We start from the raw sequence: 144,179 nt of genomic DNA on the forward strand, positions 1-144,179 counted from the left end.
TTGAATTGAGTGAGTTGTGGCCAAAGATTTGAAACTGACTCAGTGGTGGAATTCTTCATTTTGGACTGATTCTTAACTAATCTTGGTTTGGGACTTGTATTCGACATTCCTGGTGTAAATCACCTACCAAATATGTCTTGAATCCTTCCTGGATTGGTCATCATAAATGAGACATGTTTTAGGCATTTTCCTTGGTCAAAAGTTTCGAAAAGGAAACTTTCACACATAAGGCAGCTTTGCCTAGAGATTTTGGAAATTTGAGTGATTTCGTTAAGTGGCTTCCCATGCTTATTTATCTATGAAATTTGGTAGAAGAATAGCCCTTATATGGTAGTATAATCACACCAAATTTGGTGCTATTCTGAGTCCGTTTCACTGTTCAACTAAATTTCCAAGGTTCATGATTTGAGTTTGGAAAACCCTTGTTTAACAAGGGAATTTTGGTAACTTTGAACCACCATATCTTGGTGCTCAAAGCTTCAATCCTCATTCCGCTTGTTTCATTTTAAACTTGGATTGTAACTCTAGAGGAGTACCAAATTTCAAAGGCTAGTTCAAATTGAGTGAATTTAGCCGAATTTTCAAAGTTGGCCAAAAACCAACCTAAATCTGTTTTGATAACTCAGGTTATCAACTTTGAGTCAATTTTTGAATATCGTCCACTTGGATTCATGGAAAGGTGTCTTCTAAGAACTTGTAGTACTCGGAATATAGTTTCCAGCGGTACACAGTTTTCCAATTTTGGACATTCAGGGAGTGAGTTATGATTTTTCAAAAAATACCCAAAAATTGAAAATCTTGACCTTTTGAAAAGAAATCTGCGCGGGAAACTATTCACCAGAATCCGGCCAGTTCTTGGCCGGATAGTTGGCCAGATTGGTGTTGGAATTTAAAAAAAAAGGGGGGGGGGGGAGGGCTTGGTCACTGCCTCCAATCCGACCAGGAATTCGGCCGGATATCCGGCCAGAATCCGGCTGGATTGTGACGTGGCCTGCCCTGTTTCGATTTCGGTTGTTCGTTTTGAAATCTATTCACACGTACTTGTTCCCATCCAATGATTTTAAGGATAATGATCCATTTTTACTCGAGTTTTGAAACCCTTTTGAAGCATCGATATTCAAGGGAAATCTAGGCTTAATTTTTGAGAAATTTTCTAGATCATACTAGTGAACGACTTTCCTCATTATTAGGAGATTATCATTAATAGTCCATTATTAATTGCCAGGCTCGCACGAGGACCTTCAAGAGGATTCCACGGTGAACGCTTGAGCCTTGGGTGATATTTCTTCTTGCTACTTGATGAGTGTCAAGGGCATATTTACTTGAACTCCTGTGAACTTGATACATGCTTACCTGGTATCAATGCTTTGAGATTTTAAAAATGGAGTCGAGTGTGTATTTTATCGCACTCGTTCTCATTTGAAAACAGTAACTCATGCTTCAAATGCTTGAATATATCAAATGCTGGAATATATCAAATGCTTGAATGACATGAAATACTATGCTATGGCTGCATACGTCGCTGGAGTGAATCTCCTCGACACACACATGTACATGGGGGATGCCCAAACTCATAGGCCGACCATGGGACTCGAGCCAGCACGGGCTTGGTCGGGAACCTCGGTGAGTCATGAGATTCACATGATAAGCTTGATCTATTGGAGAGATCTTGCTTGGCATACTCGTGGAGTATCGCCTTATAAATGTCTTGCGGGTCCGGAGCGGTATGTAAGGTGAATGGACATGAGAAGTAAGTGGAGATCTACGGATTTGAAATACCGACCCGGTTGACGGAAAGTCATCACGGGAAGGTATACGATTGACCTTGGCAAAGCAAGTGGAACTTAGCTTCTGATAGCTACCATATCCTTGAATTGTTTCTGTTTACATTTTCTTGAAATTGTTAATTACTTCCACTTTACCAATTGACCTGTTATTTGGGCTTGTTACTTGGACTATGTGCTTGCATGTGTGTTCTTGGCCTCACGAGCGTTTTGCTCACCCTGTAGATTTGTTTTCTTTAACAGGAATGGGCTTGGAATGAGACTCGAAGGAACTCCCTTTTGATGTACTTTTGTATTAGGGTTTCTAATGTATTTTGGACTAGACCTCTTATTGGTTGTACTTTTGGGAACCTAGTGTATGATTTGGATATTTGATGTATTTGGAGGTAGTACATTTTGGATTTTGATGTACTTTTGGAAATCCGAGGCAAGGACTGGATAATTGTTATGTAATGTTAAGTTTGAAGTTTTCCGCACTTTCTTACTTTATCTGGTGTTGTTGAATAGTATTACGTTAAGCTTGAACGGAGATTGCCTTGAGTCCTAGCGAGAGCTGGGCAGGCGTCCCGCGGATACCCTTTGGTTCGCCTTAGGAAGAAGTGGGGGCATTACACAAATTATGATCAATATACTATCATATGTTCGCTACATAATGTTAAGAAAATAGTCAGACTTTTTTGGGCATATTGCTTAATTGAGTCAAAGTTTTTGTTTACCTCCTCCCATTTTCATGTTGAAGAAAATTAGGGGGAAAAAAGGATAGCTTCCAAATGATTAAAATAATAGCTTTCAGAATGGCCATTAGTTTAATATTAATATACTTTTCGTGGTTCCATATTCATAACATATTCTCATAACATAGTTCATTTGTGCAATTTTTGCTTTGATAAACATATAAATTTTGTAATAATGGTAAAAAAGATATAGTGTTTCGTTTATTGAAAATGAAAGTTAACGGAATAAATTGATCAAAGAAGAGGAAATTACATACAAACGGTCAATGCTTTAATTTTTTTTTAAAAAAAATATGAAGCTATAAAGCATGAGCAAAGGAGGGAAAATCATGAACAAGGACCATAGAAAACATTTCAAAGACAAAATCATGCACGCAAATTACACATTCATACACATTTTATTGGCACCTCTTTCAATAAAAAAAAAAAGAAAGAATATGATCCCACATATTCTTATGGAGAACAATGCGTGTTTGTTATATAATCCAATAAAACACAATGGAAATGCATAGAGAAAATTTACAACTTTATGTAACAAATAGGATTAAAAACCATTAATATATGGCTATCATTGAGTGCAACTAGTAATGCTTCTTTTTTTTTTTTTTACTCAAAATCAATTTTTATTAGACAGAAAAAGAAGTACAAGCATGTGATGTATTACATGTTGGGAACAGCACCTGTGACCCTAAACCTGCGAAAGGAAGGAAACCTAAGCTTATCCAAATGGTATTCACCCCTAGCCATTTTGGGCAATTCCGCAATACTTTCATATACACAAACCCCATGCTGAGGATGTGCAGAACCAGCATTTGCCAACGCATCGGTGACCTTGTTTGCTTCCCTGTAACAGTGTGTGATTTTACAGCCCCCCAGCCAATAGCTTAGCCTTCACCACCTCCGCACTGATGGACCATGGACACTGGTGACGCTTCAGGATAGTACGTTGTAACACCAAAGAACCTGTCTCCACCAGCAAACTACCAAGGAAACCCCGTTGTGCACATAACCGCAGCCCGAATAATAATGCTTTGGCTTCCGCTTGCAAGCTAATACAGCTCTCAAAATAACTCGAGAATGCAAACACCAGATAGCCCGCAGAGTTCCTAAGGATCCCCCCTCCTCCACTCACCCCTGGGTTGCCTTTTGAGCACCCATCAATATTGAGCTTGACCCCATCAGGCCACGGAGCTAACCACCGAATCTGACGCACGAGAAATGCATCCGGCTGACATTCCACCAATTCCAAGAACGTAGGCCAATCAACTACCCGATGTATCTCCCCAAATTTGAGCCAAAAACCATCCTTTAACTCCCGAAAGATGGCTTGACATACTTGAGTAGGACACTGCACAGCCCTTGGAACATCGCTGTGTTCCTAGCCTTCCAAATATTCCAACAGATGAGACTAGATAAAATACGGAACACAAACCTAAGCCTCTCCGACTTCACCGGCTTTAGCCACCAACCACTCAAACACACCCGGACGTGGCTAGCATGCAGAGGCAGACCACATATCGAGCCAAAAAACTGCCACACCGCAGTTGCAAGATCCCCTTCCAAGAACAAGTGTTGAAGAGATTCAATGTTCGAAACCTGACAACATGAACACTTGGATGGAAGGTGAAACCCACGTTTCGCCAACACGCCATCCAAGGGAAGGCAATTAGACAGCAAACGAAGCATAAAGAATGACACCTTCAGGGGGACACTCGCATGCCATATGTGGCGAAAAAGGAAAGACGTCGGCTTCATGTCACGCACCTCTCTATACGCAGTCGATAGCGAAACCTGTCCTAAACTCGACGCTAACCATATCATTCTATTAGGGAAGTTCCCATCCGGTCCTGCCACCGCCAATACCTGCTGTACCATGTCGCCAAGTAAAACTTCCGCAAGCATCCCCATGACCCATTCCCCGTCCTTCATGCAGGATAGAAAAGAGACGTCCTCCCGCACCCCTACCCTCAAATAGAAAGCCCCGTGGCCAGTCCAATTGTCATACCAGAAGCTGCACCGGCCCTCTTGCAGGCTCCATCCAACAAATAACTCTGCCAACCCACGAATATTTAACATTCTATTCCAGGTTGCCGAGCCTACGGGAGTCAAGGGCACTTGACAAGGGTGAATCCCCGCGCAATACTTAGCACTCAGGAACCTCGCCCACAAGGAGAGTCCACATCAAAAATTCCACCATAATTTATAAGAAAAGGCTTTATACATGTCAGTGAGTGATCGAAATCCCGCTCCACCTTCTTCTGTGGGAAAGCACAAGTCCCGCCATCGGATCCATTGGAATTTCTTCCTCTCGTCTCCAGCTTCCCACAGAAAATCAGCACACACCCTCTCAATCAGTCGGAAAGTACCCTTTGGTATGACACCCACTGCCAATAAGTGAATCGGGATGCTGGATAGAACATGCCTAATCAAAATGAGTTTTCCCCCAGATGATAGGAGACGGGATTTCCAAGAGAGCACCTTATCCAGAACCTTCTGGCACAAGTCCGAGTAATACGCCTCCTTGGCTCTGCCAATAAACAACGGAGCCCCCGGATACCGAACCGGGAGCTCTCTCTTATGAAAGTGAGTAACCCGCTCAATTACCCTTTTACGGGCTACTATGATTCGATGGTGCACCAAGTACCCACTCTTCTGTACGTTCACCAGCTGACCAGAGTCACTCTGGTAGCATTCCAAAATCTGCATGACTCTCTTTAACGAATCCGCACCCCCGTTGGCAAAAACAATCACGTCGTCTGCAAACACCAAATGAGACACCAAGGGGCAATACCTTAGCACCTTATATCCCACGACACGCGAGTGTGAGACAAGAGCATTTAATGCCCAGGAAAGAAACTCTGAGCCAATAATAAACAGTGCAGGCGATAGAGGATCTCCTTGTCGCGACCCTCAAGAAGATTTGAAAAAATCATAAGGCACCCCATTCACAAGCATAGAAAACCAAACATTGGAAATCAACCACCACACCATGTCAATAAACCTTTCACCGAAGCCAAACCTTCGCAAAACTGCAATAAGGAACGGCCAAGAAACCCTATCATAGGCTTTAGCCATGTCTAACTTGAGAGCCAGATTTTCCTCTCTGCACTTCCTTCCTATCTCTGACATCAGCTCCTGAGCCAGCAAAAAATTATTTGCCATCGACCGCCCTTTAACAAAGCCACTCTGTTGAGGAGAAATGATTCGGGGCAAAACCCCTGCCAATCTCTCCACCAGAATTCGAGAAATAACTTTATTCAAAAAATTGCTCACACTAATCGGACGAAATTAAGTAAAATCCTTAGGATTCATGACCTTGGGAAGAAGTACAATTGACGTAGCCATAATGAAACGAGGGACTTCAGCACCACAGAAAAAACTTAAAATTGCCCTGTAGACATCGTGAGCCACCACCTCCCAGGCCGTCATAAAAAATTACCCTGTAAAATCGTCTGACCCAAGCATACTGTCTCCATCCATATTAAAGATCACCTGCTTCACCTCCTCCAAAGTGGGAACCTCCACCAGTCTCATGTTATCGATGTCGTCTCCGAGGTTAGGAATAACATTCAATAGCTAAAGTTCAGTCACAGGTTCAGTCGAGAACAAGTTACTAAATACCTTACAGCTTCCCACCCGATCCCTTCATCATCCATCACCCAGTCTCCCATAGAGTCTTGAATCTTGTGAATTCTGTTCTGAAACCGGCGTTGCTTGACCACCGAGTGAAAGTAGCTTGAATTATGATCACCGTGTTGAAGTCATTTGACCCTGGTCTTCTGACTCCAAAACTGCTCCTCAACTGCTAACAACCTCTTCAAGCTAGCCTAAGCATGCTGGAGCTCCAAGTGGGCCTCAACAGATAGATCAGACTGTGCACGCAACTCTGCTGCCGCCACGACCTCTTCCCCTTTCTTAACATTTTCAAAGACATCTCCAAAAACATGCTTGTTCCAGAAGTGAAGAGCTCTAGAGACATTCCTCAACTTTCCCCACACCACATAAAACGGGGATCCAGACACCTCCATTTGCCAAGCTATCTTGACCACGTCCAAGAACCCGTCCTTGGAAGGCTAAACGTTCAAAAACCGAAACATCGGACTCCTACAGACCACTCTAGACGCGAACGAAATGAGAAGCGGGGCATGATCAGACGGAACACGCACTAAATGAGATACCGATACTGACAGAGAGAAATTCAGGCACTCCATATTAAGTAACACTCTATCCAACCGTTTCCAAATGCACCCCTGCCCGACACGGTTATTACACAAGGTGAAACTACTACCAGAGAAACTTGCATCGAACACCCCCGTATTGCTCATAAAATGGAAGAGTTCAAGACCCTCCGCTGGTCAGAACTGCCTCCCTTCTTTTTTCTCACCACTTGAGACAACAAGATTAAAATCCCCCATAACATACCATGGACCCTGCCTAAACTTATCCTGTAACAAACCCTCCCAGAGTTGCTGTCGCTCAACCAACTGACACTTGGCATGAACAAAAGAGACTAATATAGGGGTAGGAAACTGGGAATGCCCCCATCGAATAGAGAGATGCTGATCCGAGTCCCCATCCACTTGGCTAACAAAAGGAGAACTGAAAAAGACCCACAAATCCTCAGACGAATTACACATCACAGAGTCAAAATTTAACCGTATTCGAATCGAGTCAGCGGCTAACTCTGTGCCAGTAGCCGCGGTAACACAGAGGATGCAAGCGTTATCCGGAATGATTGTGCGTAAAGCGTCTGTAGGTGGCTTTTTAAGTCCGCCATCAAATCCCAGGGCTCAACCCTGGACAGGTGATGGAAACTACCAAGCTGGAGTACGGTAGGGGCAGAGGGAATTTTCGGTGGAGCGGTGAAATGCGTAGAGATCGGAAAGAACACCAATGGCGAAAGCACTCTGCTGGGCCGACATTGACATGCCTGGATAACTTAGGCTCACAAATACCCACTACTGCTAGCTTATGCATACGAACAAAATTCTTAAGTCTTTTAATGTTTGAGGGCTTAGAAATCCCCCGAATATTGTAGACATGCATTAATCATGGGATAAAATAAAGAAAGAATTTTGAGATTTCTTGGACTCTGACCTCAGTTCTCTGTCTGACGGGGCAGCGGCCCGTATCCCCCGCCCTTTCGCTTTTCTGTCGCCTTGTTCAAGGACGGCAACCTAGTCTAAGTGCAATGTCAAAGCAATACTACGTGCTGCCTCCCCCTCACCACTCTGCCCATTGACACCCCGCGGCGAAAGGCAGCCGGCACTAGTCGCCAACTCCTTAATCGCCTCATCCTCACCAAGCACAGCATAGTCTTCAACCCCAGGTAGCACGTCCCTCCCTTCACCTTCCACGGACTCCGCTTCATTCGACACCCACTCCGCAAGATCAATAATAATCCTGTCCGCAGTCACAACAACTGTGTGCTCCACCAACTCGGCAGCTGCCTCCATGTCGTCCTACCCTTGGCCAGCCGTCACCTCTACCTCCAGAATCCCATCCTCCTCAGTCAAGGCCACGTCAAGTCTCTTCTCAGTTCGTCGCCCACCTACATCCCCAGTATCTTGCACAGTCACGGCCACTACAAGCTCCTCCTCAACATGCTGCCCACCTGTTTCCATCACTTCCCCAGCGCCACATGTTTTAACAGCTGTGTCATCGTCAAGCCCCATCAAGGTGCCGCCTCCTGGTGGATTGTTATGTTTCCTTAGCAGTACCTTCTCCCCTGGCGGACTAATCTTCTCCTCTGGCAGACTGTTAATATCCCTGGCAGTAACTTCTTCTCCAAAGTCGGCCGCAACTCAGGATTTTTAATGTGACAATCCGATTGACTATGCCCTTGTCGATAGCAATGGGCGCAATATTTCGGCATGGACTCCGGCTAGAGTGATTGCCAGAAACCGTGATCCTCTCCCAGTTGGAGCCAAACACGAGAGGGTAGTTCCTTCAGCAAGTCAATTTTCACACAAATCCGAGCCACACTCAGTCGAGATAGCACAGCCGTCGCAGCATCAATGAACAAAGGTCTTCCCAAACAAGACACAATCTGGAACAAACACTGTTTGTCAAACAGATGCACATGTAGCTTAGGAAGGCTAAACCACACAGGAGCCAGTAACGACTCCTTGTCAACATGAAATGAAGGCGTCCACTTGAACACCCGCATGGGACTGCCGGTGACATACCAGACAGCTCTTGTCCAAACCTGAAGAAAATCCGCTTTGTTGTGAAGCCTGATTAACACATGTCGGTTGTCCAGCAATCCAATGGAAAAGAAACCCTTCAAGTCAAGCGTAAGGAAGAACTTCCTGATGTCCTCCATGCAAGGCCTATTGCGAGAGAACTTACCTACCAGAGTAAAGCAGAATGGCTGCGCGACAAATTCAATCACATCACGTGCAAAGGAGACCGCTGGTTCACCTCTATGAGTCGACACCGCCGCTGCCACAGGAGTTCGCTGCTGGGACAATGAAAATAACGCAGAGAAGGACTTCACCTGAAAGGTGGGAGACACGGATAGTTGCCCACCTTAATGAGAAGGTTGGGCAGCCATGGAAAGGATAGCAACGGCAACCCAATCAACAAACCCAGTTTCTTAATGTAAGTTGTATTTTGTGGTTTTATATAGGAGAATGCAGACTAGAGAATGTGCAGGCCTTTGTGTTGCTCGTAACTAGTAATGCTTCAATCTCATGAATGAGGATAGTATATGATACGAATTTAGAGGATGACTTTTGAACACTATTAGATTCAAAACAACCCTCTCAACCTGACAAAAAGATATTCGTAAGGAAACAATCAGTTTTTGGAAGAAACTATGGATTTTTAGGACAAAACAATACTTGGTGTTGCAAGCTTTCAAGAAAAAAAAAATTTGTTTGTGTACTAATTTTTTGGTCTTGTTCATGGCTTAAGGGGGTATTGAGTAGTCTTTTTTTTTTTTATTCCTCTACGAAATTTTTGTACAAGCAAAATGAAAGTTTTAAATTGCATATAAAAATATTTCGTAGTACTATAATTGGATATGCCTAGTCGAATATAACGCTTACACTTCCCTCATCCTTCCCAACCAAGCTTTTTGTTTTTTCCATCACGTGACCCCAAAAAAGACTAAAATGCCTTTTTTTTTAGTTAAATTTCACTTTGAACCCCTACACAAAAACGAATTTCTTAAATTTCATTTTTAACACTATACCTATTAAAGTATGAAATTCATCAACTTTAATCTTTAAACTTTATTTTTTTGAAAGCTTTACCCCCTAAAATAAGGAATTCATCCAGTGGAATAAAGAAAGAAAATTAATATATATATATCTTGTACTATAAATTGTTGGTTTAACTTCCTTTGTTACCTTCTTAACCAAGGATACCACTTGGACAAACAGCTAGCAAGGCTTTTGGTTTATATGCCAACTACATTAAATAGAAATTCAAGGTCCAGCTTTCCTTTTTTATTTTTGCCAAAGATGCCATTATGTTTTTTTTCTTTTTCTTTTTGGTGATATCAAGAGTAATAGTTTTCTAAAGAGAATGTTCTCAATATTAAATAAATAAATTATCTGCTAACAAAAAAATACTTCGTTGATGCAAATATTGGTGCTATGCACGAAAATGAAGTCTAATATGTCAATCTTATAACCAAAATCCTTTTCATTTATGCTTTATCTTGAAAACAATAATGAAGACATTTACATGAAAATGTAGAAAGTCAAGAAAGTACTATTTAGTGATATCTAACACTTATAGTCTGATATCTGCAATTCGCCGAAGATTATTGTATCCTTTCAGATGTTGACAAGACCTAAATCCATCTTTTAATTCGGACATCTAAATCAGCTCGTCAATTTATACAGATATTTATTAGCTTAAAAGCTGACGTGAATTGAAGGTTTATTTCTTCTTAATAAAACTAATGTTGTTCTAGTAACTGTTGTTTGAAGAAAATTCTACACTAAAGCAGTTTGCTAAAGTGGGAGCAATAAAACTAGATTACTTTCAACGTGTTTACTGTGATAAAACTGATTTGTCCAAATTACTTAGCTTGGAATACCCATTGAGTTTATTAATAATGTCTATTCGAATAAATTGGAAACTTTCCCAAGATCAGTGTATTATACCTATATAACCATTTCTAAACACAAATTGGTGGCAAAAAAAAAACAGTGAATTAGAACTTAGAAGAGTACGGGAAACACTTGAACTGAACAAAATCTTTGTCAAGCTTAGACTTGTGTATTTAACCAGGCATCAAGTTTTTCCATCGTTTAACCAATAAGATCCGACTAGGATAAATGGCCATTTCAGTCTTCCAACTTTTCTTAAATCCAAATTTGTCCCTCAATTTTTTATTTTAGTCAATTTAGTACTCAAATTTGAATTTTGAATCCAATTTGATCCTTTCACCTATGTTTTCAGAACCGGACCGAATAGCGACTCGGCCGAGGTCAGGGGTCAGGGGTCAATGAGTTCAACCGGGGGTCGATAGGGGTCGAACCGGATGACATCATAAATAAAAATTATTTAAAAATTAAAAAATTATATATATAATATCTAATACTATATTGATATTAATAAAGGTATATTCATATATATTTGATGTTTCAAATATATTTAACAAGAAAATATAAAGAAATTAGAACAATCAAGTAGCAATTTATATTATTTAATAAATATTAACAAGTGTAGAATTAAAATTATGAATTTAATTGAAAAATAACATCAAATTTTAGGACAATATTTATAAAGTATCAAATATTTGAGGTATATCAATAAGTTTTAACAATTTAGGGGTCAAAACATAATATTAAAAAGTTTGAATTTATTTTAAAAAAATTACTGTTGAACCGGAAAAACCGGTTTTTTCCCGGTCAAACCCGGTTTTTTACCGGCTTTGACCGGGTTTTAAATTTTCGGTTTTTTAATATGACTCGGACCGGCTACCTGGCCGGTTCCCGGTTCGACCGGCTGGTCCGGTCCAAGTTTTAAAACAGAGCCTTTCACAAAGGTACCACCAATTCAAAAACATTTCAGCACAAAAAGCACTAACAAGTTAAGTGATATTGGAATTACAAATCAAATTTAAACACAGAATTGGGCAGAGTAAAAAACAAAGGACAAAAATTGGTTTTAGTTAAAAAGCTAAATGACTAAAATGGCTAATCGGCCATCCCCCTGTCATGGATTTTATTTAAGGTCCTCAATTCCTTAAAGGATGGATTTATCGAATCTTGGTGTGTCTGCATCCTTGATCATTCTGATTGATAAAACAATCAAACTTTGCTTAAAAAAAATAAAAATAAAAGAATCAAACTTGGTTGACCTAGCTATAGGACAAGCGTTTGACTTCATTGTAAAGGGTCGAGGACCTAGTTGGCCAAATATATCAAAGTCAACTTTTCACATGTTTAATTAGTTTTAGTAACTAAAATTTCAACATTTTCTATCAAAACGTTGAGTAGAAAAAAAAATCAATTAATATCGTTTGAAATCTATTAATTTTAGCTAAAATTTCAGTAACCTCAACTAAAGTTTTTGACTATTTCACTTAGTTCTCTTGAAGTTTTAAAAATTACATTTATCTCCCTTAATTGGACACTTTGGTAACTAAACCTTATAATAAGGTAAAAATTTAATGAATAGCCTAAAATATCCTTATCTTATAAAGTTCAATTCCTTTTTCTAAACAATTGTAAAGTAATCTGACACAATTATAAAAAAAAAGAAAAAGAAAAAGGAGTCTCAAGTTTTTCATGCCAATATTTGTTATTTAATAATCAACTATAGCAACAAATCTTTTGCTATGATAAGCTATTTTTTATAGCTCTTTATTGAGAATATAGATTCTTTTAAAGATAGAGAAGAATGTGTTACCTTGTGTTTTTTAAGTTTATGGACTATTTGTTTTAATAAAAGTTTAAGACAGGTGCCGAACCTGTGCAATAATAAATACCTGCTCAAACAAAATACAACTTCTGTAGACAGTGATAAACAGGGTCGAATCCACAGGGACTGGGGATATTTGTTTCTTTTAAAATTCCAATTGGAATAAGGGGGATTTTATCGGAGTTAAACTAAAAAAACAATTAAATAATTCACTGGAACAAATAATTAACTAGCACGAATATAAAAAAAAAGGGAATTAAATCAAGAATATATAAATTCTAGCCAAGGATACAACTACTCAGGCACAGTCCAATTATCCGATCATTGATGCAAGGGAGGTTCACTTAATGTATTAATAGGCTAGTTATAGTCGTTGACGAAGTCTGACGACCAATTTTTCCTTAATTTATTGATAACCAAGGTACGACCGTTGATTACCCCTAATCAGAAAATACTCCTAGGTACGACCATAGGAATTAATTTCCCAATTGCATTAACAACTAGAAAAACCTAGCCCTAATCAATATCACGCTACGAGGGTTATTTAAATTAGATTGCACGCTCCCCTGATGTGTAAACACACCAGTTGCCACTAATATTAATCAATCAAACAATTACGGATTTAATTGACTAAATTGGCACGAGATTAATAAATCACATTGAACATCGGGCCCTTGACATCCAATTAATAAATAAATCCCATGAGAATTCAAGCAGACAGCATACAAATATTAATAAATTGAGGAACGCGTGAAAACTAATTAGATCACACAGAATTTCGAGACTGCGCCGTCGAGTTGACCCTTGACTAGATTGAAGGTTTAGCCACGCCGCATAATTAAATCACCACACGAATTAAATGATTGCAACGACATTGCCTTTACTAGAAAGCAAGGAATAAAAGATGTTTCCTCGTTGGGGAATATTGTCAAACACCTGGCGTGTGTCAGAGGCCAGTCAGAAAAAGAAAGAAAACTAAAAACTGAACTAAAAACTAAAACTGGCCGCTTGCTTCTGTCCGTTCTCTACTTATAGAGAAACAAAAGGAAGTTGACTAAAGCTATCTAGTCTCTGGTCCCACCGCAATTGGGAAGCAAGCAAAAGATTACAAGGAAAAAGCTTCTCCTCGTGTGTTTCTCTCAAAAGCCCAATTGAAGAAAAGCCTTTGCTTCTTCGTGGTCCCCGCTGATGTCCCTCTTAAAAGCCAAAGGAAATTACTAATGCTCTCTCCCGTAGGACTTGAGCCAATGAAGTACACAAGGTGGGCCCTTAGCCCAATTGTCTCTTGTTCCCTTTCTTTTTGGTAGTTTTCTGCTCCATTCCTGGAATTAGACCCAAATACCAAATGTAAGTAGATATCGGCAATTAACACAATATTTGATAGGTATAACAGGGGAAATGAGTAATAAAATTACTATCAAATAATGCCCTATCAATTCCCCCCACACCTGAATCATGCTTGCCCTCAAGCATGAGAACCAGAATTGGACACCAAAATTGGACAATGGCTATTCTCCACTTACCGTATTGCCAAAATACTCAAAGAAATATATATCAAGCATCACAGGTCAAGATCACAGAAAAATCGCCCCAGTTAGCTTCCTAACCACCGACTCTTCCAATTTAAAGCAAACCAATCTAGGGAGAAAGGATGATTACTCACATTCATCAGCGACCGGTCCAATTATTAACTAAAATCTCAACATTAGCCCATAAATTGGTAGCTGACTCCTTTCACATTTGACACACTTTTTATTTATTTCTTTCTCTCTCCCTATTTTTTTTTTGTTTTTATTCAAAAGGCTTAGTCTCTAGCCATTAGAGCCTTTTGACGCGAACTCCAACATTTGTCAGATGAAGGAGCCCGGTTACTCAACTCCTCTTGCTAGGTGACCAAGTACTCATAGCCATCACCACCTTTTGACGCGAGGATCAACACTTTAGGTGAAGATCTCCGGTTACTCGGTGGCGATAACTAGCGGAGCACAGCCAACGCTAACCATATAGCACAATTGACGGGTTTTTACTTTAAGTGCAAGTTTAATTCCGATTTTACACCCGTTGGACTGCAAGTATACAGGTCGCAATTTTAGTACAAGATGCGTATCGGGTCGATCCCACGAGGAGCAATTTAAACAATTACTAAGCCCCTGTTCTCTCTATTATTTAGACTTACAATTAATTTGAGCAGAGAAAGTCTAATGCTATAAACTACAAATTTGATATACAAATCTAGTTTAACAAATGCTGAATGCAAATAAAGAAATTTCACTTAAGTAAGATTCTAGGGATGTAGATTCCACTTATGGCATAAACTACACAAATGAATGGATTTACTTCCTGCTATTATTCTTGCTTAACCAGAGATTTATTTCCAAGATTACCAAGTCTCATTTCCATGATGAAATGGCTTAGAGCAATATAGATTTCCCTATTTCCATGGTGAAATACTACTACAACTCTGTTTTAATTCATGAAATACTAAGTAATCCTCTTAAGTGTATTTCTATTTTCATGAACATACAACTCAAGCTCTACTCATGTGTTTCCATTGTTATTACCAATTCTCATTGAACAATAACAACTGTAAACAAGTTATTGGTGATTAATCAATAACAAGAAATCACAGCTACACCAGTAGACAAGTTAACTCAAGATATAACAAGTGTAAATCACATTCAATTAGTATTATTTAGCCATAAGTTTCATCTACTCCCTAGATGAAGGAGTTTAGCTACTCATGAATGATTTAACAATCAAATTCACAAGTTTATTAATGCAAAACATCATAAAGTACAAGTATAAGAAAGATAAAAGAAAGCTTAGCCAATTGAAGGTGAAGCTCTCCAATTCCTGCTATGTTCTTGCACAATATAATTACAAGTGAAAACCAAATGCTTCTCTAAGAACTCTTAACTAGAGAGAAAACTTGTTGCAAGAAGGAAAACTAGCTACGTATGGTAATGCCAGGCTTCTCCCTTGTGTTTCTGCATAAAAGGTGGTAGAAATTCCATTCCTCTCACTTCATAATTTCCTCCACTTAGATTTTGTAAAAAGAAGTCAAAGATATGATGTTCCTTTTGTCCACACTCATTTGGTCTTCTCTTTTATTGCAGAAGCATGTGCCACCGATTTCTGTCCCTCAAAATAACTGTAAAAGTTGTGAGAAAGGTAAAGAAAAACGGTTGTGCCACTTGCTGAGGAGAGAGACAGATCCGAGCCTCGGATCCGAGGAGTGATAATGGATCCGAGCTCGGATTATAGGATCCGAGGCATTCCCATCATGGATCCGAGGTCGGATCGTCCTGACCTCGGATACACTCCGCCAGAAGTACAGACGAGGGGTCGGATCCCTCTTGTACACACGGATCCGAGCTCGGATCCGTGTTAAGCAATTTTTCCAGTTTTTCACTTCTTCCCTTTTTCTACATTTTTGCTCCCAATTTCTTGTGTACTTTGTCCTCTGGATGACCCTGACATTTCTTTCAACTTGTGCATGAATTTCATACATCAATTACCTTCACAATTTCACAAAATTACGCATTAATCCACTCATTTATCAATTTCTTAACTCTTAAACAATATTTAAGCAATTATCACCAAAAGAGTTCAAATATGGCTTTAATCTTCTCAAAACATACCAAAAATTCATGCCAAATTCGTACAAAATGTACGTTAAATATTCTCTTATCAAATTCCCCCACACTTGAATCATTGCTTGTCCTCAAGCACTTTTACACAAAACTTACTTCAATGATTCAATAGATAAAGCAATATACGTACTTTTGTCAAATTTAATTCCTAAAAAACCTAGAAACCAATCATTATGCCATTTCTCAAATTACACTAAATACTCATAATATTTAATTAAAGAAAAATAATTATGCCCTAATTTTAACAAATTCAACTCAATCTCTCATTCTATCCTAATTCTACAAATAAGTAAATCACATAGTCAATTCTATGGCCTTCCTCATTCCAACACTCAACAATTTAGAGGGATTTATTCTCAATTCATTTTATTTAAATAGTGAAAACGTCTTTTTACGCGAAAATCAACACTTTTAGGTGAAAATTCCCGGTTACTCGACATTTCACTTATTTAAATAGCTAAGCCTACTCTTAATTCCAATACCTTTTTACGCGAATGTCGACATTTGTAAATGCCAACCCCCGGTTACTCAGTATGTGAATCATTGGAGTAAAATAATTTTTTTTTTAACAGAATCCGTTTATTTTTCCCTCTAAATATAAATAAAGGAAGAATTTGGCCTTTTCTTTGACTATATCAATCACTTACTTATAAAATTAAGTAAAAATGATAAATATCATTAATCTTGCAAAAATCTAAGCATAATTTTTCTTATTTAACCAAATATACTTTCTAAAACGTAAAAATCTTACTTGCATAATAATTCATTCCAAGCCAAATAAGAATTAAACTTTTCCAAAATACACATAGCATTTTATCCAATGGAAGAATTAAACACTTAAAATTTTAACATTTTGGCCATTTAATTGGAAGAATTGCAATGAAATATTGGAAATTATTTTAGAAAAATTTTGGCAGAGTTTCCCCATAAAAATAGATGAAACTCCCTGCCAACAACCTCAATTTCACAAAAATTATCCTCATGACAATATCTCCAAATATAATTCCAACATTTTTGAGCTATAAACAACTAAAATCATGCATTTCAAGACACAATCGCCCATAAGATAGAGTAATCCCTCCCCCACACTTAAAGTCTACAATGTCCTCATTGTAGAGGAAGGTAAAAGAACTGAAACTTCCCTCAAATAGGTGGTGATGCCATTTTGAAGCCCTTAATCATCACGATCATCCATTTTCTGTCCAAAATGAGACAACAAGGGTACCAAATACCATAAGTAGCACAAGATGATTCAACTAAAAAATCTACAAGTGTCTTAACAAAGGAAAAGAAAAATAAATAAAGACATAAAAGATCAAATCCGCTAAGTAGCGTCATGGCTGCTCGAAACGAGGGTCTACTGCCTCCTCGGCTCCATGAGGACCCTGTGAGGTACCAATATGGCCCTCCTCCTGATGAGGTGTCGGAGTAGGAGACCGTCGGATATGGAAATGATCCTCGATCGCACGAAGACGGCGATCATGGCGGTCGAGGCGCTCAGTCATCATCTGCTCCGTCTGGTCAATGCGCTCGACGACTCGCGTCTCCATACAGCAAATAGCATTGAGAAGCTCTTGCCACTTGGAGCGCGGTTGAGGAGGTGGTCGCGGAATCGGAGGAGGAAGAGTCTGCTGTGCCTCCGTCTCTTGAGTTTCCGCTTGTGGTTCAGTGTGAGGCGGAGGCTGAGTGGAAGTCGATGCTTCTCCTGTGTCCCGGACCAAGGCAGCTCGAAGATCCGTAGAAATACCCAAGGATTTGAGTATAGAAGTGTTTACCTCCTCGGCCGACCTAGTTACCACCGCTCTCTCGGTTCCATGAGGAACCTTGAGCTTCTCAAACACGAGGGATAGCAGTCGAGGGAATCCGAAGCAAGTCTCGCCGGCCCTCATGCGAGCTGTGGTCCGCATATGGATGATGATAATGCTGGGTAGAGGAATACCGGTCAACTGCGCACCCACACCATGCATCATCTTGTCCAAGAAGTAGAGATCACTGTTGCGGAGCTCCCGTTTTCCACTTCTTTTTGGTACCACATTGAAGGCAAAGAGGTAGAAAATCAAGTGGTACCTATGCTCGAAGGAATCGGCGTAAACTGTAAGTTTCTTTGCAGTTCCTCTCTCTCGATACTGGCCCTTTAGGCGTCCAACCGCCTCTCCCACCTGCCAAGGGTCTCGAGCCGTGAACTCCTTGGTCAATTTGACATCTTCGCCTGCATCTTTGAGTTGGACGAAGCTTCTCAGTGTATCTCGATTGAGAGTCACTCTCCTGCCTCGAACCCATGAGACGATGAGGTTGCCACTGTGGCTCTGCTTGTTCTCCACATTGGCGTAGAACTCCCGCACCAAGTTGGGGTAGTAGTACTTGGGCAACTGAAGGATGTTCTCCCATCCAAGTCGCTTGAATGCTGTCGAAATGTGATAATGCGCATCCACCTCCGGTGCCAAATGTTTTTCGATTATGATCTCCTTGTCCAGTCCGGCTTCATACCACTGTTGGTTTTCAAGCGAGGTGAATCGTGTGGTATCGTAGTCCGGCGGTGGCTCGGCACGGCTAGTAGACGCGGTCTTCCGGCGAGAGCGAGGTGGCGGCTCCGGCGAAGGAGATTCTTCCTCAGGTGACTTCTCATGCAAAGAGGGTGTGTGTTCCTCACTTGAGGAAGGAGTAGGAGTACGAATGCGAGCCCTCCTTGTGCGAGTCATAGTTCCCCTTCAAAAATAAGATGAACATTCATTAGAAATCATAGAAACTTGCTCACATATGTGAAATGAGAATTTAAGAAAATTTCGGCAGAGTTTCCCCTTAAAAAAAAAGGTTAAACTCCCTGCCAAAATGTACCCAAAATTAAACAAATAACTTCCTAACAATTCTCAAATCCAATTCCCACATTTAGAAAGGATATTCCCAATAAAGGAATCATTTCATGCATATTAAGTGCTAACAATTGAAAAGTGTATCCGTTTGCAAGAATGACACTCAAACACTTGAGAATATCTCCAATCCAATTCATAACACTCAATTTACATTCACATGAGTTCCAATTCATCCAAACAAATGCTACTTATCTCAAGTAAAAGTGGTTCAATGTGCTTAACTTGATCGGAAACACACTCTTTTACCCCATGAGCTATTGTTTGAATGATGATATATCATTTTCAATTGATATGACAATGATTTATGCTCCTCAGAACAAGTTCATATATTTAATGAAAGCAAAATTCAAGAGTATAAATCACTAAAATGCTCAAGCCCAAAAATTGAGAAAAATTCTTAAAAAATATCACCAAATCCATAGTTTTCTCAAAAATAAGCATGAAGATATTAGTAACAATCTATTTAAGCACAATGTAGTACAATTGTATCAAGAAATTCCAACAAATATGCATTTATCATAATATTCCCAAAAACTAGAAATATGCAAAATAAGAATTATAAAATGTCAAAGAAATTCGCAAATTGTTACCTCAAATGTGTAGATTGATGGTGGAGGATGAAAATGATGCAAAAACTGACACAGAAACGAGCCAAAATACCCCCCAAATTGAAGAATTTCCGTTCGGCCAAAATCCCCTTTTCGAAGATCAAAACCCACAAAATTGATGTTTTTGCTACAAAATTGTTAAGGGTTTATATTCACAAGAGTGTTTGGGATGTTTTTGTGTTAAAAGATTAGAGGTTAAACGGATGAAATGGAAGAATAGAAAGGGGAACTAGGGTTTCGGGGAGAGAGAATGAGAGGAAAGCTGGAAAATGAGGAACCGAACCCTCGGTTCCACACATATCGCAAACCGATCCGAGGTCGGATCCGTTCTGGAAGGCCTCGGATCCGACAGAGCTCGGATCAGTCTCAACAGAAACACAGACGAGCCCTCGGATCTATCTGGGTTGGCAAAGATCCGTGCTCGGATCTATTGATCCGAGGTCGTATCTGTCTGGGTTTTTTAGGATCCGAGCTCGGATCCATATTTCTCTGCACTTTACTGCAGAAACTGCAATTTTTTTTCCTTTTCCGGCCAATTCCAAAATACACATTGGACAAACCTGTTATCAATTCTAACCTCCTACGCACATGCAATATACCTTAAACACAATATCCATCCTTTCAAAACACAACAAACACATTTACATTGAAAATCAAGGGGTGAGGTTCTTTGATCATTTTTGCATTTTTATATCAAAATGGCATTTTTGAGCATTAAATACACATCAAATGAATCCATGAACCTTTATAACCATGGTATCACCAAAACTCACTTGAATTGCACAATGTATGTATAGGCATAGAAATTTTAAGCACTTAAAACGCGATTTGGTAAGAAAAACTCCCTGCCAACATGTTCTTCAAGTGCACCTCCAAGATGGATGATAAAACTCCCTTATCTCCTACAAACAAGTGAAATACATCTAATTAATCCAATAAATCACACCAAAATGTAAGAAACACAAAAAAAAACAAATACACTATTATTATTGGGTTGCCTCCCAACAAGCGCTTTTGTTTATAGTCGTTGGCTCGACTCTCCTATAATTTCTTCAACTCTCCATTGCATTTTCTAAGGAGTAAATTACTCCTTTAGGAACCTGTTCTCCGGCCAAATACAACTTCAATCTTTGGTCATTTACTTTGAATGGGGCACCATTTTCACCCTTTATTTCCACTGCTCCATATGGGAACATGCTAACCACCTCAAATGGCCCGGACCATCGAGATTTAAGCTTTCCAGGGAATAATTTTAGCCTTGAGTTAAATAGTAACACCTTTTGCCCTTCTTCAAAGTGTTTAGGAAGAATGTGCTTATCATGCCAAAATTTCACCCTTTCTTTATAAATCTTGGCATTCTCATATGAGATTAGCCGCGATTCCTCCAATTCACTTAACTCAAGCATTCTCTTCTCACCTGCAGATTTAAAATCAAAATTAATAGCCTTAACAGCCCAATAAGCTTTATGTTCTATTTCTACAGGTAAATGACATGCTTTCCCATAAACCAGCTTATATGGAGACATTCCCAATGGAGTTTTAAATGCCGTTCTATATGCCCATAAAGCGTCTTCAAGCTTATTTGACCAATCTTTCCTCGAGCGGTTAACCGTTTTCTCTAAAATGAGCTTAATTTCCCGGTTGGCCAACTCCGCTTGGCCATTGGCTTGAGGATGATAAGGGAGTGACTTTTTATGCCTGCATCCATATTTAAGCAACAAAGTGTCAATGATTTTATTGCAAAAATGCTTACCTTCATCGCTTATTATTGCCTTTGGGACTCCGAATCTGTAAAATATGTTCCGCTTAAGGAACTTAAATACAACTTTAGCATCATTAGTTTGTGAAGGAATGGCCTCCACCCATTTGGAAACATAATCGACTGCTAAGAGAATGTACTTATTATTATATGAACTCGGAAATGGTCCCATAAAATCAATACCCCATACATCAAATAACTCAACTTCCAAGAACGTAGTCAGGGGCATTTCATTTTTTCGAGATATATTTCCAGTTCTTTGGCATGCATCACAATTTTTAACATATTCCCTAGCATCTCGGTACATAGTTGGCCAATAAAATCCTGATTGCCATACCTTTGCCACAGTTTTTGAAGTACTGAAATGACCACCTGTTTCAAGGTTATGACAATGATATAAAACATTATGTACCTCATCTTCAGGAATACATCTACGTATCATACCATCAGCACAATGTCTGTATAGCAATGGTTCCTCCCAAAAGTAACTTTTGACGTCATGTAAGAATTTCTTCTTTTGATGATAATTAAACCCCTTTTTAATCTCTCCACTGACCAAGTAGTTAGCAAAATCTGCATACCATGGAGAATTTCTAAGTGCTAGGACAAACTTATCCGGAAAATTCTCTTGAATTGGAACCTGATCTTTGATTGGGATATATTCCAAACGTGATAAATGATCTGCAACTAGATTCTCCGATCCCTTTTTGTCTTTTATCTCCACATCAAATTCCTGCAATAAAAGAATCCACCGAATTAGTCTAAGTTTTGCATCCTTCTTATGCAGCAAATATTTAAGAGCTGAATGGTCCGTATATATAATAACTTTAGATCCTACTAAATAGGATCTAAATTTGTCCAAAGCAAATATCACTGCCAATAGCTCTTTTTCTGTGGTTGCATAATTGAGTTGTGCTTCATTTAGCAACTTGCTAGCATAGTAAATGACGTGCAACCGTCCTTCTTTCTTTTGTCCCAAAACTGCTCCAACCGCATAATCACTTGCATCACACATCAATTCAAATGGTAGTGACCAATCAGGCGAAGTTATAATTGGGGCCGAAATCAATTCCTTCTTCAACCTTTCAAATGCAACCAAACAATTGTCATTAAATTGAAAAGGAGTATCTTTACATAATAAATCACATAATGGCTTTACTATTTTAGAAAAATCTTTAATAAAACGTCTATAAAAGCCAGCATGTCCTAAAAAACTCCTTATCCCCTTGACATTGCTTGGGGGTGGCAATTTTTCGATGACTTCTATTTTGGCTTTATCCACCTCAATTCCCTTGGAGGAAATCTTGTGCCCTAAGACAATTCCTTCTTTTACCATAAAATGGCATTTCTCCCAATTCAATACAAGATTTGTTTCCTCGCATCTCTGCAAAATCAATTCCAAATTATGAAGACAATGGTCAAAAGATGAACCATACACAGAAAAATCATCCATAAATATCTCCATAATTTTCTCAATATAATCAGAAAAAATAGCCATCATGCATCGTTGAAAAGTTGCAGGAGCATTGCATAAACCAAATGGCATTCTTCTAAAGGCAAAAGTGCCATAAGGACATGTAAATGTGGTCTTTTCTTGATCCTCTGGAGCTATAGCTATTTGATTATATCCTGAAAAACCATCAAAAAAACAGTAAAATTCATATCCTGTTATTCGCTCCAATAATTGATCAAGAAATGGTAGGGGAAAATGATCTTTTCTTGTTACCGTATTTAACTTACGATAATCAATACACACTCTCCACCCTACCACAAGTCTAGATGGAATCAATTCATCATTTTTACCCATGATTGTAGTTATTCCACCTTTCTTTGGTACCACATGAATTGGACTAATCCAAACACTATCGGAGATAGGAAAGACTATACCTGCATCAAGCCACTTAAGAATTTCATTTCTTACCACCTCTTTCATGTTTGGATTGAGTCTTCTTTGTGTTTCCACCACTGGTTTGCAATTGTCCTCCAATAAAATGCGATGCATGCATATAGAAGGACTTATACCTTTAATATCTGAAATTGTCCATCCAATTGCCTTCTTACGCTTCCTTAGAACTCTTAGCAACTTTGTACACTGCTCATCATCAAGATCAGCACTAACAATTACAGGCAAAGTACTATTTTCTCCAAAAAATTCATACCTTAGATGAGTTGGAAGTGGCTTAAGCTCTAACCTTGGAGGTTCAATTTCTGAAGGTTATGAAAACCCTTTTCCTTGGCCAAGACTTTCATACAATTTACCCCTTTTATAAGGTGCTTGAAAATCCAAGTACTTGGCCAATTCTTCAATTTCTTCACAAACATCTTCTTGCTTACCTAAACTCATTAAACAATGCTCAAGAGGATCTAAGTCAAGGTAGACTTGACTCATCTCTTGGGTTAGTTTATCAATTGTGCCAATAGAATAAGCATGATCGGTAAAAGAAGGGTATTTTTCCATTTCATTCGAATTAAATTCTACCTCTTCTTCACCTACTTGAAACTTAAGCTTGCCATTTTTGACATCAATAATAGTACCTGCAGTAGCTAGAAATGGTCTACCTAGAATAATTGGTATAGATATATCTTCTTCCATATCTAATACCACAAAATCCACTGGAATGATAAATTTTTGAACTTTTATCAATACATTCTCCAACACTCCCAATGGATATCTAATAGACCGATCCGCTAGTTGCAAAGTAATATTAGTGCGTTTAAGCTCATGCAAACCCAATTGTCTAGCCACCGTTAAAGGTATTAATGATACACTAGCACCAAGATCACACAATGCCTTAGAAAAATCAACGTTACCTATGGTGCAAGGTATAGAAAAACTCCCCGGATCCTTCAACTTCGGTGGTAGCTTATTTTGAATAATTGCACTACATTCCTCCGTTAATGCTATTGTTTCGCAGTCTTCCAACTTTCTTTTTCTAGTCATGATTTCCTTGAGAAATTTCGCATAAGATGGAATCTGCAAAATAGCATCGGCAAAAGGAATGTTAATGTGCAATTGTTTGAAAAGTTTAACAAATTTTTCAAAATCTTTATCAAACTTATTTTGCTTTAATCTTTGTGGAAATGGAACCGCAGGGGGTATTGGAATGGTAGTGGAAGATGATGGTTGCTTTTCTCTTGGATTCTCCCGACTATTTTCCTCCACAATCGCCTCTTGGTTCCTCTGCTTTTCTTCTTGTTTTTCATTCTCATCTTTTTCAACTTCCATCACTGGAGGATCTTCTAATTGCTTACCACTATGAAGAGTAATGGCTTTCACATGCTCCTTAGGATTGACCTCTGTTTTGCTAGGTAATTCGCCTTGATTTCGGTTATTCAACGAACTAGCAATTTGACCAATTTGGACATCTACATTCCTGTACATTGTAGTGAGTTGGTCCAACCTTTCTTCTACTCGCTCAAATCTGTCTGAAGTAACTTTTGCGAGCTTTTCCACTGCCATCTCCCAACCAGGTTTAGTTTCAGCTTGTTGTTGCCTTGATTGAAATCCTGGTGGATTGGTTGGCCTTGGTTGATTTCCTTGATCCTTCCATCCGAAGTTTGGATGATTTCTCCATCCCGGATTGTAAGTATTCGAGTAGGGGTTATTTTGAGCATTACGATTGTAATTATTGACGAATTGTACCTGTTCAGAATCGACACACTCATTAGTGTCATGTTCACCTCCACATACAGAACAGCATGCTACATGTGCATTAGATGAACTTGGACCTTGTCTACTTAGCAATTTCATCACATTATTCATTTGAGCACTCAGCATATTGAGAGTGTCCATTTCTATCATACCTGCGTGACGTCTTGTATTACCTCTCTCATTGGCCCATTGGTAGTTATTTGCTGCCATTTCTTCTATCAAATTATGAGCTTCTTGGGGTGTTTTACCCATTAAAGCTCCACCTGCAGCTGCATCGATCATAGTTTTAGTAGAAAAAACTAAACCATTATAGAAGGTTTGTATGATTAACCACTCCGGCAGTCCATGATGTGGACATTTCCGAAGCAAATCTCTAAACCTTTCCCATGCCTCATATAATGATTCACCTTCCAATTGGCTAAAACTAGTGATATCCATTCTAAGCTTAGCAGTCTTACCTGGTGAAAAATACTTATTTAAGAATGCTCTTGATAATTCATCCCATCCAGTGAAAGTATTGGGAGCATGAGAGTGTAGCCAAAGTTTGGCCTTATCTCTCAATGAAAATGGGAACAATCTTAGCCTTATAGCATCATCACTAACTCCATTCATTTTAATTGTATCACAAATTTCCAAGAATGTAGCTAAGTGTGTATTAGGATCTTCTACTGCATTACCTCCAAATTGAGATTGTTGAACCATTTGGATAAGTGATGGTTTAATCTCAAAGTTGTTAGCATTTACCGCAGGCCTTGCTATGCTCGTTTGTGAACCTTGTGTTCCCGGTATAGTAAAATCTCGCAGAACTCGCCTATTTAAGTCATTTTCCGCCATTTCTTCTTCAAATGGTAATTCTATCAAGATATCTTCTATTGGCTGCCAAACCTCTTGTTCCTCTTGATGCAGTGTATTCCTCCTTTGTCTCCGCAATGTTCTTTCAATTTCAGGATCAAAATGTGCAACTTCTCTATTTGATCGGTGCATGCACTACAAATAAAAATAAGAGAAATTTTTGCAGTTTTAATTCAACAACTTGGATAAAAACAATGAAAATGTCTAAATTAATAGAGATGACTAGGCCCTAATATTGCCGCTCCCCGGCAACGGCGCCAAAAACTTGACGGGTTTTTACTTTAAGTGCAAGTTTAATTCCGATTTTACACCCGTTGGACTGCAAGTATACAGGTCACAATTTTAGTACAAGATGCGTATCGGGTCGATCCCACGAGGAGCAATTTAAACAATTACTAAGCCCCTGTTCTCTCTATTATTTAGACTTACAATTAATTTGAGCAGAGAAAGTCTAATGCTATAAACTACAAATTTGATATACAAATCTAGTTTAACAAATGCTGAATGCAAATAAAGAAATTTCACTTAAGTAAGATTCTAGGGATGTAGATTCCACTTATGGCATAAACTACACAAATGAATGGATTTACTTCCTGCTATTATTCTTGCTTAACCAGAGATTTATTTCCAAGATTACCAAGTCTCATTTCCATGATGAAATGGCTTAGAGCAATATAGATTTCCCTATTTCCATGGTGAAATACTACTACAACTCTGTTTTAATTCATGAAATACTAAGTAATCCTCTTAAGTGTATTTCTATTTTCATGAACATACAACTCAAGCTCTACTCATGTGTTTCCATTGTTATTACCAATTCTCATTGAACAATAACAACTGTAAACAAGTTATTGGTGATCAATCAATAACAAGAAATCACAGCTACACCAGTAGACAAGTTAACTCAAGATATAACAAGTGTAAATCACATTCAATTAGTATTATTTAGCCATAAGTTTCATCTACTCCCTAGATGAAGGAGTTTAGCTACTCATGAATGATTTAACAATCAAATTCACAAGTTTATTAATGCAAAACATCATAAAGTACAAGTATAAGAAAGATAAAAGAAAGCTTAGCCAATTGAAGGTGAAGCTCTCCAATTCCTGCTATGTTCTTGCACAATATAATTACAAGTGAAAACCAAATGCTTCTCTAAGAACTCTTAACTAGAGAGAAAACTTGTTGCAAGAAGGAAAACTAGCTACGTATGGTAATGCCAGGCTTCTCCCTTGTGTTTCTGCATAAAAGGTGGTAGAAATTCCATTCCTCTCACTTCATAATTTCCTCCACTTAGATTTTGTAAAAAGAAGTCAAAGATATGATGTTCCTTTTGTCCACACTCATTTGGTCTTCTCTTTTATTGCAGAAGCATGTGCCACCGATTTCTGTCCCTCAAAATAACTGTAAAAGTTGTGAGAAAGGTAAAGAAAAACGGCTGTGCCACTTACTGAGGAGAGAGACAGATCCGAGCCTCGGATCCGAGGAGTGATAATGGATCCGAGCTCGGATTATAGGATCCGAGGCATTCCCATCATGGATCCGAGGTCGGATCGTCCTGACCTCGGATACACTCCGCCAGAAGTACAGACGAGGGGTCGGATCCCTCTTGTACACACGGATCCGAGCTCGGATCCGTGTTAAGCAATTTTTCCAGTTTTTCACTTCTTCCCTTTTTCTACATTTTTGCTCCCAATTTCTTGTGTACTTTGTCCTCTGGATGACCCTGACATTTCTTTCAACTTGTGCATGAATTTCATACATCAATTACCTTCATAATTTCACAAAATTACGCATTAATCCACTCATTTATCAATTTCTTAACTCTTAAACAATATTTAAGCAATTATCACCAAAAGAGTTCAAATATGGCTTTAATCTTCTCAAAACATACCAAAAATTCATGCCAAATTCGTACAAAATATACGTTAAATATTCACTTATCAACAATAACTAAAACAACGCAAAAATAACAACAGCCAGCCCCAAACTTCCAAACATGGAGAACTAAAATTAATAGCCGGACCAAATCACATGAAAAATGCCAACAGTCATCCCATATGCCTAGAAAAGTTAACTAAAAATTAGAAAAGTCAAGCACTTGCTGATATTCACCAGAGAGATATTCCTGACTTAACCCCCTTAGCTTGATACCATGTTTTTACTAAAACTCGGCAATATCAGAATTAGAGACAAAAACCAACATCCGACTTGGTATTCAAATTAGAACTGACCACTAGAGAAAGGAAGAGAAGATAAACGAAAATGAGATAACCATCAAACTAAGAGCAAAGGAAAAACACCAATCAGGGAATACTAGCACTCAAACAGAGACCCCCCCACACCTAAATGACACATTGCCCTTAATGTGATAAACCAGCAACAAAAGTAAAGAGAAGGGCAACGGTACTTCCCCAGAGTCGTCAAAACATGGGAGGGTTAGGCAGAAACTGAGGAGGGAACCCGGCTTGCTGCATAAATGCCGCTAGATTCTGCGCCATATTGTGCACGTTAACGTCAATGTGTTTCTGCCGCGTCACAAGCCTCTCGACCGTGTTTCGGAGATGGTGCCATTCCTCGGCCGTTGGGACAGGAGGGGGGAGCGGAAGAAGAAGGACCGGGGTCACCGCCTGCCGTGGAGGCTCTGGCAAAGGATAAACGAGGAGGAGGTCTAATCGGCCCCGGGGGAACAATCTCTCACCCGTTGTCACCCTCCCGTACCAAACCCATTCGCTCCAAGTACGGGATGTCAAGGCCTCCATTTGACAAGCAACATGTAAATCATGGTTAGAGAGATCAAGCAACTGTAAGTTAACAGCCAAATGGGTGATATACGACCCAAGAATCAAGGGGCGCTTCTTCTTTGTCAAAACAGACTTGAATTGAGAAGCGAGCCAACACCCCAAGTTAATTTTAATATTATTATGCATACACCATATGAAAAAGAACTCTGGCTTAGACAATATACCCGAGCATTTCGCCTACCCGAGAAACTATACGCTAGGAAGCGCTGGATGTAGCGAGAAGCCGGGTTCTTGATGTAAGAGCTCTTGGACTGGCGAGGATCATAAGGGGCAGGGTCGACGGACAGCGCCTCCCACATACTTCGATAACGAGAGAATAAAGGCTCTATGTAGTCGCAGGCACTCTCGGCATACTCCCGAGAGGCGGCATAGGCCGTATCAATAAAGCCAAAAGCTAAATTAAAATCAGTAATCGACTGGTGGAACTCCTGACCCATCAATCGAAAGCGAATGACATCGGGGGTAGACACAGTATAACCAGTAGTAATGGTGAACTCAAAAGTGGCATAAAACTCCCTAACCAACTCAACAAAGGCCGGGAGGTCAACAATACGAGAATATGGGCGCCACCCAATGCCATTGATCAAATGGTGGACGGGGACGCTAATATCTAGAAGGCCCAAGCTGGCGGCGTCCAGATATCGGCAGGGAGTGATCTGCCGCTCACAACAAACAGCATATCGCTGCTTGTCGGCGGCCCTAGTGAAGTGCAGATTTCCCCCAAAATGTGCAGGGTCAGAGATATGGACGTCCCTCTGTCTCCCAAGGCGAGCTCTCCTCCCAGAGGAGGAAGGTTCGTGCGAGGGGTCAGAGTCGGGAATAGTGGGTTTGGGTGGTGGAGGCTGTGATTGTCTAGGTGCCCAAGACTTAGAATAAGATCGAGGCCTCACCATGGTGACCAACAGGCAAACCAAAACAATAGAAAGCACAAAATAGGAATCCAAGAGCTAGAAAAAGACCCCAAACAAGTCCAGTATACCCAACCGAGTAGCAATTATAAGCGTCACGGGCGCCCCTGATAAGCAAATATAAGCGTCACGGGCGCCCCCAAATTTAACCAGCAATCGCAGCAATTCACCTACAATTGGACACCAAATATATGAATCAGACACACGTGGACCTAAAATCGGCGTCACTGTCTCTAAATGGACAATCAAGAACCCACAACAATTTACTAAATTAGTAATTGAGCCAAGCAACAGGCAATTCCAGCAACAGCAGTTGAAGTTAAACAAAAATAGCGCAACGACATTGGACAGTTAATCACACATTCAATCCAACCAAAAGTGCTAGCAAAAGCAGATCAGAATGTGGACAACAGCTATAGGCAAAAGGAACCGCACCAGTACCACTGGTGTATGCACAGGGAAAATTTAGATCAACTGCCCAACAATTCAGTAAATATTAGAAAGCATCCCACATAGAGCAACAACTGAACTCAATTTTTTTTCACAATGAACCCTAGAACTTGCCCAACTCAGTTAACTATCAGAGAAACCCTCAAAACCAACCCTAAGATTACAGGAGAAATCCCACAATCATGGCGGACAAATACAGCGAATTATCCCTCCACACGAAGTAAGGGGAGGGCAAACAATTCCAGTAGGTAATGTCTAGAAATTTCTACTAGGGAGGGAAAACAATACCTCCACCTGTCAACTTTGGACAGGTGGCGACGGCGCATTGAGGAAGGAAACGCGAGAGGGCCTGTATGCGAGATGGCGACGCTGGTGGGCGCCGTGCGGCTGGGCAGGCGGGGGAGAAAGGCGCGACGTGCGGCTGTCGTGCCTGGTGGTGCTCGCAAGGCAGCAGAGAGAGGGGGAGCTGGTGGAGGTCGAGCGATGGTGGCGGACGAAACGGCAATGGAGGAGATGCGCGCGGCCGTGGGTGCGAGTAGCGGAGTAGCGGCAGTTGGCGGCGGGCTGGCCCGTGGTAGAGCTGCGAGGTGAGCGATGCCCGCGCGCGCGCGAAGACGGCGGCGCGCGATGAGTTTCTCGCGGGCTGTGGCGGCGCTCGGCGAAGGGTTTCAGTCGCAAGAGAAAGGGGAAAAGGGAAGGCGAGGCAGCGGGGAAGAAAGGAGAAGAAGAGGGGAAAAAGAAACAGGGGAGCGGCAGAGGAGAAGAAGAAAAAGAAAAAAAAGAAAGAAAGGAAAGAAAGAAAAGAAGAGAAGAAGGAAAAAGGAAAGGAAGAAAAAGAAAAAAAAAAAGAAAAAAAGAAAGGCCGCGCTATGCTCTGCCATATATATATATTTTTTTTTTGAAATAATAATAATAAAAATAAATAAATAACAATTTTTTCCTTTGCTTTTGGGTCGTCAAACATGGCGTGGGCACGCCCAGATTAGAAAACATCCACTGACTCCGAGAGTCACCTTACGCACTTTAACGCGTGCCCTCCTCGCGTGGGCACGCCAAGATTCTATTTTCTGCCGGCGTCGCGAGATGTTGAGAATTTACTAACACGGTGCGGGCACGCCATGTTTTACAAACGTCCTCTGACCATGGGACTTGGACTGAGACGCTTAACGCGTGCCCTCCTTGCGTGGGCACGCCAAGATTACCTATCCTGATCAGAGTTAAAAAACATCAAGAGTGACTAGTACCCACGTGAGAAACGACATAATTGAATAATTAAGCACTAAAACAACAAAATTAACAATTGGGTTGCCTCCCAAAAGCGCCTTTCTTTAACGTCTTTGGCTAGACGTTGTCCAAAACTTTGCTTAAACTAAGCAAATCGAGTCCTCTAAGTGCATCATCTCCACTCGCTCAATTGGGAAACCTTCATAATATGGCATGAGACGGTGACCATTCACTACAAATTTCTTCTCTTTTTTCAAACTTTGGATCTCTACTGCACCATAATGAAAGACATTAGTCATAACAAAAGGGCCAATCCAACGAGAACGTAATTTACCTGGAAATAACTTCAATTTGGAGTGATACAGTAGAACTTTTTGCCCACAAACGAATGTCTTCCTAGAGATCTGTTGGTTATGAAAAATCTTATTTTTCTCCTTATAAATTACCGCATTCTCATAGGCTTCATTGCGAATCTCCTCCAACTCCTGTAACTGTAACTTCCTTTGAATTCCGCCCTCCTCAATATCCTTATTGCATTGCTTAACCGCCCAAAATGCTTTATGCTCGAACTCCACTGGAAGATGGCAAGGCTTACCAAATACCAACCTATAGGGAGACATCCCTATAGGTGTCTTGTAAGCGGTCCTGTATGCCCACAAAGCATCTTCCAACCTTGAACTCCAGTCTTTCCTATCAGGGCGGACCATATTTTCCAAAAATAGATTTTATTTCCCTATTCGAGACTTCAGCCTGGCCATTGGTCTGTGGATGGTAGGAAGTGGAAACCTTATGAAGTACACCATATTTCCTGAACAAAGCAGCAATTGTCTTGTTGCAAAAATGCGTCCCCCTATCACTCACAACTGCCCGTGGCATTCCAAATCGCACGAAAATGTTATACTTTATGAAACCTGCTACCACCTTTGAATCATTAGTGCGGGTGGCTTTTGCTTCCACCCACTTAGAGACATAATCCACTGCTAGTAAAATATATAAAAATCCACTAGAATTAGGAAAGGGACCCATGAAATCTATACCCAAAGTATCAAAAATCTCAATGAAAAGCATGGGCACCTGTGGCAGTTGATCCTTTCGGGATAAATTGCCTACCCTCTGACATTTATCACATGTTTTACAAAACAAGTAGGCATCCTTAAATAAGGTAGGCCAATAAAATCCACTTTCCAACACTTTTCTAGCAGTCCGTTTAGGTCCAAAATGACCCCCACATGCAAAAGAGTGACAGAAAGTCAATATAGATTGGAATTCACTTTCACTTACACATCGCCTCATTATTTGGTCAGCACCTTGTTTCCAAAGATAGGGATCATTCCAGACATAGTACTTTGCATCGCTTTTTAGTTTGTCCCTTTTCGCCTTGGGCCAACCTGCGGGCAATTTGTCAGTAACCAAATAATTCACAATAGCTGCAAACCAAGGAGGGGATGAATTAATAGAAAGTAAATGTTCTTCAGGAAAAGACTCCCTTAATGGTAATTCCTCCTCCGCTACCAGTATTCGACTTAGGTGGTCAGCTACTAGATTCTCTGCTCCTTTTTTATCTCTGATTTTCAAGTCAAATTCCTGCAGGAGCAATATCCATCTTATCAAACGGGGTTTAGCGTCCTTCTTGGTCAGTAGATACCTCAAAGCTGCATGGTCAGAATACATAATTACTTTAGCACCTAGCAAATAAGGTCTAAACTTTTCTAAAGCAAAAATAACAGCTAAGAGTTCTTTCTCCGTAGTGAAGTAATTGAGTTGAGCGCCATTTAAAGCTCTAGAGGCGTAATATATTGCGTGCGCCGCTTTCTCCACTCTCTGTCCCAAAACTGCTCCCACGGAGTGGTCGCTGGCATCACACATAACTTTGAATGGGAGATTCCAATCAGGGGGTTGGATGACAGGTGAAGAAGTGAGTAGTTTTTTCAACTTCTCGAACGCTTCTTTGCACTCCTCGTTGAATTCAAAATTGACATCCTTTTGCAAAAGCCTGAAAAGTGGTGCCCCGATCTTTGAGAAATGCTTGATAAATCTGCGATAGAAACCTGCATGTCCTAGAAAAGAACGAACTTCCCGTACAGTTACGGGGTAAGGTAAAGCAGATATCACATCTATTTTAGCTTTATCAACCTCAATTCCTCTAGACGACACTACATGTCCTAGAACTATCCCGTGCTCAACCATGAAGTGTCATTTTTCCCAATTGAGCACTAGGTTAGTCTCAATGCATCTTTTTAAAATCAATGTCAGGTTATCTAAGCAATCGTCAAAACTATCACCATAGACACTGAAGTCATCCATGAATACCTCAATTATTCTCTCCACATACTCAGAAAAAATGCTAATCATGCACCTCTGAAATGTTGCAGGGGCATTGCACAATCCAAATGGCATCATTCGATAGGCAAAAGTGCCAAAGGGGCAAGTGAAAGTTGTTTTCTCTTGATCCTCTGGTGCAATTGCTATCTAAAAATAACCAGAGAAACCATCTAAAAAACAATAATAGGCACGACAAGCTAACCTTTCAATTATTTGATCGACGAATGGAAGAGGAAAATGATCCTTCTTGGTCACCGCGTTCAATTTGCGGTAATCGATGCACTGGCGCCAACCCGTAGGCTTTCGAACTGGAACGAGGTCCCCTTCCTGATTTTCTTCCACAGTTACCCCTGCTTTCTTTGGCACCACTTGGACTGGACTCACCCACGGGCTATCTGAGATAGAAAAAATGATTCCCACGTCCAGAAGGTTGATTACCTCTTTCTTGACCACTTCCATCATGATGGGGTTCAATCTCCTTTGTGGTTGTCTTATCGGCCTAGCATCCTCTTCCAGGCGAATTCGATGCATGCACACGGACGGGCTTATACCCTTTATGTCCGCAATTGTCCAACCTATAGCTTCCTTATGCTCCCTTAGAACCCGTAGCAGCTTATCCTCCTCCCTGGGTGATAATTTGGATGAGATTATCACTGGTAACGTCCATTTTTCACCTAGATAGGCATACTTTAGATGCTCGGGCAGAGGTTTTAACTCCACTTCAGGTGCCTACACGATAGAGGGTAATAGCTTTAGGTGTGGTTCAGGCACCAATATAGGAGCGACATCATACCTTAGAGAACTTTGGCCTAGTGATTGCAAGGCTCCAACCATTCTTTGCAAACTGACATCTAACTCCATTTCACAAGTTGCTTCCAGATCCAAATGTTTGGTGATTGCTGTCTCCAATTCATCCCTGCTATTAATTTCAAACACTTCTTGCACCAAAGGGTCGATTACACTCATAGCGAAAATAGCATTAGAATGACAAGGATATCTCATGGCCTCAAATATATTAAAATGAACTATTTCTCCATCAAATTCCATCGTTAGGGTGCCCTCACTAACATCAATTTTTGTACGAGCCGTGCTCAAGAAGGGCCTCCCCAACAAAATTGGTGATGGATTTGGAGAACGTTCATTACCCATATCAAGAATATAAAAATCAGCGGGGAACACTAAATTGTTCACTTGCACTAACACATCTTCTATCACCCCATCGGGATAAGCATTAGTCCTATCAGCCAATTGAATTATAATGCCAGTTTCCTTTAAGGGACCCAAATTTAGAGAAGCATAAATAGCCTTGGGCATCACATTTATAGAGGCTCCTAGGTCTAACATGGCATTCCTAATGCTAGTGTTCCCGATTTTACAAGGGATAGTGAACATACCTAGCTCTCCACACTTGGGCGGAAGTTTTCTTTGAAGCACTGCGGATACGTTCTCTCCCACAATTATCCTTTCATCTCCCCTCAATTTCTTCCTATTGATGCATAGGTCCTTCAAGAATTTGGCATACCGGGGTACTTGCTTAATTGCGTCAAGTAAGGGGATATTTATCTCCACCTTTCTAAACATCTCCAGAATTTCCTTTTTCTTGTTATGCTTTTTAAGCCTTTCCAACCTGCTAGGAAAAGGTGGTGGGTTAGGCTTAACTGGAACCACTGGGGTACGTATTACCTCTTTATTTATGCCGGGCGTTCCTTCTTCCTCAAGCTCCTTCTCAATGCGGTCCTCATTCTTGTCCTTCGGAGCTACTGGTGCTGGTCCTTCAACCTCTTTCCCACTCCTGAGGGTCATTGCACTTACATTCTTGGGATTCACCTCAGGTTGGGATGGCAGTTTTCCCTTTCCCTAGGAGTCCAGTCGGTTGACAATTGAGGCCAATTGACTCATCTGATTTTCCAAGTTTTGCATACGCGCCTTCGTCTCTTGACTGCTGGCCTCAGTGTCCTGCTGAAATTTCATAGTGTTAGAGGCTATGATTTTAACCATGTCTTCTAAGGACATACCTGGGTTAGAGGAGGGTTGATTCTTTGTTTGATATTGTTGCTGGAAGCCCTGTTGTCTATTGGGGGTGAAATTTTGTTGCTTATTTCCCCCATAGCTCAGATTTGGATGATCCCTCCAACCCGGATTGTATGAGTTGGAATAGGGGTCATACTGTCTACGTGGCATGGGCATGTTACCAGCCATGTTTGCTTGCTCAATTCCCTCCTCTTGTAACTGTGGGCACGAGTCGGTGGTATGACCACTGTTCGTACAAATCCCACACACCTTGGCCTGCTGTACATTTCCTACAGCTATCTGTCGAACAAATGAGGTTAATTCAGATAACTGCTGTTGAATGGAAGATGAGCTTACCTCATTGACCTTTCTCGTAGGAACATCCTCTCTTGTACCAAACTGCTGGCAGTTCTCTGCCATTCGCTCGATTAGTTCCCAAGCCTCTTGGGTAGTTTTATTCACCAGTGCACCTCCACTTGCTGCATCAATGATATTTCTATCGTTTATCAGTAGCCCCTCGTAGAAGTACTAAATCAGCAGTTGATCACTTATTTGGTATTGAGGGCATCGGGTGCGCAGCCTGGTGAACCTCTCCCAATATTCATACAAGGATTCCCCGTGAAATTGTTTGATGTCACATATTTCCTTTCGCAAACTAGCAGCTCTGGACGCAGGGAAATATTTTTCAAAAAATTTTTTCTGCATCTCTGGCCACGTGGTGATAATGCCTGCAGGTAGACAGTATAACCAGTCTTTTGCCGAATCCTTGAGAGAAAAAGGGAAGGCCTTTAACTTAATTTGTTCATCAGTTACTCCCGAAGGCTTCATACTCGAACACACCACATCAAATTCCTGCATGTGTTTGTGGGGTTCCTCACCTGACAGACCATGAAAAGTAGGCAACAAATGTATTGGACCAGGTTTTAATTCAAAAGCTGCATTCTCACTAAGGCGAGGGAAAGTTATGCAGAGAGGTTGTTGGGTCAAGTTTGGAGCGGCCAACTCCCGTATTGTTCGTGCATTTGCCATGGTGACTTCCTCCTGGTCCGAATCACTCGAGTGATCACTATGCAGATTTAACGATTCCACCTCCGGATCCAGTCCTTGAGATGCACCACTGGACTGCTCCTCTCTGAGCTGTCTAGTCTCTTTCCTAGTTTGACGTGCAGTCTTCTCTACTTCAGGGTCAAAAATTAAGTCGCCTGTACGAGAAGAACGAGGCATAAACTAAAAAAATACCAGAAAGAAAGAAAGAAAGCAAAAACAAATTAGATTTAAAAAGGAACAAATAATTAACGCCAGTCCCCGGCAACGGCGCCAAAAATTGACAGGTGCCGAACCTGTGCAATAATAAATACCTACTCAAACAAAATACAACTTCTGTAGACAGTGATAAGTAGGGTCGAATCCACAGGGATTGGGGATATTTGTTTCTTTTAAAATTCCAATTGGAATGAGGGGGATTTTATCGGAGTTAAACTAAAAAAACAATTAAATAATTCACTGGAACAAATAATTAACTAGCACGAATATAAAAAAAAGGAATTAAATCAAGAATATATAAATTCTAGCCAAGGATACAACTATTCAGGCATAGTCCAATTATCCGATCATTGATGCAAGGGAGGTTCACTTAATGTATTAATAGGCTAGTTATAGTCGTTGACGAAGTCTAACGACCAATTTTTCCTTAATTTATTGATAACCAAGGTACGACCGTTGATTACCCCTAATCAGAAAATACTCCTAGGTACGACCATAGGAATTAATTTCCCAATTGCATTAACAACTAGAAAAACATAGCCCTAATCAATAACACGCTACGAGGGTTATTTAAATTAGATTGCACGCTCCCCTGATGTGTAAACATACCAGTTACCACTAATATTAATCAATCAAACAATTACGGATTTAATTGACTAAATTGGCACGAGATTAATAAATCACATTGAACATCGGGCCCTTGACATTCAATTAATAAATAAATCCCATGAGAATTCAAGCAGACATCATACAAATATTAATAAATTGAGGAACGCGTGAAAACTAATTAGATCTCACAGAATTTCGGGATTGCGCCGTCGAGTTGACCCTTGACTAGATTGAAGGTTTAGCCACGCCGCATAATTAAATCACCTCACGAATTAAATGATTGCAACGGCATTGCATTTACTAGAAAGCAAGGAATAAAAGATGTTTCCCCGTTGGGGAATATTGTCAAACACCTGGCGTGTGTCAGAGGCCAGTCAGAAAAAGAAAGAAAACTAAAAACTGAACTAAAAACTAAAATTGGCCGCTTGCTTCTGTCCGTTCTCTACTTATAGAGAAACAAAAGGAAGTTGACTAAAGCTATCTAGTCTCTGGTCCCACCGCAATTGGGAAGCAAGCAAAAGATTACAAGGAAAAAGCTTCTCCTCGTGTGTTTCTCTCAAAAGCCCAATTGAAGAAAAGCCTTTGCTTCTTCGTGGTCCTCGCTGATGTCCCTCTTAAAAGCCAAAGGAGATTACTAATGCTCTCTCCCGTAGGACTTGAGCCAATGAAGTATACAAGGTGGGCCCTTAGCCCAATTGTCTCTTGTTCCCTTTCTTTTTGGTAGTTTTCTGCTCCATTCCTGGAATTAGACCCAAATACCAAATTTAAGTAGATATCGGCAATTAACACAATATTTGATAGGTATAACAGGGGAAATGAGTTATAAAATTACTATCAAATAATGCCTATCAGTTTACAGACTAATTTAGTGATGGAACTACCATAGTTTGGTAGTGATTTTGGACCATTTGTTTTTAGTTATTGTTGATTTTGATACAAAAAAAGAGCTAAAAAAATTTAGATGATATTAAAAGTCATCAAAAAAAAGAATTACTAGTTTAACGTTTGATTTGGATAGGTATTAACGACAACATTGATAGTTCTTCTATACTTCTAATGAAATATAAGAGAAATGAATAAGAAGGAAAATGAAATTATAAAATCCATCCTTTTTATAAACATAGCAACAAGAGAGTTTTATTAAAATATTAAGGTTTGTATTGTCATTTAAAATGGATAAGGGAAGTAGTTGTAATTTTTGAAACCTTAAGGGAGCCACATGAAATTATCAAAAACCTCAGGGGAGGTTTCTGAAATTATCCCTTAATTTTATTCATGGACAAAATAGTTCAGAATAAACTATCAATTCCAATTTGTGAGTTAAGAAAAGTTCTAAATTGAATTTTGTATTGATAGGAAAAACTACATATTATCTACTTTCATGCAAAACAAAAAAAAAGTACGCTGTAATTATTTAATTTAGAGGAGCGCATTAGCCTAATGAAATTATTTGTAAAATTGCATGTGCAACACTTGTGTCAAAGTCACAAATGTGCACACAATTACAACAAATGTATCAAAATAACGAATGATTGCACAATTACAACAAGTGCACAATTCTTCCTTTTGTGTGTCTTAAAAGTTAATCGTGCAACTAATAAATGCAATAAAATTTGGAAGCACCACAGGGATTAAGGATTTGTCTATCTAAATAAAAAAAGAAAAGAGTTTTAAGTAACTAATCATAATTAAAAAGAAGATCATGTTGAAGGTTGATTAAGTAATACTCCTTAGTCCCAACTCACTATCAATTTATTATCAGGATAAAAAAGTTGAAAAAGAATCACATCTACGATCAACAATAGCATTAAGTGGCAATAAGGTGCAAAAGCTCGTCAAACACTATAAAAACCAGAGCCAATCACAGAAGAAAGAAACAAGACTAAATGAACATGAATGGCCTTCCCCGTCCGGTTCTCAGAAAGCCTAAAATCGAAAAAACAAGCGGAGCAGGAGAAGAAAAGAGAAGCAACAATGGCAGCAATCACGGAGAAGAAGACGATGAGAGAACAATGAGGAAAGAGCAAGAGGAAGCTCTCGTCGAACACCTTACTAAAGAAGTAGAACGCCTCCGCCATCGCATCACCTATTACGCACTCAGGTTTCCACTTTTTTTCTCGCAATTTCTTCCCTTTTTTGGGTCAGTTTTTCACAGCCTTTGGAATTCTATGAATTTCTAAGTATGCATTTCTTTTCCCTGGAAATTTGGATTGTTTTGTGCTGTATCACTCAAAAAGAAGGACAATGGCAGCGGTTGGAAGCTTCAGAAATGGTGTAGGAAGCTTGTTTAGGTTTGACCTTTTTCCTTTTTTGTTTATCATCAGTTGTTTCTATGCAAATTATCGTTTAGCGCTTATTAATTTAGGTTATAAATGTGTTGAATGTGGTTTTTGATAAAGTGCAAGCGAAGCAGTAAGTATGATAAAAGATCTATTTTTATGCGAGTAGTGTGAAATGAAAGTTAAGACTTTTTTTTTTTTTTTGGAAAAAAGTTTTCTATTAGGTGTTTGAGGTGGCAATGAGCGTTGATGAAGGAAGTGTTTTGGTGGCATTGATTAATGGAGTGAAGATAAACGAATCTGGATCAAAAGTTGCACGCAGTTCTGGTTCACAACAGAAGGCAATTACCCCAACCAACGATAAAACAAATGTCAAAGTAATGGAGGAAAGATCTTACAGGGTATCTCCTAAACCAGAAGAATGACATTTTTAATTTCTTGTATTGCCTATTTATCTGCTTTATGTGATGACATGCAGAAATTGGTTTCCATGCAATTGACGTGTTCATGATAAAACAGGTAGAATTGATGCCTGTTTGCTTTTAATTACATGAGGAACATAAAGAATTGATTCCACTTGTACAAAGCAGCTCTTCATCAATCATGATTCATTGCCAAACTGGCTCAGTTATATCTATTCAACACAAAAGAAAGTTGAGAAATCTTATGTCCTGCAAAAAATGATCAGCTATTTGCAACCAGATAGTTACCCCTCCTCTACTTATAGTTATCAAAGTCAGAATGAATGCAGATGTGGCAGGGGCATGCATCTTAACCCCTGATCTGAAAAATCCTGTGATCCGATCCAAATTAGCAAATATTCGGTCCATCAGATCATATGAGGATTGGATTACATTTGGATCAAAAGTTTATGAGGATTAGATTCGGATGTCATTTTTTGTGATTTATTGTGATGCCTCCACTTCTCCCAAAGGCGAACCAAAGGGTATCCGCGGGACGCCTGCTTAGCTTTCGCCATGACTCACTACAAATCACAATTCAAAAACTCGAAATACTGCGAATAACTTCAATATATATTCAAAGTACTCCAAAATATTTCACACTTACAATTATTTAGCTTTCAATCTTAAGTACAACCCAACGGAATATGTACTATATCCATCCACTATAATACAACTTTGAATTTTCAAAAGAAAACTATCTATTACTATTCACAAATACTCTTGGTCTCGAACCCTGTTAAAGAGAACAAAAACGTGGGATGAGCTACATAGCCCAGTGAGGTTCCAAGACACTAGCAGTTCTAATAAATCAAGTAATTGAGCATACCACATGTATGGTTCGGGGTTGCACGTTGGCTCATGAACATAAGACATTCATCATTGTACGAGTAATTTGAATGTATCACAGGTATGATACAAGATTTGCACGTTGGTACATTTGCATGAAATAGCTATCTCTATGCAAAATAAACACACATTGAAGGATACGGTGTTCCAGTGGAACCATGTCGGTCATCTGCACCTTATAACTTCCGGATCCCCTCGGTTTGTCTGGCCATCACCTTATCCCTCCAGTGGTAATACTCGAGTATATCAAAACGGTGTCCCAGGGTTCCAACCTACCCGACCGAGCCCAGTCCTGGCTCGAGTAGGTTAGTAACCAAGGGCAGGGCCCAGTTCAGCTTAGAGCTTACAACATGCACAAGTAAACAAGTAAACCGATGAACGGCGAAAATTTATCGTTTTAGTAGGTTGAGTGAGATAAAGTACACACTCACCTTAAAATGGTGGACAATTTCATATGAGCAATTATAGTAACACATAACATCTAAACAAGTAAGGAATATACCGAAATTTCATATGAACACGGAATTTATGGTAATCAAGTAGTCAAGTAATCGGGTAATCAAGTAAATTGGTAAACGGTAAGTAATTACGGTTAACGGTTAACGGTTAAGTAATCACGGTTAATTGGTAAACATTTATCATTTTAGTGGGCCGCCATTGGCCGTCTCCCACTTTTACCACTTAAGAATCGAGGAGATTCACTCCGATCGACTTATGCAGCCATAGCATAATTAATCATTAAAACAATTCACATAAATATGCAATTCAAGTATTTCATGTCGAGTAATTCAAATAGTCACATAAATATGTTCTTCAGGCATTTCATATCGAGTAGTTCAAGTAGTCACGTAAATATTCTCTTCAAGCATTTCATATCGAGTAGTTCAAGTAGTCACGTAAATATGCTCTTCAAACATTTCATATCTAGTAATTCAAGTATACCTTACTTAGATATGTATGAGTGTGGTAAATACTTAACATGTAGCACTTAACACTTAATGACTATGGGATAAGCATGTCATAGACTTATTCAAATTACGTACTCCTATATGGAACACTCACCTATTCAAAACAAGTGAGTAAGTACTCAAACAAGTGTTTAGATGTCCACTTCGAGTTCCTCTTGAAGGTCTCCTTGAGCGCCTGAGCAAATAACCATAAATTATTATACACTATCACTTAGAACCCCTACTTATCAAAGAAGGTTGTACTAGTGTACAATCTAAGGAGAATTCATGAATTGAACCTTAATTATTTATAATCGAGGCTCGGAAGTGGGTTTCAAAAACACAAGAGAAATCTGATTTTCGCCTTTGAAATCAAGTGTAAAACGGTCTAGCAATATCAGAGGAAAATGGAGAGTTTGAAACCCTCAATTTCCTTTAAGTTCGGAAATTTCAGATTCAGCAAGCAAACTTTGAAAAATCAGATCTCACTCTCTATGAGTCCAAAATTGGAAAACTTGGTACCGTTGAAAACTACTTCCAAAGTACTAAAAGTTTCTAGAAGACACTTTTCCATGATTCCAAACGGAAGGTATTCAAAATTTGTCTCAAAGTTGCTGTTTTGGCTTGCGATCCAGTTTTGGGGTTGGTTTTTGGCAAAGTTTGGAAATTCGAAAAAATTCACACAATGTGAACTAGCCTCTGAAATTTTGAAATCAATTAGAGTCATAAACAAAGTTTAAAACACAACAAGCGGAATAAGAATCGGAGTTTTGAGCACCAAGATATAGTAGCTCAAAGTTGCTGAAAAATTGAAACTTTTAGGCAATTTCCAAGTTCAAATCAAAAACTTTGGGACTTTGGTTAAGCATTGAAACGGACTCAGAATGGCACTGAATTTAGCAGTATTACACTACCATATAAGGGCTATTCCTCTGTCGAATTTCATGAAAAAATACGTACGGGAAGTCAGTTAACAAAGTCACGAAATTTTCTAAATTTTCAATGCAAAGCTGCCTTATGCTACCATTTCCCTTTTCTAAATCATTTGGCTAATGAAATATTTTCAAACATGGTTCATTTGTGTAGACAATGTCTAAGTAACATTCAAGATACATTTTCTTAGGTGATTAACACCAAAAATTTTGAAATAACAAGTCCCAAGTCAAGATTGGCCATTCGGCTAAGAGAAAAGGAAAAGTTTTCCAGATTCGAAGAGCAATTTTGGGACATCTTTTGGATATCAAAATGGTCTTAGAATATCGCCAAATTTTGTACAATTAAACCTCCATATGAGGACTACTCCTCTATCAAATTTCATTTGAAAATTCACACGGGAAGGTAGTTAACTAAAGCATCAAAGTTCAAGAAATTTCCCAAGGCAAAACTGTCTTCTAGCTCTTCTTTCCTTTTTAAACATTTTGTCCAATGCAACCAACCCAAATCTAGTTTATTTGTGAAACAAAGTCCAAGGAACATCTAATATAAAGTTTGGTAGATGTTGGATATCAAAGTTTCCAAAACAACAAGTCCCAAATCAAGCTAGGCCATTTAACTAGCCAAAAAGAGGGTTTTTACTCACTGCATCAGTTTCGAAATATGGCCACAACTCACTCAATTCAACTTGGAATTGAGCATTGTTGGTAGTGTTGAAAACTAGATTCATAAAGCTACAATTTCTCTGAAGAAATAATTTTCAAAATCTGTCCACAACTAGCTCATATTTGAGCATCAATTTGCTGCTCAAAACAGAGCTTCCAGTGAACTAGCGAAACAGGGCAGCCAAGTTCAAATGGTTGGTACGGTTCACTCGGGTGGAATCAGGACATGCATTTTTATACCATTGGAAAGCTGGGAATGTCTAGTTTCGAGTGCCACAAATGGCACTCGATTTTGACATCGGAGTAAAAAGTTATGGCTGAAACAAAAACACTGCCTGGGTAATCCGGGAACAATTTCCAGTTTTGAAGCCTTTTCGAAAATTCAACTTTTGGCCAACCAAATCAAGTAATTTTTGGTGGAAACTTTCTACACAACCTATACAACATATATACATCATAAACAAGTCAATTGAACCACTGAAAAGTGCTCAAAAGCACACGAAAATGACAGGGGCAGTTTCGGAATATTTTTGCTCATCACCTCCTTTGAGTTTCCTTTCACCAATACAACTTATTTCCACTAATTTAAGCACTAAACCGATATTAATAACATCAAAACTCATGAAATCAGTCCTCAAGTCATTGTGGGAGTTCATAGAGCCCACACACCAAAATCCATCAATCTAAAGCTACCCACATGAAATTATGAACTTATAAGCGCTAGATAACTTCCATAAACAAAGGTTTAAGAGGTTGATCGTTGTTTACCTCCTTGGATGATTTGAGCAGAAAATTTCGGTCACTCTAAGCCCAAGAAAAACCGTGAAATGAAGCTCTCCTCCAAGCTCAAGTGAATCTCCAAGTTGTTTACTAGTTGTAGTTAAATTTTGGAGTAATTTGGGTGAGAAATGAGGGAGTTGTTGAAGAAGAATTTTGGTTGTCTTCTTCCTTGGAGTGATGCACGGCTGGTAGAGAAGAAAAGAAAGGTTGTTACAGCTGCAAAAGCTTCTTGAGGAAGCTTAAGATTGTGTGGCTAAGAATACTCTAAAAGTCAACTAAGACTAGTGTGCATACGCGCGTGTTTCGTGCTCGTTTTCTCTCGGATTTATTTCACTTATGCACTAAACCTCTAATGCACTTTCATTCATACTATTATTATTCACTCTTAATAGTCTAAAAATAATGGTCTTAAGTCCCTCAATTAATCGCGCGCGTAAAAATGTGTACTTCCGATTTAAGCGCGATAAAGTGAAATCTCCAAGAAATTCTTATAACGATAGTATAACTAACTATCACTTGAGCACTTAAACATAAAAATACCTACTTCAAGACTAATGTACAAGTCTCCAATTTTTCAATCTCATTGTACTCTCAAATCGGCTATAGTCTCCAAACACGTATTCACTATTCTCACTAATCTAGCTTTCCAAAAATTAATTTTTAAAACAAGTCATTTTAAAATATATGCAAGTCGTAGTTCCATGTAAATGGATCCAAAAAGGTTGGAATAAAATATTCAGAGAAAACAGGTGAGTAAATAATTAATTAAGCCAGTAAAATAAAATAAGAATAAGAAAAATTGCGGGTCCTCACATTTATTGATATGTGATCTGATCTGCATAGTTCTTTTTTTATGTTTTTTTAGAATTTTTTATACATTAAATGTACTAATTAGTAATAGTTTAATATCTTGTTTCTTATCTTTATATCTATATTCTCTTTGAAAATAGGTTTCTTTGCATATGGTTTTAAGTTTTTAAACATATTGTCATATAATTTATGAATAAAAATTGTAGAAGAAATACTAAATCTTATTAGTTTAAATCAAAATAAGAAAAAAAAATATGAAAGTTACTTTATATTGAAACAAAAAAAGTTAATATTTCCCATTGAACGAACAACCTATGAAAATTACGATGTTCTGCACTAAGCCACCGTCTACGTTGGGTTGGGTTGATTTTACGGGAGGCGAAGCCAAAAGAGCCCAAGAAATGACACTAGAAAAAGAGACGGAGGCGTCTAATTTTGTGTTTCCTAAAAGCAAGGCAACATTAAAGGCTGACCAAAAAAAAAAACTACACTTGCTTTTGCGAGTTTCCAAAGTGGTGAAAAATTATTTATCTTTGTGCAACAAACATATTATTTTTTTTCTTTTGAAAAGTCCAGCAAAGATTAGTTGTAGACGTATATTCTATTTATTCTTATGTCTCATTTGTGTATATTTATAATATTCTGACTCAGTAGCAGAGAGTGGGGGCAATTTAGACGATTAAGACAAATTTTTTGTTAAAAAATTTTAATAACCAGTATGATAGTTGTGTGAATTTTGTTAAAATTATATAATATTTTACAATAATAACAACTAGATGACAAAAAAATTTTGTATGGTAGATAACAAAAATTTTTACATTTATTTTTATGTACTAAAAGTTTTGAATCCTAAATTGCCAACTAGTATTTGACTTCATTTGAAACATGCGATTGTTTATAAACTTAAGTGATAGCAGTAGACTTCAGGAACTCAGAAGGGCAAAATACTTTGGGCCCGGGGCCGGGGGGGGAGGGTTGCAATTTTAGGATAGGATTAAAAAATTAAAATTTTTTTAGTCAATTTTAAAAATTCTTCAAAGTTCAGGGGAAAACCTTTCTTGTTGTCGCTTTGGACTTGATTATGACTAGACTTTAGCCAAATCTTTTAAATTTTATCTGCATATAACCGAGTACTCCCTCCGTCCCAAAATTTGGGTCGCTTTTTGGGAAACACACTTTTTATGTACAGTAGCATAATGGGACACACTTATCTGATTATTCCAATCGTGCCCTTTGTTGTCCGTGGAGTAAAATAACAAGCTGTTGGGTGTTGGGGACCACTTGCCATTAAGACATTTGACTAAAAGGCAAAGACAAGTTAAAGTAAAGCAAACATCCGTTTCCAACTCTAGCTATTCCTCTGTATGCTTGGGTTTCATAAAATCAACAAGATCAGTTACAGAAGATTGACAATGGAAAAAGGTAAGATTTCTACAATTCCGTCTATCACTTTGTTGGTGCTTTTTTTTTATTTTCATTTTGTTTTATGATCTTTTGATCAATTTGAAGTAGATAATCTTGAGACTTAGCATAATTTAGCTAATCTTTTATTTGGCGCCATTTGTTGTTTTTCCCTTTTTTTCTTGAAATTTGGCGGTTCATTGAAAATTTGTAGATGCATTTTTTTAAGCTTTTTGTTTCTCACGTTTCTTATAAATAGATTTTGGAAGCTGATAATTCTGATGCCTTTATTCTCTATATAATGAGATTATAGAGAGATTCGTCTATTGCACAAATTCTGTTTGATAATATTCCCCAGTGAACATGGATAATCATAGTTTTCAAAATTATGAAATCTCTAGGAAAAAGTTGACAAATCAGCAAAGGCAAGCCATATTTGAAGCATTATTGCAATATAGTTATGGTGGACAACTAGAAAGAGGATTAACCAAAGTTATTGCAACACAGTTCAAAATCAGCACGAGGACAGTACAAAGAATTTGGGAAAGAGCAAAGTCTTCAATCATTAATGGAGGCTCGGTTGACATCTCTCGCAGGTTTCCTAAGAGGGCAGGACGCAAAAGGGTAGAGATAGACTTCAGCACTATCATGGAAATACCTCTACGGTGTCGAACAAATATTCGTTCTCTATCAACCAAAATGAAAGTTGCCAAGTCCACTCTTCATCGACGAATAAAAGAAGGTGTTATCAAAGCACATTCAAATGCATTAAAGCCTCACCTTACTGATGACAATAAATTGGTAAGACTCAAATTTTGTTTGTCAATGCTTCAACAAGAGAGTCTTAATGATGCACCTGTTTTCGAAAACATGTTCAATATGGTTCATATCGATGAAAAGTGGTTCTACATGACTAAGGAGTCTGAGAAATACTACCTACATCCTGAAGAAGAACACCCTATGAGGACTTGTAGGAGTAAAAAGTTTATTGTTAAGGTTATGTTTCTAGCTGCAGTTGCTCGACCTCGCTTTGATTGTTCTAGAAACAAGCACTTTGATGGGAAAATTGGAATATTTCCTTTTGCCTTCAAAGAACCAGCTAAAAGGAATAGCAAAAATCGTGTTGCTGGTACTCTAGAAACAAAGCCTATCCTATCAGTGACCAAGGAAGTGTATAGAAGGTGCTTAATTGATAATGTTTTGCCTGCAATTCGTGCTAAATGGCCACAAAGTGATGTTATTAGCCCTATCTTCATCCAACAAGATAATGCAAAACCACATATTGATCCAATGGATGTTGAGTTCATAGAAGCTGCCACAAGAGAAGGTTTTGATATTCGTTTATCATTTCAACCACCTAATAGCCCTGATATGAATGTTCTTGATCTTGGGTATTTTAGAGCCATTCAATCACTCCAGCATCAAGAAGCACCTAACTCTATTGACGAACTAATTTCTGCTGTTGAAAAGTCTTTCGATGAATTATCATCTGAAAGTCTCAACAATGTGTTCTTAACCTTACAACTATGTATGCTTGAGGTGATGAAGAATTGTGGAGGGAATAATTACAAAGTTCCACATATTGGGAAGCAACGGTTGATAAGAGATGGAAATCTTCCTTTGCAAATTGGATGTGATAAGGAGCTTATTGACAAAATCATCCATTATCTGCAAGCATGAATGTACTGGTATTGGTTAGAATTTCCATATTATTTAAACTTTGCTAACTTCTAAATTATGATAAAGGTAGTGATAATGCTATCTAACTTATGATTGATTTCTTTTTCTCTATTTTGTTCTGAAGGTATATCAAGTCATGGATCAAGTTTCTGGACTTGGATTATGCTAACGCTTTTTGTGCAGAACAAGGGACTTGACTTTTGCTATTAATGCTTTTGTACAAAACAGGAGACTTGACTTTTGCTAGACTTTTGCTACTAATGCTTTTGTACAAAACAGGGGACTTGACTTTTGCTAGACTTTTGGTACTAATGCTTTTGTACGACTTGGCTTTTGCTAGACTTTGCTACTAATGCTTTTGTGCAAAACAGGGGGCTTGACTTTTGGTCCTAAGTTATTTTTGAGGGTTGCTTATAAGATTTGGTTGTCACTCGAATCCATTTTAGGGGCATAGATTTTGTATTTTGTTGATTTGTATAGACAACCATGAACTCTTGGAAGCAATGAGCAGTAAATGTTATTTTAGTCTTGGTGCTTTCAAATTAATGCCTTGCTTGGATGTTTAGGATTTCAACGTAATACGCATTAGTTGATCATTTTATTTTTTCTTTGATATTTTTTTCACTCTATTTATTTGTTAGTTTGATACTAGAGGCAAATTTAAGAGCAAGAACACAAGTTATAGGACAAATTTTACCTTTTCTTTTTTCACCTTTACATTAAAAAAATTAAATAGTGATAAACAAAAGGGTAAGGAATGCATCTAGCATTCTTTATTTGTTTATCCAAAAAAAAAACTTGATTTGTATTATTGTAAGAAATTTGTTCTTTTGTTAAAAAAAAAAAGATAGAAAGACAAGAAACAAAACTTTCATTGCATCTGCAAACACTTGTGTAGCTTGAAAAGAGTAAAGAAAAGAAAAAAATGAAAAACAAGCAAAAAGAAGAAAAAAGGAAAAAAAAAAAACAAAGATTTGAAGTGCAGGAAAAGAAATGGAAATGAAAAACACAAAAAAAAAAGCAAGGAAAAAGAAGAAAAAAGAAATACAGTAACAAAGATTTGAAGTCCAAGAAAAGTAACGGAAATAAAAAAAAACGCAAGGAGCTAAATGTGTTATGGCAGGGCCCATCATAATTGTTTAGTGCAATTTTGACTTTTCAATAGAAGGGTATAACTGGAAAGTAATTTTAAAAGTAGTTTGACTTTTTTAAAGTGACTCAAATTTTGGGACAAGTAAAAAGTGGAAATATGACATTAACAATGGGACGGAGGGAGTATTATTTATCAGTTATTGTTAAAATTTTAAACTCTATTTGGATAATATTTGGAAAGAATGAACTTAAACTATAGTTACAGTTACATTAAAATCAGTCCATGGATTAATATCAAGGGTTTAAGTTTGACTGGTTGTTTGCATCAGATCTCAGATTCTCTATATTTGTGTACACTAGATATAGATCCTTTCTTTGTTTCCTTTGGAAATAGACAACTGGTTAGTAAAACAAACTTTTGGTCAATTTTTGAAGGGAAAATTTGGAAAAACACAATAGGAAAAATTAGTATTCATTAGCTAGGTGTAAATTTTCAAAAAATTGTTAGGTAGATTAAAGGTTATAGTTCATAAATAATAACTTTAGTTTGTAAAAATATGTGAAGTGACCGTAATTGCATATACCAAGACTTGTATGTGTACGTGCACTTGCACCATATGTGCACACGTGAGTATACATATGTGCACATATGTCGATTTAAATGTGAATATTCGAATGTGTATATATATTTAAGAAATTGTCAATTTTTATTTATAAGGACGTTACAATTCAATGAAATATACATTACTATGAAAAGAATTCAGTCATTTAACAATAAATTTATTACCTATGTTAATTGGTAAATAATAACCCATACCCCGTTCCAAAATTCACCTGATGTTACACTCATCTTTTGAATTTTTAATTTTTCTGTTCCCATTTTCTAAATTTTCCCAATTTTGAAAAGTTATTAGCATAGTTTGTTTTTCTCATGAAGTACATTGGTTGAGGTACATAAGGATTGCAAAATTTTCCTTCAAAGAGGTACATTTCATATCTAATAGGATCTGTACTAGTAGAAAACGAAACATTATGAGCACCTAACAAAAAATTTGTAGACCAACATCCTTCCGTGATGACTCCCTCGTGTGTAACTCACTCAACCAAGAAAAGACTTGAGCACAATCCAAACAAGGGCAAGAAAGATACTTCCGTACTTTCGACAATTATTAAACTTTTGTGTATCTTAATTATGTATACCCCGCCCTCGCAGTGAATCAACTATACTTGTAGTTAAACCATACCTACTCTCGTGGTTATGATATTAATTACAAGCTCATTTCTTCAATGAAATTATATGAAACAAGTCACTAAAGCCACAAAGGTGCACCTCTACTCTCGTGAGTGTACTACCTAGGTTTATCACTTCTTTGAACTAGTGTTAAATTCCAATTTTCATTGCAAACTTAACACCTTAAGATAATCACAATTAATGGTCAGTTAATCATGATTAGATAAGCAAAAGTGATAAATAATTTGTTCAAAATAATATCACCAAGTAGCCAAGTAAACATCACAAACAGGATATGGCAAGTTCAACCATAACTCTAGGCATAAACTTAACTAAACATGAAGAAAATAAAAGAAAGATCCATACTTGTATTATAACTAAACATAAGATGCAATACAAGAAATAAAGTGATAGGAGAAATGTCACCCATGTCACTTGAACTCCATGCTCTCCATCTTCATCCTCAACTTCATCTAAGTTTAGCTACAAATACAAGAAGGAAACACTACCCTAACTAATGAACTAAGAAAAACTAGTGAAAGCTACATTTCTGGTGAGTTTCTCTAGCCTTCCAAAGTTATCTTGAATCTTGCAAGTCCATAGCTATATGTAGATGAATGTGGTCAAGAAATGAGGCTTGAAACATCCCTTTTACAGCTGCTAATTGGTTGTCACACGTTCATCAATAGTTGTGAATTATTGGAGGAGGAAATAAGTTGAACAAGTGGAGAGCAGCCATTTCTCACCAGAATCTGGCCACTTCAACTGCTATTTTCAGCTCGGTGGACTGAGATATGATCAAAATACCAGTAACTGGTCATAGCTCTATTGTCAGCTTTTGACAGCAGACTTTGACTTCTATATTTCTACTTTTTGACTAGGAATACGGCTGAACTGGACTTTGATATCTCCATACCAAATATAGATCTATCTCTTAGCTTCAAAATCGTTCAGGAATCATCTTAATCCAATGTGTGTAGCTCAAGATATAGCCGAAATACCACAGGTTGCCAAAGCTGACTTTTCTTACATTCTTTTGTTCTTAATTGCATTTCCTCTTTTGTACTTCATATTCTATTTTTATCACTTAAAACCATCATCAATCATCCAATTATCTTCTCAATGCACTCAATTTGTTGATTGAATTGTTAAACCTACAAAACATGAAGTTTTTACCATAAAAATCCATAAAAATGCAATTTTCACACTTTAAACCACAAAATACGCATTTTCACTAGAAACTTAGTTAATTAGCTATAAAACTAAATAAAACACACCAAAACTAACTAATAAAACACACTTAAAATACGTAAAATATCTACTTGTCAAATACCCCCACACTTGAACCATTGCTTGTCCTCAAGCAATTAGAAATACAAACCAACAATGATTCCAAATTTTGAACATAAACATATGTGCACCATTCAACTTCATTTCCTCAAAAACAAGGTAAATAACCATTATGTAATCATCCATTAATCCTCGAGTACTCATAATATCAAGTAAAGGAGAGCCAATTATACCGCTATTGTAACAAATTCAAGTCAATTTCTCATCCTTACCCAATTTCACAAGCAAGTAACTCATATAGTCAATAAAATACACCCTAAACCCATGATCATCTTCTTATTTTGCTTAAAGAGGGATTTATTGATATAACATAGCTAAATATATACTTAAGTTGTGAAAGTGCCTTTTGACGCGACGATCGACATTTTTAGATAAAGATCGCCGGTTACTCAACACTTCATATACTCAAATTGCCTTGCATACTCTTAATTCAAGTACCATTTGACGCGAAAGTCGACATTTGTAGATGAAGACTCCCGGTTACTAAGCACAAGAATCATTGGAGTAGGACAACTCTTATTTTTTTTTTTTCTTTTCTTCTTTTTTTTCTTTTTTTTTATTTTCATTTTGTTTTCTCTTTTTTTTTTTAGTAAATATAATAATTAGTCCCTCAAAAGAATAATCATGAGAAGAGTATTGCAATTATTGACCATATTTATCACTTAACTTATAAAATCAAATAAAGAGAAGAAATTTTATCAAATATGCAAAATGTGGGCATAATTTTCTCCACTTTACAAGATATATTTTCCTATAAATGCACAAATTATAATCACATAATAATCATTTTCAAGTAAATTGAGAAAAGAAGTTTCCAAATAACATATATTTACGTCAAAAGTAGAAGGAATTTGAACTACTAAAGGTATGGAACTTGTTACCCATTTGGATAAAATTGAAAAAAATTGAAACTTTTGGGGCATTTTTGCAATTTTGCAACCAACAAGTCAATCACATTCAATGTATATGATCTCAATTCTCCCCCCCCCCACACTTAACATGCACATTGTCCTCAATGTGTAAAAAGGAAAATCAAAATAAAGAAAGTAATACTCCTCTATTGATGTGATTGAAGTGCGCAAAGTAAAAAGTTCACGAGCCATTGTCCGGTTATCTCCACAACTTCATTAGTTCCATTAGTGATGTAAACCTAAAAATGGAAAATGAGAAATAAAGGTGATAACAAAGGCATTAACAAACATATAACAGCGATCCGTAACTCCTAAGCCTTTGTGGTGGTGACGTTCCTATAAAAAATACACAATCAACTACTCAAGGTACAAGGGAATACATGAGGAAAAGAAGAAGAAGAGAATCAAGGAACCTGCATTTTTCTTTAAAAACATCCTTAAAAACGCGACTGCAGAAAAAGCGCCTATGAACTCGTGTTTTGGAGTCGCGTTTTCTGCTTTAATGATGCAGAATAGAATACGTGACTTAAACGAATACGTGACTTTGAGTCGCGTATTGAAGTTGCGTTTTCTTTGTTGTTGGTGCAGAATTGAATATGCGGCTCATGAATACGCGACTTCAAGTCGCTTATTTTTGAGCTCGTGTTTTCAATTTCTACAGTTTTCTGCAGAAATGTTGTAACTTTCCAAAAATATAACTTTTACCCCAAATGCTCAAAATGCATTCTAGACCATTTTTTTACCAAAATTATCAATGCGCGCACATGTAACATGATCAAAACATGCATTTTATCCCTTTCTAACGAATAAAAAACAACGTTTACTCAAATCGAGGGGTTGAATTCCTTGATCAAATTTCGCCTTTTTCACCTCATTTGGTCACTTTTGCTTCTATTTCCCAAAACTACAAAAGAAAAACAACAAAATAACTTAAAAACATAATTGAAATATAAAATCACACCAAAATAACATAATATACTAAAACATTGGGTTGCCTCCCAACAAGCGCTTTTGTTTATAGTCGTTGACTCGACTATTGAATCTCATTTTTCAAGGAGGCTTAGTTAATGAATAATCCACCAATTTAGATCATGGTGGATCATTAAAAGGTGGCTTAATAGCAAAAGTCACATAATTAAATGATAAGAGAGATGGAAGTGACTTACTTATCTCAAGTGTTTCATAGATATTATCTTGAATGTGTATCACTTGAGAACTCACCAAAGGAACGTCCGCATGGCTTTCTTGGGCTATAATACCTTTAAAACCTATACTCTCAATATATACACTCCTCACAAGGGGTGTATTGAGTCATTAAATCTCACCTCTTGAGATTCAAAGTTAGTTTCAAAGGTACTATCATGTGAAATGGACTCTTTTTCATTGAAACTCATATTAGATGCATCATTTTCACCAAAATATAATCCATTTTCACATACAACACTCCCACCATTCATGATAGGATCATTTTGCATATCATTAGAAGAAATAACTTCACAAAATGCATGCAATTGCTCTTGTATACTACCAAAGTGAGAAGTTAATTCATCTATCCTTTCCTCGATCCTAGCAAAATGGTCGGAAGTCGCATTAGCTAGTTTTTCTAAAGCTAACTCCTAAGATGGCCTAGAATCATTAGCTAATGGTTCACTTTCTAATTCCTAAGGTAAAGGTGCATTAGCTAACCTTTCTATTGCCATTTCCCAAGATGATTTAGATTCAAATTGGACAAATTCGGGTTGGTAATCATAAAAACATGGAGAATTGCTATATGCACATTGATTATCCCAACCATAAGCATAAGAACTGCTCAAATTAGCACCATATTGATCAAAATAAGGATTGTAATGCCCTAATTCATCATAATAATCCACATTTTATGCTTGTCTACGTGTATAGGTAGCATGATAATCTCCACACAAGTCACAAATCATATGATTCGAATTAAAAGTATTAACATTCCTCTTTTGCTCAATTTCATGCATAATAGTGTCCATTTGAATTTGTAATGTTATAACATCAAGTTTAGCCCTTAAGCACTTTAAACCATCTTCAAACGACATACCTTCGGTAATTTTTTGGTTACCTTGATTCAAGGAGCTTTGCACATAGTAACCATCCATTGTCGATCTTTCTTCTCTCATGCATGGTCTCCTCATGTTTTCTACTCTCCTTGAGCCCCTAAACATGCTTTCAAAATAACTTAAAAAAAGTTTAGTCAAAGAGAATAGATGACTCTAAACGCATAAAAAAAAGCATACACAAAGACTCAAAAAGACACTAAAAACAAAAATTAAGACACTAGACACTACAGATACAAGAAAAACAAGTAAAAAATGTCTAAATTAATAAAGTTGCTCTTAACACCAATATTGACAAATCTTCCTCAGCAATGGTGCCAAAAACTTTACGTGCGCGGGGTATACATATCAATTTAGTTCATCCACATTCAAGTTTTACATTTATAAACTCCTAAATACCCCACACTCGATTTGTCGCAAGTATACAAATCGTGAGCGAGTATAGGGTATTAAGGGTCGATTCCACAGAGAAGATTGCAACTACCGGTGATTTTCGAACTCCTTTATTATTTAGACTATAAACATGAAGTAAAAGTAATAAAATTAACACTAGAAAACTCCTTGAGGTATGGAATTCCTTACTACTCTTGCAAATAAAGTTACCGGTTAAGTCAATGCTATTATCTTGGCTAGTTATGGCGTAATTTCCTCATGTATGTGAAACCTACTCTCGTAGTAAATCAACTATACTTGTAGCTAAACCATACCTACTCTCATGGTTATGATATTAATTACAAGCTCATTTCTTCTATGAAATTACATGAAACAAGTCACTAAAGCCACAAAGGTGCACCTCTACTCTCGTGAGTGTACTACCTAGGTTTATAACTTCTTTGAACTAGTGTTAAATTCTAATTTTCATTGCAAACTTAACACCTTAAGATAATCACAATTAATGGCCAGTTAATCATGATTAGATAAGCAAAAGTGATAAATAATTTGTTCAAAATAATATCACCAAGTAGCCAAGTAAACATCACAAACAGGATATGGCAAGTTCAACCATAACTCTAGGCATAAACTTAACTAAACATGAAGAAAATAAAAGAAAGATCCATACTTGTATTATAACTAAACATAAGATGCAATACAAGAAATAAAGTGATAGGAGAAATGTCACCCATGTCACTTGAACTCCATGCTCTCCATCTTCATCCTCAACTTCATCTAAGTTTAGCTACAAATACAAGAAGAAAACACTACCCTAACTAATGAACTATGAAAAACTAGTGAAAGCTACATTTCTGGTGAGTTTCTCTAGCCTTCCAAAGTTATCTTGAATCTTGCAAGTCCATAGCTATATATAGATGAATGTAGTCAAGAAATGAGACTTGAAACATCCCTTTTACAGCTGCTAATTGGTTGTCACACGTTCATCAATAGCTGTGAATTATTGGAGGAGGAAACAAGTTGTACAAGTGGAGAGCAGCCATTTCTCACCAGAATCTGGCCACTTCAACTACTATTTTCTCTATAATGTAGGCCGAAATGGCTCTTCTTCAAAACATGGAAGCTGTAGTCCTCTCATTCCCAAATGATAAGTGTCATTATGATTAAATTTGAAACCGATTCCTTAGTATGAAACTATTTATCAAATGCCTCCGAAGTTTCACTACTCAGCATGTGTATTATGAAAAATTTGCTCTCTTCCGAGGAATTGCAAGACTTAGTTGCAACAAATTGAACCGTGTTGATTATCTGAAAACTTTATACACTTTCACAATAATCAGTAATTAGCTTCCAAAACTTAGGAGTAATATTTGCACCAATCCCAGCAGAAAATAGACAATATTACAAGTCTGTACAAGTCTCCGTTGGAGAAACTTTACTGTAAACAGTAATTGAATTAGCGATTTGTTCTGTAAAGGTTATGAAGCTGAATATGGTGAATAAGTAGTCAACACAACAATTACCTGGAAATAATGATTCACTCTGTAAAGATAAATGTAGGATGTTGTTTGGAAGACTACCTTGTCTCACTCTTGTAATTAGTGAGATGTAGGTCAAAGATAGTATGAGAAAATAGAACATTCTTTTCTTGCTATTGTTGATGCTAATTTCCTTATGAATTAATTTATTCGTGTCTGGAGACGATAATTCCTGGAATCGTCTTTTATTTGCTTATTAGCCAGGAATTCACAAGCCTTAGAAACTTTTATTTGCTTTATATAGTTCTCGTAAAATGAGAGTGCAGTTTTGTTATTAGACAGCATAAAATGAATTCTTGAATGCATTAATCTTCATTCTTCATCAATAATTCTTGAAAGAAAACGATTCTAGTACAAAACAAGTTGTAACTTGTATGAGTATTAGATGATGACTCTACCAAAAAGGAAAGAAACTATTATTTGTTCTGTTAAATGCATTTCTTGATAATTTTTTTTTAAAATAAATGTAGTAGTCTTATTAATTAGAACCGAAAATTACAATAGTGATCGGATCTTACCCCAACATAAACCTTACACCATCCTTAACTTCCTAACTGAAGGCAATCCTAGCCTATCTAGCCGAATTTCACCACGAGCCAACTGTGGAATCAAGCGTATATGATCATAAACCCTAATCTGCTGCTCAGGGTGAGCAACTCCCACATTAGATAAAATATCAGCAACTTTGTTGCCTCCCTGTTGCAATGAACTATTCGAGGGGACTCATCTAGCAACTGCCAAATCTGCCACACCTCCCTCCGAATATGCCAAGGACACTGAAATTGCTTCCGCAGAATCCCCACCAAGACCAAGGAATCTAACTGGACGCCCACATTATCAAACCCCCTCTAAGCACATTCGCGAAGCCCAAGCAAAAGGGCCATAGTCTCCGCATGTAAACTGGAGGTATTTCCCCAGAAAAACTGAAAAAGCAAATAGAGGACTGCCTGACGAATCACGCAAGACTCCACTACCACCGCTCGGACCTGGGTTGCCCTTTGAGCAACCGTCTGTATTCAGCGTTAGCATCCCGACCTCCGGCACTGTCCAACGTATCAACTGGAATCCAAACGTGCGCGCTGGCTGAGAGGACCAATCAGATAACTGCTGAAACGTATGGACCCCAACCTTGCCCTTAAACTGAATCTCCACCAGCATCTTAACTTCACAGAATATGGCCTGAACAATAGCTGCCGACTGCATTGGTTTGCCTTAAAAAATGGCTTTATTCCTAGCCTTCCAGATGTGCCAGCAAATGAGACTAGGGAGAGTTGTGAACAAAAAACGCCTCCTCTCCGATTTCTACTCAACAAACCACCACGCACCTGTTCAAGTGTACAGTAAGGACCCTGTACCAGACACTCCACACACCCCCCCCCCAAAATATCCCTAGATCTCCATGGCAACCTACCCCAACGCAAACACATGTTCAATAGATTCGCACGATGGGCTCCGACAACAAGACACTTCGACGGCATTTGAAAACCAAGCTGACATAGCGCATCCGCCACTGGCAACCTTCCCATCAATAGTCATAACATGAAGAAGGACACCTTCAACGGTATCCGATGGTGCCAGACGCGTGATAGAACAGCAGAAGTGTTGCGGGCTTGACGAACCTCACCAAAAGCCGACGCTAGCATGAATTTCCCAGAATTTGTCGGCATCCACACAAACTCATCTGCACGACCACCTTCAGGTATCGGTTGCTGTAAGATTGAGGGGATGATCTCCAGTGGTAAGGCCCGAGATAGCAATTGGATATCCCATTTTCCATTTGCGACAAAGTCCCCAAAAGTGAGGTCCGGGATGACTGTCGATCTGAGAAATAAAGCACCACTGCCTACCCAATTGTCGTACCAGAAGTGACAGGAGCCCCCATGAACTTGCCATAACATTGACAGTTCTACCTGCCGACTAACATTCCACATTCGTCTCCAAATAGCCAAAGCAGATATACTGAATGGCACTTGACAAGGATACTTTTTCCTACAGTATTTAGCTTGCATATAAGTCGCCCAAAGCTAAGCTCCCGTCTGAAACCTCCACCATAACTTGCACGAGAAAGCTTTGTAGACATCCCGAAGTCTTCGAATCCTGCCCCACCCTCTTCCACCGGATAGCACAGCTGAGACCATCGTATCCAATGGAACTTTGATTTCTCAGCCATTGATCCCCATAGAAAATTTGCACAAACCTTTTCTATCATCGTGAATACCGAGCTAGGCACCACAATAGCCGAAAGCAAGTCGACGGGAACAGACGCAAGGACATGTTTGATAAGGATCAATTTCCCGCTTGGAGAGAGAAGGCTTGACTTCCACGACAACGCCTTTCCCAAGATAGCTTGTCTTATTGCCCCAAAATACGACGATCTACATCGGCCTAAGTACAGGGGGAATCCCAAGTAGCGAATTGGGAAAGACTGCCTGGGCAAACTGCGTGATCTGCTCAATCATCATTCGTCGAGACGGAGGCAGTGACGGATGAACCAAATACCCACTCTTTTGAGCGTTAACCAACTGCCTCGAGGATTGATGATACAACTCCAACACCCGCATAATGCACTTCAGTGAATTAGACGAGCCATTCGCAAAGATGATTACATCATCAGCAAAAGCCAAATGAGTGATAGGAAGACACCCGTGTGGAACTCGAAACCCCACGAAACCGGATTGTAGCGCAAGGTTATTCAAATCCAGTGACAGCACCTCAGCCCCTATGACAAATAATGCCGGGGACAAAGGATCCCCCTGCCGATTTAAAAAAACCATGCGAGGTACCATTGACAATGACTAAAAATCACACATTAGAAAGCAAGCGCCAAACCCTGTCTATGAATTGCTCTCCAAATCCAAACCTCCGTAACACACTAACAATATGAAGCCAGGACACCTTATCGCAAGCCTTAGACATGTCTAATTTTAGCGCGACATTACCCTCTCTCGAAGGCTTGCCAATACCCGACAGCACTTCTTGGGCCAACAGATAGTTTTCCGTGATATTCCGACCCTTAACAAAATCTGTCTGCTAGGGAGAGATAATCTTTGGCAAAATAGATGACAACTTGTCGGCCAAAATTCTGGATAGCAGCTTATTAAAAAAATTGCAAAGACTAATCGGCCTAAACATCGAGAAATCCTGGGGATTTGGCACTTTAGGGATAAGCACAATGGAAGTGGAGGTAATAAATTTAGGCAACTCCGCCCCATAGAAAAAACTCAGCACAACATTATAGACATCTTGAGCAATGACATCCCAAGAGAATGTGAAGAACTTACCCATGAATCCATCCAGTCCCGCAGCACTCTCCCCGTCCATTGCAAAAACCACTCGTCGAACCTCCTCCATGGATGAGACTTCCTCCAAGGTCTTATTCTCCTCCTCCGTTATCAAAGAGGGAATCAAGTGCAGCATATCTGGTGCAAGGCTAGTAGGTTAAGAAAATAGGTCCGAAAAGAACGCAATCGCCTCGTTTGCTATGTCCTCATCCTTCTCCACCCAAGAACCCTACGAATCTTTAATTCGATGGATGGTGCTCTGAACCCTTTTTTTCTTCACCACCACATGAAAAATCTTGAAATTCCGAGCCCCAATATGGAGCCACCTCATTCAGGGCTTTTGACTCTAAAATTGCTCCTCAATGAGCAGCGCCTAGCTTAGGTCCGCCTGAGGCTTATGAAGTCCATCTTGCACCACCTCAGAGGCGTTGCCCTCCATCTCTATTTCAGCCCTTCGAACAGCAGCCTCTGCCACCCGAACCGTATCAAAGATAGCCAAAAGTGTGCTTGTTCCACTCTTGGATAGCCCTTCTTGTCACCATTAGTTTTAAGCACAAGACACGCAATGGGGCTTCATTCACTGGTCTATCCCAAGCTCCTCTAATTACTTCCAACAAGTCTGCCTTAGACGTCCAAACATTCAAGAACCGAAACGGCCTCGGTTTGTTGTCTAAGCGAGTAGCAAAAGATATCCGTATAGGTGCATGATCTGACGGATGTCTTGCTAAATGCTCAACCGATACAATGGAAGAGACCTCAGCGCACTCCCCATTGATTAGCACTCTATCCAATCACTTCCAAATTTTAGCTCTGCCTCTCCTATTGTTGCACCACGTAAAGTTGGCTCTCGAAAAACCCGCGTCAAAAACACCAGCCGTCTCCATAAAAGACATAAGCTCTACCCCCTCCTAAACACCAATCGGCCGCCCTCCACGCTTTTCATGGGGGGCCATAATGACATTAAAATCCCCTCCAATACACCATGGAAGGGATCTAGGCTTATCAGCAAGAAGATTTCGCCATAGTTCTCTTCACTTGTCCGAAGAACATTTGGCATGACCAAATGAGAAGATGACAGGACCAGGAAGCAAGGGATGCTGAATAGATAGGGAAATATGCTGACTTGAATTACCTACAACTGAACAACTGAAAGGAGTGCAATAACAAACCCAAATATCGTCCGATAAATTTGTAATAACTAAATCAAATGCTAGATGCATACGAATGAAGTCAATCTTAGACATCAGTTTTGGGCTCACAAAAAACAGCAAACTTAACACCATACATCCGTATTAATTTTATCAATCTTCTAAGATTTGGGGATTTGGAAACCCCTCGAATATTCTAGAAAATTGCGTTAATCATAAGGCAAAACTTGAAAGGAGTTATAGGTTGGTGTTGCAGACCGCAGCTGTCTATCAGAAGGGAAACGCGCACGGACACATTTCCCTTGCCCTTTCTTGATTCCTTGCACACCATTAGTGACCGTATCTATGTTTAAAGCCTGGACCGACGGCTCCGCTATATCTTCCTGTCTCACAATCATCCAGGGAGATAAGTTGCCCGTCACGAGAGGCAGTTCAACATACACCTCCGCAATCTCCCCTTCCTTCGCTGCGAAGCATGTCCATCACTCCTGTCCAGGCTGGTATCCGGGAGTTGAGCAGGCTGCCCATCACCAATTTCCCGCTGTTCGGGCTGCAAAAGCTGCTGCCCGTTTCCTTGATCTGGCTCCTTGTGAAGCTCAAGGTTTAGACTCTCATCTGCAGCACCCATCTTTTTTTTTTTGTCAAAACGATAGGATGATCTCATTGCTTTGAAGGTAAAAAAATTACAAGTACGAGCAACGGCTCGATCGAAACTCTACAAGCTAGTGTTCAATGACACTGAGGAAGCTGTCGCTCCTCATCCACAATAATGCTTAATGCATCAACACTCAGTTTTTTACTGACTATCATATTTTCTTCCCTATACAAAACAAAAGAGCACATGCACCCATCACCCCACACACCAGGACGTCTGACCCATCACCTGCACTCGCAGCGCTGCCCATGGCAACAGGCTGCCCAGCTCCCTGTTGCGCACCAGCAGGTTGAGCTGCACACTCCGCCGCCCCAATCTGCTGCACTTTCTTCGCGGATCGCTACCCCTCGAGCGTAAGCTCTTGACCCATCCCTGCTTCCTCCGTCGCAGATAACAAAATTGGAGCTGCATGGGTTTCCTTAGCAAAGATCTCCACCTGCGTCTTAGCGTCTACGACAGCTTGGGGAGCATGCGATGCCACCGTATGTAGTTTGGGTACCCGACGAGCGGCAAATTCCTCAGCGTTCCTTTTGCAATCACCAACCGAATGTCTCAACTGCCAACACACTGAGCAATATGAAGGTAAATCTTCTATGACGATCTGCTGCCAAAATCCAATCTCACCCTCCACTGCCACCCATACCTGCGAGCAGATAGGCTTCACCAAATCCACTTCCACACATACCCTGGCCACACTTGGCCGTGTGCCTGCCGACGTTGCTGCATCCAAGAACAATGGCTTCCCAACTGGAGAAAGGATGGAAAATAACGAGTGTTTATCAAAATAGTGTATCGGCAAAGCTGGTAAGGTCACCCAAACTGGAGCCAGAGATGATTCCTTCTGAACATGGAAGTCCCTTCTCCAGCGAAACACACGCATCGAAAATCTACCTAAGTGCCCAATCCCTTGTGTCCATAGTCTATTGAAATCTGTCTCAGTCGTGCACTTGATAAGCACATGGCGATAGTCCATCAGACCAACCGAAACATGGTCTCTCAAGTCCAGTGAAGCAAAGAACTTCCGGATGTCCTCCAATGTTGGCTGACCATGCGAAAACTTCCCCACCAAAGCCCATCGAAAAGGTGCTGCCAACCTGTCCGCATCCTCCTTGGAAAATATGATGGTAGCCTCACCCTTGTATGTTGTCGCAGGCCGTAACTGTATTGGTGACGATGAAGACTGGGAGAACAACTGTGAGAAGGACTTCCTTGTGGAAGGGGATGTTCCTTGCCCCTCAGCCGAAGGTTGAAGGGCCGCCATGCAAGGCACCAACGGCAAGGAGAGAAAGCTCGGTCTCTTGGAGAGAAAACCCTAGCGAAAAAATCGGTCTAGAATTTGCTCCTCTGCATTTCTTGATAAATTCTTGTAATATTAGCAATTTTGTTTTGCTAAACTTTTTATGGTCACATTTATTAAGTAAAAATGAGTCGAAAAAGTGGTGATTTTCAGTTTCATGCAATGGATATTTATATAGATCTTTCAGTTGCAGAAAGACACAATAACATTGCAAATGCACACAACAAAACTTCTAAATAGTGAAACAAAGATTGCTTATTTGTTTTATGTAGTTATCGTAGAATGATAGTGAATTTTGCTATTAGGTAGTGTAAATTGGTTTCTTAAACACTTTCAATTTTATTTTCCATCATAATTTACCAAAAAAAAAGATTTCTAATACTTATTTCGATTCGTTAACTCACAACCACGTATTAATTATTGGTAATGTATGTATTAATTTACTTTTTTTTTCATAGAGGGTTTTGGAGTTGTTTGGAGAAAAATGATCTCTTCAACAATTTTTCTACTAATGAGATGTGTTATTTGTAGTTTTCGTATGTAGAATCTTACTTAGCTAATTGTTTTCCTTGCTTCTGTGTTCCTTCTGGTCGATATACACTATTAAGGTTACACAGTTTCCTCACTACCAAGAATAACATTAACTGTTGTTTAAAAAAAAGGAGTCTATCACTTTCTTAACTTCCCATCCAAACTTTGTTGTTTCAAATTGCCATCTAGAAAGGAATATGTCAAACGAGATTATTTAGATTTTTAATTAAACATCGTGAAGCTGCCATAATTAGATGAATATATCTATTAGGTCTTCATCATTTGTGCAAATTAGATGATTATCCTATCTCAAAAGTTGGTATATTTAATTTGATTTATTTGTACAAAGTATAATAGGCAAAACAAATTATATGAGTAGATTTAAGTAAGTAATGATATTTGTAAACAATTTCATGAAGAAAATCAACTGAGATGGCAAATTTAGCAGAAGTCATCTATTTGGAAATTGATGAGTTTAGATACTAGACAAAAATTTAGAAAGTAATTCAGATCAACTAAAGAAAGGAAAGAAATTAGATCAAAATTCTTTTTTTTTTGCACTTCTAAAAGTTAGCTTAGCCATTTTCTATGTTATTTGCCAAATTTTGATCTCAAGTTCTCAATCACTCTACTCTGCCTTGTCAACCAATGGCAATGACATTCTTCAAAAAATTATTAATAATTTGTTAGAAGAATTTTTTTTCATTCAAAATCTAAATACCTCTTTATCTTAAAATATTTTTTCCTTGGATATTGTTAGTATCTTCCCAATTGACCAATAAATGCATATGGAAAGGGTATGATCTTGTTTCTCATTATCTTATTTTAACAACTATGTTCAATCTATAGGATATTTCAAAAACCTTCCTATGATTTTTTATAGTATCACTTAGCACTCTTGAGATTTTAAAAATATCACTTACCTCCCTATCTTTTATTATTTGTGTAACAAAATATTAAAAATATCATATATTTTATATAAAAATCCTAATTTACTCTTTTGTAGCTCCTTTTGCTCATAAAAGAAACAAAATAATAAATACTCCTATGCCACACTGTGTATTCTTAAAATCTTCACCACCTTCAAAACCATCCCTACTATTGTCACAACAACAACAAAACTATGACTCTAAAGATAAAAATTTTAAAAAATATTGTAAAGGGATACACTAGGATTAATCTAAATTTATCCACCTAAAACCAACTTCTTATGAACTCTTCTTTTAACCAACCTTTTCCTAACCCTAATGACCTAAGGCTTCAATTTGAACAAGATCACTACAAATATCAAATCAAAATCACCAAATCAATGTAACAAATCTATTATATCACAAGAAAATAGACTAATTTTGCCATAATTACTTTAAATATCACATAATCATTAAAAAAAATGAACCAAGGGTAAGTTGTAGAAAAGTGAAGACAAGAAAATGACTTTTCTTTAATTTTTGGAGGTCCATATATTTGATATGTGAAATTGTGAATTAAGTTCTAATAAAGGTCTAGTGTAGTTATTGTGATTCAATACTAGTGGAGGTAAGTAATATTTTTGGGACATCAATTGTGCCAAGTGATATTATGAAAAACTTTAGAGGTTGGTAAAATGGATTTATCTTTCATATACTGACAATATATACATTGTCAGTTTTTGATGAACAACAATTATGTAAATTTTGAATTTGAAATTCAACTTCTGCACGTGTCATCGATTCAACAGTAATAGTGTATACACTATCAATATGTATAAGATTTACTCTTATAAAATTGTGCCTTAATCTATTAAAGGTTATTTTTATTATTCATTCTTTTGATTAGCATTTAATTGTTTATTGACTCACAAAAATATTTTCTTGGTAGGATTATAGGAAGAAAATTCATCTAGAGATATCAATCGAATATATAAGGCCATCAAAATATCCACTGTATGGTCACACGGATAAAAAGAATGTTGGTTTTGATGTAGAATCTGGTTAGGAATTTAAACTCGAATAATTGTTTAGTCATCTTTGCGATGCTTTTTTGGGATTACTTTTGATTTTTGACCTCCAAAAATGTGAGAAAAAATACGATTAATTGCATCATTCTATGATTAATTGTCCCAACATACGAGATTGTAAGTTTTGAGGAATCTAATTGTGTCATACTTTTGACAAATCTAAATATATGAGATCTTCTTTATTTACGAAGTAACTATGATCAATTGTGTAAATTTCATTGAATATGGAATTGAATTTTTAGACGGTTAGTTTTCTTATAATTCCTTGAATCTAGCACTATTGTATTTTTGCGCATCATAATAAGCCCCCATGCACATTTGTTGTAATTACAAATGTATCCCTTATACTTTTAGAAGTTATGTTGGAATTTGGATTCAACAATAGATATCCCGACTTTGAATTAGAAAAGCATCTCCATCATCTTCACGTGTGCAATGCTTGAGTAAAAGTTTAGAGGACGTCATGTTAATATCAGACAATTTCAGAGATGGAGTCATCATAATTTATCTTATTTATTTTCCATCAATTGCTATGCATAATAATCAATTTTTTGAAAAGAAGCAATGAATAATTTAAATAAAAAAGAATATGATTCAAATACTCATTTAAAAACTCTCTTTTTGTTTATAAACCAAACTATTTGGTCAGAACTATCACACTACAACAAAAATGGCCTTTAGCGGCATTTAAAGGTGTCAGTATAGATAATCTAACCTGACACTTTATCTATCCTCACACCTAGGGCGAGTGTTGTCCCTTCCAATGTGGGGATAGCCTCAAATCTTTAGCAGCATTCAAATGTGTCAGGAAAACAATGCTGCTATAGCATTACCTCTGCCAACAAAAACTTTTTTTTGTGATAATCAAAAGTGTCCATATAGCATTAGAACATCAGTAGCAGATTACTAGTATATCCAGTTTATGAAGGCATCTTGAGTTGTCTTAATATATGGCTTTAAGGACACGTAGTCATGTGAATTTACACTGCTTTGGACGACATGCCCATTTGTCATTAGTGTTTTTCGAAGCTAAGCTATGGTGACACTTTTAATTGCCAGGAGTTTTTTCCCAATTTTTTTTTATATGGAAGCAACCTGCAATTAGTCCTCCCTACTGTACATTCCATCAACCAGAATCCCAAAGGACTTGTAAAATTATCCCAAAGAGCAGAATGCATATAGCAATTTAAAAGAAGAAGTCGATACTTAAACATAATTCATCCGATTAAAAGTCGATAACAAATACAAACATAGCAAGTACTAAAATCGTAAACAAGTGCTCAAAGCAAGTACTAAAATCCCAATAAAGTACCAAAAGATTCTCATTTACAATAACTTGAAAGACTTTCTTATGCACAAACTAAAAGACTCTCATCCCTAACAAGTTGAAAGAAGTAGAAGTAGCTTCCAAACTTTCCATTTTGTTGAGAGTCCTCAGTCATAACCATGAAGTTCCCATCATTCTTCAGCTGGTTCCACCTGTGCACAAAGACCAAGGGGATCATTAGATCATCATAGCAAAGTCATTAAAATTCCAGAAAATCCGCAATGTATTTAAGTAGTGCATATCTCACCAAATGACAAGGCCAAGCAACTGGTGCACCAAGTGCATCTTGAATTGTTTGTTGCAAATCATACGGTCTAATCAATTGCTCACGTGGACTCATTGCAACTTGTATCTGTATTTCACACCAGTTTGGCCCAAGAGCTTGTCCCCTGACCTCATCCAATGGATTCAAACTCCGTAAATATCCCTTTGCCACGATTTTTGTTGGGTCAAACAAATTTTTTAGTGAAACCATATTCCCTACCTAGTAAAGATCCAACAAGTACAAGAATCAAACTCATGCCAAATTCCAGATTACAAATGTAAAAGTTTAAAAGTTGTAAATACTTACTCGAATAGGTCGCGTGGCTCGCGATGGAGTATGGCTTATTGTTAGATGATGATGAAGGATGTCTCGGGCTGTCAATTGGAGAGCCCCTTCCATGTTGAACTAAAACTATTTTCTTCAAGCTGGCTATTTCATCATCTTGTTGCTGAAGCTTTTCCTCCAAACGGACCAATGTTGACTGTTATTGAACACTTATACGGTAACATGTGTTACGACTAGGAATGTCTTCCCATAAGTCCGTTGGATTCACACCGTCACTAAACAAGCGAACATGACCATGTTTGTCTTGGCCAACCACCTGGGCAAATATATCATCGCGACCAACTGGATCTTGCGAATCCGATGGAAGTTGATTTTTCAGCTCATTCATTTTCTCCTACATTATAAAGGAAAACACTTGTTATTGCAAAAGCTTGTCTGAAAACAAAGGATTAATTTATAGGCTTGTGTTCTCGGATCCTTACCAAATTCTCAGCAATTATGGTACTTGATGGAGTTCCATCGGCATGGGTATAAAACTTATTGAACATTTCTACTCTAGTAAGAGGTCTTCTCAACTGTTTGGCCTATAAGAAATTGAATTTTTTCAATTATAGTTTTAGCATTTAGCATATAATTAAAAAACAAGCTAACATAATGAAACATGTACGAGTAAAAAAAATTAGCAACTAAAAAAAGGATGAGGTATCACCAAGTGGTTCCGAAGATGAGCAAATGACTTTTTTCCGGTTGTGTGGTTCATCTTCTTCTCCCCTCTAGCTTTCTTGTTCCTCTCACTTAGTTTCTAAATTTCAAAATCAAAAGCAAGATTACAGCATTGAATAAACACAACTTTATGAAAAATGTTGTAGCTGATTTGTACCTTTGCTTCTTCACTTTTCCAATAAGCCCAAAGTTTGATCCATTGCTCTTCCCGTGCCCTTATGTCCTTTTGAAACCGAGCTTCAGCATTTGGCACGGCAGGATCAAAATATGTAGCCTTTAAATCTGCCTTCCAGCTTCTCCATTTTTTGCTAATAGATCTTAAGGTCCAAGTTTCCAGTCCCATAGGCAAAGCAAACCTTTCCTGAAACGTAGTTAGGAACAAGAAAATCAACATAACTTCACAGTAATTTTTGTAGAAAGCATACATAATACAAAAGCTACCATTACCTTTATCACTTCTAACATGTCCATTTTAAGTTTCCTTGGCATCTTAAGCCAACTTTCAACATCTATTGGACAATACATACCATTCCTAGCCAAACTGCCCAAAAATTCAGAGAAAGAGGTTTTCTCACTTATTGGGATCCCATTGTCATCGAGTTTAATCTCAATCCGTGGAAGGTCCTTCGGCCGACCCCAAATTTCTTTCATAAATGTAGGGCCTCGGGTTTTTTGATGCACTTCACTTGAATCATTTGTAGTTTCTTTTCCTGTATAAAATAAGAAAAAGGTGCAAGTTATGAACATAAAAAATGCACTTCTGGAATTGGTTCAAAACAGTTAGTAATACCTGCATCGTCCGAGTTGCATGGTGTCATTGGAATGTGAATCTCGAGAATCTTGATTTGGATTTTCTTCAGTTGGTTCATGCCTTGTTCCAAGTGGAGATTGTTGAATTGGAGAGTTCTGGCACTGCTCATGCGACTGTGAACCTCCATCAGCTTGTTGAGTAACTTGGTCACCTGATTGGCGCATTATTCCCAATGTAGAATTCTGAATTGGAGATTGAGGTGCCCGAGCAGCTTCTCCTTGAACTTGTTCAATTACATTTTCATGGCTTGTTCCAAGTGGAGGTTGCTGCCTTGTTTCATGACATGAGGGAGGTTGTTCAATTGGTTCATCTCTCAATCCATTTGCAGCGCGCTTACATTTCCGACCTCTACGGGCCATACCTGCATAATTCACCATTTATTTGATACAAGGTCCATCAATCTTGAAGGTGAAAGCCATCAATCAAAGTTTCCAGTTCCAGCCTAAACCAAAATCAGTAACACATATGCATTTTCTATTTAACAGGAAGATTAGCTACAAGGCTCAACTTTAATTAATTTTGACTTGTTCGTATGTAATTACAAACATCTTTCAGTTCCCTTTTCCGTGTAGTTTCTGCAAGCTTGGAAAATGCAAAAGCTAGAAGATCAACATACTGAATGACCGTTGACTTACAGTCAATTCCATCAAAACTTGATTTTCATGTACCAAGGTGAAACATTAGATATAGACGTGTACACACTTTATATATCATGTAAAACATAATTTTTTTGATTTTATGGTTTAAAACTCTACCTATAGCAGCACATCAATCTTCATTAATGGATAAAGTATACAAGCTAAAATTAATGAACAAGTTATCTTGACTTAGGCTTACACTGCAAGCCGAGCCTACGAATCCAAGCCTATAGCAGATTACAGAATCCAAGCCTATGAATCCAAGCCTATAGCAGACACTATATACTAGTTCAAACAAAATCAAGCAGAAACCCCCTACTGGCTCAAATCAAGCACAAACCCCTTACTGGCTCAAATCAAGCATTCCAGTACATAATCATTTGCTGGTGGAAAACAAAACCAACAGAATAGGCATTTTAGAACCCCAGTTCTACCAAGTACTAGCAAAGACACTTATAATTTTCAACAATCATACTAGAATCTAGAGCTATCATTTTCATTTGTGACTACAAATTTCCTCATAATCAATCAGCACCAAAGTTTAGAAGTCCATCATTCACACGAAAAAAAAAGAAAACTTTGCAGATTTACTCTGTAAATCTGTAATACAGAGCAACTGACAATACACAACAGTACGTCTTCAATTCGACAGCAAGCACAAGCCACATTGTCCTAACCTGACAGACTACTGCCAAGGCTCTGGAATATTTCACAACCGCTAGGCACATTGTCCTCTACTATGAAGATGTTGTCAGAAACCACACAATAAGAGCATCTCTACCAGGGCTTTCGACCTATGCAATTAGAAATGTGCTTCTCAAGCCCTTAGGAGTTGGTCATAAATGTGCTTCTCAAGCCCTTAGCAGATGTCTACCATGCAATGCAAAATTAGACAGAAAATACTGAAATTACCTCAAACTGTGGCTTGAATCCCTAACTTCTCGGTTTCCCCAAGCTTCAAGCACTGAACTCCAACTTTCACCCAAGCTTTGAAGCCCCAATTTATGATTTCTTGCCACCAAGCCAATGCAACAGCCGAATTAGGGATTTTTCTGGTGCAAGCTCAACAAAGTTACCCAAATGGGTGCGATTTCGTGGATGGGTTTACCCAAACTGGTGGTGCGAGCTTGAAACAGAGAGAGAGGACAAAGACAGAGGACAACGGGAGGGAGAAGATGGTTGAAATAAAGGCGATACTACTGATGCCAAAGTAAATTAGTCAAGACTCTTGAATTTTTTACTTTGCCACGCTACTAATGAAAATTTATGTGTGCTTGGGCAAAATTTGGTTAAAGCTAAAAATTTTGTTAAAGCTATATACAATACTATAATATAACAACTAAAAATCAAGTAGCTAAAAATTTTGTGTGTTGTATATAACAACTAAAAATTTTCTTAAAGCTAAATACAATATAATTTAACAACTAAAAATGTAAGAACTAAAAATTTTGTGTGTGGTATAAAACAACTAAAAATTTTGCAAAAGCTACATACAATATAATATAGCAACTAAAAATATAACAACTTAAAATTTTGTTAACGCTCTATACAATTTTGATAAAGCTATATACAACAAAATATAACAACTAAAATTTGAATATTAGCTATACACAACATGATATAATAACTTAAAATTTTGTTAAAATTATATACAATATATTATAACAACTAGAAATATAACAACTAAAAATGTTCTAAAAAATATAACAACCTTAAATGTCCTATAAATATTTTTGAATAGAAGTTGTCTACTACAAATAGAAGTTGTCGACTACATGAACGGAATGCTTGATAAATGTTAGGATTAGAATTGATTGAACATATATATATATATGTATTCAATGTTTTATAGATTTGATCGTGTCTCTAGTCTTGTTCAATGGTAATTCTAAAATACAATTAAATCGAAGAACCTTAAATCAAAGACAATAACGAGCTAAGATTAATGATCGGTTTGATAGACTCGATCAGTTTGATCGTATCTAGTTCGATCGGTTCGAAAATTTATAAATGATCACTAAGCAAACTGTCTTACACTTGGATCGGGTTGATCGATTTAATCGAATCCATCGGTTCGGTCTGTTCGATCGTGTCTTCAGTCTTATTCAATTGTTAATCCCAAAATTCAATTAAACCAGTTTCTCGACCAAATATTCAAAATTCAATTAAGCAAATTGAACGATCGGTTCGATCGATTTGATCGTGTCTCTAGTCTTGTTCAATGGTAATCCTAAAATTCAATTAAACCGATGAACCTTAAATCAAAGAGTAGTGATGAAGTAACAGAATATGCAATAGCGAGCTAAGATTAATGATCGGTTTGATAGACTCGATCAGTTTGATCGTATCTAGCTCGATCGGTTCGAAAATTTATAAATGATCGCTAAGCAAACTGTCTTACACTTGGATCGGGTTGATCGATTTGATCGAATCCATCGATTCGATCTGTTCGATCGTGTCTTCAGTCTTATTCAATTGTTAATCCCAAAATTCAATTAAACCAGTTTCTCGACCAAAGATTCAAAATTCAATTAAACAAATTGAACAATCGGTTCGATCGATTTGATCGTGTCTCTAGCCTTGTTCAATGGTAATCCTAAAATACAATTAAACCGAAGAACCTTAAATCAAATAGTAGTGATGAAGTATACAGAATATGCAATAACGAGTCAAGTTCGGTATGATCGGTTTGATAGACTCGATCGGGTTTGATCGTGTCTAGTTTGATCGGTTCGATCGATTTGATCATGTCTTCACTACATTCACCAAAACCCAGTATTGTTCACTAAATTTTTATTAATTTAAAAACATTATTTCAGTTAAATTCAAATTTTTTTAATACATTCACAAATAAAACATGATTAAACCTGTTCTGGGTTTGAAAACATTGGTATATTTGTTTTTATTATTGTCGGTTTGAATTGTTGTTTTTTGAAAAACTAATTTTTCCATTGTTTTAAAAAATTATTTAAGAAATTTAGAGATAAAAGTTTCAAACGGATTCAGTCAATTAGCTACTGTTAAAAAAAAAATTACACCAATTGTCACCCCTTTAACTTTATATATTGTATAGATAGATGTATAGATGTTGCTCTCCTAAAATGGCCAAGGAAATAAGCTAATCCAAAAAAGCTTCATTATCAAGCTCTTGAAATTATATAAGTGATATTCCGTTCTTAAATTATCTCAAAATTTAGTTGGCATGGTATTGGCCACTACGAAGTGTTTTGGACAAAATTTAGTTGTTGCGTATAATAATCAAACGAACCAAAACTCAAAAGCTTCCTTCAAGACAGCCCGTACATGGGAAACAATGTCCAGGTCCAAATTCTAACATCTAACTTTCAAAGAACAATAGAAGACCAACAAACCACATCTTGACCACTCCTTGAATTGCAAATTGAAATAAATGACAGCCACTAGTAGACCCCTAGCAATTCAAACAGAGAAGAATAGGGCCAGCAAGCTTAGCAACTATAAAAGATACTAAATCAGATTATATTGGCTCAAATCAACTTCAATCCCGAGTCCATCCTCACGAACCCAACTGATTTCCTCATTTTCATTCTCAACAACAGGATTGCCTACATCACTTTGCAAATATGTCTCAACATCCATGGTTGTCCCCATGTTATATCCAGCTCTTGCAGTGGTAGAGATAACAACTTGTCAATCCTTATCAGTTGGATCCTCCACATAAAAAACCTGTGATGCTTGTGAAGCGAGTATAAATGGCTCAACATGAGGCCTCACATTTGCAAAATTGACTACAGTAAACTCGTCGGCATCTTGTTTCATTCTCGAACCATTCGATATCCAATCACATTCGAAAAACACCACCCGACGACCTCCGTAAATTAATTGAATTATATTTTTCAAGACGCCAAAGTAAACTAGTTCACTCAAAACTGGATTTTGATCCCTTACACTTGCAAAACTGGATGTTATTGCATTGACTGTAACACCACTATTCTACGTTTTTCTTTTCTTTTCAACTTCGTTGGTGTGAAACCGAAATCCATTCACAACGTACTTGTCATGTTGGATTCCAACAACATCTGGACCTTTAGCAAGGAACCTCAAGTCTCTCAATACCGAAACATTTTGAGGAAGTTCTAACTTGTCAATCTGAAAAAAAAAAGAAGATGAAACTATATTTCAATATGAAGAATTTGAATATTACTTAATAAATTATTCAGAATTTTACTTACATGTTCAGCAAACCAACAAGCAAAATTTTCGCTGTGCAACCGCTCTTTTAGATGTTGTGCAACTTGAGGATGGGCTTCTTCTATCAACCTACGATGCTGCCTAGAAGCACCAGAGGTCAATATTGTAATCATACATTCAATTCTACAAAAAAATTTTAATGCATCAAGTTCTAGTTGAACTTACTCTATGTAAGGTGTGACAGCATCACAGTTAAATAAAATATACTGATGCGCTTTACTCAAGATATGAGCATCAAAGATTGTTGGCTTGCCCCTCCCCAAAAGATGTCCTGATTCGGAGAATATATCTAAACCATCTTCAATTTCCTTACGTACTTCTTCATTTCTGCTTGGATGATTGAATTTTGTTTCAACATAGTCCGCAAGATACAATGAGCAAAGTTAATGCATTCTTCTGCCAAGTAGCCTTGAGCAATCGAACCTTCAGGCCTACTTTTATTTCGAACATAAGATTTTAATGTTCCTAGGTACCTAAAGTATCATCATTCCAAACTCTCTAATTAGTTCCAAAAATCAAAGAAAGCAAAAAAGGAATAAACATTTTGGGCATAATTAGAATTACAAGTAGTACCTCTCAACAGGATACATCCAACGATAATATATCGGCCCACCTAATTTCACTTCAGTTGCCAAATGAACAACTAAATGCACCATGACATCGAAGAAGGTTGGTGGAAAGCATTTCTGTGACGCCCCACTTCTCCCTAAGGCGAACCAAAGGGTATCCGCGGGACGCCTGCCCAGCTCTCGCCAGGACTCACTACAATCCATCATTCAAAAGCCCGAAATACTTTAAGTAACTTCAATACATAATTAAAGTACTTCAAATATCTCACACTTACAATTGTATAGCTTTCCAAGCTTAAATACAACCCAACGGAAAAGGGGTACAATAGCCATCCGTTATAATATAACTTAAAATCTTCAAAAGAAAACAATCTAGTACTACTCACGAGTACCCTTGGTCTCGAACCCTGTAAAAGAAAACCACAACGTGGGATGAGCTACACAGCCCAGTGAGGTTCCAAGACACTCTAACAATTCAAATAAATCAAGTAAGTTGGGCATATCATATGCATGGTTCAAGGTTACACAATGGCATGTTATCATGAGGTGATGATCACTGTACGGGTAATTTGAGACATGTATCATGGTATAAGACATTTATCATGAGACAGTTATCATGGTTCTAGACATTGGCATGTATAGTTCACGAGTAATTGGAGCTTATTACCGGTGCGAGTAATTCAGCATATTACAGGTAGGGAGCATTAACATGAAACAGGTACCATGATATGAGTACATTGAACAGGTAACAGATAGGGAGCATACCGCAGGCATGGCTCAGGATTTCATGTTGACATTTTAGCATGAAACAATTATCATGATACAAGGTAAACATATACTGTAGGATACGGTGTTCCAGTGGAACTCTGTCGGTCATCTGCACCTTATGACTTCCGGATCCCCTCGGTTTGACTGGCCATCACCTTATCCCTCCAGTGGTAATACTCGAGTATACCAAAACGGTGTCCCAAGGTTCCAACCTACCCGACCGAGCCCAGTCCTGGCTCGAGTAGGTTAGTAACCATGAGTAGGGCCAGTTCAGCTTAAAGCTTACAACATGCACAGGTAACCAAGTAATTCGACAAAAGGTAAAATTCATCATTTGGGTAGGTCGAGTGAGATAAAGTACACACTCGCCTAACAATAATGGACAGCTTCATGTAACATGTGATTCATGATAATCAAGTAATCAAGTGGATACTTAGCACATAAGCACGTAAGCAATACAAGTTGATTTCATGGGAGCATGTAATTCACGGATATCGAATAGTCATGTAGATTGGAAATCATGTGAGCAAATAGTCAAGTAATCAGGTAGTAATGTCGGTTGGTAAACGGTTCACTGTTAACGGTTCACGGTTAACGGTTAACGGTTAACGGTTAAGTAGTGACGGTTAATTGACAGGCATTTGTCATATGAATAGGCCATCATTGGCTGTTATCCCATTTTTAGCATGTGAGAGTCGAGGAGATTCACTCCAACGACGTATGCAACCTTAGCATACTAAGTCATGTTATTCGATCATTTCCAAGCATGAGTTATTCATCTCAAAAGAGAACGAGTGCGATAAAGTATACACTTGACTCCATTTTTTTAAAACCGAGTAGGCTAAGCAAGCAATCTAGCAAGTTAAGCATGTATCGAGTTCATATGGTCATTTGATATGGTTAATCATTTAACCAATTCTTGTAGATATACAACGCAAGTATACATTCCTTAAATAGGCATGAGTATGGTAAATACTCAACACATAGCACTTAACACTTAATAATCATGAAATAAGCATGTCCTAGACTTATTCAATTACGTATTTCTATATGGAACACTCACCTAGTCAAAACAAGCGAGTAGTTCTCAAACAAGCGTTTGGGCGTCCACTTCGAGTTTCTCTTGAAGGTCTTCTTGAGCGCCTGAGCAATTAACCATCAACTGTTATACACTATCACTTAGAACCCCTACTTATCAAAGAAGGTTGTACAATCTAAAGAGAATTCATGAATTGGGTCTTAATTATTCATAATCGAGGCTCAAGAGTGAAGTTTTAAACTCTAAAGAGAAAGACTAGCATTTTTCATGAAATCGAGTTCAAAATGTTCAATCGATATCGAGAAAAGAAGGCAAGTTTCAAAAATCTTATTTTCTAAGAATTTGACAAATTTCAGCTTTGGGTATCGATTTTAGAAAAATCATATCTTGCATTATATAGATCCAAAATTGGAAAACTTAATACCATTGGAAACCTCTTCAAAAGTACTAAAAGTTCTTAGAATATACTTTTCCATGATTCCAAATGGATGACGTTCAAAAGTTGGCTCAAAGTTATTGCTTTAGAATACCAAGACAGTTTCAAGATTGGTTTTTGGGCAACTTTGAAAATTCGGTAAAATTCACACGTTGTAAATCAGCCTCCGAAATTTGTAACTCAATTAGAGTTACAATCAACGTTTAAAACAAAACAAGCGAAATGAGAAACGGAGTTTTGAGCATCAAGATATAGTAGTTCCAAGTTGCTGAAAAAGTTAAGACTGTTGGGCTATTTTCCAGGTTTAAAGACTAGATTCGAAGTATCATTTGGTCATCGAGTTGGCATTGGAAATACATCAAACTTGGTACACTAAATCTTCCATGTGTGAACAATATTTCTACCAAGTTTCATACAAAAACTCTCACGGTAAGGTAGTTGACGTGCGCGGGGTATACATATAATATTAAGCTCATCCCAATCAAGTTTTACATTTATAAATTTCTAAATACCCCACACGCGATTTACCGCAAGTATACGAATCGTGAGCGAGTATAGGGTATTAAGGGTCGATCCCACAGGGAAGATTGCAATTACCGGTGATTTCAAACTCCTTTATTATTTAGACTACCACAAATATAAAATTTAAGAAAATAACACTAGAAAGCTCCTAGAGATATGGAATTCCTTACTACTCTTGCAAATGAGATTATCGGTTAAGTGAATGCTATTATCTTGATTAGTTATGGCGTAATTTCCTAATGTATGTGAAACCTACTTTCGTAGTGAATCAACTATACTTGTAATTAAGCCATACCTACTCTCGTGGTTATGAAATTAACTACAAGTTCATTTCTTCTATGAAATTACATGAAACAAGTCACTTAAGCCGCATAAGTGCACCTCTACTTTCGTGAGTGTACTCCCTAGGCTTATCACTTCTTTGAACTAGTGTTAAATTCCAATTTTCATTGCAAACTTAACACCTTAAGATTATCATAATTAATGGCCAGTTAATCATGATTAGATAACCAAAAGTGATAAATAGCTTGCTCAAAATAATATGACCAAATAACCAAATAAACATCATTAACAAAATATAGCAAGTTCAACCATAACTCTAGGCATAAACTTTAACTAAACATAATAAAAACACAAAGCCAACTTGTATTATAATTAAACATGAAATCCAATAAAAGAGAGAAAGTAGTAGAAGAGATATCACCCTTGTCACATGAGATCAACCTCTTCATCTTTGCCCCTCCAATCTTCATCCAAATCTAACTACAAATACAAGATGAATAAACTACTCTACCTATTACTATACTAATGAACCAAGGAAACTCTAGTGAAAACTACATTTCTGGTGAGTTTCTCTAGCCTTCTCCCAAGTTATTTTGAATCCTGCAAGTCCATGGCTATATATAGATGAATGCAATCAGGAAATGAGGCTTGAAACATCCCTTTTACAGCTGCTAATTGGTTGTCATACGTTCATCCATAGCTGTAAATTGTTGAAGGAGAAAACAGGTTGTACCAGCAGCTATTTCTGACCAGAATCTGGCTACTTCAACTGCTATTTTCTCTATAATGACGGCTAAATTAGCTCTTATGAAAAACATAGAAGTTGTAGCCCATTGAAATAGCTGTCCAATGCCTCAAGAATCATCCAATTTAGAGCTGTCTAGACCGATATATGATAAAAATACCACTGACTGGTCAATTCCGCGTTTTCAGCTCTCAGCAGCAGACTTTTACTTCTGTATTTTGACATTTTGACCAGGAAAACAGCCGAATTGGACTTTTGATGTCTTCATACCAAATGTAGATCTGTCTCTTAGCTTTAAAATGATATAAAGATCATCTGAATACAATGTATGTAGCCCAAGATATAGCCAAAATACCAACAGATGCCAAAGCTGACTTTTGTTTGATTCTTTTGTTCTCAAGTTGCATTTCTCAGCTGAGTTGAATTTCGGTATTTCAAATTTTGGACAATGAAAACGGCTGAATTAGATTCTGATGTCTTCATACCAAATTTAGATCTATCTCTTAGCTTCAAAATGGTATAAAGATCACCTCAATCCAATCTGTGTAGCTCCAGATATAGTTAAAATACCAAAACGTGTCAGAGTTGTCAAAGCTGACTTTTCTTGATTCAAATTGCATTTTTCCTTTTACACTTCATATTTTATTTTCACCATTTTAATCCATCTTCAATTATCCAAATATTTTCTCAATGCACTTCATTTGATGATTGAATCATTAAACCTGCAAAATATGAAGTTTTTACTATAAAAATCAATAGAAATGCAATTTTCACACTTTAACCACAAAATGCATATTTTCACTAGAATCTTAGTTAATTATTTATAAAACTAAATAAAACACACCAAAACTAATTAATAAAGCACACTCAAAATACGTAAAATATACTCTTATCAGTAGTCAATTAAACAACCAAAGTTTATGAAGAGTTTCAAGGCTAAACTACCTTCTCACTTTTCTTTTGTTTACAAACTTTTTGTACCATGAAATCAGTTCCAAATCTCTCCATTATTGAAACCAAGAGTTCATAAACATCCACTGAGAAATTTAAAGACCATTGACATCCAAAATTTTCGAAATAAAACTCCCCAAATTAGATTTGACCATTTGGCTAAGAGAAAACGAAAAGTTTTCCAGATTCGATGAGCGAATTTTTTGACATCATTTACATATCAAAATGGTCTTAGAATATTACCAAATTTCGTACAATTAAACCTCCATATGAGAATTACTCTTCTATCAAATTTCATTTAAAAATTCACATGGGAAGGTAGTTAACTAAACCATCAAAGTTCAAGAAATTTCCCCAATGTAAACTGTCTTTTAGCTCTTCTTTCCTTTTTAAACATTTTGTCCAAAGCAACCAATCCAAATCTGGTTTATTTGTGAAACAAAGTCCAAGAAACATCTAATATAAAGTTTGGTAGATGTTGGACATCAAAGTTTCCAAAACAACAAGTCCCAAATCATTGTTAGTTACAAATCTGTCCAAGTGGAAAATTCTATCACTGTAGCAGTTTCGAACTTTGGCCACAACTCACTCAATTCAACTTGGAATTGGGCGTGGTTGATGGCGTTGGAAATCTCTCTCATAAATATGAATTTTATCAGAAGAAACCATTTTAAATTCTATCCACAAACAGCTCGTTTTTGAGCATCAAGATACAAGTCCTGTCCTGTCTCCTGGAGAGAAACGAAACAGGACAGTGATTTTCAATCGAATGGTGTGATTCACTCAAGTGGAACCAGAATGTGAAATTGATACCAATGGAAAGCTGGAAATGTCTAGTTTCCAATGCCACAAACGGCACTTGATTTCGACATCGGAGCAAAGAGTTATGACCGATACAAAATGACTGCCTGGGCAATACGCGATTCATTTTCCAGTTTTGCTAACTTTGGAAATCAACTCATTTGACCAACCAAATCATGTTATTTTTCAATAAAATTTTATACACAACCAATATAACATGTAAATAACATAATCAAGCCATTAGAACGTCAAAATTTTGCACAGGAGTGGTCGGACAAGGCAGGGGTAAAATTGGAAACTTTTGCTTCTTGCACCCAATGAAGTTTCTATTAATTACACACCATTAATCCATCATTTTAACCACTAAACCAACAATATATCCATCATCAATCATCAAATCAGCAACAACCCAAGAGTGGGAGTTCATAGAGCCCACTTTCACATTTTTCCAACAATATCAAGTCATCTACTTACATGCAAGTGCTTAAAGATGCATATCTACCACCATAAATCAAGTTTAAGGTGATGGATCATGTTATACCTTCTTAATGTACTAGATCAGAATTTTTGGCCCTCAAAATGCTCCAAGAAATCGTGATTTCCAGCACCCTTTTTGTAGCTCAAAATGGTGTCCAAGAGTGGATCGAAGTGTGTATGAAATTTGGTAGGATTTGGATGAAGATTGGTGAGGTTTTTGTGAGAAGAAATTTTGAAACTTGGAGGTGGAGAGAGAGAGAAAGCTGGCCGGCTGTTTGGAGCTCAAGAGAGAGAGAGAGTGATCAGATTTTAGCTTCCAAGAGAAGATACTAACTTGTGGCCACAAATCACCCATTAGTCAACTCACATTAGGGTGCGTTTGGCACGATTAGGGCTCGATTACTCTTGCGTTTGTTTCACTAGTACACTAAACCTCTAATGCACTTATATTCATATAAATATTATTCACTCTTAATTGTCCTAAAATAAGGGTCTAACGTTCCTCAATTTAAATCGCGCGTGTGAAAACGCGTATCTCCAATTTAAGCGCGATAACGCGAAACTTCTGAGAAATTCTTATATCGATAGTACTAATAACTATCACTTGAGTATTTAATCATTAAAATACCTAATTTAGGTCTATTATACAAATCTCCAATATTTCAAACTTATTGTGCTCTCAATCGGTCAAGATTTCCAAAGACGTGTTCACTATTTTCACTAAACGAGCTCCCGGAAATTAATTTTTGATACAAGTCACTTTAAAAATATAATGAAACTATATTTCTATGTAATTAGGGCTCAAGAGTTTAGAAAATAATATTCGGAATAAAAGGCCAAATAAATAATTAAATAAGCTAGAAATAGGAGATTAAATATGTAAATTTTGCGAGTCCTCACAATTTCTCAAGATCGCAGAGTATAACGGCAATTTCACTTTCCAAACAAACCACATCTTGAGGACAAATAACTTTAGAACAAAGCTGCCTGAAATATCTACTCAATCGAATCAAAGGATAGCACACAAATTTTGGCAAAGTCTTTCTCAAAGCTATAGGCAAACAATTGCTGCATTAGGATATGATTATCATGACTTTTAAACCCCGAAATTCTTAGTGGTTTTACTCGAACGCATCTTCAGACGTTAGCTGCATAACCATCTGGAACTTTCACCTTTTTTAGCACATTGCAAAACATAGTTTTCTATTTTTTATCCATTGCAAAGGAAGATAGAGGTAAGTACACCTTTCCAGGTTCTGTCTCAATGGGATGCGGCTCTTTTCTTATTCCCATTTCTCTCAAATCATGGCGGAAATTATAATGGTCCTTTACTTTATCCTCAATGTCCAGCAATGTCCCCCAAATGTTTTCACAAACATTCTTCTCAATGTGCATGAAGTCAAGATTGTGTTTTAAGACATTATCTTTCCAATATGGCAAGTCAAAGAAAATACTCCTCTTTTTCCAATTAAAAGGCAGCTTCGGATTACCTTTCACAAGTTTTCCAAATTTAATTTGCAAGTCTCCTAATTCACTCACAATCATATCCCCAGTTTGCAAAGGTGGTCGCTTTCCATATTCTTCTGTGCCATCAAAGAATTGGGCTTGCTTTCTAAATTTGTGCTTACTATCTAAGAATCTACGATGACCCATATAGCAATATTTGAAACTATGAGTCAACCGTCGTACATGAGTGAACTTGTGACAAACAGGACAAGCATATTCACCTTTAGTGCTCCACCCAGATAACATTGCATATCCAGGGAAATCACTAATGGTCCACAATAGAGCTGCATGCAATTGAAAATTTTCTTTTTGGGATGCATCATAAGTTTGAATGCCAAAATCCCACAATTCGGTCAGTTCTTTAACTAGAGGTTGTAGATAAACATTAATATTATTCCCAAGAGAGGATGGTCCGGGTATTAACAAGGACAACATGAAGTACAGTTGCTTCATACACATCCACGGAGGTAAGTTATATGGTATTAAAACCACAGGCCAAGTACTGTGTGTAGAACTCATGTTGTTGAATGGATTAAACTCGTCAGATGCCAACCCCAATCTAACATTTTGACAATTCTTAGAAAATTCTGGATGTAGATGGTCAAAAATTGGCCAAGCTGGAGAATCAGCTAGATGTCTCATACAACCATCTTTTGTATGGTTTTTCTCATGCCATCTCATTTGAGATGCAATTTTAGAAGACATAAATAGTCTTTGTAATCTAGGTTTTAAAGAAAAATGCCACAACACTTTTTGAGGAATTTTCCTTTTTTCCCCAGTTGGATCATTTTCTGAAGCAACCCATCTAAGCTCGTTACATGTTTCGCATGAAGTTCTTTTTTCAGCACTACCCCAATAAAGAGAACAATCATTAGGACATGTATCGGTCTTTTCATAACCCAACCCCAATGTATTCATCAATTTCCCAGCCTCATAGTAAGAAGAAGGCAAATTAGTCATGGCCTCCGGAAATGCTTCTCTCAACAGCTCAACAAGCATATTAAAAATCTTGTTACTCATCTTACCAAGGCATTTTAGGTGAAGCAAACGAATAATGAAAGACAACTTCGAGAAATTTTTGCAACCACTGTACAAATCCTGTTGAGAATCATCAATCAATTTGTAAAATTTTTCAGCCTCTGAAACAGGAATGTCCCCTTCTCTATTCAATTCACTTGTTCCATGTGGTATCCCAAATACATTATGGACCAAGCCTTGCATGTCATTAGTCCCATTTGAAACCCCAATTGATGTATTTTCAAAATTAGATGTGGCTTCATTGTAGTTTGAAAGTTCTCCATGGCTATCCAATTATTATAACCGTTGATAAATCCTACCACTTTCAAGTGATCACATGCTTCCATTTTAGTCACACAAACACCCATGACGCAATCTTTACAAGGACACAAAATCATTCTGTCACAACTTGATCTAGAAAATGCGAAGTTTAGAAACATTTGAAGTCCTGTCTCGTACTTTTCACTTGTTCTTGAAAAATCCATCCAACTTTTATCCATACTTTTAATATAAATAAATGTCCTCCAACAAGCTTCCAACAACCTACTTTTTAAACTCAGGTCATGGCTTACAAGTCCCTAATTTCAAGTTCAAGAATTTACAGTCTACTAAATTAAGCAGCCCAGCAAATAAAGGAAATCAACAAAATGCAAAATTTCTCAACGAAGAACCAAAAACAGAATTTGCAAGCAAGCGGATAGAAATTTTATTTACCTAATAACAGAACAAAGCCCTTCATACCAATTCCTACGCTCGCGTCTTCACAAAATTCCTAAGTTCAATCTGAAATGTCAACGGTTAAACAAACACATGAGCGTGAAGACTAAAGGTGAAATTCAAGAATCTTACTAAATTTTCATCAAAGTATACATACATCTCTGGAGTGTAGTGATTAATTTTATAAGTCATCTCTTTAGAAAGGCATGCAACTGACGGCATAGGTAATTGGAAAAAATGAATGACAGAAAAGTCCCCTAGTCTAATCCTGCCTATGAAGATCCTTATGAACATGTCAAAAAACTTCGACCCAACTGCATCAATGTCTCTGTCTTATTAATCTAAAAGTCCCCTTTTTTGGGCTCAAAATTTGCACTATAATAGACTGATCAAGTGTAGAAGACACTTAGTACAAGCGTTATACTATATATTTCAAGCAACTCACGTACTGATTAGACATACAATTTAAAACAGAAAAATGCTGTAAAGATGCAAGTACTACATAGAATTTAACATAGAAAAAAGCAATAGTGATATAAATGATAGCATTGGGTGAAATATGCACTTAGCCGGAGGACCACCTTTGTGGCAAAAGCCAAAAGGCAGCAAAGGTCACATCTGTTATGCAAATTTTGTGCCTCACATTGGCGGTCCATTATTTGCATCTTAATTGTCTTTGGGCTTACATAGTTACGGTTTCCCAATTCTGTCGCCAGGATAATTTCCTGCTAGGCATATATAGACCATGGTCCTTATTTCATTTATTTATATCGAACCTGTTGCTGAGTGTTCATGATTACGATAGGCAATGCAATTTGGTTGAAGCTCTCTATTCACAGTTTTGCTTAACTGTACCCATCCCCAAACAGAACTAGCTGCCTAAACAGAACTTCAATTACAGCTAGGTTTCATAGAAAAAAATGAAAACAGGGGGGGAATTGACATTTTATCGAACAGGTTTTGGGCAACAGAGCTTCATTGTGTTTACCACTTCGATTTTGGAACAACATATGCGTACCCGAAGTATCTTCTAGCTTTCCCAATGTACAGCTCCGATCTTCTAATTTTACTCCCTGCCTGCCCTTCCAGATGTCTTAGCCGAGGGATATAAAGTTGAGGTTAGAAAAGATGAAAATGGTTGTTTGCGGAGATAGCTTGGATTCCTACCAACATTCTAGATTGGCCGAGATAGATTGTATGCGGAGAGGTGAGAGAGATGAGAAGAAGAAAATTTTCACCAAGTCTTTTTGCCGGCAAAATGAAACTTCAGAGTACTTTACCAAGTGTTTTGGAGCCAAAATAAAATGATGTCGTTTTCTGTCTGCTTTTTTTTTTTCATCTCACATTTTTCCGAGTGTCATGATAGGTAGCCTAAAGGCACATTATTATTTTTATATCATGATAAAATAAAAAAATTATAGTACATATTATTGAGTTGATTAATAAGTGTCATGATACGTTTGCTATAACGACACAAACCAACAAGTGTCCTTATAGACATGTCAGGAAAGACCATTTTTGTTGTAGTGTCACTTGCTATCATCCAAATTAAACTATACAAGACTTATAGATCATATTTCAATTCAAGCTTTAGGATTATTCTTATATAGATATGTGACGCTCCCACCTCTCCCTAGGGTGAACTCTAGGGTATCAGCGGGACGTCTGCCCAACTCTCGTCAGGACTCACGCACTCGTTCAAACTTAATAAAGGATCACAAATCCCAAGTATAACAAAATTTACACTTTAATGGTCTCCAATAACATACAAAAGTATACTAGCTTCCACCAAAAGTCGCTAGTCTAGAGCTTCCAACTTCCACCTTCAAAGCCTATTAAGGAAAACAAATTTAAAAGGATGAGCTAATGCTCAGTGAGACCAAGAAAACTAAGCAAGAAAGCAAGTAGTACCAACCAATCAAATAACATGCTTGAAAGCAACTTTAAACATGAACTTTCATTTAATTGCACAAGTAGGAAATAACACTCATGGAAGGATACGGGAGCTCTCGGGAGCTATTTCCACGTCTCGACCGATTTAAGTCATTTGGAGTTGACTTTCTATCAATTTAAGTCGTAACATGACAGTTGTACTCCACTTACTACCTCCATCCAACATAACACCCACTCAGATTCGAAACCAAACATTCATGTAGTGGCGATACTATTCGAGTATACCAAGCGAGATCTCAAAAGATCAACCTATATCATTTCCCAAGGTTCACCAAGCTTCTCGACCAAGCTCTTACCGGCTCGAATTACAAGGTTAGCCAATGGGCTGGGGCGTCCCCACAATTATAATTGATCGATGAGACAACGCTCCAATTGACTTAGAATTGTTCATGGCTCTGAGTCAGTATGAGAGGCACCTCCCACTCGAATAGGGTGTGGTATATGCTGCCGTTCAGAGAATCAATCATAGCACTGAGTCGGTATGAGATAGGGTGTGGTAAATGCTGCCGCTTAGAGAATCGATCATAGCACTGAGTCGGTATGAGAGGCACCTCCCACCCGAAAAGGATGTGGTACATGCTGCTGCTCAGTGCTCACGAGTTAAAATATGCTCGAGTACAAGTGCAAGTTATATACATTCATTTAACAAGTATCATTCAATCAAGAGAGAGAGAGAGAGAACGAGGGCAATAAAGTACACCCTCGTCTCGGCAAGTTCACATATCATATAGCACTTGTACAAATATCATTTCAATCATATTAATATTGAACATGCACTTGACAATCACCAAGAGCCAAAAGCAAAACAAGAGCAAAGCGAGAGATCAGATAAGCTCCTCGGCGTCCTCATGACCACGTGAGACATGTGCAATCACGATTACCTAGGTATTCGACCAAGGTTAAAAGAAAAACATCTTCTTGCTATCCACTCTCAAGGTTATAAGTTCGAATCAAGTTAAAGGAGCTTTTCTCGCTAAAACATTGAAATAATACTCAAAGAGAACTCAAGGGTCGTTTTCGATTCAAGTTTTGACAAGAACTCTTAGTTCCAAAAGAAAGTACCATATTTACTTTTGGCATGAAAATCGAGAAAAGGGTAGATAGTTTTCATCTCTCAAAACTTCTAGTCTTACGCCCAAGCTTTAGAATATAAGGAGCGTTCACATTTTTTAAACTAATGGAGTTAAAATGCATCAAAACTCCACTCATTTCCATAGTATATATCAAAGCCAAAGGTTCTAAGTTTCGAGTTTAAAACTAGTGACATTCTCCAAGAATTACTCTAGTTAAAACCCTCCATTTTTAGAGTTCAATCTCATGAAAATTAAGGGCATAAGATTAGGGGTTGAAATCTATTTCTCAAGTATGAAATGAGGTGCAATTAATAAGGAAAGTTAGGCAACCAAGAAACGCATCAAGAGAGGTTTAATTCTTTGGAAACCAAGATTCAAAATGAAGGTCTAATGTTCAAAGAGACCTTCTATCCAATCATGAAATCAAACTTAAAACGAACTAACAATCTCAAAGGAAAGTTAAAAGTTCTTTAATGAGCATTTTGCTTGAAACCAGAAAATTCCAGCTTTGTGTGACACCACTCGGAAAAATCATAACTCGAGTTCTGTAAGTCCAAAAATTGGAAACTTTATACTGTTGGAAACTAGATTAAATGTAATAAAACTCTCTGGAAGACACTTTTCCCAGATTCAAATCTGAAATCATTCAAATTTGAGCTCAAATTCATTGTTCCAGACAGAACAAAGCAAAACAGGCTTGCAATTTCAGTAAATTTTGAAAAATTGGCAAAATTCATAGAAATAGAATCAGTTCTTGAAATTGATACCACTGAAAGAAATCTAAGTCTAATTTTAAATGCAATAAACGAGACTCAATTTGGACCTTTCTACACCAACATACAATTGTTTTAGGAAAGCTGATTTTTGGAACCTATTTCACGAAATTTCCAGTTTTGGAGCACTTGACACAGTTTCAAAATCTGGTCATAACTAAAGCTACACAACTCAAAATTTAGTGTGGTTTGCGGTGTTAAAAACTAGATTCAAAATTCTAAAAATCACTAGAAGGAACTGTCTTAAAATTCATTTGGTAAGATAAGTGAAAACGAGCTACAAACTGCATCTACACTTGTTTCTCAGATGAACACAGTAAGGAATATCAGTCAATTTTTCCGGTTCACTATGGCTCATAGAAAACGAACTAGAAGGTACATTTTATACCGCTGGAAAGCTCTCGGAGTCTAGTTTCATATTCCACAAATGGCACTTGATTTTGACTCATGGACAACAAGTTATGGGTTGAAATGTACACACTGGTTTGGTAACCTGGTCAGCAATTTTCCAGATTTTCTTCCTTACTTTAACCCAACTTTCACTCAACCAATTGAAATGCTTTTAAGGAGATAACTGACACACATAAACACCAACATATAACAAGCATTTTGGCACCAAAATAACCACAAAATTTGAAATTCACATGAATGAAATAGCCAGCAGAAATTTCGGACAGAATGCTCCTCTCTCTCTTCAACTTTTCTTTTCAACTCTCACTACCAAAACCAAGATTTCATTCACAAAAATAGCAACCAAACAAGCAATTCCTCAAGGCCACTACCTAAAAGCCACCTCAAGACATCTACCTAGTGTCAAGGTTCTTAGAACCCATCAACAACCCAATGTTTAACTAGTTAAAACTAACTAAACTAACCATAAGTTAGGAGGAAAAAAATGAGAGCTTTGGAGTGTTACCTTACTTCCAAGAGATGAAGACCAAACCACTAGTGTTTAAGCTCTAAACCACCAAGGTTCCTTCCTCCTTCAAGTCTCCCTTCAAGCTTGAGTGATAAACCAAGAAAGTGAGCAAGATTGGAGGGTGTTTTTTTGGGAGCCAAATGGAGGAAAAGGAAGCTGAAATTTTTGGTAAGAAATGGGGAGGAAGAGCCGGCCAAGAGAGGAGAGAAAGAAAGGGTTTTGGTAGCTTTTGGAGTGAAATGACTTGATGGAAAGGTAATATGACATAAAGCCATCTTGTGTGTAAAAAGTTAACAATTGAATAGTGGGCAATTAGTGCTCCTAATCGAGTTTAAATCAACTCACTCATCTCTAATCTTTCAATCAACTTTTGTTAATCTACTATTGATCATCCTTAATTCTCCAAGACCACTGCACTCTCGGACCGAATTTTGCCTCAAAAAACGTGTATTCACTAATTCTTACTAGTTGAGCCGCAGAAAAATTAACTTTTAAAACAAATGTGCTAAAATATAATTTGGGGTAATGTACAATATAATTGTAATTAAAATGGATGAAATAACTTAATTTGAGCAAATGAATAAATAATAATTAAATAAGCCAGTAAGTAAAATAAAAAAATTCGGGTCCTCACAAAACATAATTTTTGGTGAATAAATTAGCAATCGTTGGCTTGAACAAGGTGAAATTATTCATTGTATGATTATGTGTATTTTTAGATGAAAAGAAATAAAGCAAAAGAAGATAGAAAACAAATTAAACATGCTATTAGTCATCTATTTGTGAGCTTGGTAATAACTTATCAATTAAAGAAAGCAAAAATGAGAAGTTGAAGAATGTGTGTGTGTGTGTGTGTGTGAGATAGAGAGAGAGAGAGAGAGAACGAGTTTAAAAATCATGTCATTTTATTTAAGTTGACAAATCGTAAACGATGGATATATGGATTAATCTCAACTTGACTTCTGTTATATGAATTTTACTTCTATTTGTCAAATTTTTGAAGATAAATGTTTCTCATAATTGGTATAGATTGCACTATCATAGTATATCTTTCACTCTATGGATGCAATAATTAAAAGAAATATCTTCTAGTTTTTATCAGTCCAAAGTTTTTATCAGTCCAAAAAACCAGGTGCCAATTCTCATCTAATTTTTGAAAAAACTTCTATTTATTTGGTCTTACATGCATTGTACTTTATACGTAGCATTTGTTTTTGATACCTAGTCATGTAATTTAAGTTATGATTTTAAAATATATAATTGTCAACCTTTCTAATGTGTTGATTATACATGCTTTTTGCACGTGTTGCATGAGTATTGATTTTAAAATACTATACAACTATCAACTCTCCATTTTCAACAAAATATATAAAGCACCATTTTAGAATTTTATAGAACATAATTGACTATCAATTTAGTGGAAGCAATAGACAATCAAATTGAAATGACAATTTTTTAGTAAAAACATGATTTAAAATAATGCAATTTTTTAATGAATCAACTGGATCATGTTTGTAATTATTCAAAAATAAGATAGATAAACATAATTTTAGACAAAATTAATCCATAAATGTATGTTGGACATCCCAACAATCCAAAAACATCTAATCTAATTAGAAGAAACCCTAATTAGAAGAAACCTAGAAAGTAGAGTTTAGTTGTAGACTATACTGATCACATTCTTTATATATATGTTTTTAATGATGACAATCCAAAATTACCTATTGGGAAAATAACCTGTTTCATCCCTCACATTTTGTAAAAAAATTCTTTTCATTCCTCACTTTTAAAACAAAGCAAATTTGTCCCTCACATTAAAAAATCGAAGTTTTTACATCTCAGAATTTAACTCTCAATTGTGAATCAAACCATCCAACAACCCAATTACAAATTTTGGGGGTAGAATTGGTAGATCACACCCAAAAACATATTTTCCACAAATAAATTAAGTGACTAAAAAATCTTAATTAAAACCATTTGCTTCTTCAAAAACAAAATAGTACGAAAGCTCTCGAGTGAGAGCAACAAAACAAAGGAAAATCATCTGCATTTTTTCAACTGTAGTTCCTATTAATCTAGAGCTTATTAAAGTGTTAAACTTTAGTTAAGCTTTTTCAGTTGCTTTAATTTATTTGTTGGAAATATATTTTTGGGAGTTATCTACCAAGTTTACACCAAAATTTGTAAATGGGTAGTTGGATGATTTGATTCACAACTGAGTGTTGATTTCTATGATGTAAAAGTTTCAATTTTTAAATGTGAGAGACGAATTTGTTTCTTTTTAAAAGTGAGGGATAAAATGAATTTTTTTTTAAATGTGAGGGATGAAACAAGTCATTTTCCCATACCTAATCAAGTAAGGCAAAGAAAAATTTGTTAAGATATCTTCAGAAAGTATCCGGATCCAAGAAAGACCATCATTGAAGTGGAATTATACGAGTTCAGAAAAATCATAAAGAATGAGGTAAAGAAAAATCAAATAAAAATTTGTTAGGTCCTCAAGATAGACCCATTTTGATAATCAAAATAATTGCAGATATGGTGATATGGTGCCTGAATTGTTATGGGTATTTCCTTTGATATTTTGCAGGCAATTGGCTTTAGGATCATTGTTTTCTAACTATTATATCTTCTTCATCATATTAGCTGGAGCTGGATTGTGGGGTTTCCTCATGACACTTTTGTTGTTTATATTTTGGTTAAAAGAATATGGGAGAAAAAGATTAGTAATCTATTCCATCGTGGTGACAGCATCACGATATGGGATTTTTTTTTCTTTAATACAGTTATTAGTATTTTTTTCTCCTTTAAATTTATGTTTTGGAATTCACTATGTAGAAACGTAAAGATTTCTTGATGCTTTAATCTATTAGTTTATTTTTTGCTAATCTATTTGCGGATATTTTCTTATGCTTTTGCTTTTGTAGATCCTTACACGAATCTGACAACAGCAATTACCTATATTATGGAAGCAATAATAATCATAAAGTATGGTGCTTTTACGGTGTTGATCAGTTCATACAATTGGATCAAAGGTTCACTTGAGGGATTTAAAAAGGCACTAGCAAAATGTTTGGCTCAACATCCTTAACCCATTCATGGTAGTTTTCACAAATGTAGCAATGATCAAAATTTTTTTAACAAACAATTAGCAAGAGAGGTAGGATTCAAGAAGTCGAGAGAGGGAAGGGGGATTAGATCAACATGTTTTGTAAAATCGAATCTTTTACTTATCTATGCATAAGTTTCTTACCGTTTTCACTGATTTGATCATATATTTTTGTGCCAGAGACTTCTCAAGTTGGAAAGCTTAACATGATAAGACGTGTCTGACAGCGGCACTATTTTTGAAAACAAATGCACCTAGAAAAAAGTTTTAGGAAAACTTTCATAAAAGATTCGAAAAAAGATTTGGGAGTTTATTGTATAATATTGATAATATAAAATTATAGCTATTGACTTATGTGTATATTTTTTTTATATATGTTTTTATTTATTCATGGAAAATATAACAAAATATTCCTCTTACATATTCCTCATTTTTCTAATTGAAGGTATCCCTATTCTGTCCAAACGGATTGCCCCACGAGCCAACCTTGGGAATGTACTGAAGGTGTCATAAACCTTAATTTGTTTATCTGGATGAGATATACCCACATTGGACAAAGCATCAGCAACTGTGTTAGCCTCCCGATAGTAGTGCGTGAATCTAGGTGGATCATCTAATAACTGCCAAATCAGGTTGACGTATCTTTGAATTTTCCACGGACACTGAGTACGACGTTGGATGATCCCAATTAAAACCAATGAATCTGATTGTACACATATGTTTCCAAAATCGTTATGTATACAGATCTGAAGACCAATAAGAAGGGCACAAGCCTCTGCACGGAGACATGTAGTTTCTCCCAGACATGCCGAAAAACCAATCATTGGTAATCCAGTGGAATCCCGGAGTATGCCCCCACCTCCACCTATTCCTGGATTACCCTTAGCACATCCATCCATGTTAAGAGCATACCTCCCTGTCTCTTTTGTTTCCCAGCGGATACCTTGATATACAACCATACCCCCAGGTACAATAGCTATTAGATTATATCTAACTGCATTGAAGTTATACGTTGGATCTTTGTTAAATCAAAACTTAAATTAATAAATGAGTTTATATGTGTTGAAAAGTTTAATTTGCATTACCGATAAGTGATAGTTCTAACCAAGTAATTAGGTTTAAATATCCAAGAAGGTTTTCAAATTATTCTTTTCATCATATGCTAATGAGGAGTACATGCATGTATTTTATATGTAAGACTTATTTGTGATATTTAGTCGTGTAACTAAATTTATGATTTGAACTGCACAATTATCAAGAGTTTTAGAGTTTGGATTGTTTGCACATGTATTGCATGTGTGTGATTTCAAAATATTATACAATTATCAACTTTCGATTTCAACAAAATATATGAAACACTATTTTAGGATATCATATATCCTAAATGACTATCAATCTTTGTGAAAAGTTTAGAAAAGTAATAGACAAGTAAATTGAATGGAGCAAAATAATTGCTTACATATAAACTAGGGCAAAGATACAAAAATTTTATAGAATTTTAATACTCTCTCCATCTCATTGTTGATATCATATTTTTACTCTTTGACTATCCCAAAATTTGAGTTCCTTTGAAAAAATCAAACCGTTTTTAAGATTACTTATTATCTACGCTCTTTAATAAAAAAAAATGATAAAATCATATCAATTTACAAAAAAAAAAAAAAATGTAGAGCCGATTATAATACAATATTTTTGCTAACTCTTATGAGAACCTTACTATACCCATCTAGTTGCAAGCACAGAAACTCTCTGGTTATTCATTTTCTTTCTGTCTGTTTTTCAAAACTACGTAAGGTTTGGGGTACAATTGATTTCAAACTAAAACAAGGTCCTCTTTCGCTCTAATTTAGATAAATTTATTTTTTATCTTCTATTGCCATTCTTTGGTAAAAGTTATTTGTATAAGGTTGAAAATTTAATTGAATGGCCTTTACAAATGGATGAGAGGAAGTTAATTAAAAAATTCTGTGTCAACATCGATTTTCTTCACATCCAACATAGCCTAAAGCCAAATTGTACAATTTTTTCTTTTTACTTATGAATCATATAGCAATAATATTATTGAGTGTATATGTTAAACTCTTACCAAATTGATACAGTGTCTATGTAGACCAAACAGTCACCCCATGAATAATTTATTGCAATTTTAAAATTATAATGTAATGTAATATGTAAATCAATTATGTATCCATTTACTAGTTCATTCATCTTTTTATATTGGTTTCCTGCATTGTTCCAAATTCTTTTGTCCCAACTATTATTTTTGCATTTGCATTTCCACTCAACCTACTCACACATGACAGTCTTTAAAGTATGAATTGCTAGATTTACATTATTTGCATCAAATGTCAAATATCTCTTATATTTTCAACTTTCTATACTTACCCATTTCAAAATTTTCTTCTGAGTAACATGAATATTGGGATCTTTTTTTATACTTTCAAAATATGCTTTTTATCTATTTCAATTATATCTAATGCATATTTTAATTGCCATGTTTTAATAATCTTTTATCTGATCAATTCCATTGTTCTCTTTAATTCCATCATTTCATTATCTCATCATAAACTTCCATGATGAGATGCCACACTGTTTCCAACATATTTTATTTTATTTTTAATTTTGATACAATCATAACATTTCAGCATATAATATTTTTTCTTTAAATTCCTTCCTTACAATTATCCATTATAAATAAGATTTTTTATTCATTTTCATCTATAATTTTCTGATTTAGTAAGTTCATATTTCTTTAGTTTATTTGTCTCTTCAATTCATTATCTCTTAGTCATGTCTAGGAATTTGGCAAAAATTTTGAGAAATTTTGATTCTAAAAGTTAGTTGTTTGATGTAAACTAAACCTCTTTTTTTGTGGGATTAGCGTCTGAATTTATTTTTTTAAAAAAGTTGCATATAGTTGTTTTTGAACTAATATATTTACTTCCTTTGGTTTTAGATTTAAGTAATAATGAGAAGTTAATTACATCAGTAATAGGAACAACTGCATATTGCTATTTTTACTCTACTGGTTTAGTTGACCTATTAAATAACATAATCAATCTTAATAAAGTTAGTAGCTATATCCGGCATGGATAACATCATTGTTAGGTTGCACATTGACAAGAAATTCACCTGCAGCCATGTCTATCAAACACTTGCTAGTGTTCTTCTTAGTTGTGGCACTCATCACCAATTCAAAAGCTCGACCTGAGCCAAATACTGATTCCGACAATTCACATGAATTTTCAGAATCTGATGATGAACTGTGGCTAGATCCTTCAGAAGAAGGGTCTAATGACTGGCAGTTTAATCTTGATTCATTAGAGCCACCAGCCGCAGATGCACCAAGACCACATGACCACCACCACCATGGCCGCCGCCACCACCACCACGGCCACCGCCATCATGGTCACAAACACCACGGCCACAAAGGCCACCCTCCAAAACCTTCACCATCACCCGTAACAACACCAGTGCCTCCATCAGTACAAGGACCATCAGGTCCATCACCCTGGGGGGTCCAGCCACCGACTCCGGTGGGAGGATCAGATGCAGCACCATCTCCTTATGCAGGAATAGCAAATCCGCCGGCGGGAGCACCGTCATCACAAGGACCAGCAGAATCATTCATTTTCGGATGATCAAATATTTAGCGCTGTAACTGTACAACGTTGTTCTCATGTCTAAATAAATTCTAGTCTCAAAATAACAGAGAACTTTTTTTACCAAAAATAAAATAAAAAAAATAAAAAATAAAAAACATGATTGTTAGGTTGTGACATATTTCAAGTTTCCATTGGTATTTTAGTTGTCTTGAACAACTTCAAAACAGTGTTTAAACAAGATTATCCTAAATCAAAATATAATAACAAGATGTACATTTTGCTTGTTACAGTCAAAATTGTTTTACTTTTGATTGCTAAAACTTTGTGTTATGCCTATAGGTCTAGAAACTTAAAAAATCATAGTACAAGTGAACAAGACCTATTGCTATTAGTTTCGAACAAAAGACTACTAGAAATAGTTAAGAATTATTAAGATACGTGTAACATCATTCACACTAACTTCACTATGAAATATGATCCAAATAGCAATGCAAGTAGGATTACTTGGAGAAAGTAATACGAGGCAATTGATATAGACATAAAAATTATATTAAATTCTATTTTATTCAGTGTACTATGAAATTGACATTGGTGATATATGAAATCAATATCACTTTGGAGATTTGTAATTTTAATCGAATTTGAGATTGTGATTTGTAATATTAAGGACTTATTTTGCATATTTCTTCAACTAGTTTGTAAAATTAATTAATTTAGTTATTTTTCTTTTTGTTGTTTATGGTTATAGGATTTTTTTAAAGAAAATATATATACTCAATTGAAAATTTCACAAGAAACTGACAATTCAAATTGCTTGTTGGGATCTTGGTGAATCTATAATACTCTATTACTTTTTCTAAAATTCTTCTTGTTATCATTGTCCATCTAAAAACTTATGCTAGGCATATCAATAACGATGGTTACGCGACCAATGTTGTGAGGGCCCGTAAATTTCTCTTATTTTATATTCTTTTATTTTATTTTCTCTCATACATTTTCTTCACTATACCCTATGATATTGATTTTTCTAGAGATTTTATAAGTGAATAGAGTTTTTAAATCATTTTCCTGATATAAGTTAGTTCATGTTAAGTTTGGAGTGTATATTGGACGTGGGACCCACTAGTGCATTTAGTGAGAGAAATTCGGCCAATTAGGTTAAGTTTTTCACAAAGGAATTAAAGTACTAGGTGTTAGGAGATAATTAGAGGTTACCTAGATAGATTAACCATTGGAAGAAAGAAGATAAGTTTGAACCATTAAAAGTGCCATGTGTCGCGACCCGATTGGATGGTGGACTTGACCAACTTTTCTTCACCTTTACTAAATACAAAATTTGACCAAGATCATCTTCATTTTTGCTTGAGTTGGCCGAACCTCCTAGAGGAAGAAACAAGAGAAACTTGTCAACCTCAACTTCAATTCCTTGCTTCAATCTTGATTTCCAACCATTGAAATTGTAGATTACTCCATCAAAGTTGCTTACTAAGGAGGATTAAAGCTTCTAGTGGAGGGATTTGTGAAAGGAAAAGCCTAAGTTATCATCTTTCTTGAGGTGTCAATGTACTTTGCTTACAAACTTCCTCTTTGTTCATGCTAATGCCAAATTAGTGACTTGTGGTGGTTAAATAGGTTGTTTTATGGAAGATTTCATGAATTAAAGTGGAGTTATATAAATTTCTGATTTTTTTGGGGATTTTTCTGTTTTCATATGATGGGTATGATTGGCTTTGGATTGATAGCTCTAAATTGTGTTAAATGGAGCCGTTGTGCATTAATTGCGGTTGTTTGCGGAAAATTTTAGAATTTGTGCGGAAATTTCAGTTTTAGGGTTCAAATCTGCCCTGTTTTGACCAGCTTTATTCGTGCATGTTAGAGGCCGAATTAGGTTTAGGTTAAAACATGAAAGTTGTAGAAAATGGTGTTAACTAGCTGTTTCTAAAATTTCAGCTCAACTCGAGTACTGTAGCATATGAAATGACAGAAATACCCTTGACTGCCCATGAGCCCTGTTTCGCGGACAGAATTCCATTTTCGTGGAGATTTCCATTTTTGACCATGAAAATGCATGATTTTGCTTTGGAGGTCTTCATAAGAAATGTAGGTTTATGTTTTGGGTTCGAAACACCATAAAATTTGTTTCAATCCGATAAGTGTAGCTTCAGTTGTGGTTGTTGTGCCGAAAGGTGTATTTTATAGTCTATGATTTGTATGTGGTTGATTTGAGATGAGTTGGTGTTGATTGTAGGATGGAAAAGTAAGCAAATTTAGGGGAGATTCTGTCCAATTTTCTAGGCTGTTTGGTCTCTTTAAGTTTGAGTTGCCTTTTGGTAGAAATGAAGGGATTTTTGGGTCGTTCAAGCCCTAGGTCCTCTCGTTATCTTTTCGTTCCAAAATCACGCTTTTGCACCCTTACATTCGTAGTTCGTTTGGTTAGGCATACGACTCATAGTTGAGTTTTATTTGTGAATGTCGTTCCCATAGGAACCATAATTGTTTTACTTTGATCATTGTAGGACATGCTGGTGATCCAGGAAGTACTTCAGGGGGGAACGTTTGAATTTGTTTTACTTGAACTGGTGAGTGTACCACTCCCTTCATTGTTGCTTAACTTGGTTTCTGTACTTGCAATCTGTGACGCCCCACTTCTCCCAAGGGCGAACCCTAGGGTGTCTGCGGGACGCTTGTCCAACTCTCGTCAGGACTCGGTACAAATTCAATTCAAACTTAAGAATAACCAATCAGTACTAAAAGTCGAAAATATAAAGAAAGGTCAATTCCTTAATAATCGATTAAATCTTATATCATAAGTTACCAAAACATCTTACAATCCCAAAATATACAGCTTCCAAAAGTTGACTAAATGAATACATTCAAAATTCTAATAAAAGGCCATCAAGTCGACCTCTCCATCATTCCTTCCATTTCAGCTCCTGTTAAAGAAAGTAAGTCTAACGGGGTGAGCGGATGCTCGTGAGGCCAAGAAAACCTGCAAGACAATTATTTCAATAATAATAGCACTTACACACTAGTGAAACTATAACATTCAAGGAATTTCACAATTTATAATAAACACCCTTGAGTAGGATGCAGAAGCTCTCCGGAGGTAATGATTTTTTATTTTGCCCAAATTCAATTTTTAATACCTTTTCGGGATGACACCCCGTCCCCTGGGTAGGTAATTGAGTTCGTAGCCCTTCACATATTCCATGTATGTTTCTGAGACGACTCGAGAGGTACCTCCCACCCAAATCGGTGTGGTACTTACTATCGTTCAGTTTATAGTTTTGGGACGATTCGAGAGGTACCTCCCACCCGAATCGGTGTGGTACTTACTATCGTCCAGAGGTCGATGAGACATCGCTCCAATCGACTTAGAATGCTTTAGAATTCTGAGACGATTCGAGAGGTACCTCCCACCCGGATCGGTGTGGTACTTGCTATCGTTCAGAGGTCTAGGGCACTGAGACGATTCGAGAGGTACCTCCCACCAAAATGGTGTGGTACTTGCTAGCGTTCAGAGGTCGATAAGACATCGTTCCAATCGACTTAGAATGCTTTAGGGTTATGAGACGATTCGAAAGGTACCTCCCACTCAGATCGGTGTGGTACTTGCTATCGTTCAGAGGTCGATGAGACATCGCTCTAATCGACTTATGCAGCCATAACATATTTTCCAAGTCAAGACAAGTCGGGTCAAGTAAGCCACGTCAGGTCAAGACAAGTCGGATCAAGCAAGCCACGTCAGGTCAAGCATGAGTCATTTATTTCAAATGAGAACGAGTGCGATAAAGTACACACTCGGCTCAGCAAGTTTACGTATCATGTATAATACTTGTACAACTAATATCTCAATCACATAAACATTTAATACATACTTGACACTCACCAAATAAACAAAGAAGAAATGCCACTTGACGTTCAAGCGTCCACCGTGGAATCCTCTTGAAGGTCCTTGTGCGAGTTTGAGCAATTAATAGTGAACTATCATTTATAGACCCTAATTATTACGAATGATTGTACGTTTGTACAATCCAAGAAAATCTCACGAAAGCGAGCCTAAATTACTCGTGAATCAAAGCTCAAAAGTGGGATTTTTAAAACACAAGAGAAATCGAGTTTTCATCTTTGAAATCAAGTGTAAAACGTTCAAGTGATATCAAAGGAATAAGGAAAATTCAAAAAAACTCCATTTCCTTAAGATTCGGAAATTTCAGTTTTGATACGAGATCTTTGAAAAATCGTATCTCACTCATTACAAGTCCAAAATTAGAAAACTTGGTACCGTTGAAAACTTCTTCCAAAGTACTAAAAGTTCTTAGAATACACTTTCCCATGATTCCAAATAGAAGGTATTCAAAAATTAGCTCAAAGTCGCTGTTTTAAGCTCGATAGACAGTTTCGGGGTTGATTTTTCGCCAACTTTGGAAATTCGGTGAATTGCACAGGATTTGAACTAGCCTTTCAAATTTGAAATCAATTAGAGTTGCATTCAAAGTTTAAAACAAAGCAAACTGAACAAGATTCGGAGTTTTGAGCACCAAGATATGGTAACTCAAAGCTACTAAGATTTCCTTGTTAAACAAGGGTTTTCCCAACTCAAATCATGAACTTTGGAAGTTTAGTTGACCAGCGAAACGGACTCAGAATGGTGCCAAATTTAGCAGTATAATACTACCATATAGGGACTATACCTCTGCCAATTTTCATAGAAAAATATGTACGGAAAGTTGGTTGACGGAAACGTTGAAATCATAAGAAATTCCAAGGCTAAGCTGCCTTTGAACTTCTGTTTTGCTGTTTCCAAACATTTGGTCAAGAAACATCTCAAACATGGTCCATTCCAGTGGGTAATGTCTAAAATATGTCCAAGGTACATTTGATAGGTGATTTACACTAAGAAGCTTCGGATAACAAGTCCCAAATCATTGTTAGTTTCAAATCTGTCCAAATGCATGGTATTCCTTCACAAGACCAGATTCGAATTTTCATCATAAATCACTCAATTCAACTCGGAATTGAGCATGGTTGGTGGTGTTAGAAAATAGACTCATAAGGCTATAGTTTCTCAGAAGAAACCATTTTCAAAATCTGTCCATAACTAGCTCGTTCGTGAGCATCAAGTTACAGCTCATGTGCTGCCTTCCAGGAAGCAACGAAACAGGACAGCGAATTTCAAACGAATGGTTTGGTTTGCTCAAGTGGAACCAGGATATGCATTTTATACCAACGGAAAGCTGGAAATGTCTAGTTTCCAATGCCACAAATGGCACTCAATTTTGACATCGGAGCAACAAGTTATGGCCGAAACAAGAAGACTGCCTGGGCAATCCGGGAACAAAATTCCAGTTTTCTAACCTTTTGAAATTTCAACATTTGAGTGACCAAATCAAGTTATTTTTTAATGAAACTTTTTACACAACCAATATAACATGTAAAAAATATAAACAAGCCATTATAACCTCAAAATTTTGCACAAAAGTAGTCGGACAAGGCAGGGGTAAAAACGGTCACTTTTGCTCCAAGCACCTCTTTTGATTTTCTACCAACAATACAACATTAATCCACTAATTTAAGTACTAAACCACCATTAATTTCATCATCAATCATCAAATCAGTTCATCCAACCAAAGTGGGAGTTCATAGAACCCACACAACAATTTTTCCAACATAAACAAGCTACCTACAAGCATGCATGAGCTTATATATGCTTTACTACTTCCATAAGACAAGATTTAAGGGCTTGATCATCATATACCTTCTTAGATGCTAAAGGTCAGATTTTTTTGGCCACAAGAAAGCTCCAAGAAACCGTGGAAGTGAAGCTCTTCTCCTTGCCTAAGTGAATCTCCAAGTGGTTTGTGAGTTGGATGCAAATTTTGAGATGAAATGGAGGAAGATTGGTGCAAGAATGAAGAAGCTTTTCTTCCTTTCTTTCCTTTGTTGTTTGGTCGGCTGTTTTGGGAGGGAAAAGAGAGTGTTTGGCCAGCACTTGAGGTGAGAAGAGAAGGGTTTTGATCTGGTGTGATGCTCCCTTGAGAAGCCTAAGATTGTGTGGCCCAAAATGCTCCAAAAGTCAACTAAGGAGAGTGCGCGTACGCGCGCGTTTCGTGCTTGTTTCCTCTCAGGTTTGTTTCACTTGTGCACTAAACCTCTAATGCACTTATATTTATACTATTATTATTCACTCTTAATGGTCAAAAAATAAAGGCCTTAAGTCCCTTAATTGATCGCGCGCGTAAAAACGCGTACTTCCAATTTTGCGCGATAACGCTTATCTTTCAAGAAATTCTTATAACGATTGTATTACTAACTAATGCTTGAGCACTTAAACATAAAAATACTTAATTTGAGACTAATGTACAAGTCTCCAATTTTCTAAACTTATTGTATTCTCGAATCAATTATTTACTCCAATTGCGTATTCACTATTTTCACTTAACGGGTTTTGAGAAATTAATTTTTGAAACGAGCCGCTCTAAAAATATAAGTAAGTTATAGATCAATGTAATTAGGTCTCAAGAGACTAGAAAATAATATTCGGGGCAAACGGACAATTAAATATTTTAATAAACTCGTAACAGGAGTTTAAAAATAAATAAATTTTTACGTGTCCTCATGACTTTTTCTTAATTTACTATTGATCATTCTTACTTTTTCAAAATTAATACACTCTCAATTCAAATATAATCTCGAAAAACGTGTACTTGTTGTTCCGAACTAAATGAGTTTTCGAAAAGTAATTTTCTAAAAAAATGCTTTAAAAACATAAGAGAGGCGTTTTTCCATATAAATGAATTTTAAATAGTCGAATTAAATAATTAATTAAGACAGTAAAATAAAATAAAATAAGAAAATTTTCGGATCCTCACACAATCTGTGATTTGAATGACTGTACTATCTATTTATTCTGTTTGAGACGAGGGTGTAGTTTATCACACTCGTTCTCTTGTCTGTCTGTATGCCTATATACTGTGTCAATTTGAATCTGTTATCTGTATCTGTATCTGTTCTGACGTCGTTTGGAGACTTGTATTCAACGACCTTTCTGTGACCTCTGAACTCAAATCCTGTGGCTAAGTTACTCGAGTCGAGACGGCAAGGGAATGGTCGATTAAATAACGAACCATGGTAGTCTGTTTCTGGGAATCTTTGGGTATTGAGACTCTTGATTTCGGTATACTCGAGTATTACCACTTCTATTTCTGTTGAGGTGTTCGAGCCCGGTAAGAGGTAAGTTTGGTGGACGGAATTTGGTGTAAAGTGGGGGTCTACGGACATGGTTGTTCTTCATACGTTGACGGAGAGTTAACGGGTTTGGATCAAGTACTGCAACTGGAAATTTTGGGCTCCTGAGAGCCACCCATATCCTTTCTATCTATGGTGTTTGTTCATTTCTTTATTTGATTTGCAAATGTGACTAATTGAATATGAAGTTCCACGATTCTTAATTGCTATTATTTTGGTACCTCATTGAGCGTAAGCTCATCCCCTTCCCGTTATCTTTGTTTTCCTTACAGGGAACCACACTTTGAACCGTGATTTTGAGAAAAGGGTTGAGCTAGTGTAAACGCTTTTTTGTTAGCTCTTGTGTAATCAAAAACCTAATTGCCTTTTAATTAAGTATCACGCTTTTAATTGTAAAGTTTTCAATGTATGTATATAAGTGTTTTATCATGTACATTAAGTGTATTCATTTGAGAGAGTACTTTTGCGTTTTGTATCAATGCAAGTTTAATTCCGATTTTACACCCGTTGGACTGCAAGTATACAGGTCGAAATTTTAGTACAAGATGTGTATCGGGTCGATCCCACGAGGAGCAATTTAAACAATTACTAAGCCCCTGTTCTCTCTATTATTTAGACTTACCATTAATTTTGAGCAGAGAAAATCTAATGCTGTAATCTACAAATCTGATGTACAAATCTAGTTTAACAAATGCTGAATGCAAATAGAGAAATTTCACTTAATGAAGATTCTAGGGATGTAGATTCCACTTATGGCATAAACTACACAAATAAATGGATTTACTTATTGCTATTATTCTTGCTTAACCAGAGATTTATTTCCAAGATTACCAAGTCTCATTTCCATGATGAAATGGCTTAGAGCAATATAGATTTCCCTATTTCCATGGTGAAATACTACTACAACTCTGTTTTAGTTCATGAAATACTAAGTAATCCACTTAAGTGTATTTCTATTTTCATGAACATACAACTCAAGCTCTACTCATGTGTTTCCATTGTTATTACCAATTCTCATTGAACAATAACAACTGTAAACAAGTTATTGGTGATCAAACAATAACAAGAAATCACAGCTACACAAGTAGACAAGTTAACTCAAGATATAACAAGTGTAAATCACATTCAATTAGTATTATTTAGCCATAAGTTTCATCTACTCCCTAGATGAAGGAGTTTAGCTACTCATGAATGATTTAACAATCAAATTCACAAGTTTATTAATACAAAACATCATAAAGTACAAGTATAAGAAAGATAAAAGAAAGCTTAGCCAATTGAAGGTGAAGCTCTCCAATTCCTGCTATGTTCTTGCACAATATGATTACAAGTGAAAACTCTCCAAAAAATGCTTCTCCAAGTACTCCTAACTAGAGAGAAAACTTGTTGCAAGAAGGAAAACTAGCTACGTATGGTTATCCTTGCTTCTCCCTTGTGTTTCTGCATAAAAGGTGGTAGAAATTCCATTCCTCTCACTTCATAATTTCCTCCACTTAGATTTTGTAAAAAGAAGTCAAAGATATGATGTTCCTTTTGTCCACACTCATTTGGTCTTCTCTTTTATTGCAGAAGCATGTGCCACCGATTTCTGTCCCTCAAAATAGCTGTAAAAGTTGTGAGAAAGGTAAAGAAAAACGGCTGTGCCACTTGCTGAGGAGAGAGACAGATCCGAGCCTCGGATCCGAGGAGTGATAATGGATCCGAGCTCGGATTATAGGATCCGAGGCCTTCCCATGATGGATCCGAGGTCGGATCGTCCTGACCTCGGATATACTCCGCCAGAAGTACAGACGAGGGGTCGGATCCCTCTTGTACACACGGATCCGAGCTCGGATCCGTGTTGAACATTTTTCCAGTTTTTCACTTCTTCCCTTTTTCTACATTTTTGCTCCCACTTTCTTGTGTACTTTGTCCTCTGGATGACCCTGACATTTCTTTCAACTTGTGCATGAATTTCATACATCAATTACCTTCACAATTTCACAAAATTACGCATTAATCACTCATTTATCAATTTCTTAACTCTTAAACAATATTTAAGCAATTATCACCAAAAGAGTTTAAATATGGCTTTAATCTTCTCAAAACATACCAAAAATTCATGCCAAATTCATACAAAATGTACGTTAAATATTCACTTATCAAATTCCCCCATACTTGAATCATTGCTTGTCCTCAAGCAATTTTACACAAAACTTACTTCAAATATTCAATAGAGAAAACAGTATGCGTACTCTTGTCAAATTTAATTCCTCAAAAACCTAGAAACCAATTATTATGCCATTTCTCAGATTACACTAAATACTCATAATATTCAATTAAATAAAAATAATTATGCCTAAATTTTGACAAATTCAAATCAATTCTCTCATTCTATCCTAATTCCACAAATAAGTAAATCACATAGTCAATTTTATGGCCTTCCTCATCCCAAAACTTAACAATTTAGAGGGATTTATTCACAATTCATTTTATTTAAATAGTGAAAACGTCTTTTTACGCGAAAATCAACACTTTTAGGTGAAAATTCCCGGTTACTCAACATTTCACTCATTTAAATTGCCAATCATACTCTTAATTCCAATACTTTTTTACGCGAATGTCGACATTTGTAAATGCCAACCCCCGGTTACTCAGTATGTGAATCATTGGAGTAGAAAATTACTAATAATATTTTTCTCTTTTTTTTTTTTTTTTTTTTTTTTTTAACAATCAAATTCAATTTCTTTTTTTCTCTAAGTATAATTAAAGGAAGAATTTGGCCTTTCTTTGACTATATCAATCACTTACTTATAAAATTAAGTAAAAATGATAAATATCATTAATCTTGCAAAACTCTAAGCATAACCTTTCTTATTTAAGCAAATATATACTTTCTAAAATGTAAAAATATTACTTGCATAATAATTCATTTCAAGCCAAATAAGAATTAAACTTTTCCAAAATACACATAGCTTGTTATCCAAATGGAAGATATTTTAGAAAAATTTTGACAGAATTTCCCCATAAAAATGGATGAAACTCCCTGCCAACAACCTCATTTTCACAAAAAATTATCCTCATGACAATATCTCCAAATATAATTCCAACATTTTTAAGCTCTAAACAACTAAAGTCATGCATTTCAAGACACAATCACCCATACGATAAAGTGATCCCTCCCCCACACTTAAAATCTACAATGTCCTCATTGTAGAGGAAGGTAAAAGAACTGAAACTTCCCTCAAATAGGTGGTGATGCAATTTGAAACCCTTAATCATCACGATCATCCAAATTCTGCCCAAATTGAGACAACAAGGGTACCAAACACCATAAGTAGCACAAGATGATTCAAATAAAAGAAAACTGAAATCACAAAGTTTGTTTTAACAAAAGAAAAGAAAAATAAAGAAATAAAAGATCTAATCCGCTAAAAAGTATCATGGTTGCTCGGAACGAGGGTCTACTGCCTCCTCGGCTCCATGATAACCCTGTGAAGTACCAATATGGCCCTCCTCCTGATGAGGTGTCGGAGTAGGAGACCGTCGGATATGAAAATGATCCTCGATCGCACGAAGGCGGCGATCATGTCGGTCGAGGCGCTCAGTCATCATCCGCTCCGTCTGGTCAATGCGCTCGACGACTCGCGTCTCCATACAACAAATAGCATTGAGAAGCTCTTGCCACTTGGAGCGCGGTTGAGGAGGTGGTCGCGGAATCGGAGGAGGAAGAGTCTGCTGTGCCTCCGTCTCTTGGGTTGCCGCTTGTGGTTCAGTGTGAGGCGGAGGCTGAGTGGAAGTCGATGCTTCTCCTGTGTCCCGGACCAAAGCAGCTCCAAAATCAGTAGAAATACCCAAAGCGTTGAGTATAGAAGCATTTACCTCCTCGACAGACCTAGTTACCACCGCTCTCTCGGTTCCACGAGGAACCTTGAGCTTCTCAAACACGAGGGATAGCAGTCGAGGGAATCCGAAGCAAGTCTCGCCGGCCCTCATGCGAGCTGTGGTCCGCATATAGCTGATGATAATGCTGGGTAGAGGAATGCCAGTCAACTGCCTACCCAATCCATGTATCATCTTATCCAGAAAATAGAGATCGCTATTTCGGATCTCCCGTTTACCACTCTTTTTCGGCACCACATTAAATGCAAAAAGATAGAAGATCAGGTGGTATCGATGCTCAAAGGAGTCGGCATATACCGTGAGTTTTTTCGAAGTTCCTCGCTCACGGTACTGACCCTTTAGACGCTCCACGGCTTCTCCCACTTGCCAAGGGTCTCGAGCCTTGAATTCCTTAGTCAGTTTGACATCTTCGCCTTCGTCTATGAGTTGAACGAAACGTCGCAGTGCCTCTCGATTGAGAACCACTTTCCTGCCTCGAACCCACGAGACGATGAGGTTGCCACTGTGGCTCTGCTTGTTCTCCACATTGGCGTAGAACTCCCGGACCAAGTTGGGGTAGTAGTACTTGGGCAATTGAAGGATGTTCTCCCATCCAAGTCGCTTGAATGCTGTCGAAATATGGTAGTGCGCATCCACCTCTGGAGCCAAGTGTTTCTCAATGATGATCTCCTTGGCTAGGCCGGCTTCATACCACTCTTGGTTTTCGAGCGATGTGAATCGTGTGGTATCGTAATCTGGCGGTGGCTCATCACGGCTAGTGGATGCAGTCTTCCGGCGAGATCGAGGTGGTGACTCAGGCGAAGGAGATTCTTCCTCAGGCGACTCCTCATGCACAGAAGGTGTATGTTCTTCACTTGACGATGGTGTAGGAGTACGAATACGAGCCCTCCTTGTACGAGCCATAGCACCTATAAACAAGATGAGTATGTATTAGAAAAGATAGAAACTCGCTCATTCATATTAAAATAGGAATTTAAGAAAATTTCGGCAGAGTTTCCCTTTGAAAAAGGGCTAAACTCCCTGCCAAAATGTCCCCAAATTTAAACAAATAAGCTTCCTAACACTTCTCAAATCCAATTCCTACACTTAGAAAGGATATTAGCAGTAAAGAAATTATTTCATGCATATTAAGTGCAAACAATTTTAAATTATATCTATTTGCAAAAATAAACATTCAAACACTTGAGAATATCATCAATCCAATTCATAACACTCGTTAACACTCAAGTTAACTACACATGACTCCCAAGTTATCCTAATATTAATTATTTCAAGTAAAAGTGGTTCAATGTGCTTAACTTGATCGGGAACACACACTTTTACCCAATGGGCTATTGCTCTAATGATAGCATATCATTTTCAATTATAACATTGATTTATACTTCTCGGAACAGTTCATATATTCACTGAAAGCAAAATTCACAAATTTAAACCACTAAAATGCTCAAGCCCAAAAATTGAGAAGGAAATCTCAAAACTATCACCAAATTCATAATTTTTACACAAATAAGCATGAAAATAATTATTACAGCTGATTTGAGCACAATGTAGCACAATTATATCACGAATTTGCAACAATTAAGCAAAATGTATTGAAAAACTAAAAATATACAAAAATGAGAGATATAAAATGTCACAGAAATTCGAAATTTGTTACCTCAAATAGATGGAGTGATGATGGAGGATGATAATGATGCAAAAATGGAATAGAAACAAGCCCAAATTCGACCTCAAATTGCTAGATTTCAGTTTGGCCCTATTTTGCGTCTTGAAGATCAAAACCCCTCAATTTGATGTTTTTGATTCTAAATTGTTGAGGGTTAATGCTCTCAAGAGGTTAGGGAAGGTTTTATTGTGAAAAATTGGGAATTTTATGGATGAAATGGAAGATTGGAGGAAAGGGGATAGGGTTTCGAAGAGAGAGAGAAGAGAAATCTGGAAAAAATGAGGAACCGAGGCCTCGTTTCCTTTCTTATCGCGAAGAGATCCGAGGTCGGATCCTTTCTGGAAGGCCTCGGATCCTACATGGCTCGGATCAGCCTCAACAGAAACACAGACGAGCCCTCGGATCTATCTGGGTTGGAAAAGATCCGAGCTCGGATCTATGGATCCGCGGTCGGATCTGTCTGGGATTTTAGGATCCGAGCTCGGATCCTGACTTCTCTGCACTAATTGCAGAAACTGCAATTTTTCAAACTTTTTCTCCCTTTTCCGGCCAATTCCAAAACACACATTGGACAAACTTTTATCAATTCTAACCTCCCACGCACATGCAATATACCTTAAACACAATATCCATCCTCTCAAAACACAACAAACACATTTACATTGAAAATCGAGGGGTGAGGTTCTTTGATCATTTTTGCATTTTTACATCAAAATGGCATTTCTGAGCATTAAATACACATCAAATGAATCCATGAACCTTTATAACCATGATATCACCAAAACTCACTTGAAATGCACAATGTATGTATAGGCATAGAAATTTTAAACACTTAAAACACAATTTGGTAAGAAAACTCCCTGCCAACATGATCTTCAAGTGCACCTCCAAGATGGATGATAAAACTCCCGTATCTCCTATAAACAAGTGAAATACATCTAATTAGTCAATTAACTTACACCAAAATGTAAGAAACACATAAAAACACACAAATACATTATTATTATTAGGTTGCCTCCCAACAAGCGCTTTTGTTTATAGTCGTTGGCTCGACTTTCCTATAACTTCTTTAATTCTCCATTGCATTTCCTAAGGAGTAATTTACTCCTTTAGGAACCTTTTCTCCGGCCAAATAGGGCTTCAATCTTTGCCCATTTACTTTAAATGGAGAACCATTTTCTCCTTTTATTTCCACTGCTCCATAAGGAAATACTTGAGTTACTTCAAATGGTCCCGACCACCTTGACTTCAATTTTCCTGGAAATAACCTCAGGCGTGAATTGAACAAGAGTACCTTTTGCCCTACCAGAAATTTTTTAGGAATAATATGCTTGTCATGCCAATATTTGATCTTTTCTTTATAAATTTTGGCATTTTCATATGCATGTAGTCGGTGTTCCTCCAATTCACTTAGCTCAAGTAATCGCTTTTCTCCTGCAAAATTACAATCCATGTTAATAGATTTAATTGCCCAATAAGCTTTGTGCTCAATCTCCACAGGTAGGTGACAAGCTTTCCCATAGACTAAACGATACGGTGACATCCCTAGGGGTGTCTTAAATGCCGTTCGGTAAGCCCATAGTGTATCATCTAGCTTTGTAGCCCAATTCTTGCGTGATTTATTCACAGTTTTCTCCAAAATGAGCTTTATCTCTCTATTAGCTAGCTCTGCTTGTCCATTGGCTTGAGGATGATATGGAAGTGATGTCTTGTGCCTACAACCATATTTAAACAATAAGGAATCCAATTGTCTGTTACAAAAATGTTTCCCTTCATCACTTACTATGGCCTTGGGTATACCAAATCTACTGAAAATATTCTTTTTAAGGAATCTAAGTACAATTTTAGAGTCATTAGTAGGTGAAGCGATTGCTTCAACCCATTTAGAAACATAATCCACTGCTACTAAGATGTACTTATTATTAAAAGAACTAGGAAATGGTCCCATAAAATCAATACCCCATACATCAAATAACTCAACTTCCAAGAACGTAGTCAGGGGCATTTCATTCTTTCGAGATATATTTCCAGTTCTTTGGCATGCATCACAATTTTTAACATATTCCCTAGCATCTTGGTACATAGTTGGCCAATAAAATCCTGATTGCCATACCTTTGCCACAGTCTTTGAAGTACTGAAATGACCACCTGTTTCAAGGTTATGACAATGATATAAAACATTATGTACCTCATCTTCAGGAATACATCTACGTATCATACCATCGGCACAATGTCTGTATAGCAATGGTTCCTCCCAAAAGTAACTTTTTACGTCATGTAAGAATTTCTTCTTTTGATGATAATTAAATCCCTTTTGAATCTCTCCACTGACCAAGTAGTTAGCAAAATCTGCATACCATGGAGAATTTCTAAGTGCTAGGACAAACTCATCCGGAAAATTCTCTTGAATTGGAACCTGATCTTTGATTGGGATATATTCCAAACGTGATAAATGATCTGCAACTAGATTCTCCGATCCCTTTTTGTCTTTTATCTCCACATCAAATTCCTGCAATAAAAGAATCCACCGAATTAGTCTAGGTTTTGCATCCTTCTTATGCAGCAAATATTTAAGAGCTGAATGGTCCGTATATATAATGACTTTAGATCCTACTAAATAGGATCTAAATTTGTCCAAAGCAAATATCACTGCCAATAGCTCTTTTTCTGTCGTTGCATAATTGAGTTGAGCCTCATTTAGCAACTTGCTAGCATAGTAAATGACGTGCAATCGTCCTTCTTTCTTTTGTCCCAAAACTGCTCCAACTGCATAATCACTTGCATCACACATCAATTCAAATGGTATTGACCAATCTGGTGAAGTTATAATTGGGGCAGAAATCAATTCCTTCTTCAACCTTTCAAATGCAACCAAACAATTGTCATCAAATTGAAAAGGAGAATCTTTACATAATAAATCACATAATGGCTTTACTATTTTAGAAAAATCTTTAATAAAACGTCTATAAAAGCCAGCATGTCCTAAAAAACTCCTTATCCCCTTGACATTGCTTGGGGGTGGCAATTTTTCGATGACTTCTATTTTGGCTTGATCCACCTCAATTCCCTTGGAGGAAATCTTGTGTCCTAAGACAATTCCTTCTTTTACCATAAAATGACATTTCTCCCAATTCAGTACAAGATTTGTTTCCTCGCATCTCTGCAAAATTAATTCCAAATTATGAAGACACTGATCAAAAGATGAACCATACACAGAAAAATCATCCATAAATATCTCCATAATTTTCTCAATATAATCAGAAAAAATAGCCATCATGCATCGTTGAAAAGTTGCAGGAGCATTGCATAAACCAAATGGCATTCTTCTAAAGGCAAAAGTGCCATAAGGACATGTAAATGTGGTCTTTTCTTGATCCTCTGGAGCTATAGCTATTTGATTATATCCTGAAAAACCATCAAGAAAACAGTAAAATTCATATCCAGCTATTCGCTCCAATAATTGATCAAGAAATGGTAGGGGAAAATGATCTTTTCTTGTTACCGTATTTAACTTACGATAATCAATACACACTCTCCACCCTACCACAAGTCTAGATGGAATTAATTCATCATTTTTACCCACGATTGTAGTCATTCCACCCTTCTTTGGTACCACATGAATTGGACTAATCCAAACACTATCGGAGATAGGAAAAACTATACCTGCGTCAAGCCATTTAAGAATTTCATTTCTTACCACCTCTTTCATGTTTGGATTGAGTCTTCTTTGTGTTTCCACCACTGGTTTGCAATTGTCCTCCAATAAAATTCGATGCATGCATATAGAAGGACTTATACCTTTAATGTCTGAAATTGTCCATCCAATTGCCTTCTTACACCTTCTTAGAACTCTTAGCAACTTTGCACACTGTTCATCATCAAGGTCAGCACTAACAATTACAGGTAAAGTTTTATTTTCTCCAAGAAATTCATACCTTAGATGAGTCGGAAGTGGCTTGAGCTCTAACCTTGGAGGTTCAATTTCTGAAGGTTGTGAAAACCCTTTTCCTTGGCCAAGACTTTCATACAAATTACCCCTTTTATAAGGTGCTTGAAAATCCAAGTACTTGGCCAATTCTTCAATTTCTTCACAAACATCTTCTTGCTTACCTAAACTCATTAAACAATGCTCAAGAGGATCTAAGTCAAGGTTGACTTGACTCATCTCTTGGGTTAGTTTATCAATTGTGCCAATAGAATAAGCATGATCGGTAAAAGAAGGGTATTTTTCCATTTCATTCAAATTAAATTCTACTTCTTCTTCACCTACTTGAAACTTAAGCTTGCCATTTTTTACATCAATAATAGTACCTGCAGTAGCTAGAAATGGTCTACCTAGAATAATTGGCATAGATATATCTTCTTCCATATCTAATACCACAAAATCCACTGGAATGATAAATTTTTGAACTTTTATCAATACATTCTCCAACACTCCCACTGGATATCTAATAGACCGATCCGCTAGTTGCAAAGTAATATTTGTGCGTTTAAGCTCATGCAAACCCAATTGTCTAGCCACCGTTAAAGGTATTAATGATACACTAGCACCAAGATCACACAATGCTTTAGAAAAATCAACGTTACCTATGGTGCAAGGTATAGAAAAACTCCCTGGATCCTTCAACTTCGGTGGTAGCTTATTTTGAATAATTGCACTACATTCCTCCGTTAATGCTATTGTTTCGCAGTCTTCCAACTTTCTTTTTCTAGTCATGATTTCCTTGAGAAATTTCGCATAAGACGGAATCTGCAAAATAGCATCGGCAAAAGGAATGTTAATGTGCAATTGTTTGAAAAGTTTAACAAATTTTTCAAAATCTTTATCAAACTTATTTTGCTTTAATCTTTGTGGGAATGGAACCGCAGGGGGTATTGGAATGGTAGTGGAAGATGATGGTTGCTTTTCTCTTGGATTCTCCCGACTATTTTCCTCCACAATCGCCTCTTGGTTCCACTGCTTTTCTTCTTGTTTTTCATTCTCATCCTTCTCAACTTCCTTCACTGGAGGATCTTCTAATTGTCTACCACTACGAAGAGTAATGGCTTTCACATGCTCCTTAGGATTGACCTCTGTTTTGCTAGGTAATTCTCCTTGATTTCGATTATTCAAAGAACTAGCAATTTGACCAATTTGGACCTCTACATTCCTGTACATTGTAGTGAGTTGGTCCAACCTTCCTTCTACTCGCTCAAATCTGTCCGAGGTAACTTTTGCAAGCTTTTCCACTGCCATCTCCCAACCAGATTTAGTTTCAGCTTGTTGTTGCCTTGATTGAAATCCCGGTGGATTGGTTGGCCTTGGTTGATTTCCTTGATCCTTCCATCCAAAGTTTGGATGATTTCTCCACCCCGGATTGTAAGTATTCGAGTAGGGGTTATTTTGAGCATTACGATTGTAATTATTGACGAATTGTACCTGTTCAGAATCAACACACTCATTAGTATCATGTTCACCTCCACATACAGAACAGCATGCTACATGTGCATTAGATGAGCTTGGACCTTGTCTACTTAGCAATTTCATCACATTATTCATTTGAGCACTCAGCATATTAAGAGTGTCCATTTCTATCATACCTGCGTGACGTCTTGCATTACCTCTCTCATTGGCCCATTGGTAGTTATTTGCTGCCATTTCTTCTATCAAATTATGAGCTTCTTGGGGTGTTTTACCCATTAAAGCTCCACCTGCAGCTGCATCGATCATAGTTTTAGTAGAAAAAACTAAACCATTATAGAAGGTTTGTATGATTAACCACTCCGGCAGTCCATGATGTGGACATTTCCGAAGCAGATCTCTAAACCTTTCCCATGCCTCATATAATGATTCACCTTCTAATTGGCTAAAACTAGTGATATCCATTCTAAGCTTAGCAGTCTTACCTGGTGGAAAGTACTTATTTAAGAATGCTCTTGATAATTCATCCCATCCAGTGAAAGTATTGGGAGCATGAGAGTGTAGCCAAAGTTTGGCCTTATCTCTCAATGAAAATGGGAACAATCTTAGCCTTATAGCATCATCACTAACTCCATTCATTTTAATTGTATCACAAATTTCCAAGAATGTAGCTAAGTGTGTATTAGGATCTTCTACTGCATTACCTCCAAATTGAGATTGTTGAACCATTTGGATAAGTGAAGGTTTAATCTCAAAGTTGTTAGCATTTACCGCAGGCCTTGCTATGCTCGTTTGTGAACCTTGTGTTCCCGGTATAGTAAAATCTCGCAGAACTCGCCTATTTAGGTCATTTTCCGCCATTTCTTCTTCAAATGGTAATTCTATCAAGATATCTTCTATTGGCTGCCAAACCTCTTGTTCCTCTTGATGCAGTGTATTCCTCCTTTGTCTCCGCAATGTTCTTTCAATTTCAGGATCAAAATGTGCAACTTCTCTATTTGATCGGTGCATGCACTACAAATAAAAATAAGAGAAATTTTTGTAGTTTTAATTCAACAACTTGGATAAAAACAAATGAAAATGTCTAAATTAATAGAGATGACTAGGCCCTAATATTGCCGCTCCCCGGCAACGGCGCCAAAAACTTGACGGGTTCTTATTGTATCAATGCAAGTTTAATTCCGATTTTACACCCGTTGGACTGCAAGTATACAGGTCGAAATTTTAGTACAAGATGTGTATCGGGTCGATCCCACGAGGAGCAATTTAAACAATTACTAAGCCCCTGTTCTCTCTATTATTTAGACTTACCATTAATTTTGAGCAGAGAAAATCTAATGCTGTAATCTACAAATCTGATGTACAAATCTAGTTTAACAAATGCTGAATGCAAATAGAGAAATTTCACTTAATGAAGATTCTAGGGATGTAGATTCCACTTATGGCATAAACTACACAAATAAATGGATTTACTTATTGCTATTATTCTTGCTTAACCAGAGATTTATTTCCAAGATTACCAAGTCTCATTTCCATGATGAAATGGCTTAGAGCAATATAGATTTCCCTATTTCCATGGTGAAATACTACTACAACTCTGTTTTAGTTCATGAAATACTAAGTAATCCACTTAAGTGTATTTCTATTTTCATGAACATACAACTCAAGCTCTACTCATGTGTTTCCATTGTTATTACCAATTCTCATTGAACAATAACAACTGTAAACAAGTTATTGGTGATCAAACAATAACAAGAAATCACAGCTACACAAGTAGACAAGTTAACTCAAGATATAACAAGTGTAAATCACATTCAATTAGTATTATTTAGCCATAAGTTTCATCTACTCCCTAGATGAAGGAGTTTAGCTACTCATGAATGATTTAACAATCAAATTCACAAGTTTATTAATACAAAACATCATAAAGTACAAGTATAAGAAAGATAAAAGAAAGCTTAGCCAATTGAAGGTGAAGCTCTCCAATTCCTGCTATGTTCTTGCACAATATGATTACAAGTGAAAACTCTCCAAAAAATGCTTCTCCAAGTACTCCTAACTAGAGAGAAAACTTGTTGCAAGAAGGAAAACTAGCTACGTATGGTTATCCTTGCTTCTCCCTTGTGTTTCTGCATAAAAGGTGGTAGAAATTCCATTCCTCTCACTTCATAATTTCCTCCACTTAGATTTTGTAAAAAGAAGTCAAAGATATGATGTTCCTTTTGTCCACACTCATTTGGTCTTCTCTTTTATTGCAGAAGCATGTGCCACCGATTTCTGTCCCTCAAAATAGCTGTAAAAGTTGTGAGAAAGGTAAAGAAAAACGGCTGTGCCACTTGCTGAGGAGAGAGACAGATCCGAGCCTCGGATCCGAGGAGTGATAATGGATCCGAGCTCGGATTATAGGATCCGAGGCCTTCCCATGATGGATCCGAGGTCGGATCGTCCTGACCTCGGATATACTCCGCCAGAAGTACAGACGAGGGGTCGGATCCCTCTTGTACACACGGATCCGAGCTCGGATCCGTGTTGAACATTTTTCCAGTTTTTCACTTCTTCCCTTTTTCTACATTTTTGCTCCCACTTTCTTGTGTACTTTGTCCTCTGGATGACCCTGACATTTCTTTCAACTTGTGCATGAATTTCATACATCAATTACCTTCACAAAGGATAGAAATTTCAGGTGCACAAGTGAAGGTAGGGATGGCAACGGGGCGGGGTTGGGGCGGGGGACCCCTCCCCCGCCCCCCCACCCCGTTGCCTATTAGTTCCCCCCGTCCCCCGCCCCGTCCCTCGTTTCCTGCTCCCCCCGCCCCGCCTTGCCCCGCTTCCCCCGCGGGGGCACCCGTGGGGTTAATAAAATTTTATTATATAATTTTATTATAATTAAATTTTAATAAATAATCAAGTACTAAAATATCAACACATCACCAAATTATTATTCATTGTACTTTTACAATTGAAACTCATAAAAACAATCAAACAGAAGTTATTTGAATACAATCCAATATGATGAAATAAATATTACTAAAATAGTCAAGTTTTCACTTTTAGTACAAATGCAATCACTAATTCTTTATTGTGTTTGTGCTTTTTTTTGAGAAAAAAGTGTTATTCTATTAAGTGTAATTAGAAATTTAGTATAAATGTATTAGTAAATTTAATATAACTAATTAATAAATTCTATTAGTAGACATGCATAATTATTCATATAATTGATAATATCAATTATATTACATAAACTAATATACATTATATAATACATCTAACTAATAATATCATTATCATAAGTTTATAACTAATTAACTTACATATTATATATATATATATATATATATATATATATATATATATATATATTTTTTTTTTTTTTTTTTTTTTTTTGTTTTGCGGGTGGTGGGGCGGGGGATGGGGCGGGGGACCCGCCCCGTTTCTAAGCGGGGGGAAATAATTCCCCCCCGCCCCGAGAGCCCCCCGCGGGCACCCACCCCCATTGCCATCCCTAGGTGAAGGCCTTCCATGCAAAGAAAAGGGATGCACTTAGTGAAATCCAAAGGCAAGAACAAGGTGATCCAGGTAGGCCACTCGCTAAGGTAGGTAGAGGAATTAGTGGTGTGAGAATTTTGGGGTCACCTAAAGAAGGTACTCCGAGAGGGGCCTCACCAGAAGATCAAATCTCAATTCCACACCTATCTTGTGGCTATTGTGGAAAAATCAATCATACTGAGGTGAATTGTTGGAAAAGAAGGAGAAAATGCCTGCGTTGTGGGGGTGCCAATCATCAGGTTGCTAATTGCCCAGTTGTACTACGCGAAGGGAAACGAACCAAGCAACCAATCAAGACTAACCCTGGACAGACGAAGGGGAAAGGGACTGGATCGAAAATATCGGTTCGGGTGAATTTTCTAGAGCAACTTCAGGTTTCCGACTCGTCTGAGGACGTAGAAGATATGATCCGCCGTCTAATGCAGATTTTGATAGATTCCGTTGAAAAGGAAATTTCGAGGATGAAATTTCTTTAAGGGGAGAGAGTGTGAGGACCCGTAAATTTTCCTTATTTTATATTCTTTTATTTTATTTTGTCTCATGCATTTTCTTCACTATACCCTATGATATTGATTTTTTTAGAGATTTTATAAGTGAATAGAGATTTTAAATCATTTTCCTGATATAAGTTAGTTCATGTTAAGTTTGGAGTGTATATTGGACGTGGGACCCGCTAGTACGTTAAGTGAGAGAAATTTGGCCAATTAGGTTAAGTTTTGCACAAAGAGATTAAAGTACTAGGTGTTAGGAGATAATTAGAGATTACCTAAATAGATTAACCATTGGAAGAAAGAAGATAAACTTGAACCATTAAAAGTGCCATGTGTCGCGACCCGATTGGATGGTGGACTTGACCAACTTTTCTTCACCTTTACTAAATACAAAATTTGACCAAGATCATCTTCATTTTTGCTTGAGTTGGCCGAACCTCCTAGAGGAAGAAACAAGAGAAACTTGTCAACCTCAACTTCAATTCCTTGCTTCAATCTTGATTTCCAACTATTGAAATTGTAGATTACTCCATCAAAGTTGCTTACTAAGGAGGATTAAAGCTTCTAGTGGAGGGATTTGTGAAAGGAAATGTGAGGACCCGAAAAATTTCTTATTTTTATCGAATATTAATGGTTTAATTAAGTATTTATCCACCTGTTTTCCCCAAATAATTTATTACGACCATTTTAAATCCATTCGTATGGAATAATGTCTTCTTTATGCTTTTAAAATGTCCCGTTAACAACTTCAATTTTCGGAGTATTGTTTAGGTGAGAAATAATGAACACGAGTGTTTCAAGGTGATATTATATTTGAGAGTATGATTATCCTGAGGAAATTAGACAATAGCAGATTAAGAAAAGTTAATCGGGAATTAAAGGTGAATAAGTTCTAAGTGAGCATACACTACTCACGCGCGGATAGTTTTCCAAAAGACGCATGGATACAAATTTATTGGAGATTTGAGGAGTTAATACTCGACTCATGTGAGGACTCGTAAAACTCTTATTAAAACCCTATTTTGAGCTTATTTAATTATTTACTTGTTCATTTATTCCGAGTATTATTTTCTAGACCTATTGAACCTAATTACGTGGAAATATAGCTTCATTATATTTTTAAAATGACTTGTTTCAAAAATTAATTTCCGAAAGCGCGTTTAGTGAGAACAGTGAATAGTGCTTGGAAATTTTACCCAATTGAGAGTACACTAGGCTTGGAATATTAAAGACTTATACAATGGATCTAAATTAGGTATTTTAACGATTAAATACTCAAGTGATAGTTAGTGGTACGATCGTTATAAGAATTTCTCGAAGGTTTCACTCTATCGTGCCAAAACTGGAAATACGAGTTTTCAAGCGCTCGATTAATTGAAAGACTTTAGACCATTATTTTGGAACAATTAAGGGTGAATAATATTTATATGAATATAAGTGCATTAGAGGTTTAGTGCAGTAGTGAAACAAATGCAAGAGGCATTGAGCACGAAACGCGCACGTAAGCGCGCGAGAGAGAGTTGACTTTTGCACCAATTCTAGCCACACATTAAAGCATCCTTTGGAAGCCTCATTTAGATCAAAATTTTCTCTCTCTTCCTTCCTAAGACCGCCGGCTCTCCCAAGAGCAAGAACCAAACTTGCTTCATCAAATTCTACTCCATTTCATGCACCAAATCTCAACCATTTCACACCAAAATTGAAGACCACTTAGCTTAAAACTTGGAGAGTGCATCTAGCTACGAAAACAAGGAGCTTTGCACGGTTTTCTTTGGCTGAGAAAGGGTCGAAAATTCTGTTTGGTTCATCAACCAAAGTAAGTAGTAATCAACTCATAGAATCTTGTCTTTTGGAAGTCATATAGCATGATTAAGCTCTAGCATGCCTTTGGTTAGCTTGTTTATGGTGTAAAATGAAATGGGTGGGCTCTATGAACTCCCACCTTTGTCTTGGGGACTGATCTCATGCTTGATGATGGATTTAATGTTGGTTTAGTGCACAAAATGGTAGATTAATGGTGTATTATTAGTAGAAACTTCAAGGGGTGCATGGAGTAAAAAGTTCCGATTCTGCCCCTGCTTTGAACGTACCTATTTCTGCAGAATTTTGGGGATTTAATGGCTTATATATGATGTTTATATGTTGTATAGATGGTGTAAAAAATTTCATTGAAAAATATTGAGGTTTGGTGGGTCAAATGAATCGATTTCACAAAGCTAGTAAATCTGGAACTGTTCCCGTAATGCTCTGACCAGTTTTCGTGTTTCGGCCATAACTTTGTGCTACGACGTCGAAATCAAGTGCCGTCAGTGGCATTTGAAACTAGACATTCCCACCTTTCTGACGGTATAAAATTCACATTGTGGTTCCATCTATGAGAGCCAACCCAACCATTTAAAGTCGGCTGTTCTGTTTCTCTGTTTTCCTGGAACGAAATGCTGAGGCTGCAACTTGTGGCTCGAATTCGAGCTAGCTGTGTGCCAAATTTCAGAATGATTTCTTCTGTGAAATTTTAGCTCTATGAATTTATTTTCCAATTCCATAAACCATGCCCAATTCCGAGTTAATTTGAGCGATTTATGATCAAAATACGGAACCTGCCCTGCTCTTGAAAACCCTAACTTTTGGACAGATTTGATGCAAGGCTTGGTGTAGACTTGCTAACTGAATATTTTGGTGCTAAACACTTATGAAATGTGCCATGAATGTTCCTTAGGCTTTTCCTACACTAATGAGCCATGTTTGAGTAATTTTTCCTTGACCAAATGTTTGGAATGGAAAACAAAAGGCTCAAGGCAGTTTTGTCTTAGGATTTTCGAAACTTTGGTTGTTTGAGTGACTACATTCCCGAAGGTATTTTTCCATGAAATTTCGTAAAGGGATACTCTTTATATAGGAGTATTATACTACCAAATTTTGTACCAATCCAAATCCATTTCGATACCTAACTAAAGTTCCAAAGTTGGAAGCTCAAATCTGGAAATTTGTTCACCAGTTTTGAATTTTTCCCTAACTTTGAGCTACCGTATCTCGGTGCTCGAAACTCCGATTCTTGATCCACTTTTTCTGTTAAAAGCATTACTTGCAACTCTAATTGAGTTATAGATTTCAGAGGCTAGCTCGCAATGTGTGAATTTTGCCGAATTTCCAAAGTTAGCGAAAAACCAACCCCAACACAACCTTAAGTACTCTGAAACAGTAACTTTGAGCCCATTTTTGAATATCTTCCATTTAGAATCATGAAAAGTGTCTTCTAAGAACTTTTAGTACTTTCAAAGAGGTTTCCAACGGTACCAAGTTTTCCAATTGTTGATATGTAGAATGTGAGATACGATTTTCCAAAATATTGTATCAAAACTGAAAATTTTCCGGATTCCAAAGGAAGGGAGTTTTCAAGCACTCCTTATTCCTTCGATATTACTTGACCGTTTTATACTTGATTTTCCAAAATGAAAACTCGATCGCTCTTGTACTTTAAGAAGCTGTAATTGAACCTCGATTTACGAGTAATTGAGGTTCGTTTTCATGAAATTTTCTTAGATTGTACTAACATACAATCTTCCTTGATAATTGGGGCACGTGAATGATAATACATTATATTTTGCTCAGGTGCACTCGAGGACCTTCAAGAGAATCCTACAGTGAACACTTGAACTTCCAGAAAATATTTCTTCTTGATTTGCTCGGTGAGTGTCAAGTGTATGGCTATTTGAACTCTATGGACTTGATTCATGCTTGGCTTACCTGATTACATGCTTAGCCTACTTGGTTTTGAAAAATGGAGTCGAGTGTGCACTTTATCGCACTCGTTCTCATTTGAAACAAATGACTCATGCTTAACATGTTTTGCCTGGTTTACATGACCTGAAATACATGCTTAAACCTGTCGAATGCTTTATTACATGACATGGTATGCTATGGCTGCATCCGTCGTTGGAGTGAATCTTCTCGACACTTACATGATACATGGGGGACGCCCAAACTCATAGGCCGACCTTGGAACTCGAGCCGGCATGGGTTTGGTCGGGTACCTTGGTGAGCCATGAGAATCACATGATAAGCTTGATCTATTTGAGAGATCTTGCTTGGCATACTCGTGGAGTATAGCCTTATAAATGTCGTGCGGGCCCGAAGCGGTGTAGGGTGGACGGATGAGAAGTAAGTGGTTATCTACGGTTTGAAAATATCAACCCGGTTAACGGAGAGTCATCGCGGGAAGATATACGAATGAACTGGCAAAACAAGTGAAACTTAGCTCTTGAGAGCTACTATATCATTGAATTGTTTCTGCTTACTTTCACTGGCTTTATTAATTACTTGTAATTATCTCTTAAACTGTTATTTGAGACTGTTATCTGGACTACGTGCTTGCATGTGTGTTCTTGGCCTCACGAGCGTTTTGCTCCCCATGTAGATTTGTTTTCTTTAATAGGATTGAACTCGGAGATGTATTGGAGAAACCCTCCTGATGTGCTTTTGTTTAGGGTTTCTATTACATTTTGGCTATGCCTTGGTTTTTGGGTTGTACTTTTGGATTTGAAATGTAACTTTTGGGGCATGATGTATATTTGGGATTCATGATGTACTTTGAGCACCTGACGTGCGGGTTGGATAATGGATGACTGTTGTTAAGCTTGAACTCTTCCGCATTTACTATATTTAAGTTATTTACTTGTGTTGTGTAGACCGATAATAAGCTTGAAAGGAATTGCTTGAGTCCTGGCGATAGCTGGGCGGGCGTCCCACGGATACCCTTTGGTTCGCCTTAGGGAGAAGTGGGGGCGTCACAGTTGGTATCAGAGCCCAGGCTTCAGATATTTGTAGTGTGTCCTAGGCTTAAAAGTTTAGGATGCCGGACTGTGGAACTGGTTGAAAAGTTAAGTGACAGCTTGTGAAAATGAAAACTAGAACCTAGGTTTGAATTAGTGGATGACAAGGAGTCTTGATTTTGTGTGATACATGTGGGATAGTACGAAATGATCAGATCTAGTTTTTTGAATATACCTGGACTTACATGAGCTTTTACTTTTAAGGGTAAGTTATGGGAGATAAGGGTGATATTAAATGGTCTCGGGACGCCTTCCGGTGGCCCATTCTTGAGAAAGACTTAAGGGAGCATTGGAGAGATAATCCAATTCACAGAACTAGGATTTCATGTGATTTTCAAAGGACTTGCTCGCACCCAAATAATGGGGTGTTAATAGCGGTCTGTTAGTCCCACAAACAACCAAGAGGGGGGGTGAATTGGTTTGATTAAAATCTTAACCAAGTTTATGCACTTTTTCGTTAATGAAAATTTACCTTCCTTTTTAGTAATGATCAACCAAGTAGATAAGAAGACAATAGCAATATTGATCAGAGAAGCAAGTATAGATAAGCAATGAATATTTTATTAAACAGAAATGTAAAATAGAGAGACAAACCAAGTGTCTACCAAGCTTAACCCAAACTTGAAGACCAAACACTAGGAAGAGCAACTTCTCTTTGATGAACGAAGATCAACTAGATGTACAATGGAGGGAGCACTTCCTCCTTGCCCTAAGCCTCACTTAGTCAAGGTAGGAAGTTTTACAATCACTCAGAAAACCCTCAACAAAGCTACACTAAAGATCCTTTCAACCACAAAAGAAATGCTCAACAGAAATTCACACCACTTTAAAACAAATCTGCTTTGGAGACTATTTTCTAGCTAAAATATCTCACTAGATCTTGTAAACAAAGTGTGCAAAAGTTTCTACTTCGTTCAGACCAGTTTGATTTTAAAGAGAACCAGAAATGGGCTTCATCAATGCTTCCAACGGATAGAAGGCAGCTGAAGAGTCAACTAGCCGTTGGGGCTGTCGGACGTCCGACGATCGAATCATCGTCCGAACCAATCGTCCGATGATAGCCAAGTTGAGGTTCGGACGTCCGATAAGTTCTTTGTCGTCCGACAGCACAGCGTCCGACCTTGGGCCGAGAGCTAGCAAGTTATCTTGGAATTTTTCGGACGTCCGATGCGATTGATTAGCGTCCGATGGCAAACGTCCGATCCTTCCGGACGTCCGATGCTTCTATGTGAGCGTCCGACGGTGCTTCCTTCCTGATGTTCTTCATCCTTTCGGACGTCCGACAGTTTCCTTTCGGCCGTCCGACCTGATTGTCCTGTTTTTGCTTCACATTTTGGTTGTTTTGCTTTTGATGACATATTCGAACCTGATTCTTGGATAGACAAAAACACTTGTTTTTGAAGAAGGTTAGATAAACATTTCAAAGTGCCAAGAATGACACACTTAAAAGACAATATCTTTGATCGCAACAAAACAATGACTAAATTCATTTATATTATTTCAATCTTGTTTGCCACATCCAAAGTATCGTAGTCTGGAGTCAATCAAACATATGCTTTCTTTGTTCCATCAGGCCTGATCAAAGTGTTCACTTTCTTGGACTGTATTTCAAAGAACTTTTGTGATCACCAAAACCAAGAATAACATTCTCCCCCTTTTTGATGATAACAAAACAAAAGTTTGAAATGAAATTTGATGATTGCAATGAAAGCTCCCCCTTTCAAAATAGACAAGAACTCCCCCTGCCATAGTGAATCAAAGAACTTTTGAAAACCTCCCCCTCACTAGACTGCCCAACCGAGTTTAGACAATCATCCAAAATCATGACAATTAAGTAACACACAACCAACATATCACCAATTCAATCCATCAGCAAAATTCAAATTAAACCATCAATCAATTCATCATATCCAACATTATCAATCATCAATCAGATCTCTCCCCCTTTTTGTCATCACAAAAGAGCAAACCAAAAACATCCATCTTATACACAAATACATCTTATCCAAAATGTAAACCAAAAACAATTCATTCCATTCACATAAACAGAATAAACAAACATCACCAGTACTTAAACATCACCAATAACTTCCATCAAGATACTTAGAAACATCACAGAACTTAAACATAAACAAGAATATCCATTATATTACACCTCAGTACTTAGATCATCCATCAACACACACCAAAAGAAACTGAGAATATCCATAACATAACATATTCTAAAAGAGACAAACAAAATGCAAATGTCCTAAATGATGATCTACGTGGATCCAGGTGTCCTCCGAGAAGGCTGATATTGGTCGAGATCCTCCTCTTCAGTGTCTTCATTATCTTCAGCAGCTTCTACAATTGGTGCCTTGCCTTTGTCTGATGTGGAAGGGCCATGAGGAGTCATAGGAGTTGCTGGATTCGGATCTGGAACTGATGAACCTGGATCAGTGGTTCGAGGTTCTTTGTCATGTGAGACTTCCTCAACCACAGGTGGAGGAAAAAGAAGATTCTTTTTGTCAAGAAAGGCAGTTTGTTGCTCAGAAGACATGGTGAGCATGAGACCATGTTCTAGAAGAAGAACATGCTGTTTGAGTTCTTGAAGAAGCTCAATTACTTCATTACTGGAAGAGGAAGATGCTTTAGTGGCAGACTTCCTAGGGTGAATGGGAGTGAGTGAAATGGGTGAAGGATCATGTGCAGTCTTAGACCTAAGTTCACTAGAAGATGCACCCTTATAAGCCCACAGATTATCTTTGAAAACAAGATTTTTCCTTTCAAAATACCCTTTTGTAAAGGCATAAGAAGATGCTTCTTTAGGACAAACACCTAGAATAGGGACTTTGTTAAACTCAAAAATCTTTTGAAGAAACTTTCCATAAGATAATTTTCTGCGAGAATCAGTGGCATAGCGAAGTAAGAACTTGCACATGACAAAACCAAAATCAATACGAATTTTTTCTTGAAAACAATAAAAGAGGTACAACTCCATTTTGTTTGCATCAGTTCTGTGGCCATCAGTAGGCACAAGCAGGTTTGAAATGATAGAAAAAGCAATTAAATTCACAGGGGCCAGATCATTCAATTTAGCATCAGCAGGTGAGGAAAAACTTCTTTTGAAATAGGTTAACATTTTTGTCCCATCAAAATGATTTGCAGCAGTAGGAAGCTCTTCATAAGAAAAGAAATTAGCAATTTTATCTTTGCATAAACGTTCAATGGTAGTATTTAAAATGGAGTTCACGATTTCAGAGTCAATGATTAAGTCTACCCCATTAACCCTGGAAAATATTTCAGTTGGGTCAGAACCTTTCCTTAGATTGGCAAAAAATTGATGCAACATATCAGGATAGTAGACATTTGGCATAGAAATAAGATGTGACCATTTCTGGAAAGCAAATAGACTCAGAATGGATTCTAAACCTATGGAGCGAAATTCAGAGGGGTTTACAGTTCTTTGAGGGATGACACCCTTCTGGGATATCCAGGAGTATTTGTCTTTCGCAGCATCATCAAAGAATGTAGGAGGAGGAACTGATTTAGGAGGCGGTTGAGAGGAGGTCCCCTGTCCAGATTCAGGCTGAGATGTGGGTTGTGGAGTAGGCCGTGACATTTGACCCTTGATAGCTCCCCTTTTGAAGCGTTTGGATGTCCGTTTGACAGTAGGAAGATCCTCATCCTCATCCCTGAGTGGATGCTTGCGTCCGGCAGTAACTTTTCCTCCCCTTAGATTCACCATTGTTCTAAATGTGTGGAATGGAGGATGCAAATGATGCACACAGCAGTAGGGAAGTGAATCGCACAGAAATTTTGGGACAAAAACACCTTGAACGAGATTTGACAGAGCGGTTATGCAAGAGTAGGGTTGTGAGGAAAATTTGGGGATTTGCGAAATGTTACTCAGTTTGGTGAAATGATCAGGAGAAATGAAACGCAAACGATGGGGAAATGTTTTGGTTGAGTCAATTTGGGAATGGTAGTTACAGAATGGTACGAATTTGAGAGTGAGGGAAGAGAGAGTTTTCGTCCGAGAGGAAATAGGATATGAAGAGACTGAAGCAAATAAGGAAGAAAGTTGATTTAAAACAAATGAGCCGTTGCACTGTCGGACGGCCGAACGAAGTTGTGCGTCCGACAGTTGCGTCCGAACAGGCGCAATTCTGGAAAATGGCTGAAGAACATCATCGGACGTCCGTTCATCTTCTTTCGGACGTCCGAAGACTTTGAGAAATATTAGGATGATTTTTCGATTATTCCTAATTTTGATCTTAGATGAATGAACTGATCTAATGGCAGAGCTTTGGTAAAAATATCAGCAAATTGATCTTTAGAACAAACATAATTTACACATATTTCACCTTTTTGAACAAGATCACGAATAAAGTGATGCTTTATATCTGTGTTTTGTCCTAGAATGATGAATAGGATTTTTGGTCAAATTGATAGCACTAGTATTATCACAGAATACAGGCATGCAGTCATACAACAATCCAAAATCATTCAAAGTGTGCTTCATCCATAGAAGTTGAGCACAACATGCACTAGCGGCAATATATTCCGCCTCGGTGGTAGACAAAGAGATTGCACATTGTTTCTTGCTAAACCAAGAGACTAAACAATTTCCAAGAAAATGACAAGTTCCACTCGTACTCTTTCTATCCACATGACAACCTCCAAAATCAGCATCCGAATAACCATATAAAGCAAACTCATTAGATGTAGCATACCAAAGACCATAGTCTAATGTACCTTTCAAATACCTAAAAATTCTTTTTACAGCATTCAAATGTGATTCTTTTGGACAAGATTGAAATCTAGCACACAAGCAAACAGCAAACATAATATCAGGTCTACTTGCGGTTAAATAAAGTAGGCTTCCGATCATACCTCTATAATGCTTTTCATCCACATGATTACCTTCTTCATCTTTGTCAAGCTTTGTAGAAGTGCACATTGGAGTTCCAACTTGTTTTGAGTCCTCCATGCCAAACCTTTTCAGCAATTCCTTGGTATATTTTGCTTGATTTATAAAAATTCCCTCAAGAGCTTGATGTATTTGAAGTCCAAGGAAGAAATTTAATTCTCCCATCATACTCATTTCAAATTCATTTTGCATAGTGGTGGAAAACTCCTTACATAGATACTCATTAGTAGCACCGAAAATAATATCATCAACATATATTTGCACAATAAGAAGGTCTTTCAACACATGCTTAGTAAAAAGTGTGGTGTCCACAACACCCCTTTTGAAACCCTTTTCAATCAAGAACCCACTTAATCTTTCATACCAAGCTCTTGGAGCCTGTTTTAAACCATATAAAGCTTTAGAAAGTTTAAACACATGACTTGGAAATTTTGTATTTTCAAAACCGGGGGGTTGATCCACATACACTTCTTGATCAATAAAACCATTTAAAAAGGCACTTTTAACATCCATTTGAAACAATTTGAAACCTTTGAAGCAAGCAAAAGCAAGAAGCATTCTAATAGATTCTAATCTTGCTACGGGAGCAAATGTTTCATCAAAATCAATTCCTTCTTCTTGTGCATATCCTTTAGCAACTAATCTGGCTTTATTTCTTACAACAACACCTTTATCATCCAACTTATTTCTAAAAATCCACTTTGTGCCAATGATAGGCTGATTTTGAGGTCTATCAACAAGTGTCCAAACTTCATTTCTCTCAAATTGATTAAGTTCCTCTTGCATAGCCAAAATCCAGTTTTCATCCTTTAAAGCATCATTGATATTTTTAGGTTCAAAAAGAGAAACTAAAGCAAAATTATCAATCAATTTTCTAGATGAGGAACGAGTGTTTACCTTCTCGGATGGATCACCAATTATAAGTTCTTTTGGATGATTTTGGCTGAATTTCCAAGCCTTGGGAAAATCTTTGAGTGGATCATCATTTTTGTCTTCATCTTCCACTTCTTGATCATTATGAACTTCATTTTCCATTTCAGTTGCTGCTGGTTTAGAACTTCCTTCATTCCCAATTGATAGCTTTTCCATTCCTTCTCGAACACCTACATCATCATCCTCACACAAACTTTTGGAATCATCATTGGTTTCATCAAATGTTATATGTATAGCTTCTTCAATCACAAGAGTCCTTCTATTAAAAACTCTATATCCTCTTTTATTTTCACAATATCCCAAAAATATTCCTTCATCAGATTTTTTATCAAACTTGCCAAGATGTTCCTTTAGATTCAAAATAAAGCATTTACAACCAAATACTTTGAAATAACCAACCGTAGGTTTCTTATCAAAAATCAGTTCATAAGGAGTTTTCTTCAAAATAGGTCTCAAGAGAATTCTATTCATTACATAACATGCAGTGTTTACCGCTTCAGCCCAAAGGTATTTAGGCAATCTACATTCATTCAACATAGTTCTAGCAGCCTCTTGGAGAGTCCTGTTTTTCCTTTCTACAACACCATTTTGCTGTGGAGTCCTTGCAATAGAAAACTCATGAGTTATACCATTATAATCACAAAATTCTGGAAATCCACAAAATTTGAATTCAGTTCCATTATCACTTCTAATTCTAACAATTTTTAAACCAAGCAGATTTTGCACTTTAGCAAACAATGAAGTAAAATTCTTGAAGGCATCATCTTTATGAGCAAGAAATATCACCCAAGTGTATCTAGAATAATCATCCACAATCACAAAACAGTATTTCTTACCACCCAAGCTAGAGATTTGAGTAGGGCCAAATAAGTCAAGATGCAAGAGTTCTAAGGGTTTTGAAGTAGATACACACTTCTTTGTTTTAAAAGAAACTTTTGTTTGCTTACCAAATTGACATGCATCACATATTTTATCCTTTTCAAAACTGATTTTTGGCAAGCCTCTAACTAGTTCCTTTTTCGAAATTTCCTTTAGTAAGTCCATGTTAAAATGACAAAGTCTTCTATGCCACAACCAAGGATCTTCATTTGAAGCTTTAAGACATTTTAAGCTAGAAGAATTAACTTTATCAAGAATCACAATATATATGTCATTAAACCTCTTACCTTTGAACACAACATTGTATTTGGAATCAAGTACAATGCATTCAAGCTTTTTAAACAACACATACAAGTCTTTATCACACAATTGACTAACACTAAGCAAGTTATAACCTAAGTTATCAACCAAGAGCACATTATGAACAAAAGTTTCACCATCCTTACCAACATCACCTATTCCAATTGTCTTAGCTTTCACATCATCACCAAATGTTACCTTTCCACTTGATTTTGATTTCAGCTTTATGAACAAGGAGGGATCACCGGTCATGTGCCTTGAGCAGCCGCTATCAATAAACCATTTGGAGTTGTTTGATCCTTTTTCCTGAAAAGATAAGGTGTTTGGTACCCATTTTAATTTTTGGGTCCATAATAGTTAGTATTGTATCTAACTAACCACATGCATTTCATCCCTTTGTTCAGATTTCTTTTCACATAGCAATCTCCTTTCAAATGCCCTCTTTGACAACAGAAATCACACATAATGAAAGAGTTCTTAACATGTACTGGTTTGATATATCTCAATCCACCTCTTCTATATGTTGTGAAGCCATGTGCAATTTTGTTGTGAGCAAATGTTCTTTGACAAGCAGTAAGATGGGTAGATGACATGTTTCTTTTGAGAAAATCCTGTTTTCTTGATTTCAAAGTTTCATCCAAGATGTCCATTCTTTTCTTCAAATCACCATGCTTTTCCTTCAGCATTTCACAAATATTAGTCTTTCTGTCAAGCTCGTTTTGAACATCACATCCGGCTCTTACAAGGCATTCATTGTCAGTCTTTAGATGTTTATTTTGTTGAACCAGACTTGTATTTTCTTGAATGAGAAAAGCAATTTTCTGTTTTAACAGCTTGTTTTTATCATAAGATTCCTTCAAGGCATTATGTAGCTTTTCAACAAAAGATTCAAGATCATCATCTTCATCATCATCACTTTCAGATTGTGAGTGAGTGGAAGATACCTCATTATTTCCAATAGCCATGAAGGCCATTTGAGCTGATTCCTCTTCTTCTTCAACTTCCCCTTCGGAGTTGCATTCATTCCAAGTAATCTGAAAGTTGTTGAATCTTGGCTTTCGATCAGCTTTTCCATCTTTCATCTTCTTCATGGGGCATTCATTTGCATAGTGTCCAATCTGTCCACATTCGAAGCATTTGTCCAACTGTTTCTTGTTGAAATCTTGTTTTCCTTTGTACTTTGCGATAGATGGTTGATTCTGGAATTGATTGCTAGGACCTCCCCTTCTAAACTTTCTTTTATTCAAAATCCTTTTGAAGCCTCTGGTGATAAGAGCAAGATCATTATCATCACCATCCGAGTCTTCATCATCCAGGTGAGCTGGATCATCTTCACCTTGAGTAGTCTTTAGAGCAATGTTTCTCTTTGCTCTAGCATCCTCTTCCTCCTGCACTTTAGATTTCAGTTTCAACTCATAAGAGGTTAGTGAGTTAATGATGGATTCAATAGGCACAGAACTTAAATCCTTAGACTCTTCTATTGCAGTCACTTTATTTTCCCATTCTTTGCCCAAAGCATTGAGAATTTTCCTGTTCTTCTCTCCCAAGGTGTACTCTTTGCCCAACACCTCGAGATCTTTGATCAAGTCAGTGAACCTGCAAAACATTTTGTCAATATCCTCAAGAGGTTCAATCTTAAAAGATTCATACTTTGTGACCAAGATGGCCTTTCTCTGTTCTCTCACATTGTCACCACCCTCATGGATTTCTCTTAACTTATCCCACATTTCTTTGGCTGATTTACAGCCTTTCACTCTAATTGATTCATTTGAATCTAAGGCACTATAAAGAACATTCATGGCCTTGGCATTCAATGTAAGGTTAGTTCTATCTTGAGCATTCATTTCAGCTCTCATTTTTGGCCGAAGCAACCCTGTATCTGCATCAAGAAAGTTAGCTTCATGCGGTCCTTCACTGACAATAAACCATAGTTCAATATCAATAGATTGTAAAAAGATAATCATTCGTTCTTTCCAGCTAACATAGTTAGAGCCACTGAACATGGGAGGCCTAGTAACAGATTGCCCCTCAACAAACATAGCATGACTGGTTGTCATCTTTACTCCAAGCCGTTAGAGCTTAATCTCAAGGAGACCAAGCTCTGATACCAATTGTTAGTCCCACAGACAACCAAGAGGGGGGGTGAATTGGTTTGATTAAAATCTTAACCAAGTTTATGCACTTTTTCGTTAATGAAAATTTACCTTCCTTTTTAGTAATGATCAACCAAGTAGATAAGAAGACAATAGCAATATTGATCAGAGAAGCAAGTATAGATAAGCAATGAATATTTTATTAAACAGAAATGTAAAATAGAGAGACAAACCAAGTGTCTACCAAGCTTAACCCAAACTTGAAGACCAAACACTAGGAAGAGCAACTTCTCTTTGATGAACGAAGATCAACTAGATGTACAATGGAGGGAGCACTTCCTCCTTGCCCTAAGCCTCACTTAGTCAAGCTAGGAAGTTTTACAATCACTCAGAAAACCCTCAACAAAGCTACACTAAAGATCCTTTCAACCACAAAAGAAATGCTCAACAGAAATTCACACCACTTTAAAACAAATCTGCTTTGGAGACAATTTTCTAGCTAAAATATCTCACTAGATCTTGTAAACAAAGTGTGCAAAAGTTTCTACTTCGTTCAGACCAGTTTGATTTTAAAGAGAACCAGAAATGGGCTTCATCAATGCTTCCAACGGATAGAAGGCAGCTGAAGAGTCAACTAGCCGTTGGGGCTGTCGGACGTCCGACGATCGAATCATCGTCCGAACCAATCGTCCGATGATAGCCAAGTTGAGGTTCGGACGTCCGATAAGTTCTTTGTCGTCCGACAGCACAGCGTCCGACCTTGGGCCGAGAGCTAGCAAGTTATCTTGGAATTTTTCGGACGTCCGATGCGATTGATTAGCGTCCGATGGCAAGCGTCCGATCCTTCCGGACGTCCGATGCTTCTATGTGAGCGTCCGACGGTGCTTCCTTCCTGATGTTCTTCATCCTTTCGGACGTCCGACAGTTTCCTTTCGGCCGTCCGACCTGATTGTCCTGTTTTTGCTTCACATTTTGGTTGTTTTGCTTTTGATGACATATTCGAACCTGATTCTTGGATAGACAAAAACACTTGTTTTTGAAGAAGGTTAGATAAACATTTCAAAGTGCCAAGAATGACACACTTAAAAGACAATATCTTTGATCGGAACAAAACAATGACTAAATTCATTTATATTATTTCAATCTTGTTTGCCACATCCAAAGCATCGTAGTCTGGAGTCAATCAAACATATGCTTTCTTTGTTCCATCAGGCCTGATCAAAGTGTTCACTTTCTTGGACTGTATTTCAAAGAACTTTTGTGATCACCAAAACCAAGAATAACACGGTCGATCATTAAAAGTGGCTATGCGAGAAAATTAGGGTAACTCGAGGGGATAATCGAGAACTGAGGGCAATTGCGGATGCCTAGACTACTAGAATTCTTGAAGTGGAGATTGAGATACTTAAGGAGCGAGGAAGACAAAGGCTCCTTGTGAGAAGCTTTAAAAAGCTAAGACCCGACTTGTTAGGGTAGTGCCCGAAATTAAAGACAGTATGGATAAGCCGATGACTGGGTGTGTTACCTTGGTTGAGCAAGTGGAGAATGATAAGATATTCGATAAGGGACATGAGATCTAAAACTCCTAGTGCTGGAAATGAAAATGATTCTACGGAGGTAGTAAGATTTTTGACTCCGCCAATCACTAAGTTAGTGATTTAAACTATTTTAATAGTTTTGCCAAAGATAGACGGGGTGGCACTCATTTAAAGGCCATTGCATTTTGTATCTTGTTTTACTATGTTTTCTATATTTTGAGGCAATTAAAACGTTACTCATGACATGCTTGACTTTACTGCTTTACAATTTCAAATCTATGATTAAGTTGTACACATTTGAGATTATTTCGGTGTCTTTTCTTTTATTCTTGTATTTATTTGGCGTAATAAAGGTATCACTTTTCAAACTCCGTTTATGTGCACTCACTTTATATCATGCCTTTAAACATGTTAAATTTATGGGTTGCCAAATGAGTGAAAAAGGATTAAGGGCGAGGGGTTAAGCAACTCCAAGCTCAAGGGGGTGATTATAGAATGACTGTTGGACTGAACCAAAACCTTAGAAATGAAGGGAAATAATCGTGTAGTTATTGCTATTAACCAGACGATTGATGCTCTAGCACGATTAGTGGAGCACTAAAGCTCTAAACCAATCAACCCACCTGGGGACCCAACGAAATGTGAAAATGAAATGATTCTTGAAGTGTACCTATCTAGATTTCACGGGGAACCTAACCTCGAAATAGTAAGATTGATTTAAGAGGATACGATAAGACACTAGTGGGAGTAAGAGGTTATGATCTCTTCTCGAACAACTTCGTAGACAAGTATTGGAGAGTGAACTAAGACATGAAAATTTTATATTAAGGAATGGGGTCCCTGTATCTGGTTGTGTTTGTATGTAATGATAGTAATCTCATGGAGATTTAAGAACTCGCCCGTATTAAGCAGAGAATAGTTGAGAATTGCATTCCGGAGTAACCTATAAACAAAAGAATGAAAGAGTATTAAGACTCGAGTCCATTATGAATAGCTACTTATTTTGAACCTTTGATTTACCTGGCAGGCTAGTATTTGACTTAAACCAACTGGTAAGATAACAACTTTGGAAGAAATGTGCAAGGAAATGGATATTCTTCGAAATGAGGTAGAATTTCAAAGAAAATTGGCTGACTACTGGGAAGGACGGTGGAAACAAGAATATGCAGAGAAAACTGAGTTGCTACGCCAGAACGTAGAACTAGAGAAGAAATACAAAGGAAATCCTCAAACTGGTCAAGCCGTCACTTCTCACGCGAATTGTGGATATTGTGGCAAGATTAACCATACCAAGGACAAGTGCTGGAGCAAACAAGGAAAATGTCTGAGATGTGGTAGTACCGTGCATAAGTTTTCGAATTGCCCCAGTGCATCTAGAAAGAGGAAATGTTCAGCGGCCAGCTAGATTCACCACAAAATAATCGAGTGTCAGAAAGGGGTCTAAGTGTTGGAAATTTTCGAGTAGGGGTAGATAACTCCACTCGAGGGATAGAGGTTATAACTTTACCCTAGATTAGACTAGCACTTTTGGAGATTTAATCTTTTGTATAAGGGAAAATCTTTTGTTATTTTGTATCTTGGTAACTCGGCACGTTTTGCTATACTCCCGTTGTTTCCCTTCCCCTTTTGAAATGGTTTGATAAACTTATCCCAACTTGATGTATTTATTATGATCCTTATGACATATGAAACTTTACTCTGCTTTTGGTTGGTTTACGACTTATATGTATATTCAAAATCTTGCCCCACACTTTTAGACTCATAATAAGACACGAACGGCGTTAGACGTGATCGAGATTGGGCTTGAGAATATAGACCACCCTGAGGTCTTGGAGGCGACCAGGGATTGTGACCAAATTGAGAACTTGATGTTGAAGTTGAGATCCAATGTTTGATCGCCAATTTGAGATATTAAAAGTGGTGAGATTTGGGTTAGTGAAAGGAAATATTTGATGGATTGAATGAGACTAACGATTAAGGACTAGATATCATATTTGGAATGGACGCTTGAGGCTATATATATATAAATTATCGAGACTTGAACGATGTGACTATTAAGAATAAATACTCCGTAGTCTCACATAAACGAGAATTATAATCAAGGGCCAGGAGCAGCGCATAAGGGATTTAAAATAGAGTTACTACCAACCGGGAATCCTAGGGACTGATGTGTTTAAAACCACTTCCAATTCAAGATGGGGATGCTTGAATTTTCAATTATGCCCTTTGGGTTAACTAATGCACTAGCAGCAATTATTGCCTTAATACATCGAGGTTTTAAGTCGTAATTGGATTAATCTGTGTTGGCATTTATTGATGATATATCGATATACTCTAGTGTTTGAGAAGGTCATGAAAGACACTTGATGGTAGTTTTACGAACCTCGAGAGAACGCCAACTTTTGTTAAGTTCAATAACTGTGAGTTCGATTGGAAGAAATAGTCTTTCTAGGTTATACAGCATCTAAGGAAGGAATTATTATTGACTCAGCTAAAATGAAAGATTGCATAAGAGGAAACGACCAGAAAAGCATATTGAAATTTGAAATTCTCGGAGTTAGCCGAATACTACCTTTGGTTTATCAAGGAATTTTGTAAGAGTGCAAGACTTGGCAAACCATTTGAGGTTCTAAATGTAAGGGAAAATCTTGAGATGAAGAATGTTAATCGGTGTACATGTGTAGGAGGTAATTTTGTGATTTACACAGATGATTCAAAGGATGGTTTAGAATGTATATTGATAAAACATGATAAGGTGATTGTATATGCCTCTAGGAAGTTAAAATATTACGTGAGGAAGTAGCCAACTCCTGATTGGGAGTAAATAACTACAATATTTGCCTTAAAGAAGTGAAGATATTGCCTATATGAGGTAGACATGAGGCCGATTAAGTTGCTCTATGACTCGGAAGTTAAAATGCCTATTGAAGAAAAAATCAAGGTTTGATTGCTAGTCAAATGAATGGAAATTGTCAAGTATAAGTTGGAAAAACGTAAGTTGGTGATCGATCTGATAGGCTTAACCATGAAGGGAATGATATTTTCACAGGTGTAAATTTCGAGGACGAAATTCTGTTAAGGAGGGGAGGATGTGAGGACCCGAAAAATTTCTTATTTTTATCGAATATTAATGGTTTAATTAAGTATTTATCCACCTGTTTTCCCCAAATAATTTATTACGACCATTTTAAATCCATTCGTATGGAATAATGTCTTCTTTATGCTTTTAAAATGTCCCGTTAACAACTTCAATTTTCGGAGGATTGTTTAGGTGAGAAATAATGAACACGAGTGTTTCAAGGTGATATTATATTCGAGAGTATGATTATCCTGGGGAAATTAAGAATGGACAATAGCAGATTAAGAAAAGTTAATCGGGAATTAAACGTGAATAAGTTCTAAGTTAGCATACACTACTCACGCGTGGATAGTTTTCCAAAAGACGCATGGATACAAATTTATTGGAGATTTGAGGAGTTAATACTCGACTCATGTGAGGACTCGTAAAACTCCTATTAAAATCCTATTTTGAGCTTATTTAATTATTTACTTGTTTATTTATTCCGAGTATTATTTTCTAGACCTATTGAACCTAATTACGTGGAAATATAGCTTCATTATATTTTTAAAGTGACTTGTTTCAAAAATTAATTTTCGAGAGCGCGTTTAGTGAGAACAGTGAATAGTGCTTGGAAATTTTACCCGATTGAGAGTACACTAGGCTTGGAATATTAAAGACTTATACAATGGATCTAAATTAGGTATTTTAACGATTAAATACTCAAATGATAGTTAGTGGTACGATCGTTATAAGAATTTCTCGAAGGTTTCACTCTATCATGCCTAAATTGAAAATACGCGTTTTCACGCGCGCGATTAATTGAGAGACTTTAGACCATTATTTTGGGACAATTAAGGGTGAATAATATTTATATGAATATAAGTGCATTAGAGGTTTAGTGCACTAGTGAAACAAATGCAAGAGGCATTGAGCACGAAACGCGCGCATAAGCGCGCGAGAGAGAGTTGACTTTTGCACCAATTCTAGCCACACATTAAAGCTTCCTTTGGAAGCCTTATTTAGATCAAAATTTTCTCTCTCTTCCTTCCTAAGACAGCCCGCTCTCCCAAGAGCAAGAACCAAACTTGCTTCATCAAATTCTACTCCATTTCATGCACCAAATCTCAACCATTTCACACCAAAATTGAAGACCACTTAGCTTAAAACTTGGAGAGTGCATCTAGCTACAAAAACAAGGAGCTTTGCACGGTTTTCTTTGGCTGAGAAAGGGTCGAAAATTCTGTTTGGTTCATCAACCAAAGTAAGTAGTGATCAACTCATAGAATCTTGTCTTTTGGAAGTCATATAGCATGATTAAGCTCTAGCATGCCTTTGGTTAGCTTGTTTATGGTGTAAAATGAAATGGGTGGGCTCTATGAACTCCCACCTTTGTTTTGGGGACTGATCTCATGCTTGATGATGGATTTAATGTTGGTTTAGTGCTCAAAATGGCAGATTAATAGTGTATTATTAGTAGAAACTTCAAGGGGTGCATGGAGTAAAAAGTTCCGATTCTGCCCCTGCTTTGAACGTACCTATTTCTGCAGAATTTTGTGGATTTAATGGCTTATGTATGATTTTTATATGTTGTATAGATGGTGTAAAAAATTTCATTGAAAAATATTGAGGTTTGATGGGTCAAATGAATCGATTTCACAAAGCTAGTAAATCTGGAACTGTTCTCGTAATGCTCTGACCAGTTTTCGTGTTTCGGCCATAACTTTGTGCTACGACGTCGAAATCAAGTACCGTCAGTGGCATTTCAAACTAGACATTCCCACCTTTCTGACGGTATAAAATGCACATTCTGGTTCCATCTATGAGAGCCAATCCAACCATTTAAAGTCGGCTGTTCTGTTTCTCTGTTTTCCTGGAACGAAATGCTGAGGCTGCAACTTGTGGCTCGAATTCGAGCTAGTTGTGTGCCAAATTTCAGAATGATTTCTTCTGTGAAATTTTAGCTCTATGAATGTATTTTCCAACGCCATAAACCATGCCCAATTCCGAGTTAATTTAGCGATTTATGATCAAAATACGGAACCTGCCCTGCTCTTGAAAATCCTAACTTTTGGACATATTTGATGCAAGGCTTGGTGTAGACTTGCTAACTGAATATTTTGGTGCTAAACACTTATGAAATGTGCCATGAATGTTCCTTAGGCTTTGCCTACACTAATGAGCCATGTTTGAGGAATTTTTCCTTTACCAAATGTTTGGAATGGAAAACAAAAGGCTCATGGCAGTTTTGTCTTAGGATTTTCGAAACTTTGGTTGTTTGAGTGACTACCTTCCCGAAGGTATTTTTCCATGAAATTTGGTAGAGGGATACTCTTTATATAGGAGTATTATACTGCCAAATTTTGTACCAATCCAAGTCCATATCGATACCTAACTAAAGTCCCAAAGTTGGAAGCTCAAATCTGGAAATTTGTTCACCAGTTTTGAATTTTTCCCTAACTTTGAGCTACCGTATCTCGGTGCTCGAAACTCCGATTCTTGATCCACTTTTTCTATTAAAAACATTACTTGCAACTCTAATTGAGTAAGAGATTTCAGAGGCTAGCTCGCAACGTGTGAATTTTGCCGAACTTCCAAAGTTAGCGAAAAACCAACCCCAACACAACCTTAAGTACTCTGAAACAGTAACTTTGAGCCCATTTTTGAATATCTTCCATTTAGAATCATGAAAAAGTGTCTTCTAACAACTTTTAGTACTTTCAAAGAGGTTTCCAATGGTACCAAGTTTTCCAATTGTTGATATGTAGAATGTGAGATACGATTTTTCAAAATATCGTATCAAAACTGAAAATTTTCCGGATTCCAAAGGAAGGGAGTTTTCAAGCACTCCTTATTCCTTCGATATTACTTGAACGTTTTATACTTGATTTTCCAAAATGAAAACTCGATCGCTCTTGTACTTTAAGAAGCTCTAATTGAACCTCGATTTACGAGTAATTGAGCTTCGTTTTCATGAAATTTTCTTAGATTGTACTAACATACAATCTTCCTTGATAATTGGGGCACGTGAATGATAATACATTATATTTTGCTCAGGTGCACTCGAGGACCTTCAAGAGGATCCTACAGTGAACACTTGAACTTTCAGAAAATATTTCTTCTTGATTTGCTCGGTGAGTGTCAAGTGTATGGCTACTTGAACTTTATGGACTTGATTCATGCTTGGCTTACCTGATTACATGCTTAGCCTACTTGGTTTTGAAAAATGGAGTCGAGTGTGTACTTTATCGCACTCGTTCTCATTTGAAACAAATGACTCATGCTTAACATGTTTTGCCTGGTTTACATGACCTGAAATACATGCTTAAACCTGTCGAATGCTTTATTACATGACATGGTATGCTATGGCTGCATACGTCATTGGAGTGAATCTTCTCGACACTTACATGATACATGGGGGACGCCCAAACTTATAGGCCGACCTTGGAACTCGAGCCGGCATGGGTTTGGTCGGGTACCTTGGTGAGCCATGAGAATCACATGATAAGTTTGATCTATTTGAGAGATCTTGCTTGGCATACTCGTGGAGTATAGCCTTATAAATGTCGTGCGGGCCCGAAGCGGTGTAGGGTGGACGGATGAGAAGTAAGTGGTGATCTACGGTTTGGAAATATCAACCCGGTTGACGGAGAGTCATCGCGGGAAGATATACGAATGAACTGGCAAAACAAGTGGAACTTAACTCCTGAGAGCTACTATATCATTGAATTGTTTCTGCTTAATTTCACTGGCTTTATTAATTACTTGTAATTATCTATTAAACTGTTATTTGGGTCTGTTATCTGGACTACGTGCTTGCATTTGTGTTCTTGGCCTCACGAGCGTTTTGCTCACCCTGTAGATTTGTTTTCCTTAACAGGATTGAACTCGGAGATGTATTGGAGAAACCCTCCTGATGTGCTTTTGTTTAGGGTTTCTATTACATTTTGGCTATGCCTTGGTTTTTGGGTTGCACTTTTGGATTTGAAATGTAACTTTTGGGGTATGATGTATATTTGGGATTCATGATGTACTTTGAGCACCTGACACGCGGGTTGGATAATGGATGACTGTTTTTAAGCTTGAACGCTTCCGCATTTACTATATTTAAGTTATTTACTTGTGTTGTGTAGACCGATAATAAGCTTGAATGGAATTGCTTGAGTCCTGGCGAGAGTTGGGCAGGCGTCCCGCGGATACCCTTTGGTTCGCCTTAGGGAGAAGTGGGGACGTCACAGGAAAAGCCTAAGTTATCATCTTTCTTGAGGTGTCAAGGTACTTGGCTTACAAACTTCCTCTTTGTTCATGCTAATGTCAAATTAGTGACTTGTGGTGGCTAAATAGGTTGTTTTATGGAAGATTTCAGGGATTAAAGTGGAGTTATATAAATTTCTGATTTTTTTGGAGATTTTTCTGTTTTCATATGATGGGTATGATTGGCCTTGGATTGATAGCTCTAAATTGTGTTAAATGGAGCCGTTGTACGTTAATTGCGGTTGTTTGCAGAAAATTTCAGAATTTGTGCGGAAATTTCAGTTTTAGGGTTCAAATCTGCCCTGTTTTGACCGGCTTTATTCGTGCATGTTAGAGGCCGAATCGGGCTTAGTTTAAAACATGAAAATTGTAGAAAATTGTGTTAACTAGCTGCTTGTAAAATTTTAGCTTAATCTGAGTACTGTAGCATATGAAATGACTGAAATACCCTTGACTGCTCATGAGCCCTGTTTCGCGGACAGAATTCTATTTTCGTGGAGATTTTCATTTTTGACCATGAAAATGCATGATTTGGCTTTGGAGGTCTTCATAAGAAATGTAGGTTTATATCTTGGTTTCAAGACACCATAAAATTTATTTCAATCCGATAAGTGTAGCTACAGTTGTGGTTGTTGTGCCGAAAGGTGTATTTTATAGTCTATGATTTGTATGTGGTTGATTTGAGATGAGTTGGTGTTGATTGTAGGATGAAAAAGTAAGCAAATTTAGGGGAGATGTTGTCCAATTTTCTAGGCCATTTGGTCCCTTTAAGTTTGAGTTGCTTTTTGGTAGAAATGAAGGGCTTTTGGGTCGTTCAAGTCCTAGGTCCTCTCGTTACCTTTTCGTTCCAAAATCACGCTTTTGCACCCTTGCATTCGTAGTTTGTTTGGTTAGGCATACAACTCATAGTTGAGTTTCATTTGTGAATTTCGTTCCCATAGGAACCATAATTATTTTACTTTGATCATTTTAGGACGTGCTGGTGATCCAGAAAGTACTTCGGGGGGGAACGTTTGAATTTGTTTTACTTGAACTGGTGAGTGTACCACTCCCTTCATTGTTGCTTAACTTGGTTTCTGTACTTGCAATCTGTGATTTGAATGACTATACTATCTGTTTATTCTGTTTGAGACGAGGGTGTAGTTTATTACACTCGTTCTCTTGTCTGTCTGTATACCTATTTACTATGTCAATTTGAATCTGTTATCTGTATCTGTATCTGTTTTGACGTCATTTGGAGGCTTGTATCCAACGACCTTTCTATGACCTCTGAACTCAAATCCTATGGCTAAGTTACTCGAGTCGAGCCGGCAAGGGCCTAGTCGATTAGATAACAAACTACAGTAGTCTGTTTATGGGAATCTTTGGGTATTGAGACTCTTGATTTCGGTATACTCGAGTATTACCACTTCTATTTCTGTTGAGATGTTCGGGCCCGATAAGGGGTAAGTTTGGTGGACGGAATTTGGTGTAAAGTGGGGGTCTACGGACATGGTTGTTCTTCATACGTTGACGGAGAGTTAACGGGTTTGGATCAAGTACTGCAACTGAAAATTTTGGGCTCCTGAGAGTCACATGTATCCTTTCTATCTATGGTGTTTGTTCATTTCTTTATTTGATTTGCATATGTGACTAATTGAATATGAAGTTCCATGATTCTTAATTGCTATTATTTTGGTACCTCATTGAGCGTAAGCTCACCCCCTTCCCATCATCTTTGTTTTCCTTACAGGGAACCACACTTTGAACCGTGATTTTGAGAAAAGGGTTGAGATAGTGTAAACGTTCTTTTGTTAGCTCTTGTGTAATTAAAACCCTAATTATCTTTTAATTAAGTATCACGCTTTTAATTGTAAAGTTTTCAATGTATGTATATAAGTGTTTTATCATGTACATTAAGTGTATTCATTTGAGAGGGTACCTTTGCGTTTGTTGAGATGCTACTTGTAACCATTGGATGATCGGACGAGTGCGGCATTTGAACAAGAAATGAAAATTCTGGTGGGAACTGTTCACCAAATCCGGCCGTATCTTGGTCGGATTGTGATGTGTCTGTGAGGACTTGCAAATTCCTTATATTTTTCTTAAAAATTTCCTTTTATTTGAAATTTTTTTGGAAATTATTATAATAGCCCTACTACCTAATCACCCCACAATAAGTACAAATGAATATAGAAGTAAGGGTTTTCTCTTTTCGATTTCAAGTTAGCGCGAATTAGGATTTTTACGTCTATTCGTAGTATGACTATTCGGTTCGGAGTGTGGATCAAATGTGGTGATTAAGAGTGAGTTTTAGGTGTTGTCAATGTGTAAGTAGAAGTGATAATAATAAATTAGTGAATTATAAGTTAAAACTCTAGTATACGCGATTTAAGGAAAATCGGCTCGAACTGACGTGTACTGTTTTTTTTCCGATTGACCACACCACTTGACCAACACTTTTCTACCCTAAAATATCCTTGATATTATTGCAAAATATCTCCCTCAATCTCAGCATGGAGTGGCCGAATTATTTGACCAAAAAAAAACAAGGAAAAAGGAAAAAATTTAAGAATGAATCTTGAAGTAACAAGTGGCGGTCTTCCATTGGATTGTTGACTAACTAATTTACACCATATTTATCACCAAAAACCAACCAATTTCCTCCATAATTTCAGCATACCAGCCGAGAGCAAGAGAGGGAGAAGAGTGAAGAGGGCTTTCCAATTTCCAACCTTGAATCCAACATTTTGAGTGAAAACAAGAAAAACTAAACCGATTAATCACTAGTTTGGGAGTTTAGGAAGCTTGGAAGCTAAACTTTGCAAGGAGTGGTGGAGGATATCCTTTATAAACTTGTTCTTGAGGTATATTGGCTGTCCCTTATCTTTGGTTCTTTTATTTTTGGCTTAAGTTGCTATACAACTCATGTTTTGATTAAATTGGTAGCTATACAAGTAGTTGCGATGATTTTGGGTGCATTAGTAAGGTAGGGTTTTGTATTGTTCAGCCCTATTTCTTATTTTGTGGATAGTATATGATGTATATAAGCTTGTATATGAGGTGGCAGTGATGGTTTTAAGTTAGAAATGTGAATTATACCTTGAATGTAGCAAAATTCCAGAAGTGAAAATCTTTAGTGCGCTGTTCTGCCCGATTTTAGTTCACCATGATAGAGGCCGAATTAGACTTAGCACAAAACATGAAAATTGTAGAGAATGATGTTTTATAGTTGGATGAAAACTTTCAGCCCAATATGAGCACTGTAGCTCATGAAAAGGCAAAAATACCCCTGAGACTGCCCTAGGTAGAGTCCAGCAGACAGTTTTGACATTTCCTCATGTTGGCTGCGTTTTTCACCTTGATCCGTACCAAACTAGTCTTTGGCCAAAACATGAAACTTTTAGCCCTATGTTTTAGTTTTTCAACGCAACTGAAAACATCTCAAACGGAATTGTGTAGCCTGAGTTGTTGTCGTTTGAAGTCAGTACTGACAACTGTCCTGACAAGGACATTTTGGTTCTGTAATCCGGACTTTTGACCTAGATACACTATGAACTGGACTGAGTAGTCTTCATCAAAGTTATAGCACTCTATCTTAGCTTCAAAACAGTATAAATTTCACCCTAATCCGATAAGCGTAGCTTTGGTTGTGTCCCGTACGCTAAGTGACATCAAATCTGCTTTTGATTTTAGGCCTTAAACTTCATTTCCAGTCAAATTTTCTAGCTTGGTTTGGTAATCATATGACATTGAGTCTATTGAACGGCTATTGTAATGCATTTATGTTGTGTGTAATGTTGGGACTGATTGAGGAAAATAATGAAGCCATAAATGGCTGGAAAATAGGTAAATACAAAGGGCGTGCTGCCAAAATTTACGTCTGAGGACTAGAAAGAGATACTTACGACTTGTGTAAGGTTTGAGAGCGAA

At 37.3% G+C, this 144,179-nt stretch overlaps 7 protein-coding genes, 2 non-coding genes and 1 pseudogene across 12 annotated transcripts; 3 read left to right on the forward strand and 7 right to left on the reverse strand.

Moving 5' to 3' along the window:
* Nucleotides 1–4,699: 4,699 nt before the first annotated feature.
* Nucleotides 4,700–6,189, reverse strand: LOC113741016 (uncharacterized). The gene is made up of 3 exons (XM_027268513.1): nt 6,145–6,189; nt 5,986–6,094; nt 4,700–5,274 (listed from the first exon to the last, which is right to left on the reverse strand). Exons 1-3 carry the CDS (start codon nt 6,187–6,189, stop codon nt 4,700–4,702), a joined length of 729 nt encoding a protein of 242 aa, XP_027124314.1.
* Nucleotides 6,190–20,586: 14,397 nt separating this feature from the next.
* Nucleotides 20,587–25,929, reverse strand: LOC113741017 (uncharacterized). The gene is made up of 7 exons (XM_072046636.1): nt 25,690–25,929; nt 24,382–24,936; nt 23,773–24,267; nt 23,181–23,385; nt 22,789–22,922; nt 21,827–22,026; nt 20,587–21,724 (listed from the first exon to the last, which is right to left on the reverse strand). The coding sequence occupies exons 1-7, from the start codon at nt 25,927–25,929 to the stop codon at nt 20,587–20,589; spliced, it is 2,967 nt and encodes a 988-aa protein (XP_071902737.1).
* LOC113743100 (small nucleolar RNA R71) lies at nt 25,286–25,392 on the forward strand. Its single transcript, XR_003460986.1, has one exon. It is a non-coding gene; the product is annotated as a small nucleolar RNA R71 (small nucleolar RNA).
* A 7,447-nt stretch (nt 25,930–33,376) lies between the features above and the next one.
* LOC113741018 (uncharacterized) lies at nt 33,377–35,308 on the reverse strand. The gene is made up of 3 exons (XM_027268515.2): nt 34,337–35,308; nt 33,761–34,234; nt 33,377–33,652 (listed from the first exon to the last, which is right to left on the reverse strand). Exons 1-3 carry the CDS (start codon nt 35,306–35,308, stop codon nt 33,377–33,379), a joined length of 1,722 nt encoding a protein of 573 aa, XP_027124316.2.
* A 54-nt stretch (nt 35,309–35,362) lies between these two features.
* On the reverse strand, nt 35,363–36,544 carry LOC113741019 (uncharacterized). Its single transcript, XM_027268516.2, has 2 exons — nt 36,105–36,544; nt 35,363–36,011 (listed from the first exon to the last, which is right to left on the reverse strand). Exons 1-2 carry the CDS (start codon nt 36,542–36,544, stop codon nt 35,363–35,365), a joined length of 1,089 nt encoding a protein of 362 aa, XP_027124317.1.
* A 9,858-nt stretch (nt 36,545–46,402) lies between these two features.
* On the forward strand, nt 46,403–48,589 carry LOC113741020 (uncharacterized). 4 transcript variants are annotated; one of them, XM_027268517.2, is made up of 3 exons: nt 46,403–46,533; nt 47,109–48,200; nt 48,317–48,589. In XM_027268517.2, the coding sequence occupies exon 2, from the start codon at nt 47,161–47,163 to the stop codon at nt 48,190–48,192; it is 1,032 nt and encodes a 343-aa protein (XP_027124318.2). In that variant the 5' UTR covers nt 46,403–46,533; nt 47,109–47,160; the 3' UTR covers nt 48,193–48,200; nt 48,317–48,589. The 4 variants fall into 4 exon arrangements, with proteins under 4 accessions (XP_027124318.2, XP_071904029.1, XP_071904030.1 ...); XM_072047928.1 differs by having other exon boundaries at nt 46,407–46,533; nt 46,914–48,200; XM_072047929.1 differs by having other exon boundaries at nt 46,407–46,533; nt 47,020–48,200.
* Nucleotides 48,590–59,160: 10,571 nt separating this feature from the next.
* On the reverse strand, nt 59,161–60,202 carry LOC140005623 (uncharacterized). Its single transcript, XM_072046637.1, has 3 exons — nt 59,957–60,202; nt 59,663–59,812; nt 59,161–59,538 (listed from the first exon to the last, which is right to left on the reverse strand). Exons 1-3 carry the CDS (start codon nt 60,200–60,202, stop codon nt 59,161–59,163), a joined length of 774 nt encoding a protein of 257 aa, XP_071902738.1.
* A 21,563-nt stretch (nt 60,203–81,765) lies between these two features.
* Nucleotides 81,766–83,289, reverse strand: LOC113741021 (uncharacterized). Its single transcript, XM_027268518.1, has one exon. It carries the CDS (start codon nt 83,287–83,289, stop codon nt 81,766–81,768), a length of 1,524 nt encoding a protein of 507 aa, XP_027124319.1.
* Nucleotides 83,290–109,099: 25,810 nt separating this feature from the next.
* LOC140005624 (uncharacterized) lies at nt 109,100–114,442 on the reverse strand (annotated as a pseudogene).
* Nucleotides 113,799–113,905, forward strand: LOC140006168 (small nucleolar RNA R71). Its single transcript, XR_011813808.1, has one exon. It is a non-coding gene; the product is annotated as a small nucleolar RNA R71 (small nucleolar RNA).
* Nucleotides 114,443–144,179: the final 29,737 nt, after the last annotated feature.

Source organism: Coffea arabica, chromosome 4e, assembly GCF_036785885.1.
Source record: "Coffea arabica cultivar ET-39 chromosome 4e, Coffea Arabica ET-39 HiFi, whole genome shotgun sequence".
Lineage (NCBI taxonomy): Eukaryota > Viridiplantae > Streptophyta > Magnoliopsida > Gentianales > Rubiaceae > Coffea > Coffea arabica.

What these genes read in the sequence shown, in the direction of transcription:
- LOC113741021 (XM_027268518.1), bottom strand. Translation starts at nt 83,289, where the DNA reads ATGCAAGGCTTGGTCCATAATGTATTTGGGATACCACATGGAACAAGT.
- LOC113741017 (XM_072046636.1), bottom strand. Translation starts at nt 25,929, where the DNA reads ATGCACCGATCAAATAGAGAAGTTGCACATTTTGATCCTGAAATTGAA. An exon ending in CCATTCCAATACCCCCTGCG is followed by an intron (nt 24,268 to 24,381) that starts GTTCCATTTCCA and finishes GCTATTTTGCAG; the next exon opens with ATTCCATCTTATGCGAAATT. An exon ending in AGTGGAGAGATTAAAAAGGG is followed by an intron (nt 21,725 to 21,826) that starts GTTTAATTATCA and finishes TATGATACGTAG; the next exon opens with ATGTATTCCTGAAGATGAGG.
- LOC140005623 (XM_072046637.1), bottom strand. Translation starts at nt 60,202, where the DNA reads ATGCTGCACTTGATTCCCTCTTTGATAACGGAGGAGGAGAATAAGACC. An exon ending in TTATTACCTCCACTTCCATT is followed by an intron (nt 59,813 to 59,956) that starts GTGCTTATCCCT and finishes TCTCCCTAGCAG; the next exon opens with ACAGATTTTGTTAAGGGTCG. An exon ending in AGGTGTCCTGGCTTCATATT is followed by an intron (nt 59,539 to 59,662) that starts GTTAGTGTGTTA and finishes TTAAATCGGCAG; the next exon opens with GGGGATCCTTTGTCCCCGGC.
- LOC113741018 (XM_027268515.2), bottom strand. Translation starts at nt 35,308, where the DNA reads ATGACCCTCAGGAGTGGGAAAGAGGTTGAAGGACCAGCACCAGTAGCT. An exon ending in ATGTCAGTTTGCAAAGAATG is followed by an intron (nt 34,235 to 34,336) that starts GTTGGAGCCTTG and finishes TCTATCGTGTAG; the next exon opens with GCACCTGAAGTGGAGTTAAA. An exon ending in ATTACCGCAAATTGAACGCG is followed by an intron (nt 33,653 to 33,760) that starts GTGACCAAGAAG and finishes GGTTATTTTTAG; the next exon opens with ATAGCAATTGCACCAGAGGA.
- LOC113741016 (XM_027268513.1), bottom strand. Translation starts at nt 6,189, where the DNA reads ATGGGAGACTGGGTGATGGATGATGAAGGGATCGGGTGGGAAGCT. An exon ending in AAGGGATCGGGTGGGAAGCT is followed by an intron (nt 6,095 to 6,144) that starts GTAAGGTATTTA and finishes ACTGAACTTTAG; the next exon opens with CTATTGAATGTTATTCCTAA. An exon ending in CTTTAATATGGATGGAGACA is followed by an intron (nt 5,275 to 5,985) that starts GTATGCTTGGGT and finishes TGGTGTTTGCAG; the next exon opens with ACGACGTGATTGTTTTTGCC.
- LOC113741020 (XM_072047927.1), top strand. Translation starts at nt 46,876, where the DNA reads ATGGATAATCATAGTTTTCAAAATTATGAAATCTCTAGGAAAAAGTTG.
- LOC113741019 (XM_027268516.2), bottom strand. Translation starts at nt 36,544, where the DNA reads ATGGCAAATGCACGAACAATACGGGAGTTGGCCGCTCCAAACTTGACC. An exon ending in TTGTATGAATATTGGGAGAG is followed by an intron (nt 36,012 to 36,104) that starts GTTCACCAGGCT and finishes GATAAACGATAG; the next exon opens with AAATATCATTGATGCAGCAA.